The following is a 142,836-nucleotide window of genomic DNA, read 5'->3' on the forward strand; positions in this document are numbered from 1 at the left end:
AACAAAATAAATATTTGACACATCCATTGGAAAAGAAGAGAATTTAGCACTTGTATTCAATTTGCTACATCAGCTATCAAATAAAATTTTATTATACTATATTTGACGTCTCTTTTGGAGATGCTCTAAGTTGCCAAATATTCTTTTGTGAATAAAAACTGAATCAATCCGCATGCATGAGTGGGGTCATTAAGGTCGTTGGGCAATCAGACTGCGCACAATTCGTCGAGGAGGAAGAAGAAGAACCAGAAACAGCTTTATAGTTCTTTACAAGAGAAGAATAAAGAAAACATAATTACCAAAGTACCCAGATTTTTGTTCTTCCCAATACAGAAATTTCAGGTATAATTGAATGGCAATTGATTATGCAGGTCAGAGGGTATTAGGGCCAGTCACGTCCTTTTAGGCAGCAGAGAGCCAAGAAAGTTGAAAGAAATTAACTTCTGAGAAAGAAGCTAAAAAAAAGGCTTGGGTTGATGGGCTCGCGAGCCAAGAGTATCTAGGGTTTAGAGAGTATGGGGGACCTGATTCTGTGACTGTTAAAATTGAGCAAATTAACCTGCAACAGGCACTGAAAAAGAAGAAAGAAAAAAAAATGATAGATGAGAGAACAACTAATTATATGACAAGGTGCACTGTTATTGTGTCGTTTGGTGTTATGTAAGTTATTCTCTAGTAAAAGAGGGTCTATTGAGTACTCTTTTCTCTATAGTCTCTATTGAGTCTATTATTTACTCTACTAAATAACTTAAATGATATAAATACACTGTTAATGACGTCTCATATCAATAAAACTTTAATGTGTTTTCATTTCATTGTCATGAGTTGTTACCTTAACAAACCCAATAAGTGCTTTTATACTTCCTCACCCAGCGGGGCTTGTGTGGTGTGGTAGGTGTAGTGGTGGTGGCCTTCTGGGTGCAAGTGCCGAGACGTGCCACAGAGCCAGAGATAGCAGATTTACAGAGACAGAGAATAAACTGGCCCCATTGCAGTATGCACAGCTTTCGTCCTATAATCCAATGTTTAGTAAATACTTGAAACTGAGGCAAATTTACCACAAGACTTGTCACATGGAAGTTTTCCCTCTTTTTTTCCCTAACCTAAAGACTGTTCTTCTTCAAGAGATGGGATGAGGAGCTTAGAATAATTGATTCATTTCACGGGGGAATTTTCCCCAGCTCTTCAAGAAATATCAAATATAGAATGTCTACTAAAACAAAGTTAATGGGTAGACTTATTGTTGAGTAAATCACATTACGATGGACAGAGGTAGGATGAAATGTCTCTACGAGTCTTTTTGAATAAAAAATGTGGAATGTCGTAGCAAAACCACCATGCCTTTTATTTTTTTCAAAAAAAAAGAAAAAGAAAAACATATTGTTGAGGGGGACGAATGCCTTTACTTGTCCCAAACTGAAGAGGAGTGTTAAACCCACCCCCTTTTCTTATTTCCCCACCCCACTTAAATGTGAAAATTCCATTAACAACTATGTCCTTTTAGAGAATGACCGTAAGGACCTAAACAATAACCAATTGTATTTTGTCACGTAAGCGTTAGATTTTTTTCATTAAAAACTAAAATAATAGAAAAAAGAAAAAACGAAAAAAATCAGAAAACTCCCACCCCATTCTCACTATTATAACCACGACAAGTGCACAACCACACGCCTCCCTCACAACGGCGTCGATGATGGCTACCTTCTTTTCAACTCCTTTCTTTTCCCTTTCTCTCATGACAGTGAACAATCTCGATCCAATTCTGATAGTGAAAGAGATTATGTACAGCGAAGGAAGATGGGTAAACCCATGAAGGTGGGTAGTTTTGAGGCTATGTTGGTGCTGCGAAGGTTGGATGGGGTGGAGCTTGGGTGTTGGTTCGGCTGCCGTATTAGGGATCATGGTGCATATAGGGTTTGGAGGTCTGTTGCTTCGATGGTTTTGGAATTGGGATGGTTAACCGATTTTTATCAATTTTTTTTTGTTAAAGAGATATTTATATCCTATATATTCTAATAAATAAAATTTAAATTTTTTTAGAGATATATAAAAGGTTATATTAGGAATAAGGGTGGGTGGGAAAAGAGAGTTTTTCATTTTTAACTTTTTATGGTAGGTGAAATTATAAGGTGGGTGGGAAAATAGGACAATGGGGTGGGACTAGTAACCCTCAAACTAAATTAACATCACTAAGTGAAGGCCATCGGTCGACTCGTAACATTTATTTATACATATCTTAAAATTAAGGTTGTTTAGTCAATCAATTATAACAAATAGATAGACAATTCGTAATATTGACCAATACTGACCATACTTTTATACAATTCGATGACTAAACGATTTCATTTTTTTTTTATTGCAGGAATAAACTTTACATAATAGTTTATTATATAACGATTCAGATCACAAACGTAAAGTTTAGCGACTTGACTACAAAGTGTTTTGAAGCGAAAGGCTTTTTAGCCAACATGGTCACTGAGATTTGCATAACTCATCACTTTGGTCCCTGAGATCAGGGACCAAAGTGATGAGTTATGCAAATCTCAGTGACCATTTTGGCTAAAAAGCTGAGGCAAAATTCTTCCTTATCATTAACGAGCCTAGCATTTCTCAAATTTGTATCCAACCCAACATGATCCTCTTCGGATCATTTTGGTGAGGATCTTAGGAATCCGTGAATCGTGTCCGTTTATCGTATATCGTGCGGTCAGTTTTTGTCAAGTACTATTTATATTTATTTTTTGAATAAAAATATTTAAAATGATTTATAACAGCATGATGTACGATGAACATATACAATTTACGAATTCATAGGATCCTCACACAAAGTGGATCCGGCGAGAACAGAGACTCGTATCTAACTTAATCACCTAACCCTAATGATAAAATTCCTTTTGGGATCCTCTCCCTGATTCTGTGGTGCCCTTGTTGCCAGGCTGCCACGCACATACAAAATTAAAGATACAAATCCCCCTACAAAGGGTTCCTCAGTTCCCCTCCAATCCCCTAGCTCTTTTAAAAAGTGGAGAAAGTATTATCTCACAAGTTTTATATGCATTATAAATGTTATCCTTTCAAGGGGACATGCTCCACCAAATATAGTAATTTCCTTTTTAGTAGTAAAAAACTTTATGTTATATTTTGTCTCTCAGAGAAATGTGAAAAGAAAAGGAGTAAAGCAGAATCTTAAAATGGTAAAAGGTCCCCTGAGATAATCATATCGATAGATCGCAATTTAAAAACAGAAAAAAAAAATGTCAATAAAGTATTGAAGCACTTAAACTTGAGGTAATTGCTGGATTTTGAAAACGGGTCTTTTTAGTCTTTCATTTTGGTAGCTCTTAGTGGGGTGGAATATTTTTGCTCGTCACCATTGTTAAGTGATGGTAATACTCATTACTCTATTTATTATTGTTGAATGAGTTTAAATTTCAAGATCTGTGTAGTGTATAAACATAAATCTTAAGATTTAAACTCATCAAATAATAATAAATAGAATAATGAGCAAAAATACGTCTTTAGTGGGATTGCAATGCAAGAGAATGACTTTATGTTGCCGACTTAGACTCTAGAGCCAATTGCGATTATTAATTAACTCATGATGATTACGTCGGGGGTTCCAAAAGTATAAATTTTCTCGCAATGATGTTAGGATAGTGAAGTGCAGTCATTTGACCAGTTGATACAATGGTTTAACCCACTCACAAGTTAAATTGATTCTTAAGCTATCAAGTAATCAATCAATACCTCAATAATTCATATTTCTTTTTTATACAGCCACAATTGAGAGGGGATATTGAATTTAAGTCTTCGAGTACATAAGTAAATATTTTCTTAGTCAATTGAGTTATGCACAAGCTCCATGCTAATTTTATTTTCTTATTTACAGCTAAACCTTGTAACAATTCATCCTTCTCAAACTAAACAAAATACCTAACCACAACAAGTGGCCTACTGGTAAGGGTACCAACTGCGGCTTCTCAATAACAAAAAAATATGGGAGGTCTCGGATTTGATGCTCTGCTGGAGAGTCTGCTTGACTGTGGCCACTGATATACTGAAATTCCCCATAGCTTCTCAAGGCCTAGAAGGGGTGGATAACCCCCATAGCTTCTCAACACCTGAAAGTGGTAGATAACCATGGCTTGCTACAAGTTGTCCCTTTTTAAAAAACAAATACAACTAAATACCTACTGAAATAAGTTAACTAGGAACTTGATTTTGAGTTATAATTTAAGACAAAGTACTCTTAAACATATACTTAATTAGAAGAATCCTGAGAATCTTTATCCTTGGGGGAGGTACGGGTGCTTGTAATGCATGAGTTATAATCCTAGATTTTAGGCCTTGAAGAGTGCTTGTAATATGATGATATATTTAATTTGTACAAAATTGATTTGAAAGAATAAAACTATTTGTACCCTTTCAAAAAATCATATGTATATATCATCTCACTAATAGCAACGAAACATATCCACATGAGAGATGCAACTCAATCGGCTACGTCATTTTCAAAATGTGTTACTCACTTATATTAGAGACGGAATACTAATGGTCAGTTGAGAGTGTACAAATATCGTCATACTCCAGATTGGATATTCACACACACACACACACACATATATATACATATACATATGGGATGGTACTTGCTAGGTCTTGTCGCATTGCGACCTTCGCCAAGAGAATTGGAGTTTACTTAGGGCAAAGTTGCTAAACAAAGGTTAATTAGTATGTATTGTACCAGAACCTTATAACATCCCAGCATTGAAGATGAGTATAGTAGTCGGCAGCGTATAAAGTAACAACAAACAAAGCACTGTCATGTCAAACCAACAAAATTACACACAAAATAAAAATCATAATTATATATTAAAATAAACCGTCCCTCCACACAAACCCGATCGTTTTACTTAGTCTAAGCTCTTCGTGTTCCAATAGAAGCAACTCTCAGATCTCTACCCCTCTTATAAATACACCCTTTTTCCTCACTTTTCTAACCCACCCACCAACAGATGAGCTCTCCCTCTCCATCTCTTGTTCAGATTTTGAAGGGATCTGGCCTTTCATTCCACTATAGCCTTGATTAGGGTTTCTTGAAATGTATGGAGGCTTTTAATTTGATGGTAGAATTATCAAAGTAAGGGAGGATCTGTAAAGCTCAGGAGGGATAGCGCCAGATGAATTAACCAAGATTCTAACAATTAAGCGTTTATTTGGTCATCATCTGATGCTATCCATCCTGAGTTTCATGGCTTCTTCTTACTAATCTCTATCACTCGTGGGTGCTTTTTACTCACCTCTGCAGAGTACGTATAACTTTCCCTTTATGTTGGTGTTTATCGTTATCTGTTCTCATTCTCTCTGCCATGGAAGCCAGCTTTCATCCTTTGATTTCAGACTCGTTTAAGGATAAGGGATTTTGTTATTTAAGGATAAGGAATTTTGGGATTCTGGGATTTTATCCATCGATCTGAGAAAGAACTATATATATTAGTCGTGATTGTTTGTTTTCATTCTCCATCTTCCCCTCCTCACTTTCTTTCTTTTTTATTGATAATTATTTCTCTTTCTTCTGTTCTTGCTCTAGATTCATCGGTTTATTAGTTTCTTTGATGCTAAATTTCATTAAGTACTATCACTAATATTTCTTTGAACTCTGGGGGTTAGTTCGTCTAACTCTGATGTTCTCAAATCCCATCGAATATTATGATCTTATCATTTATGTTTCTCTGGCAGATTTGACCCGAACCCTAGCCATCTGTAAGAATAAGCTAATCTTTTTTAGATGTGGAACCAATATTGTTTAATTATAATCATTGATGCTTTGATATAAATCACTATGAAGGTTGCTCAATTTTCAACACACCTTTTGGGGTCTGCCAACTTTTAGTGGTGCGTCTGAAACCCTAGTCTTCTCCAGAAGAAGCCTGGACGCCTTGTGAGTTGTGACGAGAGCTAGGGTTTCGTGGTTTGACTGAAACTTTCTGCGAGGCAGCTTTTTCAATAATGGAGAGGTTAGTAAATAATAACTGCGAACGTTGACTCCCAACTTCCCTTGAGCCATTTTTTTTTTATTCGAAACACTGCCATGTAATATGTATTTATTAAAAAGGTACATCATTTGACAAGTTTTCTAAATGTAAGCATATATTTCTCGTCGTCTCTTAACCTAACAAAAGGGAGAAAATTAGCAATTCGTTGCTGTTGCTATTGCAAATGAGATGATGATGGCAGAGGGGGTGTTGAGGGGGAGCGAAATGTGCAGTCGCACATGTTTTCAAATTTAAAAGGGTCCCTAAAATTTTTATCACCTAATATTTATATATAATAATGTTCTATATTTAAAAATTATTTTTGTTAGCACTTTAAAATCTCATCTTGCATTCCTTATAACATTTAATTTTTTTTTCCTTTCTAAATATAAAAAATTTGGAGTACAATGAGATACTTTTAATGCAATAATAATACCTTTAAAAAGGGTTTTTTTTTCAATTTATTATATAATAATGTTATATATTCAAGCAAAACTTTAAAGTTAGAGTTTTTGAAGTTTTTTTTTTCTTGTTTGGTTATTTAAGATTGAACTTCTTTTGATTATTTAGTGAACGTTATGTTTGTTGTTCTTTTTATTTATTATTAATGACATTTTTAAACTTGCAATTAATGAGTGCTAAACTTTATTTTGAGTTAAGTGATTACTTTTTAGCATCAATACATTGTCTTACCTTTTAAAAAAAAACTATCTTAAATATAGACCATTTTATTAATTTCGCACAGGACCTCCAAAATCTCAAAAACGGCACGGCCCTGGATGATGGTGAACTTGACTTCCTTCATACATAATTCAAATTCTTTTATGTGAATTATTTGTTCCCTTTATTTATCCTGTTCTATGTGCAATGTTAATCATCTGGTTGGCCATTAATAGCCACGTGTACGGACGGGATGGATTGTTTTGGGGTTGCTGAGAAACTTGATATAACTTTAGGGTACAAAGTGTGTCCTGATATTCGGGGACAAAGGAACCAATTTACCAGTCATATTTTGATCTCCAATTGTTATTGCTTATACAAATGATGACGGGAGATCTTCATCTTCGGAGAAGATAATATGTGATCAAGGAATGTGCTTCAACAGGACCCCCACCACCAGCTTTGTGCTACAGCCTGGCCTGTTTACCTTTTTCCCCTCACCTCTTCGTAAAATATATATAATGATTAATCAAGTACTAAAAAGATTTAAATGGTTAAAATATCCAGGATGTACCCTTGGTTCTTTAGCTTTACATGGTTAACTGATGAAACCATCAAACTAGCTAGGGGTTGGTTTATTCAATTGGCCTAAAAATGTGTTTCAATAAAAGATAATCCTTGAAATATACAAACGATATTACGTGCTACTTTGAGTTAGATTAAAAAGAAAAAAGAGATTAGAAAGAAAGAGGATTTGAACTCAAAACCTAATATATTGAAGAGAAAAAAGAAGTTATTTACCAAAGCAATCCAGCATTGACCCTTGAGATACGAAGATGAAGAGAATGAGAAGACACACAGTAACCGGAAAAATAAAATTCTAAAACTCAAAGTTTTCAAGCTATTTTCATTAGTTTTCCTAAAAATAAAATCCTCGCAACAGCAGCGGCAAAGATAAAAGCGACAGTATTTTTTAAATTTTGTCTTAGATTCCCAAATAGTTATATATAATGGAGCCTAATCAAAATTATAAAAAGGATACTTTATGAATTATGAGACTCATCATTAACAAATCAAAGTATATATGTCCTTGCTAATCAGCAAGTCCATGACCAACAACAGCATCAACTTCTTGCATGTTCAAGAGCAAATGGAAGATATGTAGTACTACTTGGACGAGTGAAGAAATACTTTTTGAGGTTTTAGGTTGTAAATATCTAAAAATGCCCAAATATATATACAGAACTAGTTCTAAATTAACCAAAAAAACTATATAGATATGTACTGGTGGTCCAATTTTGAGAGCAGAGTACTGGAACATATATTCATAGTAATTCGATTGATGGGCTGAATTTTTTTTCCTTTAATTTGTACCCTGACAATGCACCAATACACCTGCCATATATTAATAGTTCCTCTTCGGTTTATAAATCTTCACATGCAGGATGCAGCGTAGTAACATAAGAGATAAAACAGTGTCATGTAGTATTAATTCCTTCTTTCTGATGAAGTCAGACAAAGTTAGCTGGGAAAACTTACAGGTTTTGTACATAGGTTTCACCGTTTCAGCTGCCCAGCAGCCATGCATATAGGTTGTAGCCTTTTATGGGTTGGGCCTCGATTTAGCTTCAAATTTGTGGTCGATTGCACTAATGCTTAACGACTTCGAATTAATCTCACCGTACTCGAGCTCGAACCCTTCATTAGTTGAATATCAGTGTGCGACGAACAAGATTAACAAAATAATAGGAATATTATTAAACAAACAAGAATGCCGGAACGGCTACAAAACCCTAAGAAATTACATTATGAATAACTTGTTTCTCAAACTAAATTACAAGCTCTATTTATAGATAACCAAACCTAAGAAAACCTAACTCGGAAGGGCTAGGCCCAAATCCTAAACTAACAAGCAAAACCCAAATACTAAAATAAACCTAAATACTAATATTTTCCAACACCATTCATATTAATTCCACTGCACTCAGGCTCAAACACTCTCACATCACTCAATACAGTTTAGATTAGAATTAGATTTTGAAGTAAAAATAAATAAAATTGAATTCCAAAAGGAATTATATTTTCACGCGTCCAGTATTTTTTTTTGTTCTTAGAATTTAATATTGGGATGACTTCTCTCCTAATCGTTTCCTTCTTATAATGTTACTAAAGCATATAATTTTGTCATTGATGAAGATCCTATGGTCATGATTTAGTGTTAGTTTTTTCTTAGCAATTGAAATTAACATTTGTATTAAAAAAAGGTTTCTTTTAAATTAAGCTCTAACGATTTTTAGGGAATTTTAGTTTTAGGTCAATCAAAACTTACAATATTGATCATATTTATCATAATTAGTTAGGGGTAATGCTAGGTTGATCAAATTTGTGAACCAAATTATGTGGTTGTTGATGATTGGATTATTAATTACTTAAGTGTTAATTAACGTGTTCATTTCCTATTGGTGACAAATAATTTGATATGCAAATTTGATTTAAAAATTTGGTCCACCTAGCATTACCCATTAGTAAAAGGTCAATGGACTTTTCAAGTTTCCTAATGCACCTCAATTGAACAAAAATTACATATTAATGCCAAGACTTGTACGCAACCCTTTCTCATATTTTTGATATTTTGAAATAGGTCAACCCGAATTCAGTCACTGTTGTGCAATTTCTATTCTACAATTTTGTAGATTCATACACTACGTTGCTCTGTTTTATTATAATCAAATTCATCACATATTATACTTTAATCATTTTGAGAATTTGTACTTTTATGTTTTTTTTTCTCATTCATTTGTGTGGGCAGTGCATCACGTTTTAATAGTAACAACAAGAACAAACAACTGCTAAGAATTACAAGTACTTTAAAAATAAAATAATCAATAAAAGTTATCCAACTTACCAAGTTAATAAGAACAACAAGAAACATTTTCAATTTTCAATTTTTCATTAAACCAAATGTTCCATAAAAATTCATTCTATAATTCTATCAAATGACTAATTTAACCATGGAACTGCACTGCAGATTCTACTTTGGAAAATGGATACTGCAATGTAGAATGCATAAATTACAACAAAAGATTACTCCTGAACTGAGTGGGAGCCTAGCGGCTAGCAAGAACAGCCTTAAAGCCAACCTCAACTCAAATCTGGTGTTGTCTCGCATACTTGAGAGAGAGAGAGAGAGAGAGAGAACCAAGCCGTCCCATCTCTTTCTCTTTCAGTTTTCTTCTACTCCAAATTTTCAAGTGGCAATTTCCAGATGCCCAATTCCAAGTTTCTTTACTAGTTTGAAAAACACAATCTTTCTTTCAAACTGAAAATTCAATGACCAATTTACACCAATTAACACCAAACCCACAAAACCAAAACAAAAAGGAATCAAACTTTCTTGGGCATTGGTTTGCAAAATTTTCCTAAAGAAAAAAAAAAGTCAAATGGAAGCTGAAGACAAGGACAGAAACATACAGTAGGTAAGGTACGTGGGGGTCAGTGGCTGAAGAGTGTTTTTATTTTATTTTATTATTATTAAGGAAAGATGATGATTCGAAACTATTACAATAATTTAGTAGAGGAGGAGTTTCGAACCTGAAATACATGATTGGAAACCAACACCTTATCCATTAAGAAATTGAACCACATGCAGCTGAAGAGTACATATATAGGTCAACAAATACAATTTTGACTCCACTTTTGGGATACAAGTATATGGCTTTTGGCTAGGATCCTTTTTCAGATGAGAAACTAAGAGGAGAAAGTAATAGAAAACAAAGATTTAATTGAAAGTTAATTAATCGAAAGAGCTTGCCTCTTTTTGAAACAATGAATATAACTGGTACTTCTTCTTTTGTATGTAAAGAGGTTTACACTTCCAACTTTTCTTCTCAAACAAATCAAATGAACTAGAATTTGGATATTTTCATGTTAAAATATGTTTTAAATTATATATTTTTATTGTTGTATATACATAGCATATCGTATCCTTTAGAGATTTTTTATATTGCCGTGTTGTGTCATATCGTATCACCGAATCCGTGCTTCATATATAGATGTGAACAATCACTTGGAGACGCCTAGTGTGGGAGTTCCATCCAGAGCTTGGAACCCTAGAAAAGCTTCAGAAAATTGAAGATGTCCCGCAAGGCTTTCTGGAACAACCGTTTCGATAAGCAGCGCAACTCTGACATATATGGATGGAAAACAGGTACCTTGAGGCTTGGCCAAAACCCTAATCTGAAACGTTAGGGGTGAAAAATCAAGAAATGTCCAATTGGTTTTGGTGTACAGCTTTTAGATTAGGAGCGGAAAGTAAGGGCCTGATAAGCCTGATAAGCTTTGGGACTACTAATTGACGTTAGGTTAGTTAACGAAAATATTTTGTTGATAAAAAAGAACTGATAGGAATTTTACCACCTGTGCAAAAAGGGTTAAAAACATCTTAAATACTTGCAAGAGAAACAAGATTATTGTAGTATAGTTGACTTAAGCAAGCTCGTTCTCCACATAGATTAATTTGAATAGATTAACACGAAATCGATTCTCAACTCATTACTTAGAACAGAGTTTTGGAAAAAAAGTGATTTAATGACCTACATTAAGAAAAAAATTTAATTAAAAAGGGTAACTAAAATATGCAATTTTAAAGAAGGAAACAGGAAACAATTTTAAGAATTCAAAGTGCGAAAGTACTAAGGTTCCGCCGTCACCTTAATAATCCTATGTAGTTCTTCTAATTACGTATGAATTACACATATACATACTTTAAAGGTTAGGTTTTCCTAAAGGGTATCCTACTTGGAACCTCCAACATATAACATATATCTAACATGCAATCCGTGATGTCCAGATCGAATGTGAACATGCAAGACTCATTAAGTTTTGTGAAAACCTTTTGAAAAACCATATAACCCTTAAGACGTGTCGTTCATCCTACGAAGTTACACATATTAACCACAAGAAACCTTAGTCAATTTTAGGGATAGCCCTCTGCCAAAATTGCTTCAAATTACTTTTTTAAATATCATAATGGTCGCGAATCACTAAGACAAATAAATAGTTTAAACCAGTGATTAACAATTCAAAACTTGTATGCATAAATTCATAAGCAAATTAAAAAGAAACTACATATTCTCGCTAAGAATCATGGCCTCACCCTAGCAAAGAGGATTAGTTACGCATATTCATAATAAAAATCACAAAATCTTTATTGAAATAGAAAAAGAGTGAAAACACCTTTTGAAAGTATAAGTCTTAAAACCTCTAAGCTTTGCCCAAAATCTTCTCTCCAAAAATTGCATAAAGAAGAAAACCCTAGGGCCGGCCAAAAGGCTTATTTATACTACTCTAAATAAATCCTCCTCTTAAAAGGTCTTAGACTAAGACTAGGAAACCAAATAAATTGAAATAAATCAGGAAACATAATCCTAAATTGACTTTGTAAATTCGCCCAAAATTTTGCACAACCATGTTTTCGACCCATATCAGCCCCAAAACTAGCCCAAAATAGCTGGATTTAAAGCTTGGACTATTTTGAACACTTCTCCAGAAGCCTATGAACCCATCTAAGATCATCTTGGGCTGCAAAAACGCAGTTTAAGCCCAAAAACGTAGTTTTCCAGCACCACGCATTGCTCTTTTATTTCATTGCCAGAAAATAACCGCTTGGTAGAAAATTCCCAAATTTTGACATGAACACGCCAAGAGACACACGAATATCCTCCAATTTGAATCACTCCAAAATTCATCCATTTGATCACGTTTTACTCCAAAGGAAGTCGATTGTTTTATATTGAAAATATAAAACAAAGTATCAAAATTCTACCACAAATAATTAAAAAAAAAATAATAATAATAAATTAATTAATTTAAAGAAAAAAACTAAGAATAAGGTGAAATATTTAATATGAAATCAACTCATCATGTGTTCTTGACATATGCCTAATTAGTAACGTTTTCATTAATTTTACTCTAATTTTTTTATGCAAAAAAAGGATTCTATTCTTTGCTCCGCTCATGTTTAAATGGTTTATTTCAACATTTTTTAATCAATTTTTAAATAGAATTGTAGAGGTAACATTTGAACTAGTAAAGAAATGGATAATATTGTGTTCCCACAGGGAATGCACAAACTATCGACAACCTCACAAACTATATGTTTTTTGTTGGCAACCTTGCAAACTCATGAACTTCTATCCCTTATTAACGCATGTCCACACCCCTATTAGCCTTTCCCCTCTCTCTCTCTCTCAAAATTTGCATGGTTAGGGTTTCCAGTTACTTCTTTTCATGGTTAGGGAATTCCCACTTTACCATCTCCCAACCCCTTGGGATGGAAGTTCAAACAGATTTCAGGCGTCCTTGAAAGCTCAGGCAGACAATGTGTCCATAAATCTCAACAATGTTTACCCTTCAATTATTATTTCATGTGGAAAGGCTCGAGAGGCAGGCGCCTTCAACTTACTTTATGGTGAAAATCCATTGAAAAATTCATTCACACTGTTGTTGTTAGAGTTTGCATTGGTCATCATCCTCACTCGTATCCTCCGTGTTCTTCTCAAGCCTTTCAAACAACCCAGAATTGTCTCAGAAGTCATTGTACGTTCCTCTTCTCCCTAAGGGTTCTTGCATATTAATTTGTTACTACATATATGCATATACAAAAATGTTCATGCACGCACTCGCTAAGCATTCAAAGCATTGATTCGAATGCCCAAAGAGTCATCTGCAGTCGAACCTTCATGTATGTGTGCATATATCATATATATCATTCTAAAGTTCATATATTCTTAACTAGGTTTGTATGGAATTCACCATTTTGGTATTACAATTGACTTGATTAAGTTTGTTTAGGGTGGTATATTCATTGGACCGTCAATTTTAGGCCGCAGCGAAAAATTTACCTCAGTTATGTTCCCCAAAAATTCACAATTCATAGTGAAAAATATTGGAGCAATTGGATTCACTTATTATTTTTTCTTGTCCGGAGTGAAAATGGACATTTCCCTAGTGAAAAAGGCAAATAAGAAACAATTGTACATAGCATTTGCTGGAGTACTCCTCCCTTTCATACTTATATCAATTGTTGCATTCACTTTGCGCAAGTCCATGGACAAAGAACTAGCTAGAATTTCTTCACTCGGATTCATTTCCTCCGGCTTGGCCCTACCATTGTTTCCGATCATCCACTCCATCCTCAAAGAGCTCAACCTTCTGAGCTCAGAGATCGGACGACTGGCATTGTCGATATCGGTGATAAGCGATGCAATGGGAGTTGGTGTAATGATTGTATTTGAGGCAGCTAAGCAAGGTGAGGGCAACCACCTGGCTGTGTTATGGTACTTGATTTCTTTGGTTGTTTTTCTGGCCTTCATTGTGTTTGTGATTAGGAGGAGTTTGGTGAGAATTGCTGAGACCACCCCAGAGGGGCAGCCAGTGAACCAAGGGTATGTGGTGATGATTTTTTTGGGGGTTTTAGTGATGGGGGGTTTGGCTGACATAACCGGGATCGCGATCGCAAACGGTGCATTCTGGTTAGGTTTGGCGATCCCGGATGGCCCTCCAATTGGATCAACAATTGTGGAGAGGAGTGAGATGGTTATAGTGGATGTTTTGATGCCATTTTCTTTTGCATTGGTTGGGCTTTCTGTGGATGTGAATGCCATGAGCTCTGCTGGTTGGTCAAGCTTGAGTCCCATGTTTGCCATCACTCTGACTGCCTATGTGGCTAAGTTGCTTGGAACCCTAATCACTTCTGCCTTCTTTGAGTTGCCACTCAGGGATGGTGTTACGCTCAGCTTCATGATGATCCTAAAAGGTCAAGTGGAGATAGTGGTTTTTCTCCATTGGATGGACAAAAAGGTAAACGTCATTGGCATGCATATGAAAGAAATGTTAAATGGACTTATGGAAAGTATGAAGATCATGTTACATGGCAGTTAATTTGTACTTCTTGCAGTATATGACATTGTTAATAAACACAGTAACTGCTATATTAGACGGTAAAAACAAATGACTGAGATCTTCCATTAATTGCATAAAGAAAGTTTCTTAGATTTGTTGCCAAGACATTTTATTCCTAATATATATATATATATATATATAGTCTCCTGACAACTGTTAATGTTATTGAGAGACACTTCAAAAGAATCAAACTAGAGAAAACTTCTTACATATCATTTTGGTGTTTTTAACTATAATCGAGTTTTGATGAGCTTATTTGTTTTGCGCCTACTATTTCTTCATGTACCGGCTTGTGCTTATATCTAAACTACATTGCTTTTGAATTTAGGGTGTAGCATTTTTACTTTTCCTAGAAATCATAAATGAAACATATTTCTCCTCATCCGAACTCACTTGCTAGCTGTTTTGTGTGTATATATGCACAGATAATGGGGATTCCAGGGTTTACAATGATGGTGCTATCCCTCACTACAATGACTGCAATATCCACACCCTTGATTAGCATTCTTTACGACCCAACGAGGCCATACATGGTCCATAAACGGAGAACCATCCAGCACACTCCTCAGGCGGACGCAGAACTTCGCATAGTCCTATGTATATATGATGAAGATAGCACAGGTTCCCTCATCAACTTTCTTGAGATTTCCAATCCAACTCTAAGCACCCCGTTCGTAATCTTTTCTCTCCGTCTCGTCGATCTTGTTGGCCGGGCTTCTCCTGTGCTTATAGACCATGAAAAGCAAGAAGAGCATGATTCAAAATATGCAGTTTGTCACACAATCCACAATGTCTTGCAGCAATACCAAGAAACCAAAGGTGAGTGTGTTAGGCTCCATCCCTTCACAGCAATAGTGCCAAATAGAACAATGTACCAAGACATTTGTGACCTAGCTCTTGTGAAAAAGGCCACAATTATAATCTTGCCTTTTCACAAGGAGTGTTTGGATACTGCTGGACGACAATTAACAGGAATTGTGAGGCATGGGGTTGGATCTGTCAATTCAAATGTGTTGGCCCATGCACCTTGCTCAGTTGGAGTTCTGGTTGACAAGGGTCATGTTAGACATAACAAACTGGCAGTTAGAAACACTGAGCTACATTTTGCCGTGCTATTTTTGGGCGGAGCGGATTCTAGGGAGGCATTATGTTATGCAGATAGGATGGCCGGGAACTTAAACGTGTCGCTGACTGTGATTCGGTTTCTTTCGCACAATTTTGTAGGTGATGATGAGATGGAGAAGAAGTTGGATGATGGGGTTGTGACGTGGTTTTGGGTGAAGAATGAGAGGGATGAGAGGGTGAGTTATAGAGAAATAACGGTGAGGAATGGGGAAGAGACAATCTCAGCCATTCAATCAGTGAATGATGATACTGAAAATAATTATGACCTTTGGATTGTGGGAAGGAAACAAGGGATCAATCCTGTGCTTATATCTGGGCTCTCATATTGGAGTGAAAATGATGAGTTGGGAATAATTGGGGACTATATTTCCTCTCTTGATTTTTGTTGTACTGCTTCTGTGTTAGTGGTACAACAGCAGATTTTGAGAGGGCAAGGGTCAGATAGTACAAGTGGAAGGTTTGCATGTAGCCCTAGCCCTACTCAAAAGGTGAAGGATTTGTTGATTTCATGGTGTAGGTAACTAGAGTTTGGTATTTCATAAACCAATGTATGTATTGCTAGCTAGGTTAAGGCTTTGACAAATGGCATTTGAAAGAGAAATAGGGAATTGCAACGAGCTGAGGTAGAATTAATAGAGTTTAGGTGATTGAATAAAATTGGTACAATGGTGCCCACACGATGCTGTATATTTGAATCTTATAAAATATGTAGAAAGTAAATATATATACATATATAGGCAATACCATTTTCATGTAAAAGCTTAAAATGATGTCATACAAACTTCCATAAAAAAAGGGGTGTGATATCCACACACCCCTTTTTACTTCTCTCACACCCTTTTAATTTTTGGCCGTCGGATCAGATTAATTAAAGAAGATCAAAGGACAGAAATTAACAAGGGGTGTGGGAGAACTAAAAAGGGGTGTGTGGATAGCACACCCCAAAAAAAATAAGAGAATTGTTATTGGCAAGGAAGAAAATATCGGTAATATCGGAAATATCGGTAGTCCGAAAACACGGAAATATCGATGGAAATATCGGGATAATATCGATATCGATAAAAATTACATGGAAACCACGGAAATTGTAAGAAAAACTTGGAAATTTTTATTGAAACTTTGCAGGATGTTTATTTAGTCAATTATCTATTAGTTTATCACAAAAAATTGGAAGGAAATGCATTGCATGATGGATTTAACTGATTTAAGTTGATTATACAGCGAGCTGGCAAACACTGTGAGTGTAGAAAATATGTAGTAATTAATGAAAAAAAGATTAAACACACCATAATCATTTATATATAATGATTTACTACAATATTTTACACTTTATACATTGCAGGGTAAGATACATGAGTGATTTAGAATCTTGATGAAACCACCATTACTTTTTATCTTGTCAAAAGTTGTAAAAGTTGTCAAGAGTCAGAGACAGAGAGTCAGAGACAAGGTTATGAATTAAGGAAAACTAATGAAAAGGGCTTGAAAACTTTGAGTTTTAACGATAAGGACAAAATAAATGGTAAAATGAATAGTACCAAGATTGATTTTTTAGTGTAAAAATGTGATTTTTCATTAAAGTGAACAGTACCATGAGTTTTTTGTTAAAGTTCCCTATGAATTATTTGAATGCTTTTTTTTTTCTCACACGCCACCACACACATACACAGAGTCAGAGACTCTCACACGCCACCACACACGCACACAGAGACATTTATAAAATATATGTTTAATTTAAATAGGTTTAAGAATTATGTGGATCGTCGGATTGGTTGAGATTTAATCTCAACCGTCCAATCCAACTTAAGTTTTTCAGTCCTCTCCTCTCCGTCTCTCATTCTGAATCTCTGATTCACAGACACGCACACACATTCTCGAACTCTCTCAAGTCTGAACCCAATCTCATCTCTCTCAGTCTCGACTCCACAGTCGTCGAGACGCCATCGTCATCATCCAAGAGTCACCGCAGAAAAAAGGGGCGCCGTTGTCGTCAGAAGTAAGGAGGCACCGTCGTCGAGATTCTTGCCTCTCCTTCTGTAGAAGTATGAAGGAGGCACCGTCGTCGTCATCCAAGAGTTGTCGACGTTGTTGTTATCCAAGAGTCGCCGCAGAAGATTTGACAACGATTCTGCATCGTATACTGAGTCCAATGGTTTCGATAGTCGCAACTCCTCTCCGGCGAAGCTCCAGGGAGCGGAAGGAACGAAGCAGTCGTAGAAAAAGCAGCCGCCGGAATGAACGATGAGATTTCTGGGTTGATTTCAAAATATAAGGTTTTATTTCGATTTTTTTTTTTGGGTTGATTTCTAGGGTTTGTCAAGATTGGGGTTGAATCTGTTTTGATTGTTTCTTGATCTGCAATTGGAACAAGATTGGGGTTGATTTCTAAATGTCGCGATAATATCGGTAATATCGCGATATTATCGATAATATCGATAATATCGCGATATTATCGATAATATCGATAATATCGCGATATTTTGACGAAAACCTATTGGATGTGTGTGGAAATATCAGACTCCGAAAAAAACGATAATATCGGCGAAATATCGCCGATATTATCGATTTTTTATACCCTGGTTATTGGCACTCCAAAATTCTCATCGTGCACACCAAAATTTCTATATTTACAAAACGAAAAATACACTTGTGAGAAGTGCAAAATAAATCTTTGAACAGCCAATAACAATTCCAAAAATAAAGAGCAAATTAACTCCACATATTCAAAAGAAATTTGATAAACCCTGTGGACTAACAGAAGTAAAATGAAACTTAATTTTGTTGCATCAAGATGAGTGGAATCATGAATTATATTCTTCATGGTCAGAATATATATATGATTAAACAAAGTGCCCTGTTGGATAATTAGTAGAGCCATTCAAAGAAAAAAGCAATTAACTTCTTTGTTCCTAATTACAAAATCTATTAGCATATGTAGGCTTTGATTAAAAGGTTAATAGTTACCAAAATATTCCAGTTGCAATATATAATAATGCATGGAATATCTACGAAGTTTCTAATAAATCCAAAGTCCGTTTCTTTCTCTTCCTCCGTTTTCCTGCACCCAAAACCAGAAAGACGAAAATCTTAATTAAACTCAAGATCTCAAGAGGTCGAAACCACGTTGAGTAACAGTTTCAAAAAGAAAGGATTAAGACGTAAATACTGATAGGAATAACAAAAGGATTAAGACGCAAATTTGCTGTCGAGAAGAGAGAACGACAACTCAAGAAACGCAATACTAGGTGACCCCACGAGTCTCAAAGGGATATTTTTGTCTTTGTGTGAGCTGAAAAAAAATAAGGGATAAGATCAGTGAAAATGGGGACAAATTTGTGAAAACACTACGTTTATGAACAGTAACTCTTTGTTTGGGTTTATAAACAAATTTGCTGTCGAGAAGAGAGAATGACAGCTTAAGAAACGCAAACTAGATGACCCTATACGAGTCTCAAAGGGGCATTTTTGTCAATTCAAAGTGTGAGCTGAAAAAAAATCAACGGAGAAGAACAAGAAAAATGGGGGCAAAATCATCAAAACATTGTGTTTATGAATAGTAACTCTTCGATTGGGTTTTAGTATGTATATAATATAATTTGCATGTATACATAGTGATGTAACATATGCTATTACATGTACAGATACTTCATATCATGCACTCATTTTATATTCTACTTCAACTCAAAACATAAACATAATTAAGCACCTATTCTCGACTCTTTAACAAAGTTTATCATCTTCACTACAAAAGAAATTTTCATTAGCACTTCATAAAAGTCATATCTTATGTTCATTTCTTATGTTTCCATGAGGGAATGACTACACTTTAACAACTGCGTCATAAATTTTTCTGAGTACCAATAATTGTTACTACAATTAAAAAGAGATCCAAATGAAATATATGAACCTTATGATGGAAGTCATCTTGTATTTTGTTTATTTTGCACCTACGTAGGGGATAAATGCTGGTAACCTCTTAAGCTATAACTACCTTGTAATTTCAAAAAGAAATTTTGATCCAGAGTGTGCTGATCAAATATTTGGGTGAATAATTATAAGGAAAACTAATGAAAATGGCTTGAAAACTTTGAGTTTTAACAATAAGAACAAAATAAAGGGTAAAGTGAATACTACCAGGATTGACTTTTTAGTGTAAAAAATGTAGTTTTTCGTTATGAACAGTACCAGAAGTTTTTCGTTAAAGTTCCTATAATTATACAAATTGTTTGGATTTGCTAATATTGGGCTTGTATTACCAATTTCAAGGTCCATTTACAAATCAAAACAAAGAAATTACTTTCTATTGGAGTCCAAGCCCAAAATCTTTCACTTCCTTCCACGCCCTCTCCTCCTCCAGGACCCTCCACTCGCTACAAGTTCCTCCATTGTTGTGCTGTAACTCTCTCTGTCTCTCTCTCTCTGTCTCTCTCATATTCTAGCTGATACAATTGTCTCTGTTTTATCTGATGTATTTCGCGAATTGAGCGACTACCCAAATCTTAATTTCATAAAAGACGACGACTTTTAGCTGAACCACTCACAGTGAGCTCCAGTTAATCCGACCCAGAAAGGTCTTTCTCATTCCAATCTAGCTTTCTTGATCGAAAGCCATCGCTATCGATTTTTCAGCACCAGAATTTTTGAGAAGAAAACTCCTTTCAACTTCCTCCTGCAGCAATGGACGACGATGGGTCCAACCCATTGCGCCGAATGTCGAGTCGAACTCGAAAGGTTGCTTCGAAAATGACTGCTGCCCTCCAGAGCAGTGACAACCGCACGCAGGTATACACACACAAACGTATATATATTTTATAATATTTTGGTGATTTTTTTTCTGTGAATTTGTATAAGTTTATTAGTGTTGATGGGTTATGCTGGTTGGTTTTAGGCTGCCCTTGCTCGGCTTGAAGCTTTGGAAAATGATAATGCTGGTTTGGAGACGGTGGAAGTTAACGACGATGATGAAGCTTCTCTTGACGATGATGATGGTAATTTTTTTATGCAACTTCTCTTTAAACTCTCTGTTCTTGTTGGGTTATTATTTCCTTATTTGTTTTCGAAAACAAGTTATTATCTTGTATTAGGCAGTGGAGACTCTGTTGAATGATTTTGCATCCAAAACCGAAGTGCATTGTGATATCAATATATGCATTTTAAGCTTTTGTGGCTGGGCAATGCGTATTAAGTTATTAGCTATGGTGTACAAGTATGGCCATCAAATGGTATGTAAGAGCAGAAGAGATTCGTGATCAACCTCTCTCTCCCTCTCTCTCGTCACTTGAAGTTATTTCAGTGAGTGGTCTATCGAAGTAACAATTTGAATTGCTGCTGCAGTGTTTATAACAAAGAAGCAGTCTAAGGGCACCAAGCGTAAAACCCGGCAGGCAAAAGCTCTTGAGGCCAAGAAGGCCCCAAGAACGTTCCTTGAGCTTCTGCATGAGGTAACAGGGATTTTGCTGCACGTATTTTTTTAGGATTTGAATTGCTTTGATGTGTCTTTCCTTACATAATTTTTCTCATGGAAACAGGCAAATCTCGACTCCTTGCCTCCTCATGTTCCTTCTTATCTGAAGGCAGCAGTGGGACCACCAAGCTCTACATCCCGGCGCCATTTCTGCACTGTTTGTGGTTCTGCTGCCACCTACACATGTGTGAGATGTGGGGTGCGATTTTGCTCGGGTCGTTGCCAGAATATACACAATGATACTCGATGTTTGAAGTTTGTTGCCTGATTGGTGAGTGGTTTTAACCAACACATGCAGCTTTAGTGAACTGGATGCTGATTCATGTTGATTATCCATAACTATTGTTTCTATGTTGTTAGTAGTTACCGTAATCTTGTTTATATTGACATTTTGGTTTTAGTCTCCCTGAGAAGTAGGTGTACCATCGTTTACGCTAACATTTTGTTCTAAGGCAAACGGCTCTAAAAAGAAACAAAGAAAGAAAAAACCAAATTTATCCAGCTGTGGTTAATTGAATTTTTTCTCTTGCAATCAAAGAAATTGCATCTCTTCACTAAATACCATATGCTTCGCATATCATGTGTCTTTCCTGCTTTTTTCTTTTTATTGTTTGATAATAGATTATGGAGGATTAGTCAACTTGGTTATGATCTTCATGTTAGGAGTTGAGTTCGCTGTAAGAGTTGCAGTGGTTTATTTCTATAACGGTTTTATGTAGACTGGACGGTGCGCCCTTTGGGGAAGTTGGCACCATCTCACAACATATAAGCTAGGTTTATCTTATGTCATGTTTCCTTCATATTTTGAGCTATCAACTGATCATCTGAAAGCCGGTGTTGAGAGCATGAATCCCGCATCGGGAAAAGAAGGGACCTTGCATGTGCTTATAAGTAATTGGGTTATTCCCCAAACTATCATTTGGTTTTATGGTGGAACCTCAACTTCTTCAGCCGGACTGAATAAGATATGTATTCTGAACTGTTCAAATCTAAAATTCCTTTCCTTGAATTTGGGAACATAACATGACAACGTAGCTGCTTGTTGGAGCACTGTCCAACTCTTGACTCGATACTGGAAAAGAAATCACAATGGGAACTCATTGACAAATTCAACCTAACAAAACGACAACAACAAAGCCATATCCCACTAAGTGGGATCGGCTGTATGAATCTTAGAACATCATTACGCTTGGTTTTGCGCCAAATTCAACCTAATACATAATAATCTAAGAATGCAATAGAACAACAAGTATTTCAATTTCTATAGGGAAATCCAACTACTAGTGTGATCTTCTGCTGATAATTTAGCATCGCGGTAGATCTGCTGGAGGAGGAATTACAGACTGTAGTGGTCCGTTTCCGTTCCCGACTAGAAAAGCCATTGCCAAACCCAGGAAGAGATGTGCATCTAAGTGACAATGCATCAGCCAGACACCTATTTGGATTAAGAAGTGAAAAAACATCAAAATAGTGTACAAAAATAAGTTAGAAGAAAGCTTATGATACGAGATTAGCATGTTACCTGGATTATCAGCCTTAAATCGAATAGCTACCCATCCTCCTGGAGGTGTTCCGATGGTATTCCTCTGTGGCGGGTCCATGAGGTTGAATTTCGCTGGATCTGTTCTGGGGTTGTAGTTTCCAAATCCTGATCCAATCACATAGAAATGGTACCCATGAAGATGCATAGGGTGGTCCTCAGTTGTCACAATACTGGTGTCCTGAAGCACTATTTGTACATTAGCACCATACTTCAACTTGTAGAGCTTAGTTCCACGACGAGGTGACCATAGTCCCCGGGGCACATTTCCGGTATAATTGAATTGCACAGGAGGAACAGGTGGAAAGTCTGTGGTGAAGACACCAGGTACACCACTGTAGGCGGCTTGCATTAAGGAGGTGCTTCTTGGGAATACAAAGGAAACATTGTTCATGCTAGCTGCAAAGCGGGTGTTATTTGGTCCTTGACACCGAGGGCTGTTAGGAACTGTGCAGTTATTCAGTCCTAAACCCACAATGAAATACAGGTTCTCGTCAATCTGTGTGGGGACTTTGACCTGGGATGGGCTCTTTAGCTGAGCAGTGAATGCAGTAGAAGTTGCTGTGTCGTTGTAAGCTGGCAACCTAGGCAGTAGTGGTGCTAAAGGTTTGCCGTTCTTTGAACAAGCAGCATTCTTGTACTCAAGGATGGCAGTGGTGGTGGTATTGTCGAAGGGCGCATTCTGGGCAGTCTGATAGGCACGAGCAGCCACGTAGTAGCGAGCAGGGGGCTGATTAGCAGTAACCAGAACATCGGTTGTTTGGCCAGGCCCTAGCATGATAACTCTGGTTGTGAAAGGTTTTGTGTAAGCTGCATCAGCGCTCACAACAGTCAGTTGGTGGTTGGCAACAGTAAAGAAGAGTTCTTGATTGAGTGCAGAGTTGACGACTCTCAGGAGAAGTGACTCGCCCGATTCAACTGGAATTCGAATGGTTTCTGCATTGCCATGTTTCCTTATGTCAACACATTGTACATCATTTTATTTTTGCATATTCAAGCAAAGTGGATTTTAGCAAACCTTGTTTGGAACATCTGTAAAGATCACCAGGCAGGCCATTAATGGTGTATGCATCAGAGACATTGGGTGCTCCTCCTGTGAAAGCCGCAAGCCTCTGGACATCGAGGGGGTTTCGATCAAACCATTCCCCAAGAAGAAGGGGAACTTCTCGTTTCGGCATTGGGAAGGGGTAGGGAGAACCCAATCTAGGGTAGATGATGAGGGCTCCGTAGACAGTGGCTCTAAGCCATCTGCTGTGAGCATGCCACCACAAAGTGCCCTCTTGGTCTGTGATTGTGAACCTGTATGTGTAAGTAGCTCCTGGCTGGATAGGGCATTGTGTGACGTATTCAGGACCATCTGCCCATGGATTTCTCTGCTGCTTCAGTCCATGCCTGAAAGATATAGAAGAATAAGCACTGGAAAAACCTGGGGCGAACACTAGACAGATAGATAGACATTAAGCCGTGTATAAACCATGATTTGGTGCCCAATCTCGATACAATACTTGATCGTCAAAGCATTGTACTCCCGAGTTAGCGCCAACCCTCTTTGTTTGTCAGATATAGGTTGGACCAGAGCCTTATTAAGTCGTACCCAGTGCACAAGGCTCCCGCTTTACGCAGGGTCTGAGAGAGGTGAATGTTGGCTAGCCTTACCCCCATTTATGGAGAGGCTGCTCTCAAGTCTCGAACCCGAGACCTACCGCTCATGGGCGAAGGCATTTGCCATCGCACCAAGTGCGACCTCTTAGCAACAGCAGAAAATTCAAAAGAATCGTAAACTATGATGAAAGAATACCAGTGGATGGTGATATTGTATTTTGCTCTGTTGGTAACTTTGACGGCAATGGAATCTCCATTTCTGACTTCCAAAGTTGGTCCCGGGAACTGACCATTCACCGTGATTGTGGTGTGGGTTCTGCACAGCCTCCTCACCGGCTTTGCTTCAACCTATTTCGAAATTTCCACACAAATCTAAGGCGTTATGAATACGAATATACAAATATGAAGATGACTGTATACGAATGAATGAATACATACTACGAATTCATGGAAGTGATCTTCTGCAGCAGAGAAAGAAGCTAAGAAAGTGAGGAAGGCAAGGCCAAGCAGAAGGGTAAATGTGGAAGCCTCCATTGCCTTGTGAATTAACTTGCAGTAGCAGCAGTGGTGGTGGTGTGAGCTTAGACTTGTGAGGGAGGACCTATTTATATATTTCTGGATTTAGCGGGAAGGGGAAGAACAAATATTAATTAATTAATTGATTTTTAATTTTATATTTGGAGGGATTGCCCATGTAAATTAGGTTTGTAGGTCAAATTGGACACTTAAGATCTTTGGGACATATTAGTCCAACCATAAAGGGAATTGGTTCACCCACTATGCCCTCTTCAACCAAGTCTTAAACAAATGGAGATTCTATGCTTTGAGCATGTCAATTCCTTGTGACTCTCAAGGGATAGAGAGTTACGCTTTACTTGATGTGAACAATCGAAAAGCTCGATGGTCGGAAAATGTTAACTATTGACCGTCAAGTGTACCTTTATGCCAGATCCTAAATTTAGACCATTTATTTAGACTGACATAAACAAACAACGTAATATGATAGACTGTATGTAATACGAGAAATGATCATTGTCGTTCTTGTTTCATCATCTCCATGCATGGAAAGTGAATCACACTACCACTTGTCCATCATCTATCTTGCCTTGTGGACCAAGACACTTTCAAGCATTCTAAATTTTCTCATTCACCCATTTTTTGGTATTTTTCTTGTATTATTCAAACCTATAAATTAAATAGGGAGAGTTAAAGGGGGTTGAATTTTGGGTTGATTTGGTAGGGAGGAAGAAGAAGAAAGGAATAATTTTTGTTGCATTAGTTGACTAATTTTTTCCGTTATGAAATTGATGCAACAAAATTCATGAAATTGATGCAACAAAATTCCACCTTTGGAATTCCATGGACCTAACAAGTTTCCTACCCTTATCACCTCCCCCATCTTCACTCAATAATTTCAATCCTCCTGCTCAATTATTCGAACCCATATTTCTTTATTATTTTTAAATTAGTATTATTAAGGAGAGTCGGTTGAGGTGGTTTGGACACATGAATCGAAGACATACAAATGTTTTAGTTAGAAGATGCAGTTGTGAGACGGAGGTTAGGGCAATAGGGGTCGAGGAAGACCTAGAAAGACTTTGAATGAGACTTTAACAAAAGATATAGAATACTTGGAGCTAACAGAAGACATCGCAAGACCGAGCGCATCGTCGTTCTATGATTCATAGAGCCATCCCCACTTAGTGGGATAAAGTTTGGTTGTTCTCGTTGTAAGGGAGGGAGGATTCGAACTTACTGCAATATTTTACGGAACGGGGAAGTTTTGAACCCGAGATACATAAGTGAAAACCCAAAACCCTATCTACTAGGATATTGGACCACATGCGATTCGAATCCATATTTCGTATCTCCATAAAATTTCCCAAAACGTATTCTACGGATGATTACCGTACAAAACAAAAGGGTTGAACAAGATACCCCGAAGTGTCACTCATTAGCTGAAAACCTTAGTTCTTCTTGAGTAAACCATTGATTCCCATGTTTATTAAAATAAGATTTGTTAGTTAACCAACAAGGATTAAAAGTAATAAGTTCCAAAAGCAAAGTAGGATCACACTAACACCTGTGAACAGCTTCACGAAGTTTGGATATTCTTTGATGATTTCTCTTTCAAAGTGTTTAGTGTTTGTTTAAACATTAATCAAGGCACTAATTAGCATGATGAGTAGTTAATCTTGTGTATTTCTTAATGATTTCAAATGAAGTAGGTTCTCTCCAGATTTTGTTGTAGAAGAGAGGATATCTGTCTTGGATGCTCCCAGTCAATTAGAAAAATTCAGAAGAGATGTATTAGGTAGCCTGCCAACTGACTTTGGAGCAATCAAATCATCTATGATTTTTTTCGGTTCCTAATCCTAATCTTAGAAACTTAGACTATGACATGACAAATAATACATTTACTCACGTTGCGATTCCATTGTCGTTTATGAGATTTGAACTCACAGCCTCCAAAGTTTAAATCGGAATACCACTAGATTGAAGACATGTTTGAAAATGTTTTTATAATAGGAATTGTTATTAGCATACCAAAAATTTCATTTGACACTCCAAACCTTTTATAATTAAAAAGAAAAATACACTTGCGAGGAGTGTAGAATGAGATTTTTGGAATGCTAATAACAATTCCCTTTATAATAACTAAAAACGCTGTCAGATCTTCAAACGCTTCTAACCAAGTTTGGCGTAAAAAGTTAAAAGTGCTTATGGGTTCAAAAAAGCACTTGACAAGTGCTTCCTAGAACTGGAAGCACCTGCTATGCCTTCAAAGTGCTTTTTCAAGAAGCGCTTGCACTTATATTAAAAATTGCAATATATTTTTTGTTGATGCACAAAATCAGTGAGGACTTTGGTACAACAGAAAGTGTTAAGTTTGTGACCTTCGCTAGATTGCTCCAGTCACTAGTGTGGATAAGTATATAAATAGATAGAGACAGGGAAGCAAACACAAGATGTACGTGATTCACCCAGATTGGCTACGTCCACGAAGTAAAGGAGTTTTCATTAATTGTGAAGGGTTTACATAAGTACATAGGTTCAAGCTCTGCTTTTGTGAGTATTAGTGAATGATTTAGTACAAATGACATTAGGAAATATTGTGAGAGAATGATCTCTATTTATAGAAGAGAGTTTCTAGTTTCATTCTGACATTGACACGTATTGTGTTGTGATTGGCTTCTGATGTTGACACGTGTCGCGCTATAATTGGCTTCTGATGTCGACATGTGTCACACTGTAATTGGCTTCCTAGTTGGAGGGAAACTCTTCTAGGCCCTTGACGGTATAACGTTGACCGGTGCTCAGTAGTTTCGGGATTGGTCAAGTATGGTACAAACAATACTCCCCTAAGTTCCCGAGTAAAGGAAGCTCCTCGGTTGGGGACTTCCAAAATCCAAGCCATTGAGTAATCACGAAACTTCTTAGTACCAAAGTGTGGTATCATTTTCACTTGCCTTATCTGTCTCATATGTAGATGTGGCATTTTCTCTAAAAGTACTTTTCCTTCATCCAGGGGTGGTATCTTTAACCGATGAAGATGCACAAGGTAATGTATCAATTTCACTTGAAGTTTACTTATAGTTTCGGGCTTGGTCAAGTGCAATACAAACCCTATAGTAGGAGTCCCCCAAGTCGCCGAGCTAGAAGATTTGCCGAATGAGGTAACAGACAAGGTAAGCAATCAGACTTCTAAGCAAGCAACTTGGATCGGAGGTTCAACTTCAGCTTCCGGTTGATTGTTCTCCTTCTCCTTGTGTCGTAAACAGTAACAAGGATAAGGAGAAGCAAATGGAGAAGAGATGATATGAGATACTTTTTCTTTTGAAGAAATAACTTTCTACATGCTTATTCTTGAGCTGGGCTGGAGGGTTTTCTGGTTTCCTCCAGAGTATAAAGCCGACTCAAGAATTTGAGGGTCAAAACAAGTCCATCAAATCTAGAGTAAGTTCGACCTTGATGATATGTGATATTTTTGCTATTGACAAAGTAGCAGATGTATCGACACGTGTTCTGTTACGCTTGTCTCCACATGCTTCCTTGTATCCTTCTCACTTGCCCTATCTATTCCTCAGACAGATATGGTATCTTCTCTGGAAGCATAAGATGTTAAAGATGAGTATCGAGAGCAATGCCAGGTAAGTAATCAGGCAAAGGGTTCTAGGCAGTCAGTTCCTGACTGGAAGCTTGATTCCAAATGCTGACTGATTGCTCTCTTTCTCATTGTCTTGCAGGTAAAAACAATGCCAAAGAAAAAGACAAGGAAAAAACATGATATGGGATACTTTTGCTTTTAACCCTGATGATATAAGATACTCTTGCTCCGGTGTGGCTTGTTTGCAGAGGTATTATCCGGAGGAAAAGAAGCTGAGTATTTCGAGATACTCTGCTAAAAGTGCCCTTTTGGATATGAAGAAAAGTTGAACATTTTTTTTTATTTGCAGGTCTGCCTGGCTGTGGAAGATAGAGGTCGACATATATAGGAGTCTCCCTAACAACAAGTAATAGTGCTATTCCTTTACCCTTCTTGGTCATAACAATGTAGTGGGAGCTGCAAGCTTCACGTGTTTTAACTTTGTCAGAGCACTTTGAAAAGTGGCTTGTGGCATCTGGAAAGCTGATGTTGCGTGTGAAGATTGCAGACAAGTCTTATCCAAGGAAATCTGGCTCTCGAGGTTCGGAGAGCGGTGCCTCTTCGATTTTTGAACAAGCAATCTTGTCGGGGATCTGGCTCTCGAGATTCAGATAATGGTGCCTCTTCGATTTTTGAGAAAGCAATCCTGTTGGGAGTCTGACTCTTGAGATTCGGAGAGTAGTGTCTCTTTGATTTTTGATAAAGTAATCCTGTTGGGAGTCTGACTCTTGAGATTCGGAGAGTAGTGTCTCTTCGATTTTTGAGAAAGTAATCCTGTTGGGAGTTTAACTCTTGAGATTCGGATAGCAGTGTCTCTTCGATTTTTGAGAAAGTAATCCTGTTGGGAGTCTGGCTTTCGAGATTCGGATGGCGGTGCATCTTCGATTTTTAAGCACGTAATCTTGTTGGGAGTCTGGCTCTCGAGATTCGGAGAGCGATGCCTCTTCGATTTTTGAGCAAGCAATCTTGTTGGGAGTGTTTTCTCGAATGTGAGTAAAGGTTGGGCATTTTTACCATTCTGCCTTGCCACGGAGCACGGAGGTTGACACATATTGGGACTTTATAGTTATCAAGCAGTGGTGCTGTTCCTTTACCCTTGTGGGTAATAGTATGGTAGCTGGACCTTTAAAATTGATATGTCTAACCTTTGTCAGAGATCTTTGGCAAAGTTATTTGTGGTACCCGAGGAGCTGATGTTGCTTGTGGAAAGTGCTGCCTCTTCGGAATCCGGAGAATGGTGCCTCTTCGATTTTTGAACCAATGGCCCTGTAGCCCTTTCTTTTATAAGGGTACCAATTGTGTGTAAGAAGTACATTCAGAGAGTTATTACTTGTAGGAATTTTCCCCTTACTTCAAAGATTTATTGCACCTCATTTCTCCTTCATCATTTCTGATAATGTCTGGCCCATTCGACCGTCGTTTTGACTTGAACTTTGGTGAAGAGGCAGCCATGCCTTCTCAAAACAATATATGGCGCTCATCATTCTTATCCCCTACTAGTCCTCTTACCGTTGGGGACTTTATGATGAAGAATGATATGACCGCTGCGGTGGTGGCCAGGAACCTTCTCACTCCTAAAGATAACAGACTATTTTCTAAACGGTATGATGAGTTGGCTGTTAAGGATTATCTGGCTCTCAGTGTTCAATGTGCAGGTTCTGTGTCTAATATGGCCCAACGCTTATTTGCTCAAACCCGCCAAGTTGAGTCATTGGCAGCTGAAGTGATAAGTCTCAAACAGGAGATCAGATGGCTCAAGCATGAGAATAAACAGTTGCGCATGCTTGCACATGACTATGCTACAAACATGAAGAGGAAGCTCGACCAGCTGCAGGAATCTGATGGTCAGATTTTACTTGATCATCAGAGGTTTGTGGGTTTGTTCCAAAGACATTTATTGTCTTCGTCTTCTGGAGTTGTACCGCATAATGAAGCTCCAAATGATCAACCTTTGGTGCCTCATCCTTCTGGGGTTCTGACTAGTATTGAGGCTCCGAATAATCACCCTCTGGTGCCTCCTCTTTCTGGATCTCTGCCGACTACTGAGACTTCTCCTGAGCAACCTTTGTGAAGGCTCTCTCTTGTTTGTTTATTTTGATTCATGTATATGTACATATTTGTAACTTATCAAAGATATCAATAAACAAGTTTTGCTTCATTTCAACGTATTGTGTTAAATGCACAAATGCCTTCTTCACTAAGTTCTTTAAATTTTTCCTTTTGTTGAAGCTTGTATGTTGAAGCTTTGTGAGTGAAGCATGTAGGTTGAGGTAGTGCTCCCTTAATTTCTTAAGTGAGGAAAACTTCTCGTTTGGAGACTTGAAAAATCCAAGTCACTAAGTGGTCGTGAGACTTCCGAGTATCAAAGTGCAGTAGCATATGGTAGGAGTCCCCCAAGTCTCCGGTTGAGGGAGTTGACAAATGAGGCATTTCCTTCTAATTTCTGAATTTTTTCGATTTTTTTTTTCGAATTTTTGAATTTTTGAATTTTAAAAAATAAATAAATATATATATATATTAAAACTTTGTAGGTGAAGTTTTGGTGTTGAAGCTTTGTAGGTGAAGCTTTGAGGTTGAAGCTTTGTTGGGTACCATGAATTAATTTTGCTTCATACTATCTTGATCAAGATAGTGTGAAGCTTTTGTGTTGAAGCTTTGTAGGTGAAGCTTTTGTGGTGGGGGAAGCTTTTGTGGGTGAAGCTTTTGTTGGTGAAGCTTTTATGGGTGAAGCTTTTGTAGGTGAAGTTTTTGTGGTTGGTGAAGCTTTTGTGGTGGGTGAAGCTTTTGTGGGTGAAGCTTTTGTTGGTGAAACTTTTATGGGTGAAGCTATTGTGGGTGAAGCTTTTGTAGGTGAAGCTTTGGAGTTGAAGCTTTGTAGGTGAAGTTTTGGAGTTGAAACTTTTGTTGGGTACCATGAATTGATTTTGCTTCATACTATCTTGATCAAGATAGTGTGAAGCTTTTGAGAATTTGTAGTTGTCCTCCATTGATGAAGCTTTGTTGAATTTCCCTTTTTTTTGGGGGGGGGGAGAAACTAGAAATTTGAAAATATGGGAGAGACAACATATACAAATTTTGCTTCCACACTGTTGAGCAAGAGATTGTGATGCAAGTTACACCTTGTAATAGGCGAAGGTTTGGATGAACCATATAAATTGAATTTGCTTCGAACAGTCTTGAATTTGCTTCAAAGGTTTGAGAATTGTAGTTGTCCTCCATTGATGAAGCTTTTGTTGGCACCATAAATTGGTTTTGTTTCGCACTGTCTTGATCAAGAGTGTGTGAAGTTTTTGAGAATTGTGGTTGAACTCCTTTGATGAAGCTTTTGTTGGCACCATAAATTGGCTTTGCTTCACACTGTCTTGATCAAGAGTGTGTGAAGCTTTTGAGATCTGTGGTTGCCCTCCATTGATAAAGCTCTTGTTGTCACTATAAATTCGTTTTGCTTCACACTGTCTTGATCAAGAGTGTGTGAAGCTTTTGAGAATTATGGTTGAACTCCTTTGATGAAGCTCTTGTTGGCACCATAAATTGGTTTTGCTTCACACTGTCTTGATCAAGAATGTGTGAAGTTTTTGAGAATTGTGGTTGAACTCTTTTGATGAAGCTCTTGTTGGCACCATAAATTGGTTTTGCTTCACACTGTCTTGATCAAGAGTGTGTGAAGCTTTTGAGAATTGTGGTTGAACTCTTTTGATGAAGCTCTTGTTGGCATCATAAATTGGTTTTGCTTCACACTGTCTTAATCAAGAGTGTGTGAAGCTTTCTACGAGTTGTAGTGTTTGCATTGTTACAGATGGGAAATGTCTGAAGCAGATGCAAGAGGGCTGAATAGTTTGATCTTCGTATGCCATGCACTGAAGTTGTTGTTAACTTGCAATAAGACTTTGTTGGTGACTATAACTCTTGTTGGGCATAAGTGCTCCCCTAGTTGAGTTGTCAAGCTTGAGGGTTTTTTATTATTTGTGAATGCTAGGAGTTCACATGTACAAGTTGTACCACTCGTCTTCTGGTAGGTGGAATGAATGGTGAGTTGCTTTCATCACTTGGTTGGTGGTACGAAGATGAGTTCCTTCTTCACCTGGTTGGTGGCATGAGTGGCAAGTTACCAAATGATATTAGAGTACGGGTTGTACATTTCATCACCTGGTTGGTGGCATGAAGGAGAGTACGGGTTGTACATTTTATCACCTGGTTGGTGGCATGAAGATGAGTTCCTTCTTCACCTGGTTGGTGGCATGAGTGGCAAGTTGCCAAATGATATTAGAGTACGGGTTGTACATTTCATCACCTGGTTGGTGGCACGAAGATGAGTTCCTTCTTCATCTGGTTGGTGGCATGAGTGGCAAGTTGCCAAATAATATTAGAGTATGGGTTGTACATTTCATCACCTGGTTGGTGGCACGAAGATGAGTTCCTTCTTCACCTGGTCGGTGGCATGAGTGGCAAGTTGCCAAATGATATTAGAGTACGGGTTGTACATTTCATCACCTGGTTGGTGGCATAAAGATGAGTTCTTTCTTCACCTGGTTGGTGGCATGAAAATGAGTTCCTTCTTCACATTTCATCACCTGGTTGGTGAGAATAAGGGAAAGGTGTCGAGGCACATTGTAGCAAGTGTCGAAGACACAAAGTATATTGAACCCTTTCGACGCACAGTTGGCTTATGTATGGATGTGTTGGAATGTATGATGTTTATGTATGAATGTGTTGGAATGTATAATATTTATGTATGAATGTGTTGGAATGTATGATGTTTATGTTGATTGATATGAGTGATGTTTATGAATGTTTTGCTATGCATGAAGGGATCTATGTTTTTGATATGTGAACCATGTTGGTTATAACACTTAGTTTCACACACTTTGTGTCAAAGTATGCATGTTGAAGCTCTGAGTTGGAGTATAAGGGTAGGTCAACGTAGACTAAGTGTTCCAGTGCTAGGAACGCAAAATACTCAGAAGAAATTGTCTGAATTCCCTCTTCTTTAAATATTTGCCGAATGGCTTGTGTGACAAAAGATCTCAAGCGGTTGAGAGTCAAAACATTTGTAATGTGTATGCCTTCTTATAATAGCATTTCCTTAAGTACCTAGTCCTTCACTTTGAAAGAGTGAGGCTTGGCCCCATAGTCATAATAGTCGACGGTACGTTCACCCCTGGTTGTCTTGATACGAACTTTTATCCCTCTTGTTGTAATGGGCTTGCTGAGAGTAAAAATCCTTCCTCTTACCAAGAGACAGATATGTTTGGTGACTTAGCGAGTAGCTAAATGAGGCAGGAGATGATGCAATGGGTGTCTGATGGCCAAGATTTCCTTACTTGGTAGAACTTGACTTCCACTTCCCACTTGTTGATAGGGGTTAATCATATGGGGGTTCCCTTGGTATATCCTTGCTTCGGCAGAGGCGTGGTTGTAAGCCTATGCCATCACCTCAGAGTAAGTCTTCCAGTGTTGGCATTGATTATATACTTGAAGAAACAATCATGTAGGCCTGTCGTGAGGCCTTGAGGGCGGTCTTGTCATCTGCCTCAACGCAACGAGAATACTTATGGATAAAGCGACCAGCATACTCTCATAGTGACTCGTCCGGCTTCTGGCGAATAATGTACAAGTCATCTGTAGAATGCAAGTGATCGGTCTGGAAGATGTGTTGAGAAACAAACAGTTTCCTCAGTTCCTCAAATGAGTCTATTGTCTCAGGTGGAAGACGGCAATACCAGCTTAAAGCTCCGTCAGAGAGGGTGGAGGGGAAGAGAAGACATCGCTCTTCGTCGATATGCATCCGATATGCCATGGTGGACTCAAAGAGGTTAAGGTGTTCAATTGGGTCCTCCCTTCCAGTGTATAGTTGTAAACCAAGCTTTTGTTTTATATTTGCTTGAAGGGGGTGTCGAGGATCCTCCTTGTGAGAGAGCCAGGCCTAGGTTGGTTCCAGTCAGGTATCTCAGCCTGACGTTCGGCCTTCAACTTGTTTACTTCTTCAAGGAGCTGTAGGACAAGGGGGTCCTGAGTGGAGCCATGTACCACTGGAATTTTCTTTCGTAAGTCTTCATCACCTCTTTGAAGTAGGAAAGTTTGAGCAAGGGCATGTGGTTTTTTCTTGGACTCGTCATACTGACTTCTAGGGCGAGTATGTCGGAATACCTCAGAGTCTCATGTACCTTTATGTTCCTCTGGGACCTGTTGTTGCTTCCCTAGATTAGTAGCGGGCCTGGGTCGTAAGAGGGGACCGAGTCTTTTAGAAACCCTTGGGTCATTGATCTTCGAGCATATGTGGAGAGGATTCTCTCGACGTTGCTTTAGGAAGTCTCGGCAGTCACAATAAACGGCTTTCGATCATTCCAACCCTTCTACAATGAGGTGTCTTCCTCTACTTCTCCTGCTTCGGGTCGAAGCATCTGGGTTGAGATAAGTCTCATGTTGATCAATGTTTTGATGATTAGCTCGTTTCTCATCAGGGATACCCATGTCAAAAGAAGGTGACCCTCCGTGTTGGGGGTACCCAGATGATGGTTGATGTCCATAGGGGCAACGAGCTCCCGTGTTTGAGTACGCCTAGTTTCGTGGAGCGTCTCAAAAATGTTCTCATACTACTCCTGGAGGACCTCATTTTTCATTGCTATCTTGTTGTTCTGAGCTTCTAGCTCATCGACTTTAGCTTGAAGAGCAACCCTTTTTCCTTCATTCTTTCGTTGTTTCGCACTAGATGCAAGAAGGGTGTCATTCTGTGTGCTGTGACTTCCTTCGCTCCCCATGTTGGAGAGGGATGCCTGGTCAAAAGAGAGTGTACGAATGGTGGAAACCAGCTTGGCAAAGCTGAAGAGAGTGGGAATAAGTGTCGTTCCCACAAACGACGCCAAATGTTGATGCACAAAATCAGTGAGGACTTTGGTACAACAGAAAGTGTTAAGTTTGTAACATTTGCTAGATTGCTCCGGTCACTAGTGTGGATAAGTAAGTATGTAAATGGATAGAGACAGGGAAGCAAACACAAGATGTACGTGGTTCACCCAAATTGGCTACGTCCACGGAGTAGAGGAATTCTTATTAATTGTGAAGGGTTTACACAAGTACATAGGTTCAAGCTCTCCTTTAGTAAGTACTAGTGAATGATTTAGTATAAATGACATTATGAAATATTGTGAGAGAATGATATCTATTTATAAAAGAGAGTTTCTAGTTTCATTCTGACATTGACACGTGTCGTGTTGTGATTGGCTTTTGATGTTAACACATGTCGCGCTATGATTGGCTTCTGATGTTGACACGTGTCGCGCTATAATTGGCCTCCTGATTGAAGGAAAACTCTTCTGGATCCTTGACGGTATAACGTTGACTGGTGCTCAGTAGTTTCGAAATTGGTCAAGTATGGTACAAACACTTTTAATGGAAGCACTTTTACAGAAGTACTTCAAAGAATAAGTGCTTTTATAAAAATAAATAAATAAATAAAAACAGTTCCAGACGAGCCCTAATCACATGGGGCAACATGAACCAAAGAACTAATACTTTGATCAACTCCATTTCACAAGAAAATTTGACAAATTATGAGAGATAAAATACCAGACAACAAAAAATTGGAAGATACATTGTCCAAAATTTTGTGCCTAAAAAAAATTACTGAAGTTACAAGCCTGTGCCAACTCTCAAACACACTGAGGAACAAGTAAAGAAAAAACTGTTGTTGTACACTGCCCAACAAGAAAATTACGGCACAACTGCTTACAGAACCACCGCCGGTAAAAAAATACAAAAAAAAAACAGTATAAAAGTTTTACTGACAAGGGAAACGCCAGTCTCCTTCGATCTCTTGCCTTGCTGGATCACGAAAATTTGGACAGCACATGAAACATCATAGTAACTTTGACAATCGTTCTTCAGACTTGAGCTATCTGCTGTTTCAATGTCTGCAACAACTTTAGTTTGGATCCACAGATCCTTACAAACTCAGACAGCACCGTACATTTCCCAGTTATTAGCTTCCGTGCAACATCAGGAGGACTCCAAGACGTCAATGCTCGGGAAATTCTATCACCGACCTCTGTGTCATCTACGGATGAGATATAAGTTTCTAGGATATGGAAAACCTGCCCAGGGCCTTCATTCTGTCCTTTATTCTGCAAAGAGGAGAGTAAAGTGTCTAAACTTTCATCCTCTGGCCTGTTGATCTGTTCTCTTAACCATTTCATAACTTTTTCCAGAGTATTACAGAGAGACTGGACAGAATCCCGCATATGGGACAGACTAGAATGATCCAGAACTCCAGTTTTCTTCTTCTTCTTTCCAGACGGATGAGATGACCGAGTACAAGATTGAATTACAAGAGCGTGCCAGGCCAAAGGTTCTGTAACCAACTGAACCAGAACTGGAACATCAACCCAAGGAGAGCTAATTAAAGTCTCCATCGAGCTAACTTTCTCCAAAACATACTTCTCCAACAGCAAATCCACACAGTGCCATGCTCGAGACAGACCTGCATCACCATTTGCTTGCCCAATTTCATGGGAACTCAAGTTCCATGCATTCAGAAACACAGAAAAATTTATCCAGTCAATCAAGTCCGCACCAAAGACCTGCAATAAAAGTTAATTTATCGAGTCAATCAGTGTCGTCTGATGCACTGTCAACATATGGGTGCTCTCACCCTTATGCATGTGGGTGTAAATCTTCAAAGGAAGGAGAACATAATGCCAAAATGAGTATAGAATAAACTTGGTGTCGCAATACTACCTCAAACGACTTTAGGCCACTAGAGACCCCCAAAACCACTTCTATAGCATCATTTAGTGTGAATCCCAACATTTTTGCATAGCGCTCAAGCAAACTCTTAAGTTCCGAAGGGACTTTAGAGTCAGATGTTGTTCCATTGGCCTCGAGATTTTCTTTGAGTGAAGTTGAAGCATTCTGTATGGACAAATAAATCATCCGAGGGAGAAGAGACTTCCTCTCAATAACTCTCCTTACATTTGCTTCCCTTTCTTTCACCTAAATTTGGCACAATCAGAAAGAAAAAATATTAAATTACGAAAGGCAAAGAGAAAAACTCAAATAAATAAGTAGGGTGACAGAGTAACTTCATGGAATCAACTTCTCCAAATCACCGTATATAAAATCCATTGTACAAGACAGAATTTCATACCGAGTACTCTTTTGGACAATAGGATACTCCTTCAAAAGGACCTGACCATTGATAAATCTCAAGTCAGTTCTAGAAACTATTATCAGAGGCGAAGACAAGACAAAAAACAAGACCATAGTATCAAGAGCATGAACATATATATTGATAGATACTAATGCCTACTCTTCAAAGATTGAACAAGAATCACGCAATAGAATTAAGATTGGCGAAATAAAAATTGCCCTTAGTTCTGTGAATCCAACACTTAATACATTCCGGTTATGCAATGTATCAACAGGCCAACAATTGTTGCTCATATTTTTTTTTGTAGCAAAGTTGTAATGACTAATAAATAAAGCTGGAGATATGGCCCATGTGATACTGACCTAAAAGATAGTTTCTTTCTGCAGTTGGTGCCCACCATGGACGGGACTGCAAATCTTCATTGAAGGTCAAAGACTTGGATCCAATCTCATTAGAGAGTTCAACAAAGTGAACACCGCATTTCAAGCTCTCAAGAACAGTCTACAAAAAATAAGCACAAACATGTTAGCTATCATATGATAAGTACATACATTCAATGAAAAATTGCAAACAAAAGTTACCTCTTCATCATCAATGTTATCTGCATTCTGCTTTAACTGTAGAATGGGTCCTTCAACCTTCGCCACTAGATGCTGATTAGATTGTTGCAGTCTTTCTTTAAACTGGACAAATTCAATTACCTGGAATGAAAAATAGTTTATCATAATGAAAAGTCTTGGTTTTGATAAGGCAGTATCCAGAGAGAGAGAGAGAGAGAGAGAGAGAGAGCCTGGAGCCGTGGACCATGTGCTATTGAGGACAAGATAAGGTAGTGAAATAAAGAAATTCATAATGTCAAATACATTACGTACTTTTGAGTAATTTCTATGACGATAGGCAAGAAATGTAAGGTCTGCTGATTCTCTTAAGTGGTCATCCATAAACTTGAGATAATCCTTTAGCAGATTATTTAGATCTGCCCATAGGGGAGACACCAACATCTGGGGTAAAATATGGTGTGAAACAGTTTCCATCAAGATATTTTTCACATCCAACGATCTGAACCTAAACAAGAACAAAAAAAGAAGGCACCGACATAAATTTAGTAAATGTAAAATAAACAATAAAGCCCAGTCATAGCCACTAATCAGCAAGTGATTGGCATGACATAACTGGACCAGCAACGGAATATTCTTCGGCATAACAAGTTCTAAGGTTACATTAATTGTTATTTACCACTCATATGCTAATGAAAGGGCACCTAAGTGAGAATATAAGTGCAGCAATAATATCTTGTACTGCCATACATATCTGCAAAACAAACCAAATTAATAATGTTATATAAGCAGATAGAATAAAGATTTATATGGATACAATAATGCAAAATATTCTCCATGGATACAAAACCATGCACAATTCAATTAACAAGGTAATCAGACCTAAAGCAAAGCATCGTGTTGATTAAGCACATTAAGCATACAGCTAAGAAAATGCATTAAGGCTCCATTTGCTCAACTGGAAACAATATCTTGTACCGACATACATATCAGTACCATAGTGATTAGGATGCTATATGTGACAGAAGATCAAGAAAAGAAGACTATAAATTCGACTTGATGCCATGGTGCACAACATCAAGTTTAAAACAATAATTCCCATAATAAGGATACTAAAAATAACAGGGGATCCTCACTTTCGAATGGTCAAGCCGAATTCCAATACCATAATTGCTTCAAAATAGTAGCCGAAATTCCTTGTACGCCAGAATAACTATACCGAAACCAGTATGAGTATGAGACCAGCCTCAATAAGAGTATATTAATAATAAAAAACTTAACAAACTGAAAATTGGTTTTAGTAAAACAAGCCAAGAAATATATCAAGTCACTACGGAAGAATACGTTTGTAGATGTATGACATACCTGAATCAACACATTGCATGCCATTGTGAGCAGCTCCTCGCCATGCATACTCTCTTGCGAATCCAAGTCCTTCGAAAGTGGAAGGTTTTGACAATACATCTTCACCATCTGCACAGCAGATCCCTCAAGTTCTGAAGAAAAATGGCTAAAATTAATATTGTATGACTCAAAGGACAGCTTAATAACATGTTTTTATTGTTACACTCATGGTAGACACAACAAGTACACAAAAACTAAAGAAAAAAAAAAGGACACCAAGCCGACATTCAAGAAGAGCTACATTTGACTTGCCACCAACCAACTGAAAAATAAGTGATGCACACACAGCCTGTGAAGATTAACACTTACTAAAAGCCTCCCACAAACTGCATCCCACTAAGGGAAAAAAAAAAAACTTAAGGGCTTAAGAATACCCTATGGAAAGCCAACACCCTTGCCTACCCTAAATTAACATCAAACATACAACTGCAACTCATCACCCATCCCGTCCTATCTACTGCTTTTCATCTGTTACTGCTCACACAAAAATAAGACTGTTGGATGTGACAAACGGACTTGGTTATATAATATGCAAGCCCTACATCCATGCTATTTGCAATCTGGAAAAAAAGTTTGTGAAAAGAACCCTCTACGAAGACTCCCCACATCATAAATCATCCCAAAACTTGGTCTAAGGCTCATGACCAATATCAACGAACGTCAACTTAGAGAAATAATACCACCACTTTCAGATATCACTTATAAGAGATATTCCTTAGGCACATCATAAAATGAAGTTGAAGAAAATCAACAGATACAGATTAAGAGTCGCACCACCCACAGGAAGCTTGAATGTGTTTCCGATCAATTCTTGAAATTTAAAGAGTGTTATTGACTGCCCAAGAACTTTTGTTGGAACAGTTGAAATAGAGTCAGAGCTTTCCTTTAACTTCCCCAGCAGTTCTGCCTTCTTATCAGGGGTTAAAACTTCAAGAAACATCTCGACATCATAAGTGAAGCAGGCCAAGTGACCAAACCTGAGATTGAAAGTAAATCAAACAACCAATTTGAAACTGTAGTTTTATAAATTTGGTTACAATATGCAAAAGTACATATCATTATCAGCAAGTTTACATTTGAAAACAAAATGACTGCAGCTTTATAAATTCTGCCAGGTCATTCAAGTTAATAATTTTTCAGAAGTTAACAAACTTCATCCTTTTAACCACCATAATGAGCAACACAAAGAATACATAAATAGCCCACTCAAATGTGAAAACTATAGAGAAGATGGGAAATTCGTGATTACCTTAGAAAGTATTGGACTAGAGACTCCATTAACTTGTCAGCGTCCCCCTTGCCATGTAGGTGCCTCCTCCTTTCAATTTCAATATTTGCCAAGTATGGAGACCTTAAAAAATTATCACCGATGTTTTCTAGTAACTTCTGTACAAATTCCAATGCACTTGACATGCGAGAATCAAACTGCAATCCAATAAGCAAAAATCAAATTCTAAAGAAAAGAATGGCTCTGCTAGAAATATGCAACAGACAAAATATAACACAGAAATAGAAAGTCAAATTAACTAAGGACAAACATGAACCACTCAACTCTCTAATAGCAAAAAAATAAAAAGTTTGTACCACTTCATCTCCCAAGTTTGAAATCTTGCACTCAATGAATTTTGGAGGATGAATTGGATCTGTGTTGGCCAAATTGCACCAATTGCTGTCGTCCTCCAACAAACAACCGAGGTAATGTAGGAAACAATCCCAATCATCAGGACTGCCAGATGAAAGAAACAATACTAATAGTCAAAATCTCTGTAATGAAAATAAAGTGATCCGAATGACAGAAAAGGCACATCAAGGCCCTGAATAAAAACAGGCAATCAATACTTGAAAAACTTATCCTTCAGGATAAGTAAGTTAACTATGCAGATAATGTGCCAAATATCAATAAATACTACTGTGAAATATATATGGAAAAGGCTTTCTTAAAAGAAAATATTGACAAGGTCCTGATCCAGAAGGCATAAAAATCTGGAGAACAAATAAAAGGGAAGGGGTATTGCCTAGCATGTCTTGGATGCAGCTAAGAAGCATCACTAACTTGAATGGAGGGCATCAAAACACCCTCAACTACATGAAATAAAGACAACGTCAATATGAAGTTATGAACATATCCCATATAGACCATACGATTAAAGGCAGTCAAGAACAAACTAGTCTTCTTCTGTCTGAAAAAAGTAGCCGCTTTGCATACTAATACTGGAAGATTATTTTCATAATGACAAAAAGTTGTCACAAGCATACCATAATTCTAGGATTTTTTGAAATATGCTGGCAGCAGCAGTGTAGTCACCTGCCCGAGCATGAAGCCTCCCCTGTCAACTTAAAGTCAAAGTGGACAAGTTGATAAGAAAAGCAAACAAGTGGCAAAGAACCATTCAAGCTAGTAAATACAAAAGTTAAAAGTTTTGACCCAAAAAAAAAAAAGACTCAAACAAAGTAAAATAATTATATGCAGTCTTATATCCTATATTGAGGCTTTCATTTGTATGCAAATGAGTTATTTCTTTAGAGAAAACTAATTTATTCGTCTATTCATAACTAACCTTATTAAACTAATTCTTAAGGAAAGCAAAACTTGTTTAGCAGTCTAAATTTCACAAGCATTATTTATTATTTCAAAGCAATGTTATCCGTCTGTCTTCCTTGAAAAGAAACAAGGGATAAGGGGAAACAAAATGTGTTTTCCATAGAAGCTTCAACATTAACAAACAATAAGCTAATGAATTGCAAATCCCAGTACTTAAAAACAGCAAAAATAAACTCTAATCCAGTCTAATCAGAATAAGATGACTGATACCATTGCAACAAACCAAAGCATGCTTGTGGACGACTTTTTCCAGTACAAATTCATATTCAATTTGAGTTTGATATCTTTTTGTATTTGCACGGAACATGTCTGTTAATTCTACTTTCTTGGATAAATTGAATTCAATAATAGACGAAAGTTGGCAAACAGGTGCACTTTTTCATCTTTTCTACTAATTTGGTATGTGATCTCAACCTCTGAATTCTCAGTGCGTTTTTATAATCATTTTCAAATTCAATCCTTTTACTTTTTTTTATTTCTTTTTTCTAGTTAAAACTTCTTCCTAAATAAAAGAAAAAAAAAATTAACTGACAAAGACACGTGGAAACATCTGTGAGTACATAACATAGACATTTAGATTCAAATCCGAGCAGTAGATTACTAATGGCAAAACCTCAGGAAACGAAAGCTTTAGAAAGTACCTGTATGCGTAGCTTATCAACTTCAACCATCAAAAGCGATCCTAACTTTCCAGAGAGAATTTCCAGAGCATCCCCATATTTGGCTTGTTGTTCCAATATGGAAACATAGACCATAAGAGCTGAAGCCAAGTACAAACTTTTAGCACATGAATTAGAGGTGTCCACCAACATAAAATTACAATTCGACATAGGCCACGACAAGTAGTGAAAAAAAATGTATACCTTCAGGCTCATGCAAGCTGTGGGAGGTAACATGTTTCTTAATCAAACCTTCCGCTAAAGTTAATAGCTTCTCACTCCCATTGCCACAAAAAACCTAACAAAAATTCGAGCCCCATAACATAAGCAAATGCATAACGTATCTTTCTTTCATGTTTTCCCATTTGGTCAACGAGAATCAAATTTGTATACATGTAATGAGAATTCGAGTATAAAGATTGTAGTTTTAATAGGAAACAAAACAAATTATGCGCCATGTTTGAAAAGGTTTGTCACACTGATAATCCTTTCTACAATACACAAAAAATGGCAAAAAGAAAACCGGTGTTACCTGTAACTGGATGCTACACACTGCCCATAGCAAAAACCTCTCCTCCCCAACAAGCTTGTACATTTTTATAGCTGTCTGATACAAACATATATAATGATAAATTACACGAAAACAAAAGATACAACGACGAAGGTAAGAAGAGAAAAAGAAACCTGTTGCTGCTTTACAAACGAGTATTCGCGAACATAGCAGTTGAAGAGGCCCATCATGAGCTCCAAATTGTTGGAAAATTTTCCGCAAGCGTATTCGTAACAGCTCGTAGCCATTTCCACTGGTTTTACAAACAAAACAGATAAGAAATTCGGCAATGTGTGCATTCTGTGTTGCCACAATAGATTCAAGAAATGTAAAATGTATATATATACTGACAGTGATCGAGCCGTTGGAAGACGATTTGCAAGGTGCTGAGGGTGAGATCGTCCATCAAAACGGAGTCGTTTGAGTGCAGAAGCTCCTTGGCGTTCAGGCAGACCGACAATGCCTCGTCGGATTTCCCCATCCTCTCCAAGACGAGAGCTTTAAGCGCCTGCGAAGCGAAAAAGCGGCCGAGAAAGTTAGCGGATTTACGAATATATAAAGAGCAAAACGACGTCGGATAAGAAGAGGGGGGAGCGAGAAATTACCAGGCAGTAGGGCGAATTGGGGTACTTGGAGAGGAGGCCGGTGACAAGCTTGAGAGCGGTCTTGAATTGGCGAGAATCGATGGCGTCCCAAATGGGTCGGACCCGGCGCTCCGGTACGCCTCCGGCCAACCCGAACTTGGACGCCATTGGAGGTCTGGCTTTTTGGGGTTAGTGAGATTGGATTGGAGAGAGAGAGAGAGAGTTTGGACACTCTTGTGCGCGCTACTTTGAAGCTTTGGAAACGCCCAACGAAAGGAAGATGAGAAGTATAGAAAGTAAAACGAAAACCTAATCTGAGTGTTTGGATGCGGTGTTAGTGGAGTCAACAGTAATAAAATTATCCGAATCGGATCCTGCTGAGGATCCGAGTACTGTTCTCCCGTTTCGATGTTTTATTCTTTATTGGGCAAAATCCCTTTTGTTTATGTTTGGGTTCTGATAAAAGGAATTGGATCCGTTCCGGACCTAGTGTTCGGAGCTTAGAGTTTAATTTATCTGGATCGCATAAATTTAATCTAACGGTCTTCATTAATTTATTTTTCTGATCACCATATAAAATTAATGGCTCTGATTTCTTTTACACACCAATCAGCAGTCTAAATGATTTGATCCTTAAGCTTCTGACACTAAGGTCCAGAGTATATTTAATTCCCTGATAATAACCTCGAATTATTTGCCACTTAGTATTAAGATTTAGTGGTATTTCTTTTCACTTGTAAGTGAGAGATTTAGGTTCGATTATCAGCAAAGACGAATTTGAACCACATTATTATTAGTCCATTGTGCCCACCCCATCTCTTAATACATATATTATCGTTTGTTAAAAAAAAACATCAAGTCATTTGATATAGATAGTTATCTTTTTTTTTCTTCATAAAAATGGATTAGCTGGTGCCACATCAAGGTCTTTTGCATTTTTTGAAGTGAAATACTCAGAGACTTTTAGTTTTCTTTAACCATCATCGAGTGATTTAGTAATTTCGAATTAAAATTCAAAATATGTCCTATAAAATACGAACTTAAAATCCGTCTGCAATTACTAATCTAGTCCAAATAAAAATCTAAGTACTCCACAACACTCCGAACCTAAAATTATAATCCCATCCAAAACTCGAATCCAACCAACAAAACCCGTCGTTGTTTCTCAACAGTCAGCATACCCTCTTCCATACCCATGTGACTCTCCCTCTCCCTCTCCCTATCCCTCCCCTTAGTCAATCGTCTTCTCTTCTCCACCCAGTCATGACATGTCCGATAACCAACATCTGAAGGTTACGAAGTTATATTATGATGCATGAGAACTAAAAATAATTAACCAACATAAATAAAACTTGTAAATTTAATTATAATGAATATGAAATTGTGGAACGTGTTTAGAGCATGCAACTAATACGAGACACTAAAAATGAATAATAGAAAATTGAATGAACAAGGAGGTGGGATTGTAGGCCGAGAAGACTCCAAGATGCCAATGTGGGAGTATCTTGACGTCGGGGATTGTACGTCTCGATTCTAAGTTATGAGGGGACGCAAAACAAAATATGAGTAAACCAAGTTGATGTATATATAAGTAATGCCAAAACAGTTAATTTTTAACGTACTAGCCCCAGGTTTAGAAAACTCGTATAACATAATATGTAATATGTTTTTCGAAAACCCAGCATGCCATAAAATTTCATTAAATATATATCATATACAATGTAGTAGCACAAAAGTTTCCTAGCACGTGTCTATCATGATTTTGGAAAATATTACGTGTCAAGCCACCTCTGCCGAATTCCAGTCAAGTTTGCCACTTCTGCAACACCCCAAAATGCCCCTCAAATATTAGACTAATTACTTCCTCCTCCAACTCTTTTCTTCTTCTCCCGTTGGTTTGGTTCTGGTGAAGGAAGGAGATGATGGGCTCTGAGAACCGGGGCTCCGACGAAGCCCACCTCCACGAGCCGAAAGAAGAAATGGAAAATCTCGTCCTCGACGATCAATCTAACGGCAATAAATCGTACTCGAATTATCGCAGCGCCATGTCGTCGCTCTCCGATACGACACACCCTCTCTCGTCGTCGCCGTCCTCCTCCCAGATCGTATCCGAAGTCCCCGCCACCACCGCCAATACAACGCCACAGGACGACGCCGATCCCCTGTTCGTTCCCGCACCGTACCGCGACGTCCGAAACCCTAGCTCGGCCCCGGACAACACCACTTACATCGACCCGCCTTCTTACGCCGACGTGATCTACAGCCCCTACGATGCCGAAACCGCCGCCGAAATCCACGGCATCGAGAGTCCTGGTAAGAGCTCCGACAACTCGAGCTCGTACTCTCTCTCGCGATCTCCATCTTCCACATCCGAGTACATCAAAATCACGGTCTCGAATCCGCAGAAGGAGCCGGAAAGCGGGAATTCGATCGTTCCGGGAGCTAACAATTACGTCACGTACCTGATCACGACTCGGACGAACATTCCGGATTTCGGCGGATCGGAATTCGGAGTCCGGCGACGGTTTCGGGACGTGGTAACGTTATCAGACCGGTTGGCAGAGTCGTACAGAGGGTTCTTTATACCGCCGAGGCCAGACAAGAGCGTGGTGGAGAGTCAGGTGATGCAGAAACAGGAGTTTGTGGAGCAGAGAAGAGTGGCATTGGAAAAGTACTTGAGGCGATTGGCTTCGCACCCGGTGATCAAAAGAAGCGACGAATTGAAGGTGTTTTTGCAGGTGCAGGGGAAGCTACCCCTGGCATTGACCACTGATGTGGCGTCTAGGATGCTTGATGGGGCCGTGAAGCTTCCGAATCAGTTGTTTTCGGAGAGTGCTCCGCCACTGGCGCTTCACGAGGTGGTTCAGCCTGCGAAAGGGGGCAGGGATTTGTTGAGGTTGTTCAAGGAGTTGAAGCAGTCTGTGGCTAATGATTGGGGAGCTTCGAGGCCGCTGGTGGGGGAGGAGGATAAGGAGTTTTTAGAAAAGAAAGAGAAGATGAATGAGCTGGAGCAACATCTCATTCATGCATCTCAGCAGGTAATGTGTACTGAAGTGATCATATCTGTGTGGTTTGAGTGTATGTTTCACTTTAGAGTGATTAATTGCTTTGATTTATAGGCCGAATCACTCGTTAAAGCTCAACAGGACATGGGGGAGACGATGGGAGAGTTAGGACTAGCGTTTATTAAGCTGACCAAGTTTGAGAACGAGGAGGCCTTGTTCAACTCTCAGAGAGTGCGGGCTGCCGACATGAAGAATGTGGCAACTGCTGCAGTCAAAGCCAGCAGATTCTATCGGGAGTTAAATGCTCAAACCGTCAAGCATTTCGTAATTTTGTCACCCTTTTGTTTTTCATTGCATTTTGAACTATAAGATTGGTTTGGTTAGTAATGTTTATGTATGCACTAGGTAGTACATTTTCTTCAGCTGTTTTTCATTGTTACTTTAGAAGGAAACCCATCAATTGTATTAATGATTGTTCGTACTATGCGTATTGCAGGATACATTTCATGAATATCTGGGGCTAATGTTAGCTGTCAATGGTGCATTCTCGGATAGGTCCAGTGCTCTATTGACAGTGCAGACTCTTCTATCAGATCTGGGTTCGCTGCAATCACGGGCTGAAAAACTTGAAGTTCAATCCAATAAAATTTTTGGTGGTGACAAATCAAGGAATCGAAAACTAGAGGAGTTAAATGAAACCATAAGAGCCACTGAGGATGCTAAAAATGTAGCAATCAGAGAATATGAGCGGATCAAGGTACCATTATACTTTTGAAATTATTTTTAATATACTACTGACAACGGTAATCTTTCCAGTTCATGGTAATTAAATATGTTAGTTGTTAAGAAATCTCATAAACTTTGTATGAACTTTTATGTGAAGGGATTTGCATCCCAAATGCTTGAGAGTCTGGTTCTGTGGCTCCTGCCCCTGTTTTAGATCCACAAGGAGTCATTTCTTTTGTTAAATCACAGGTTTCATGTTTGTTTCCCTGTGTTTCTTCCATCTTATGTGTAGCTGTCCCTTTTGTATGCTTTGCATTAGTGACCGTAAAATGTGTCTAGCCTCACTCCTTTCAAGGAATTTACTCACTCTGATTGTAAATGTGATAATCTCGCAGCATTCAAGCTCACAACATTTTTTATGTGCATGATTCACTTAGTGTTTGATGATGATAGTATTTGGCCATTTCGTTCACTAGTTGAGATGGGTTATAAAAAGCTAGGGGAGTGGAGTGTTCCTTATTCGTTTGTGGACTAATATTATGGCTGTAGAAATTGCATTTACGTAACTTTTAAATCCTTGCATCTTTTGGCTTGCCTCTCTGGTCTTGTAATGTGAGGTCTAGCCAGAGCTTTGCACCTCTTTGAGGGCTTAGTTAATCTTGTGTGCCAATTCCATCAAAGCTTGCAAGTTGTGGTAGCCAAACTGGGTGTTTGAGGTGAACATTGATGTTAAGTAGTTTAGGTCTCGGATGTTATTCGTTGTTGCATGTACAGGAAGAAGTATATGCTTATGGAAGCCTGAGATGCTCTCTTTGAAAACCATGTTTTGGGAACATGAAACTGATCTTTGTGCTATTACACCATGTCATGATGTGTGTGTATTTCAGTTTTTGATCGTGAATTTTTGCATCTTTTTTCTCTCTTAAAATTGCTGTTTTCCCGTCTATGATAAAGGCTATTCAAAATTTCTATTGTTTTGAATTCTCTCTTCTAGTAAAACTTGAAATTGTAAACTCGTTTCCCTGTCCAGCTAAAATATCTCTGCTCAATTGTTAGTATCCTCACGAGAATTTAGAATAATTTGATTTTGATGAATGCAGGAATATAACAGGAGTGAACTTGAAAGACTTGACAACGAGAGGCATGCTGACTTCTTGAACATGTTGAAGGGATTTGTGCATAATCAGGTACTTACTGCGTGCGTTCTTGTTCACCTAGATCGTTATAGCTCTCTAGAAGAGTCCTCATGTAAGCTAATTTCGTTCTTAGGTTTTCAACTGGGTGTTATGAGATGGATAATCTGAAAAATGTTAAGACATAATTGCATCTACTAATGGCTTGTCATATGCAAGTCTTCGGTGTAACGCATTGTTCTGTATCATGAACAGGTGGGATACGCTGAAAAGATAGCAAATGTGTGGTCGACTGTTGCAGAGGAGACCCGTTCGTATGCAAAAGAGAGCCCTTGAACCGTGTGTTTGTAAATGAAATTTTCACTCTCTTTCTTTCTTTACATTTTAATTGATACCCACTTCAAAGTAAATTGCATTGCATTCATAAGAATAAAAGGAAAAAAAAAAAATGGAGCACCGGGTAGTTTACAAATTTTACTTTCCGAAAGTTGTATGTATTAGATAGATAATCACACGATTTTAGAGTTGATGCTGTAAATTGCTTGCTACTTGTTCGATGTGTGGAGCTTTTTAATCCATGAGTTTCTGAATGCGAGTCGGTATTCTGCTCCCAACGGTTGTGGCTTCAATTGTTTGTTTGCTCATTTGCTAATTCGTTCGACATGACGTTAGATAATTTTGTGATATGAAACCTAACAAACTTCGTACTCCTTAAGCGGAGGATGTTAATATTGTTGCTATTTTGGTTTTAGTTTTTGGATTGATGTTTGAGCCTAGGATCAAGGATGTGCCCCTTGGATGTTTGGGTTTGCTTGGATAGTTTTCTATGTATTTTTCCATCTTAAAACTAGGTGTACGAGTCTGGCTCGGTGCATGACGTCTTGCTTTTAGCGTTTTTAAAACCGCGCTTGTATTCCCCTCCCCTCCTCTCCCCTCTCCTCCTCTTCTTTCTCGCTTAGAAAAAATGGGAGGGGAGAGAATCTAGATCCGGGGAGATGAACTTTAGGTTTTAAGTCGGATACTTAAAACCTAAAATCGATGCTCGAATTGATTGACCCTATACTTTCTTTGGGGAAATTTGTTTCAAATGTTGAATTATAGTTAAGCAAAATAAGTAATCAAATTTCTGGCTCGTGGAATTAAAAGGAAAAATTCAAATACAAATTGCCAACAAACAAACAAAATAAATTGCAAGTATCTCAAGTAATGAATAATATTCCTAATGTAGCCAAAAAAATCTCTTTCTTCTTCTTCTAAGCAAACCCGACCCGATGGAGAGTGATACTGTGTAGCTAAGCGGTATGAACGCCTACGGACTTGCACCTATCACATGCTAGACACGTGACATCATGCTGGCACCCGCCGACGCAAACGAAGGGGCCCCACCTCCGAAAATCGAAGCGATGCCAGAACCCAACGGCTGCGTTTCGTCCAGGAACAGATCCTCAGGATCTCTGAATGCGCCGTGAACACACACGATCCCAACTCCCACCATCCCCGCCGTTAGCAGCAGCGACAGCACGCTCGTCACCAAGATCGCGATGAGCGTCGCCACGCCCAGTCCGAACAGCGCCTGGGTGTCGGAGAACGTGCGGCCGAGGATCACCAGCGGCTGCTCCGACGATCGGCGCGCGTAGAGGAAGATCCACGCTCCGGCGAGGGTGAGGAGGGTGAGGAGGGAGAAGGGGTGGGAGATGAGGGAGTAGGCGAGTACGACTGCGAGTACGATGAGGTAGTTGACGCGGAAGTAGGCGGCGTTCTTGCGGATCCGGGAGGCGGCATCGGTGAGCGAGGTGGGTCTGGTAAAGGCAGTGCGGTCGATGAGCTCGGTCCAGGGGCGGCTGTTGGAGAGCGCGTGGTGGGATACGGCGGAGATGCGCGTGACGAAGGGGCGGAGGAATCGGAGTGGGTTGGTGCCGGACGGTTGGGTTTGCTGGTGAGAGGACTGTTGGGACGAAACTGGGATCGGGGAAGGCGAGGACATTGGTGTAAATACGATGGCAGTTCGGGGTAATATTGGAAATTTAGAAGAACGGAGAGGACTGAAAAAAGACTCTCACGACTTTTCTTTCTCAGAATCAGAAGAGATAAGAAGAAGAGAGGGCAGTTTTTTTTTGGTGGATTTTGGTAAAAGGGTTGGTTTTATAGGATTTGGGGCGAAGAATCTGTGGCCGTTGATTTAGGGATCGACGGTGGTTATTATATTGGATGGATGATTTGTATGTTTTTGGCATGTGGTTTGCTTTACTTGCTCTATCAGTTAAGGGAAGCAATCCAATAGGATACAACCACGTGGACAGATTAGGCCTTTTGATCAGAAAATTTTTTAAGTGTGACGGGAACACAAGTGGTACATCACATGTTTTAATAGGAGTGGTGGGAAATTTTATTTTTTAAGTTATTAATTTTTTAGCATATATATTCTACTATTTGTATAATAATACGTTGTGTACCACATCTGATATCATCACATTGAAAAATATCTCCTTTGATCATGAGTACATTGAGTGGTGCATCATTCGAGCAATAAAATACTATCACAGTGACGTTTTCATAAGTTAGTAACCAAATATGCCTAAATTAAATTTGACATTTTGCGTTGTGTATAGGGTACAATGGTCCCTTCAATCCATTTTATTGGTTTCTGAGTGTACATCCAATATTGGTTTAAAACTGAATGTTACCCTTATTCTAAATTTACTAGCCAAAAGACCCGTAGCACTGAAGCATTTCTTAAAAAACTTTAAAAAGTTACTACACATAAAACAAAAACAGCCTAAATTTGAGTAAGCCGAATTTGGAAGTGCTTTTAGTTTTTGTTATTTTTAAACTGTAAACGTGATTCTTATGAACGCAAAGTGCTTTTTAAAAAAGCACATTCAAACCGACTGCTAGGAGAGCACACAATAAAAGCAAAACCCCATGTTTATTGGAGGCAGATTGTCTACTCTCCTGTTTGAGTGACCTTTCCATCCCCTTCTATTTGTCCGGTCACAGTTAAGTCACGTCAACATTTTATATTCTTATTGCTTTTTGTCTTATTATCTCTATAAAAATTAATATAAAATATTAACGTAATTTAACCGTGACTGTACAAAATAAAAAATGACGGAAATGGCACCTAGACTAAACAGGGAAGACAATCTGCCTCCATGTTTTTTTTACTCCACGTCTTTTCTTTTACATTACCAGCCGTCTGATTTAAGCTTTTGACCAAAGCCGAGACCTCTTTTGTAGGCTTTTACTTTACTTCATTATCCAAAACTAAGTAAAGTCCAATCCTCCAAAAACCCATTCAACCTTCTCCTCTTTCTTATCCATTCTATTTAACCAATTTAGATTTTGCGCTCAGACGTGAACTAAGTTAGTGTTTAAGTACAATGATATTATTAGTAAACTAGATAGTTTGATATTATTAGCAAGTCAGATAGGTAATTGTTAGGAAAAAGAGTAGTGAGAATTCACTTTATTATGCAGAAAATAAATAATTATTATTATTATCCACCATTGCAATAAAAAGTCATTCACGTGAGTTAGGTTAGTAGATCAAACTCGTTTTTTTTCTATTTTTAAGCTTGGATTGCAATCCAACTATTCAGAATTAGAACATGAAATTAGAATAATTCAGAAATACTTTTTTTGTAGGGAATGAAAAATAAGAAAAAGTTTGCAGTTCCAAAATTTAGACAAACGAAAAATGGATAATACTGAACAGATTAAATATGTAAACTAAATTTTATAAAGTAAATGATATGAAAATTATTACTTAAATCATAATTAACGTACATACATTTTATTAATTTAATTTATAAATTTAATCTAATTAGCATTACCTTTCAAAAAGTCCAAAGGCAAAAGCCGCCCGACTCTTTCCCCTCTTCGGTCTTCATCCGTTCCCCACCACAAACCGCGTGTTTTCCAGTCACCTTCCACGAACCCCCAAATGATATTATTCAACCGCTTCTGCTTTTAGCTTTTGGATTTTGGCTTACTGCTTATTACCCTAATCGAAATTCTGAAATCCAAAATATTGAAACCAACTTTCGTCTCAATTTCACAACCCTAAAAGTTTTCCTTGACTGAAGCACAAAATCAAGCACTTGGAGGGCACTCTCTGATACTGCAGTACAATGGCTGAGAACGGCGAAGAGAAATTGTTAGCTATGGCGCGCCACATAGCCAAGACTCTGGGCAACAACGATAACATGGCCGACGATATTTTGCAGATTTTTTCCAACTTCGACGGCAGGTTCTCTCGCGAGAAATTGGCTTCCGACGACGAACGCACTCGCAGCTGCGCCGCCCTCGAGCTCTCGCTGAAGTCGCTGGACCGTCGGATCTCGCAGTATGTTGCTGCTGACCACCCAATCTGGGCCTACTCGGCCGATTCCGCGGCGTTTCTTAACTTGATCGACGACCTCATCGCCACCATACGGGACTGGACTCCCATGGCCGACGACAAGTCCGTCAGCGTTTGCCTGGCGCGTGCTGAGGATCTTATGCAGCAGGCCATGTTCCGGCTCGAGGACGAGTTCAGATCCTTGGTCGAACGCGGCGGCGAGTCACGAAAACTCAATCGCGCGTTTCGTGGCGAGTCAAATGGCGCGTTGTCGTTTGAGTCGGGAGACGATGAAGAAGAAGAGGATGAGGTAATTGGGGACGGTGAGGAGCACCAGATCCCTACTGCTCAGCCGATCGGCGACTACGACATCGTGATCGATGCGCTGCCTTCTGGAACCATCAACGACCTCCATGAGATTGCTAAGCGGATGGTGGCGGCGGGGTTCGGAAAGGAGTGCTCGCACGTGTACAGCAGCTGCCGGAGAGAGTTCCTGGAAGAGAGCATGTCGAGGCTAGGCTTGCAGAAGCTGAGCATCGAAGAGGTTCAGAAGACGCCATGGCAGGACCTCGAGGACGAAATCGAGCGGTGGATCAAATCCTCAAACGTCGCGCTTCGGATTCTGTTCCCGAGCGAGCGTAGACTCTGCGATCGCATCTTCTACGGCCTCTCCTCCGCCGCAGACCTCTCTTTCATGGAGGTTTGCCGGGGCTCGACGATTCAGATACTGAACTTCGCCGACGCGGTAGCAATCGGAAGCCGATCGCCGGAGCGATTGTTCAGGATTCTCGACGTGTTCGAGACTCTGCGGGATTTGATGCCTGAATTCGAGTTAGTGTTTTCGGATCAGTACTGTTTGTTTCTCAGGAACGAAGCGAATACGATTTGGAAAAGGTTAGGGGAAGCGATCAGAGGCATTTTCATGGAGTTGGAGAATCTGATCAGTCGCGACCCTCCGAAAACTCCAGTTCCTGGCGGCGGGTTGCATCCGATCACTCGATATGTGATGAATTATCTCCGTGCAGCATGCCGATCGCGCCAGACCCTCGAGCAGGTTTTCGAGGACAGTGCTGCGGTCTCTCATCAGCCCAAGGTTGATGATCGAGCTTCGTCTTCGCCCATGTCGGTGCAAATGGCGTGGATTATGGAGCTTCTGGAGAGCAATTTGGAAGCCAAGTCGAAGATTTATGGGGACTCTGCGTTGTGCTGTGTTTTCATGATGAACAATGGGAGGTACATTGTGCAGAAAGTGAAGGACAGTGAGTTGGGATCGCTTTTGGGCGATGATTGGATCCGAAAACACACTGCGAAAATCCGACAGTACCTTGTGAATTACCAGAGAAGCTCATGGAACAAGGTGCTTGGAGTGTTGAAGCCCGAGAGTGGCTCATTGTCGCCAAGTGCTGCTGTGAAGTCCATGAAAGAGAAGCTCAAGTTGTTCAACATCTACTTCGAAGAGATCTGTAAAACGCAGTCCAATTGGGTAGTTTTTGACGATCAACTCAGAGATGATTTGAGAATTTCGCTTGTCAAAATCTTGTTGCCAGCGTATCAGAGCTTCATCGGGAGGTTTCAGAATGTTCCCGAAATCGGGCGGCATGACAAGTACATTAAGTATACTAGTGAGGACATTGATGCTAAGATCAATGGCTTGTTCCGCGGCAGCAGAGGATCCGCCGGCACTGGTGGTGGCCGGAAGTGAAGAAGCTAAAGCTGCACGGGATGATTTGTCTTGTATGTAGTCGAAAAGAAATTCACAGAAAGTTTTGTTTATGAATTGAAAGCTTTGTAATGTAGATGTTTGTTTCTGTTTAATACAGTGTTATTTTTTGTTCCCTCTTTTTTTAGCCTTCGTGAATGGAAGCCTTGTTTTAGTACTTTGATTAGAGCAGCTCCAGCGTGTGCTGGAGCCCGAGGGACAAGCGAGTGAACAGGGCCAGAGAGCCCGAGCAATCAAGTCCAGCGTGTGCTGGCAAGGGAGCCCGAGCAGGCCCGAGCGAGAAGCCGGTGGAGAGTTGCCAGCCCGAGAGTCAGGAGTGGGTTTGACGCAAGGCTGACGTCGCCTTGACGTCAGCCATGTTTTTTCTTCTATTTTGCCTTGGCGTCCGTTGGATCTCAACCCACAAACTTGCCGGACTTCGCTCCGAGGACGGACCAAAAACTGGGCAAGGTTTTAGAGAAATTGCAGGGAGTTAAACCTCCGGTTCCGAACTGGAAAAATACCACAAATCTTGTCCCAAGCAACATTAAGACATAATGAAACAAGATTTGCATAGAGAACCTCACCTGGGTTCGAGTTTCAGATCTTGAAGCTCTCGGCTTCAATGGTGGTTTACACCATGATGGTCCGATGACGCATGCAACGGTATAGCAAGGATCCTTTAGTCCTAGAGATTAAGGTTTCATGGTTTTGGAGTTTGATTTGTTTAATTTTTGAAGAGGAAAGTGGGTGAGAGCTCTCGGAGCTCTAGAGAGAGTGAGAGTGTAGAGAGAGAGAGAGAGAGAGAGAGAGAGTGAGAGTGAGGAACTTCAGAGAAAAATGGGAAAGAGAGGAGTGACGTGAGGGAGTGGGAGGGAGTGCACAAAATATTATTATTTTATTTACCTGTTGCCAGGACTATTTAAGTGTAGGGGTGGAGATACCAAATGCAATTACTGTTCATTAAGGGTAATTATTGTTCACTAGGTGAATTAAATAGTGGATTGTTTGGGGGGAGGGCTCCTATGTTGAAGTTGCTCTTAGAAACCATCTGTGGTAACTCGGCGTCGAAGCCGAGATGTCGATCCGGAACCACTTTTCATGTTCGAAAGTCTTTCCCGAACGGGAACTAGTTTTCCCGAGAAATCGTGGCTAGTTGCTCCTCCTCACCCGTTTACGGATTTTGGCGACCCTAAGCCAACAAGGCTTTGTGCTTTGCTCTTCCTCATAAGAGAAGTTCCTTTCTATGAATTGTGAACCCAATAACTTGTAAAGGAAGTTAGGGTTTCCACCCAAGCTAACAAGGCTCTACGCTTTGCGAGGGTTAGGAGGAGGAACATTTATAGTGCGCAGTCTTAACTCTGCTTAGCAAAGAGATTGTTTTCATGACTCGAACTCATTTGACAAACAAATGAGCCACCTTTCCTAGATAATTACATATAAATCAAGTAGAAGACTTACAATGTATGTGGAAACTGAAATCATGAAGGTATATGGAAGTGAACTTCTTTACCAGTATCGGTCATCTGCCCGATAGGGATGGTCGGACCGAGTAATCAACGGCTGCGATTGATTATGATAAGCAAGCTTGGGAAGCACATTCTTCTCCAGGTACTTCGAGAGGTACTGGTAAGCTGCTTCCACAAACCCAGTACCACAGCAACCTCTTTTTGTTTCCAAAAAACCTTTATAAGAAAGAAAATAAATAAATTTAATATCGATATTAGCCGCATAGTCACATTGGCCAGAGCATACATTCTAATTTACCGGAAATGTGATTCAAACTTGGGTGTGTGCGAGTGAGCACATTGCTATGACCAACTGGACTTATCCACGTCCACAATATCAATGTAATTCTAGACTAAGAATTTAGCATAAATTTTTCTTATCAAATTTTTGTGGATTGTTGATCATGTCAATCAATGGCTCATAGACATCTGCATGCATAAACTTACTCCCTGGAAGCAGTGACTGGATTTGGGTAATAGTTTTACAAGCTTTTGGTTGTATATCTGGGAATCTGAATTCTCATCATCTACACGTCTTCTCTCATTTGTATTCCCAAATTTTACAGTTACTTGTATGGGAAGGCAAGGTAAAGATGCGTACGATAGACGTTTACTTCGACCTTTGTAAAGCGGAGAGTCTTGTTGGCTTGGAGTTGCTCATTTTTGTATGGAAGGCAACCAATTGGAGGAAGCACTGCTATTACCATTTTCTGCATCCAAGGTCATACAGTTCCTACAACATATAGATGTACAAACTCGTGAAGAAAGCATTCACTCGGAATAAGTCATTCACTAAACAAACAAATCGTAGTTTGACATGTGTGCACAAAATGGTCTTTTTCGTGATTTTGATGACTTATTTACGCATACATGTCATACTAAGATTTCCAACGAGGAATGACTACGCGAAGCTTCCGCAAACTGGTGTTCTTGTGACTATATGCTTCACATGTTTAAGATTTTTCTGAAAGCTCCAAACTGAAGCCATGAAAAAATACAGAATCCATGTGAAAGGGATTGGAATTTACGTCAATAAATATATGCAGCTTATTCAGCAGAAAATCTTGGTACCTGCACTTACTACAACCAATGAACTACTAATCAACTTCTTTGCCTCAATTTCCCCTCAAATCCCTCAACTCTCACTACATATTTCTTGGACAACTCAATCTGCTTCGAAAATGCTATGATCCCGGCTCCAGCAGCAGTTATATCCTCGTACCCGGATCCAGTAGACGCCAGTGATGAGGTGGTTATCCGAAAGGTTGGGGTCTAGAAAAGTAGGAACAGCTTGGTTTATGATTAAAGTGGATGCCAAAAAGTCAGGAACTAGTTTTCCACTGGAGAATCTACCTGTGGGGATTTGGCCAGGAAAGTCTTTGCCATAAGGGTAATGGTTGCCTTTGAACAATGTTTCGAGGTAATTGTTGTTGCCAGGGCGACTGTTGAATCACCAAATGTTAAAATTGCTGGGAATTTTGGTGCAGGTTTTGTGGCATTGCATGTGTTGGAATTGGAAATGTGCACTAGTAGAAGAAGAAAAGATAACGAAATATGTTGTATAAGAATGCAAAAATGCTACCGAGAGTACTTCCTACTGAAAAACTGCTCAAAGTGTGCGACTCCGTATGAGGACCTCCTTCCCTTCTGCTCACTCTCTAATCACACGGTTCTCTAGAGAAGGAAGGGTGGGCAGCAGGTACCATGAGCCCTCTGTCACACGTCTATCTAAAAGCAAGTGTAGTTCGACTGTTCCATCGAATGCTCATATCTCTAGGCAAAAATCATGTGAGTGTGCAGTTATGCTTTGGATAAAGGAAAACATTCTGAGACTTAATTTGTTTGACTCTTAGTACAAATTTAATCTCCAAATTAACTAGGCGACGAGCATTGCCATAATATTTCATTTTACAAAATTCGTTTCATTACTCTCTCGTCAATGCGCTCATTCTATGTAAGATTTTTTTTACCAGTTACCACCAATGAAATCAAAGAATCGCATTTGAGACATTGCCACCATTCCCTACTAAATTCATTGAAACTCGGTTTTTCAGAACTTAGAACTAAAATTGTTATCCACAAGATGTGTAGCTTTAAACGGCAAGGTAGTCCCTAAAAATAAGAGGGTTGGCTGAGGCCTGACCTTTTTGCTTACCTAATTCAACTCAAATGTTGGGTTGGACTTATGGAACAAGTCACCTCACGAACTTGAGCTCTATTGGGTTAGAATTGTGTGACTCTTAAAATCAACTCTGTCAAAGATCAAGAAGAATATAAATAGTTCTGAAATTTTAATAGTTATCGAATAAATAAATAAACCATGTAATTCATTTAAACATTAAAATTTTGATAATGTTAACAGTATGATTAAGCGGTTTTCGATTTAGTTGATTTTTTGTATAATTGATCTTTAAAATGTGAATTAAAATGTAAACGATTTTCACCGTCAACATTGTAAAGTGTAATTGAGAGTCAAAAAGATAGAACGAGAAAGTCCTTTTGAAAAAGGTTGGTATTCAGGAGCATCTCATATGAGGGGCTTATTTTGTTTTCTTGTAGCAAAGTAGTTGAACTAATTAAGGTGTAGTGGTATGCAATATTAGGCTTATTATTACTAATACCACTTTTTTTTTAGAATTGTTATTAGTACTCTAAAAATTTCATTGGCACTCCTCACAAATGTATTTTTCTTTATAATTATTGAAAGTTTGGAGTGCCAAATAAGATTTTTAGAGTGCTAATAATAATTTTTTTTTCTTAAAAAAGAGATAGGCTAGGAGCCAACGTTATAGGAATCCACATTTAGATGTTACTGTCACGTATCGTTACTAATTTATATTTCATTAGGAATGTATGATAATACTATTTTTGTAACATTGTATAACGATGTGACGGTTGCACCAAATTTATCATGTTGAAAAAACGTCTGAAGCCCCTCAGACCCCAATTATAGCAAAAGTTAACCCTCACCATAAGTGCGGCGATAAGTGTACTACTAACAGACAATTAAGGTTTCTGAGGGGGGAAAAAAGTCTTATAGAAACTGGAAAATGTTCACCTGCCCATTTCCAAGTTTCATTTTTAATCTTCGTATAGCATTTGCTCTCAATCCTTGAAGATCTTGTATATGGGAATTGCTGCCGGGCACCATATTATTGCAGGTCAGTTCGCATCTCTGCTACTTAATTTTATGCTCAATAGTCAATATGTGAATCGTATATGTGCTGTCCGGAAACATGAAGCATAGCTTACAACATATTTTAAAACTGGTAGTTGCAGTGACATGTTTCAATTCAAACTCAATAAAATTTCAGCATACATGCATCACGATACCGTGCAAATACACACACACACACACACACACACACACACACACACACACACATTATTTCACATGCACGGGATGAGATCAGTATATATACTCAACTACTGCGGATTCATTAGGGATAGGTTTTATAATGATTTAATCTGCTGACAAAACCTTCAGTATCTAAAAAGTATACTTCATGAGCAGTATGCATTGCTGATCTTGATGAAGTAAACAACTTCCTGTGGAGAAATTTGAACTAACAGATATTCGCTGGATCAAAAAGTTTTGGTTGGTTCATACAAAAAACAGAAGTTCTGGTTGGTGAGACAAAATCTCAAGGTGTATGCCTAAAAGATCGAGCAGCTTTTTCTAATGAGATGGAAAAGGACATCAGCTTATAGAGCACATCACTTTGGAAATTGGACTATGTAAGGATCTTTTTTATTTACAAAATAATGTCCTTTTAGGATTTAGGATAAGCTTGAGTTTAGGGTTTATGTTAAAAGCATGAACAACGATATATATACAAGTCTAAATAGTGTGGAATAAGCCATTTAAAGTTAAACCACTTTGTCATTATAAAAAATTTCGGCTCTATAGAATCTCTTAGCGTTAATGTAATATGAATGTACGCAAATCAACAGTCAGAAATTATTCGGCTGCAACCGTAGCACAATTCAACTATTATTTATCAAAGTCATTGCACACTTATGACCGCAATAAAAGAAAAGGCCAAAAAAGACACATTTTGGTGTCAGTTGGTCATATGGTGTTTCTTAAGGTCTCCGTGGGTCTTCCATTACCACTTTCTCTAAGGCAGTCCCTTATTAACTCCTGTACAGCCTTGGCTTTAACTTATGGATTGGCCTTTGCATTTAGAGGTTGCATCTTGTTTTAAATTTTGTTTTTTCATGTTTTGGGTTGATATATCTTGCCTAACTTTCATGTCCATATCAACTGCAATGTCTGCAATCTCTCTCATCTATTATGTTTTCGTAGTGCTTAATTAGAGCTGTGTTTGGTGTGCTTTACTGTTACACTATCACAAACTAGCGACCCTTCATGTCCATGGCTTCCATTTCTTCCTGGCCCTCTCTGAGCTCTCTCCAATAATATCATGTAGTTCGATTGGAACAGTGCATCATATGGCATTTTGTACACTATTTGACAAAGTGGTTTAATGAGAAGTGGACAGGTCCTTGAGTTTTTGAGTGCTGTAGTTTGAGAGGTGCATGTTAAGAGATATTTGAAACTAAAATCAAACTAAAAATTTAAACGTCACACTGACTAGCTAGTTGTTTAGTAGTACTTCTTTTTCAATATTAGAAGAGGTCTCTGATATATTTGAATTTTTTCTCTATCAATTAAAAACCCTAACCAAACCCCGCCGTATCTAAAAGTTAGCCTTTTCTTTTCTTTTCCCATCTTCTATTTAGGGTTACTAATTCTCTATGAGAACTCAAAATACAAATTGTTGAAATTAAACCTCAAGTTCCTGCTACGAGCCTCAGACCACAAATGTCGATGGGTCCTTAAGAAATATAAGCCATGCATGATGAAGATCTTACAATCCTTCATGATTTAGACAATTCCAATAATCGAGCATTTACCTAATTTTCCTTAGAAACCATGCACATGACTTGACATGACATGACATATATGCACCAAAAGCTATTCACGTAAGTTAATTTCCTAGATAGTGTGACACATTTTATTTGTGTGAAAATATAAACATTGACTAAAATTCAAACAAAAGCTTGTATTATCAAGGATTCATATGTACATATTCAGCTATCAAATGTACAAAACTAGGTTTTAAACTTTAATTGAACAGCCAGACACTAGCAATTGATCGATTAGGTTTGACAATTAGATAAAATGTACGCACTTAATTTACATATAGGAAAATACAGAAATTAGGGTGTGTAATAGTGGCAAAAAGAACAAACAAGAAAAAAAAATCAGTTAGTTCCATCCTTGTACAAGAATGTCCCGTAAGATATTATTTCCTAGTTATTCGTATTGTAAACATAAGTACACCAACTTTATACGTAAATATGTGTGCCGCTCTCTATGTATATTAGAGTATAAAAATTCATTTAGGTTATACTTTCGGTTACCAAAATTATGAATCTTGGCCTTTGCAATACGTTGTATATAAAATCCAAAATATTTCAATAAGATTAATCTTAATTAATCCATGAACAGCAATAAAAGGAACTGAAGAATCACTTTTTAGATTCTTGGCACTTCTGATTGGTCGATTAAGACTTGGATGCACTGAACTGAACTTGAATTCTGCCCATCCCTAAGATTTTTATGTGCATCAAATATTGTAGCTTTTGAGCAACAATCCCACAACAATGCCAGCTATCAAATGCGTACCTAGAGATAATAACCACTAATTAACTAAAATTATATTAATGAAGCATTAGTTATATAAGTTTTTGGATATGTCTTGGAGGTGGTGGGAGCAAGTGCAAAGGAGAAAATTTTCAGTGTGTCTTGGAACACGGCTTGGTACACTAAGTGTTAAAATATAATTGGTTAATTTTTTTTCTTAAGTTTTCAAAAAATTATATTATTATATTTGATATACCGAGTTGTGTTTTTGGCACACTGAATAATCTCTCAGTACAAAGAGAAGTTTAGGGTAGTAAAGTACTACGGTATCTGTTAGGAGCAGAGGCTTCAATGATACTCCAAAACTAATGATGATCATTTAGCAACTATGCATTAAGTCGTGTTCTTGACACATTGAATAATTTCTCGGTACATAGAGAAGTTTAGGGTAGTAATTAAAGTACTACGGTATCTGTTAGGAGCAGAGGCTTCAATCATACTCCAAAACCAATGACGATCATTTAGCAACTATGCATTAATATATCAAACGATTATTAACCCTTGAATTATATATAAAACAAGTCTTTGATTAAATAAATTGGACTTCCACGTTGGCTTCAGTGTAAGGACAGACTTGACTCACGTTGATCAAATTAGATTCAATCGGGACTGGCATTTCATGTCTCGTGCGTCCCGTATTTGCAAACCATTATTATTGTAAGTTTTGATTAAGTTAAGGTCGGTGCCTAAATAAGACCTCAGTGCCATGAAGCTTCCTAGTCCAAGCTGTCTCAAGTGGCAGATAGAAAATGCCAATAAATAAAAAAGACACAAAATTACAAATTATCCACACGAGCAAAGACAAATACTCTAATCAGTTGTCTTGTCATATATTTGGCTAGGGTTTAAGTACCTTATTGACTAGAATATATGGTCTTGTACTTCCATATTGATCTGCAGCCACCAACAAAATATTTGGTGGATTTGAGATCGCATGCTACGGGTGAGTCCATTTTGGCAATTGAACGATAAAAAATTTGATGGATTTGGCATATAATGTAAGAGTATTTTTAATGTGAGAAATAGTGTAAACGTCAACATGAAAGCGCATAATTTTTTTAGATCAAAACTCAAACGAAAAGCTAAGATTATAAGAAAAATGGCGGAGCTGTTCATACATCGGATGATGCCTTGGCCCTGTTCTTATTCTTCAATTGCTTTCGAACATATAGAGTATAACCATATAATTTTAAACTCGGGGCAAAGATATAAATCCTACCTCTGCCATTGAGAAGAAACAAACATAGTTGATGGGAGAGCGAGTAAAAATATGTGAAATATAACTATAGCTAGTAAAAATTGAAACCCATTTAGATTTTTTAATTACCATTATCTGAGATTTAGACACAAAAACATGTAGTTTGTTTGCATTTGTAGTTGATTTAATATTTAATTGTAACATACCATGCATTTTGCAGTGTTCAAATATGTTAAATTACTGTGAGTCACTCGAGGTGGACTTGCACTAAGTGACAAAGAAAAAATTAACATTGATCTTCGATGCTATAAATATTCCAAGATTGTGTTGATTGTATGAATGTGTGTTAAGCCTCCCATCAATTATGCATTTAATCATTCTTAATTAGTCATATAAACAAATGTATAGAACCTAGTTAATTAGGTTTTAGGCATCCCGCAACCCCATTGTGATAACTTAATGGGCGATTATCAACATACGAGTTTTTGTTATGGTCGGTTTCTTATATTCAATCCAAATTATCCAAAACATAAAACCCAATAAATTTGAAGGGATTGAAAGGATAGGTTGTCTTGCTTTGTTATTTCAACTTGTTCAATAATCCTCATTTGTGTAGTTTTTCTTATAAAAAAGTTGATGGATAGTGTCATGAGTGAAAATCTACCGGTAATCAAAACAAGCTGTATATGTTGCTGAGCTTGAACAAGATTTGGACCAAGCTTAATACTCTAAATTAGTATTTTGCTCAACGATGAAACAATCACTTAGATTTAAATGGATTGAACCTTTGCAGATTAGGTTGTAATTTCACTAGAGAAAATTCTCCACTAGAGCAGGAGTTATGTTCTTTTGGGTGAGCATACGCAAAAGTTAGCTAGTCCTAGTTCTGTCCCTAACCCTGGTTGTGACTAGTTTGATGTAGATTGAGTAGTCGATTGACCTATTTAAGTAAAGAGAATAAGCATAACCCTAATGCCTAGGTCATGGACCTAGCATTTAAGATGTTAGAATGGCATACATCTTATATATAAAGCTAACACAAAAGTTGAATATATAAAACTAACACAAAAGTTGAACGGTGCTTTTTGTGTCACCAAACTTCAACAACCAACACAAAAAGGTGAACAGTAATTTTGGTGTCGTCAAGCTTTAACAAAACTATTTAGACAAAAATGCTCCTAAGACAAAAAGCTTCAAAGACATTCCAAAATAATGCATCAAATAAGGCAAGAACATTTTTGTCATTTTAACAGTGTTTTTTTTAATAATTAATTTTTTGGTATTGTCACGCCCTGACCCGCGAATAAAGACCATTCACGAGTTAGGGTGTGAGCCATATCTTAGCTATAGAAATAAATTCTACAACCAAGATATGGTGGAAAATAAAATAAAATTATAACGATTACACCATACATCAACAAAATCTTACATAAAAATTTATTGAATACGCAGCGGAATAACTATGGTGCACAAATTAATTCACAACAAAAAGTACCAATAAAATAATAATTAAATTGTAACAATTCTTTCAAATGCGTGAAATATATGCAAATGAGATGGATGAATGTACTCACTTCCTTCTAATCCCGTCAACACATACCTAAGGCACCCAAGTCTGCACATTCCATACCATGTTTATATCACTTGGCTCCGGATACGTTAGAGTATGAGTTAACTTCTGTTCATCCCTTAAACCCAATTTTTGTAATTAAACTCTCAGTTTCCACTTTTTTATACAGGCACTTCCCCCGACCCATAATTGTATACTCAAGCCCTGCACCCTACGCCTGACATATACAAGGTTCAATATTTTATATTCAAGGCAAACTTCAGCCCTTAAATATCCTCACAACCCAAATACCTTACAAAACTCAACACAACTGAACTCTCTTTCTTGGTTTGCATGAATGTTTATGTATGTGCCATGTAACAAGGATATCAATAATCACATGCTCTATAACATCTGCAACACTAATCAAACTGTTAGTAGCCAAAATTGTATTATATTTGCAACACTAATCAAATTGTTAGTAGCCAAAATTATATTATCAACAATATATAGTATGAATAACACACAACAATCTAATTGAGAAATATTACTTTACCATTTTACTCCATCTCTCTAGGTGATATTGATGCATAAATCCATTTGAGTTCCATATAGAGCAATTATGTTGGGTAAGCTCTCATGCATTTTCTAGGTTTTGTCCCCACCCCCCCCCCCCTCCCCTTTTATTTTACAACATTCTCAAGGGAAGTAAATGGATATTTTCGATGGTTTAGTGGAGTGCTTCTCATGGAAATGATCTCAAAATGTAAATGCATAAACAACACAAGATTTAAGTGGTTCGCCAAATTGACTACATCCACTGGGGTTTGCTTTCATTGTATTTCACTATATATGAGGGACTTACAAATACAATGAAAGATGACTTAAAGCCTTTACATAATGTAAAGTAAATGGGAAAAAAAAGAAAAAGAAAAGCGATCTGGGAAGGAGATGAGGTTTTTTTATTCTTGTTTCATCGTGTGTTGTTGTTGGAGGTATGTTGTTCTCCTCCCCCGTTCCTCTCCTCCCTCTGCTTTTATGGATGAAGAAATGGAATCCTCCGTTAAGCCTTAAGGACACGTTTCACTTTGTTTTGCAACACTTGGACATCTTGTAATTGGAAGCAATCATTCCCATGCATGTGGACAAATGCTCAAAAGCCACGTTTAAAGTCTAAGGGATATGAATCCCACCTCTTCAAATTTTGGAGGGATGAATCATCATCAAACATTTAACTCTTAGATTCCTAATGAATACAAACTTAACTCACCCTTAAGTAGACTTCCACCTTCACATTTAGAGTGGTGACTAATCACCAAATCATTAACTCCTAATGTTACAAACTCTCCACCTCATTTTTGAGAGAAAATATCAAGACAAAATTACTCATTTAGTCCAACCTCAAACTCTCGGCCCTTTGTGAGGAAAATCAAACCAAACTCATTTAATCTCCCTTCTCCAATTCAAAATAAAAATATCTCTAATTACATATGAACATGAAATAGCTAGTTTTTGAAATAAGTTGTATCAAAAGGATTTTACATTAAGACTATTTTACATATTGAAAGTAGGTTCTTGCACGTAAAAATAATTACCCACACACACACACACACACACACATATATAACCATTTTTTTAAATACAAGGTATTACAGGTACAATTTTTTTGTTTTATTTTATTTTTTATTTTTAAATTTAGTGCCTTACAATAGGTTGACAATAATGTAATTCAATTTCTCTATTTTTAAATAAGTTCAAAACATCTTATTACGAGGCGTGTAATGCCGGTTATAAAAAAAGTCTTTCACATGGGGATAATAATGTGATTAAATTAATTGTCAAATGATTGTTTTTTTTTTAACCCAACGATCTTATCTACACTAAGGGGGTGGGGATGGGCTTACCTTCACAATATGCTAGCAATAATATGATTCAATCAATTGCTTATTAAATATTATTTTTTCTCTTCTTAATATAAATTCTATAAAGACCGATTTTATTATGTGAATTCAGTTGCTTTAATTGGTTTATGAGGGGTTTCTTCTAGTATGATCTAAAATTATTCATTTACTTCAAATATTTGACTTTCCTTTTGTCAATTTAAGTATATAAATATATTTAAAACGTGTAAATCATGCATAGCACGCCGTGATTCAAAAAATACAATATGCATGCGCTTGAGTGCGTGCATGAAGGCTAGTGAAGCATAATATAACTGTAAACGGAATGATTAACCACAAACATGACTTTTATCTAATTTATTTCAGTAAGTGTTATGCAAACATTCAATTCATTTGATCGAACGGTAAAAAATTAAAAAAAAAACAATGTGAAAGCTAAAAAAAGTGTGTAACTAAAAAGACACCTGTTCTTGAAGACAGCTAGATTCTCTCGACTTTGCTAGCATAAGGTCTGAGTCTGACTCTGAGATGCAATAAGTTCCTCACCGGCGTGCTGTTAACAATGTCACTGACCAATAAAGTCTCAGCCATTCCAAAACACATCGAGGCAAAGAAGCTGTGCTGCTTTCGGCTGAGGCCGACTGGACCAATGATTTGTCGCTGTGAGCTTGTGAAATTGCTCACCCGAGGGGAAGATAATCATTTTCTTATAAAATAAAAAGCTTGGTACTCTGCAATTTTCATTCCGTACCTAATCACTTATAATTTCAGCGTAAGCCAAAAGCCATTATTTAAATCTGTCGTTTCCAGTACTAATGCCTATATTCGCGATGGACTCGTCATGTTGTGGGAGCCACATCCAACTCCTCTTTGTATTTTTACAATTCCAAATATGCCCTCGGATGTATTTTATACGGTTTTGCTCGACGATATACAGTGGTTTATAGGAAAAAATAGAAGATTGGGAACCAAGCATGTCTTTGTGTGTTTTATCTCGGTGTCAAAATTTTAGAATTAGTTCTAGTACCACTCATTAATTTGTCCCAAATAGCATAGCTTCAGTCAATATTTGCAATTTTTCTTCAATAGTCGGACTAGTCAATACTATGAAAAGTTAACGATCAGAATTAAATTATAAACCTCACTAAGTACCCTAAATACCAGTAACTTCAGAGTTTTGTTTACTTGTCAACATAATGAATAAAAAGTGAGGCCACCAGTAGTCCGGACTATTGAAGATTTATGACAATATTTAATTATAAACCTCACTAAGTACCCTAAATGCCAGTAACTTCAGAGTTTAGACATAACTATTAATTACTCATATCATAATCATATGGATTTATACTACAAAAACAGTAACAATACAACCAAATTATTGATTAACTTTGGCGTCCACTTTGAAACAAAGAAACCCTAGCTATCTTAAGCATTCCCCAAAAGGTTCATTATCTCCTAAGCACTTCCAAAAAAGGCATGTATGCAAGTAATTCCCCATCACTAATTGTTTAGAAGGCGGCTTAAGTTAATTAGCTCATGGAAGCAAGACCCACACACACAAGATCATACCAAAAGAGAAAAAAAAAAACCAAATAAATAAAAACAAATCAAAAGTCACCAACAAAGGACAATTTGGTCATTTCAAAACCAATCATGCATACAATAATATCATGCACCAATTATTCCTATTTATATAACACACAGCTAGTCCAAACCTTCCATAGCATTCAAGCTTTCAACCCCAAGACCCCAAAGAACTTTCAACCCCAAGACCCCAAAGAAGCACAAAAGAAAACCAAAAAACAAATCAAAATCCACCGGGAGAGCTCAAAAACCAGAGATGGGCAACAGTCTAAGGTGCTGTTTGGCTTGCGTACTACCGTGTGGAGCCCTAGACTTGATACGGATCGTCCATTTGAATGGCTACGTAGAAGAAATCTCACATCCAGTCACTGCTGGCGAGATCTTGGAAGCAAACCCTAATCACGTTCTCAGCAAACCCAGCTCCCAAGGCGTCGTACGCAAAATTTTGATCCTCTCGCCGGAGTCGGAGCTCAAGCGTGGCAGCATCTATTTCTTGATTCCGTCTTCTTCTGTGCCGGAGAAGAGGAAAAAGAGTAAGAGCAACGGCATTAAGAAACCCTCAAAAAAGAGCAGCAAGAGCCAAAGCGATAGTACTGACCGTTACTTGACGGAGATTGTGACGGAAAAGAAGTTTACCTCTCGCCGGGATCGGAGGGCTGGCCGTGTCGCAGTATGGCGGCCTAATCTCGAAAGCATCACCGAAGACTAATATTTTATTTTTCCGGTGATGGGGACTTTTTTTGGGAGGGGTACATGGGTTGGTATTGCCTCTTGTGGATATATTTGTTTTTTGTTTTTTTTTTTTCGGGTCTGCGTAGTATAATGGCAGATTCTGAGTTAAATTCAGTATTTATGAGGTCATGATCTGTTTGGTTCTCAAGAAAATCAAAGAAAAAAAAATCATGGCTATGTTGACAGAGCGAGAGAGAAAAAGGAAATGTTCGTAGAAATACAATTGTATTTACACCAAGTTTGTAAGTAAATATGCTGCTTCTTTTATTCTCTCTTTGTGATCTCATGAATTGTGTGGAAAAAAAATAACTGGGCAGCCTATCTAGTGCCCAAAAGTGGGCAAAAAATTCCATCAGTTGAAGTGGTGTGTTTAATTTCAGTAATTTTGAGATTTGAAATAAATTAGAGTTTTTGAAATAGATAAGAGATAATGTCTTTACATATATTGTTGAATTTCATGTAGTCCATATAATTCCATATACTTTCTCTAAAAGTCAGCAGAAGATGGAACTGCTTTCCATGATTGTCCAAATGAGAAAATTTTATTTTTTAAACAAACGATATTATTTACAGTAAAGGGTGGGGGAGTGAGTTAGCTAAGTCTCATAGTAGACTAGTAATAATGTGGTTCAAATTCACTTTTGGTGAGAATTGAACCTAAGACCTTACAAGTAAAAAAATACACCACTAAATCGTAGTACTAATTGGTTGTCCAAATGAGCAATTAACTTGCTCAATAACATTAAAGGCCTTGTGTACACTTATTATTAAGAAAAGAGGGTTTGGCAATCATTTTTATAAAAAAAAAAATGCTGGAGAGATTATTTTTTAATTAGGTCATTTTCTAAAATAGTAATTTTACATATTAAAATTATGAAAGTTTTACACATTTCTCTCGTCCATAAATTTCTCTCCATATGCATAGCATGTGTGAGATTGCTAGTCGCCCTTTATATTAAGAGAAATATTAAACACTCACCCATGCTCTTTATTCAATTCGTTTTAATTTTCAACTTTTTAAGTTGTTTTTTTTTTTCATGGAGAGGAAAAGAAAGAATAAATAGTTATAGTTAGCCATGATACCATACTTCTAAGAGCATCTCAACCTGTTAGTAGAAGGCAAGGGAAATGGCATGTAAGTTGCCTTTGTTATTTACTCTGAATAGTACTTGCCCTTGGCCTTTACCCTTTCAAAACGGGTAGAGTTGCACAAAGGCAAGTACTATTGAGAGTTGCACAAAGGCAAGTACTATTGAGAGTGAATAGCAAGGGCAACTTACATGCCCTTGCCCTTATTTTTGTCTTCCACCAACTCGTGAAGATGCTCTTAGGTTTAGAATTTAGGGCATACCATACCAAATTCCATTGTCAATTAGTTTATGGCAGCACTGCCATACAAGTCATTATATATTATTGTAATGGCCATATATGTGTGTGTGTGTGTGTGTGAGACTTGAGTACAATATAGTTGGCATACTAGTTCATCTACGCGGTATTGTAGTGCAGCTATGTATACATACATTACTATATACTATATGCAATAATTGACATGTAGTCTTGCTGAATTTAGAAAAATGTTTTAATCCTTACCTAATGCGGTTAAGAGACGTGCATGCTAGCTTATGAGAGCGTTTAATTGGCCAACGAATGGAGGGAATATCGGGTAACAACTTTTGTAATACATATGAAATGCAATAGATTATACATTTTCTTTAAGTTTAATGATTGTGAGCACTACATTTATTCTTAAACCAAGCTAATGCATTGGCTTTCAAAAACCCTTAAATTAATTAAGCACAATAATACATCATGCAACATCTTCTTCTTATTCCCAACTTATAACATGGTGCTTGCCTCTTATGGGAGGCCTCCATTCTCAGTTGACAAAATTAGAACTCCTAATAGGCAATGGTAGAAACTTCATTAGTCGTGTAAATAAAAAATGATTTGTGAAAATTATCTGAAATGCATACACATGAGAGAGAGATGGGGGCCTTGGTGTTTGATGAAGGACATGAGCTCCAACCCATATATTATTAATAATGGCATATTATCTTATTAGCATAAAGCCAAAAGTTTTGAAGGGCTACATCTTGAAGCTACATATTTATAAATGCAAAACAACCTGGCAAATCTTCTTTGCTAAACCTATTTCGTACAACTCAGTCCTCACATGGATTCCCTCTTCCATCTCCCATATAAAATTATTCTTATTACACATCCTTTTCTCAAACTCCATCCCATGATATATGTTTATATTAATGTTCTGGACCACAAACTTGTAGATCAAAGATTTCAGTTTAACCAGTTGAATTTGGAATATTTTTCGGGAAATTTCATGGGGAAGCATGTGAGTTGTGGGTTTGGACCAAAGAGAGAATGCCGTGCATTTAATCAAACACATTATATGGATTTGATTATTAACTGATGAATTCTAGTAGAAAAATGGGGAGATCCCAAGGAACATAGGCATTAAGCCCCTCGATTAATTGTAGCATTTGTTAAGACAAAAAGGATATGAGTTCACGGGTCTAGTCGCCAGTTCCCGGAGGAGAACTTGGGTGAATCCCTCTGGATGGGAGACATCGAAGTAAAATACTGTAATGGCTTTCTCTATGTGTGTGGGGGTGAGTTTCAATATCATTAGTCAATGGAAAGTCAATTTTGCATTGTCCCAAACCTTAATTGTTCATGTTTTAAACTGTAAGAATCTCAAATTAATTGACCAATATGAATGTTATTGACCAATTTAAACTGCTAGATTCCCCAGTATGAATGTTATTGATCGGGAGGTACTCCGTCTCTATATTTTTTGTGCTAAGTTGTTTTGGACTGCCTTTCTGAGCTTTCCCTAATTTACCTTGTATTAGATTTTGTTTTTCTTTAATGAATGTTATTCGGATTGACCAAAAACAAACTAAAACTTCTGTTCTTGGTATTGATGGCAGTATCTTATTGTTTAGAAATTTAGAATAAATGAAAGTAAATAGACTTAACTCCGCCTATGTCTTACATGGCCGGTCCCAAGCCCGGATAAAGGAGGAGGGGGAGGGCGTCAGGTAGTCGACAGCCGGCACTCCATGATCACGTCGAATCCTTATGAAAATGAATCCAGAACAAAATCGCGCTAAAGCTAGGGCGTCACCCGTAAGTGGCGCGCTGTGTGGCCTGAGCACAGTGATAAGTGAGCAAGGGTCGCTGTATCTCCATCGGCACCCGGATGCAGTGTTAAATGAGCAAGGGGGCCATAGAAACTTCTTTTCGAACGACTCCACTCAAAGTTGTTTGGGAGCATATGCTCCTATCAACTTTACCCGGGACACACAAAAGAAGTACTTTGATCCTATTAGACGGGGGAATGTGAAGAAGCTAGGACAGAAGGGTAGAGTTCAAGAGAGCAAAATGCGTTTAGGAACGTGGAATATAGGAACCTTAACGGGAAAATCTATGGAAGTAGTGGAAGTTATGGTGAGGAGAAGGATAAATATTATGTGCCTACAAGAAACTAAGTGGGTTGGTAGTAAGGCAAAGGATCTAGAAAACTCAGGGTTTAAACTTTGGTATTCGGGCACAAATAGAACGAGAAACGGTGTTGGCATCATCGTGGACAAGACCTTGGTACAAGATGTTGTAGATGTCAAGAGGGTAGGAGATAGAATCATGGCAATCAAGATTGTAATAGGACAAGAACTTATCAATGTGATTAGTGCGTACGCACCTCAAGTAGGGTTGGATACGAGTTCGAAGGAGAAATTTTGGGAAGATCTTGGAGACTTGGTGCAAGGAATTGCTCAGACGGAGAAGTTATTTATAGGAGGAGATTTAAATGGACACGTGGGCAGGGAGACAGGCAACTATGGAGGTTTTCATGGTGGCCATGGTTTTGGGGAGAGAAACGAGGATGGGGAAGCTATCTTGGATTTTGCAATGGCATATGATCTCTTCTTAGCCAACACCTTCTTTAAGAAGAGAGAAGAACATGTGATCACCTACAAGAGTGGGTCGTCAAAAACACAAATAGATTTTCTTCTAATGAGGAAAGGGGATCGTATAACTTGTAAGGATTGCAAAGTTATACCAGGAGAGAGCGTGGCTAATCAACATCGCTTGTTGGTGATGGATGTACATATCAAAAGAGTAAGACAAAAGAACAAGACTTGGAAGTGCCCAAGGACTAGATGGTGGAATCTAAAAGAAGAAAAACAAGCCATTTTCAAAGAGAAGGTAATCACCCAATGTGTGTGGGATAGAGAGGGGGAAGCTAGCCAAATGTGGGATTCCATGGCTAGTTGTATCCGAAAAGTAGCAAAAGAGGTATTAGGAGAGTCCAAGGGCTTTGCCCCACACCAAAAGGAATCTTGGTGGTGGAATGAGGAGGTACAAACGAAGGTGAAGGCTAAGAAGGAATGTTGTAAAGCCTTATACAAGGAGAGGACCGATGAAAATGGTGAAAGGTATAGAAAAGCGAAGCAAGAGGCGAAGAAAGCTGTCAGAGAAGCTAAGTTAGCGGCTTACGACGATATGTATAAACGACTAGATACCAAAGAAGGAGAGTTGGATATCTATAAACTATCTAGAGCAAGGGAAAAGAAGACAAGGGACCTAAACCAAGTGAGGTGCATCAAGGATGAGGATGGAAAGGTTCTTGCTACAGAGAACGCGGTTAAAGACAGATGGAGAGGTTATTTTCATAATCTTTTCAATGAAGGACATGAAATGAGTGCTTCTTTAGGGGAGTTGAGTAACTCAGAAGACTGTAGAAACTACTCTTTTTATCGTCGAATCCGGAAGGAAGAAGTGGTTGTAGCTTTGAAGAAGATGAAGCATAAAAAAGCAATAGGCCCAGACGATATACCAATCGAAGTGTGGAAACTTTTGGGAGAGACAGGTATAACATGGCTCACTGACCTTTTCAATAGGATTTTGAAAACGAAGAAGATGCCAAATGAGTGGCGAACGAGCACTTTGGTGCCTATCTACAAGAATAAGGGCGACGTACAAAATTGCATGAACTATAGGGGTATTAAGCTAATGAGTCATACAATGAAGCTCTGGGAGAGAGTCATTGAGCATAGATTGAGGCAAGAGACACGGGTTTCGGACAACCAATTCGGGTTCATGCCAGGGCGCTCAACCATGGAGGCAATCTATCTCTTACGAAGATTGATGGAAAGATATAGAGATGGGAAAAAGGATTTACACATGGTCTTTATAGATTTGGAAAAAGCGTATGATAGGGTCCCAAGAGACATTCTTTGGAGGATTTTAGAGAAGAAAGGAGTACGAGTAGCATATATCCAAGCTATACAGGATATGTATGAAGGAGCAAAGACTGCCGTAAGAACTCATGAAGGACAAACCGAAAGCTTTCCCATAACTGTAGGATTACATCAAGGCTCATCCTTAAGTCCTTACCTTTTTGCGTTGGTAATGGATGAGTTAACAGGACATATTCAAGATGATATTCCTTGGTGTATGCTTTTCGCAGACGATATAGTGTTGATAGATGAAACTCAGGAAGGGGTAAATGCAAAGCTTAACCTTTGGAGAGAAGTGTTGGAATCTAAAGGTCTTCGCCTAAACCGATCAAAGACAGAATATATGGAGTGCAAGTTCAGTGCAAATGGAGGCCAAAACGAGTTAGGGGTGAGGATCGGAGATCAAGAAATACCAAAGAGCGACCGTTTTCGTTACCTAGGATCTATCTTGCAAAAGAACGGAGAATTAGATGGAGATCTCAACCATAGAATACAAGCTGGATGGATGAAGTGGAAGAGTGCATCCGGCGTGTTGTGTGACCGCCGTATGCCACTGAAGCTCAAGGGAAAATTTTATAGGACGGCAATAAGGCCGGCGATGCTGTATGGCACAGAATGTTGGGCGGTGAAACATCAACACGTACACAAAATGGGTGTAGCGGAGATGATGATGCTTCGTTGGATGTGTGGGCACACGAGAAAGGATAAGATTAGGAATGAGGATATCCGGGGTAAAGTAGGAGTAGCCGAAATTGAAGGAAAGATGAGAGAAAATCGGTTACGGTGGTTTGGACATGTGCAAAGAAGGCCTACTGACGCTCCGATTAGAAGATACGACTATGGGACAGAGGTTCAGGGCCGAAGGGGTAGAGGAAGACCTAGGAAAACTTTGGAAGAGACTCTAAGAAAAGACTTAGAGTACTTGGATCTAACGAAGGACATGACACAGGATCGAGCACAATGGCGTTCTAAGATTCATATAGCCGATCCCACTTAGTGACTTGGATTTTCCAAGTCTCCAACCGAGAAGTTTTCCTCACTCGGGAAATTAAGGGAACACTACCCCAACCTACATGCTCCACTCAGAAAGCTTCAACATACAAGCTTCAACAAAAGAAAATTCAAAGAACTTAGCGAAGAAGGCTTTGGTGTATTTAACACAATACGTTGAAATGAAGGAAAGCTTATTTATTGATATCCCCGATAAGCTACAAATATGTACATATACATGAGTCAAAATAAACACACAAGAGGGAGCCTTCACAAAGGTTGCTTAGGAGAAGTCTCAGCAGTCGGTAGAGCCCCAGAAAGAGAAGGCACCGGAGGGGGATCATTTGGAGCCTCAGTACTGGACAGAACCCTGGAAGGAGGAGGCATCAGAGGTTGATCATTTGGAGCTTCATTACGCGGTACAGCCCCAGAAGACGAAGGCAATAAATGCCTTTGGAACAAACCCACAAATCTCTGATGATCAAGTAAAACCTGACCATCAGTTTCCTTCATCTGGTCAAGCTTCCTCTTCATGTTTGTAGCATAGTCATGTGCGAGCCGGTGCAACTGTTTATTCTCATGCTTGAGCCCTCTAATCTCCTGTTTGAGACTCATCACTTCAGCCGCCAATGATTCAACTTGGCGGGTTCGAGCAAATAGGCGTTGGGCCATATTAGACACAGAACCTGCACACTGAACATTGAGAGCCAGCGAATCCTTAACAGCTAACTCATCAGACCGTTTGGAAAGTAGTCTGTTATCTTTGGGAGTGAGAAGGTTCCTGGCCACCACCGCAGCGGTCATATCATTCTTCATCACGGAATCCCCAACGGTAAGAGGACCAGTAGGGGAGACGAAGGATGGGCGCCATATGTTGTCTGGAGAAGGCGGGGCTGCCTCTTCAACAAGGTTCAAGTCAAAACGACGGTCGGAGGGGCCAGACATTTTCAAAGGTGTTGAAGAGAGAAGAGGTCGGACAAATCAAGATCTTAGAAGTGCAAGAATGAAGCTTCTACTGGTGGAGATTCAAGTGTGCTTTAGAACTTAATGCCAGCCCCTATAAAAATCTGCACTCGACGGAGCTTCAGAAATCGAAGAGGCGCCTGCTCAGAAATCGGAGAGGCGCCTGCTCAGAAATCGAAGAGGCGTTTGCTTTCTCAAAAGCTGAGCTGTTTAGAGATCACGAGGGTTGATCTCAGAAATCGAAGAGGCTTTTGCTTTCTCAATAGTTGGGCTGCTCAAAGACCACGAAGGCCGATCTCAGAAATCGAAGAGGCGCTCGCTTTCTCAAAAGCTGGGCTCCCCAGAGACCACGAGGGCCGATCTCAGAAATCGAAGAGGCACCTACTTTTCCAGCCTTGTCAGCACCTGTCACACGCACACTCAGCTTTGCGGAAATTATGGGCATTCTGTCGAAGACTTCTGGGGAAGTAGAAAACACATGAATCTTACTGTTCAATCACCCACTTCCCACACGCAACAATAGCTCATGGGTACCACAGATAACTTTGCCAAAGTTCTCTGCCAAAGTTGAGCACGTGAAGCTTGCAGCTCCCACTACATCGCTCTGACCAAGAAGGGTAAAAGAATAGCAAAGAAACAGCACTAACAAAGTTTAGACCCATAAATTTTGAAGGTCTAGCTACCATATTATTACCCACAAGGGTAAAGGAACAGTACCACTGCTGGATAATTGGAAAGTCCATGTGTGTCAACCTCTGTGCTTCGTGGCAAGGTAGACTAGCAAACATGCCCAATCTTTACTCACATTCGAGAAAACACTCCCAATAAGATTGCTTGCTCCAAAATCGAAGAGGCACCGTCCTCCGAATCTCGAGAGCCAGACTCCCAACATGACTACTTTATTAAAAATCGAAGAGAGGGTAAAGGAACAGTACCATTGCTGGATAATTGGAAAGTCCCTGTGTGTCAACCTCTGTGCTTCGTGGCAAGGTAGACTAGCAAACATGCCCAACCTTTACTCACATTCGAGAAAACACTCCCAATAAGATTGCTTGCTCCAAAATCGAAGAGGCACCGCCTTCCGAATCTTGAGAGCCAGACTCCCAACATGATTACTTTCTCAAAAATCGAAGAGACACTGCTCCCCGAATCTTCGAGAGCCAGACCCCTAGCATGATTGCTTTCTCAAAAATCGATGAGGCATCGTTCTCCGAATCAATCGAAGAGGCGCTCGCTTTCTCAAAAGCTGGGCTGCCCAGAGACCACGAGGGCCGATCTCAGAAATCGAAGAGGCACCTACTTTTCTAGCCTTGTCAGCACCTGTCACACGCACACTCAGCTTTGCAGAAATTATGGGCATTCTGTCGAAGATTTCTGGTGAAGTAGAAAGCACATGAATCTTACTGTTCAATTACCCACTTTCCACACGCAACAATAGCTCATGGGTACCACATATAACTTTGCCAAAGTTCTCTGCCAAAGTTGAGCACGTGAAGCTTGCAGCTCCCACTACATCGCTCTGACCAAGAAAGGTAAAAGAATAGCAAAGAAACAGCACTAACAAAGTTTAGACACATAAATTTTGAAGGTCTAGCTACCATATTATTACCCACAAGGGTAAAAGAACAGTACCACTGCTGGATAATTGGAAAGTCCCTGTGTGTCAACCTCTGTGCTTCGTGGCAAGGTAGACTAGCAAACATGCCCAACCTTTACTCACATTCGAGAAAACACTCCCAACAAGATTGCTTGCTCCAAAATCGAAGAGGCACCGTCCTCCGAATCTCGAGAGCCAGACTCTCAACATGACTACTTTCTCAAAATCGAAGAGAGGGTAAAGGAACAGTACCATTGCTGGATAATTGGAAAGTCCCTGTGTGTCAACCTTTGTGCTTCGTGGCAAGGTAGACTAGCAAACATGCCCAACCTTTACTCAAATTCGAGACAACACTCCCAACAAGATTGCTTGCTCCAAAATCGAAGAGGCACCGCCCTCCGAATCTCGAGAGCCAGACTCCTAACATGATTACTTCCTCAAAAATCGAAGAGACACTGCTCTCCGAATCTCGAGAGCCAGACCCCAGCATGATTGCTTTCTCAAAAATCGAAGAGGCATCGTTCTCCGAATCTCGAGAGCCAGATACCACAGACCACTTTTTCAAAGTGCTCTGACAGAGTTAAAACATGTGAAGCTGGCAGCTCCCACTACCGTGCTATGACCAAGCAGGGTAAAGGAATAGCATTACTACTTGTTGTTAGGGAGACGCCTATATATGTCGACCTCCATCCCCAACGGACAGGCAGACCTGCAAAAATGCTCAACCCTCCATCATATCTGAGAGGGCACTCCCAACGAAGCCTTTCGAAATATTCAGCTTTCTTTTCCCCCGATAATACCTCTGCAAACAAGCTATACTAGAGCAAGAATATCTCATATCATCAGGGTTAAAAGCAAGAGTATCCCATATCATGCTTTTTCCCTGTCTTTTCCTTTGGCCTTGTTTTTACCTGCAAGACAAGGAGAAAGAGAGCAATCAGTCAGCACTTGGAATCAAGCTTCCAGCCAGGAACTGACTGCCTGGAACCCCTTACCTGATTACTTACCTGGCATTGCTCTCGAGTACTCATCTTCAACATCTTATGTTTCCAGGGAAGATTCCGCATCTGCTTGAGGAACAGATAGGGCAAGTGCGAAGGATACAAGGAAGCATGTGGAGACAAGCGTAACAGCACACGTGCCGATACATCCATTACTCTGTCAAAAGCAAAAGTATCCCATATCAGCAGGGTGGAACGTACTCTAGATTTGATGGACTTGTTTTGACCCTCAAATTCTTCAGTCGGCCTTATACTCTGGAGGAAACCAGAAAACCCTCCAGCTCAGTTCAAGAATAAGCCTGTGGAAAGTTACTTCTTCAAAAGCAAAAGTATCTCATATCATCTCTTCTCATTTTTCTTCTCTTTATCCTTCATGCTGTTGCAAGATGGGGAGAAGGTGAACAATCAATCGGAGCTCTGATTGCTTACCTTGTCTGTCACCTCTTTCAGCAGACCCCCTAGCTCGGCGACTTGGGGAACTCCTACTACATGGTTTGTATCGCGCTCGACCAAGCCTGAAACTACAAGTAAGCTTCAAGTGAAATTGATACATTACCTTGTGCATCTCCACCAGTTAAAGATACCACCCCTGGATGGAGGAAAAGTACTTCCACAGAAGATGCCACATCTACCTATGAGACAGATAAGGCAAGTCAAGACGACACCACACTCCGATACTTAGAAGTTTCGTGATTACGAGATCATTCTCCCACAATATTTCCTAATGTCATTTGTACTAAATCATTCACTTGTACTCACTAAAGAAGAGCTTGAACCTATGTACTTGTGTAAACCCTTCACAATTAATGAGAACTCTTCTATTCCGTGGACGTAGCCAATCTGGGTGAACCACGTACATCTTGTGTTTGCTTTCCTATCTCTATCCATTTATATACTTATCCACACTAATGACCGGAGCAATCTAGCGAAGATCACAAAAAGCGACCGTTTTCGCTACCTAGGATCTATCTTGCAAGAGAACGGAGAATTAGATGGAAATCTCAACCATAGAATACGAGCTGGATGGATGAAGTGTAAGAGCGCATCCGGCGTGTTGTGTGACCGTCGTAGGCCACTGAAGCTCAAGGGAAAATTTTATAGGACGGCAATAAGGCCAGCGATGTTGTATGGCACAGAATGTTGGGCGGTGAAGCATCAACACGTACACAAAATGGGTGTAGCGGAGATGAGGATGCTTCGTGGGATGTGTGGGCACACGAAAAAGGATAAGATTGGGAATGAGGATATCCGAGGTAAAGTAGGAGTAGCCGAAATTGTAGGAAAGATGAGAGAAAATCGGCTCCGGTGATTTGGACATGTGCAAAGAAGGCCGACTGACGCTCCGGTTCGAAGATGTGACTACGGGACAGAGGTTCAGGGCCGAAGGGGTAGAGGAAGACCTAGGAAAACTTTGGAAGAGACTCTAAGAAAAGACTTAGAGTACTTGGATCTAACGGATGACATGACACAAAACCGAATGCAATGGCGTTCTAGGATTCATATAGCCGACCCCACTTAGTGGGAAAATGCTTTGTTGTTGTTGTTGTTGTTGTTGAAAGTAAATAGACTTAAATATCAACATGAAATAAAAGTGATTAGGGATCCCAAATTTTGAACTTGTTTTGTTGTGGAACATAACTCAATTTTACACGGTTTTGGGGAATCTAGCACATCCTATCTGTCCTGTCCCCATGAGTTGTTAAGGCCTCGACATCAAAATGTTCATGGGCCAATGGTATCAAGTCAAGCCAGTGGTTTATTTGCTTATTGCTTGCTTGTCCCTATTTTCTTATGTATTACCCCATAATGTTATCAGTTATTGTTTTGTCATGAATGATATATATTCGAGTTTTCCATATCACCTTTTTCTTTTCTTTTCTTCTCCTTGTGGGTAGCAATATCCCATTTATTTGCTTGTTTGGTGGTGGCGGTATGAATTTGTGGGATTCTGGTTCTCAACTCGTGCTTGCATTGCACGACATATAATTTGACAATCATCTTTCAATTGGCATTTTGCTCGATCTTGTCGTTGGTATAAAGTTTCTGTAGTCCATCTTTACACACAGCCAAAGGGGTAAGATCAAAATTTTAAACTTTATTTTATATATATATATATATATATTGACATGTATTTTTACACTTTATTTATACCTATATTTAGTTTCAAAGTTTTGTCTCAACTTTGTGGATGTGGTTTCTTAGAATAAGTATGGAACATTCGATGTTTATGAAGACAACAAGTACACCAACTAGCAATTGTGTGTATTAGTTGTGCAGCATGCATGTCCTAGAGAACATCGATTTGTACATGTTGTGTAAACGATTACTCAAACAACGGGATGAATGATAGAGGGATTACATACGTCAATTCGTGAATATGAATTGAAAATTCAGGATTAGCTACAATACTTACATGTATTTAGTATAATCACCATCTGACGGTCATAAATAATTCATGTAAAAATATGTATTTAATACAATCACCATATGATTGTCAAGATGATGATTGTATTAATTAGATACATGTAAGTATTGCAGCCAAATGGAATCATTAATTCAGAATTTATCAGAAAATAGATTAAACTGTAAAGTTTCAACAATAATATGAATAAAATTAACTGATAAATTCTTTAACCCCATTTTAATTATGGGTTGCAAAATGACATACCATACTAAAGTCGCGTTAAATTGTGTTTAGGCTATAAATAAAAATAAGGCATGCTATGAGGCCAATATATTTTCATATACACAAAATTGCACGACTTTGACCCACCAGATTCTAAGCCCAATCCAGGATCCTATCCTATGGCTCAGACGACTAACGCACATCAATCCACAGCCATCCAAGGTCTTGATTGAACGTCGCATCATTTTTTAATTTTATTGCATTTGAATAACTTATTTTTTGGTTTACATCAGTCTCTTCCACTTGTAAAGAAATCGACCTCGGGTTAATATTGAAAAGAACTAAAGTTGACGTGAATCTTGATGAATAAATAAATTCTTCAATAAAAAAAGCCAATATTCTTGATATGCAATTGGAATCACTGAGGAACTGATACCATACAACAAAACATTAGAACATGCAATTTGATAATCTAGCCTCTTATTGGTTGCATCTTCTTGCACTCGAAGTTTACTAGATTGATTAACTATGGTCTTTAATTTCTCTTTAATTTCTCCCTCCTTATTTGAGGGTCTTCCAAATTGACTTGACCCCCAGTGGTGATTTCAGTCACCATACTATTGTAGCTACTTCAGTACTTAAAAGCATGTTGTCATCTTAGTATCTATAAAAATTAATATAATTTACAAAGTTTATACAATTTAAGAAATAGAAAAAATAAATATAGTTTACAAGAAAAATGGTCTCTATCTAGCTCATATTCACCCACCCTGCATAAGCAGAATTCGTGTACAAAGCTATTCTAATTAAGCAAAAGTGAGAAATTAGTAAACAAAGAAATTTCTCTAATGTGTTTGTTTTGCTAATAACGAAGTGGGTGCACTCTATCATCACGAGGCATATCCACGACAGAAAATGAGGGGGTTCCATTGGACTTAAAGCTGTTGTGGTCTACCATCTGTTGATCATTTCCAAGCATTTGTTGCTGCACCACCAACACCGAGACCTCACAATTGGAATCTGAAGATGCCAACATATCTCCAATGAACCCAAGTTCCGGAAACTCATTCCATTCTTTGAGTCCCATGAACAATGGTGAATCACAATCATGGCGTCTCCCCACCACAATTAGGTCATAAAAATTTTGCATGGGCCTAATCACATTGATCATGTCCACGCTATCCTTAACACGTTCCTCCTTGTAAACATGTTGTTTTCTCCCAGCAATTGCTATCTTACACTTGCTGAGTAGCTCCGAATCATGTTCTTTATGCACATTGAATTTCCTATTGTCCACCAATCTAACGACCGTGAGGCTGACATTAGGGTGCTCTGTCATGCGCACTGCATATGCTAATGCCTCACGGTCATCAGGTCCTTCTACAAAGATAATCCCAATACTGTACACAATTTTGCATGATAGAGATGTGTTGGTGTTCAAGGTACCACGATCTAGGAGAATCCCAACTGAGCATGGGGAATTTCGAAGAATGTTTCGATTCACAGACCTTATACGTTTGGATAATTCCTCCATGCAACTTAGTGAATTGAATTGCTTGTGAAATGGGATTAGGACCATGGAAGTCCTTTTTTCCAATGCTAATGTGCAAACATCATCATGCATTGTGGCATAGGGAGAAATGGTTGTGAATGCATTCATTATAAAGCCACCAGAGCTATGTTCTTCGTATAATCTGAAGGCATTGACTATCCGATCTGAGTCACCGGATTGAAATGTCCTAAAACTCCTTTTTCCGAGTCGATGTGTTATGAAGACAGGGGCAGTTCTGCCTGATAGACTCACGAGGTGGACAACATAAAACATATGGGGGTTTGGGGGGTTGGATTGGTGACCTCAAGAAGGTTGATGATGGAAGGGGTGCTGTCTTCTTGGTATATGCATGCAAGAATGCGAAGCTCGGCATTGGGCAAGGCATGCTCAATTGTCCTTCTTCTCTTGGTGGACATGTATCTCTTGGATGGATTGTACAGATATTTCAATATGGGGGTGATTATTGCAGTTAAGACGAATGCTGACAGAACCATAATGCTATAGGCTTCTTCGTCAATCAGCTGGAATAGATGAGCACAAATGAACAAAATTTAGAGGACACATAATATTTTATACAGAGAACTAGATCATAAGAAAAATTCACTTAAAAGTTTACACCATAATTACCAAATTGCTGCAAATGAGAGAAGGAGAGTATGAAAGTATCCCATCTGTTCGAAACAAACAAGGTTAAGAGTGTATGTGCTTATCTATGAACAAATGACACACACAAAATCTGTTTAGGTGTTCTGCATTCCCCCGATTAAAAAGATCAATTTTCAGTTTTTCTTTTTATATAAAATATCATGCAATAGGAATGGGGAAGCATAGTGCAGAAGTAATAATTAAAAAGGTGCAAGTGGAGATAATTACGAAGAGCAACAATCCATGATTCAAAGTTAGAACGTCAATAATGCCTTGAGCATTCATGATAAGCCCTAGTGAAAATGAATCGACAGGAGACATTTTGCAATAGAGAGAAGGCACCATAGTTCCTATAAGTTTACCACAAAAGCTACTCATAACCAAGAGCTCCAAAATCCACAGTCTTCATCTTTATTATCATAGAGAAATTAATCCTTGCACCAGTGACCACAAAGTAGCTTGGCAACAGAATCAATGAGACGTAGGAGTCAAGTTTCTCAACCAAAGCTGATCCCAGTGGTGGGCCATCTGGCACTGCCAACCCTAAAATCATGGGCCCCAGTATGCAATGCTGGCCCATAACCTCACCAAGAAGAGAACACACCATGATCATGATAAATATTGAAAAAATGTAGCTCTCTTTCACCGATTTTTCTTTATCTGTAAGTTGTGCAACCATCCATAACATCATAGGCCTCAAAATGTAGACTATGAGTATGAACATGCAAAACAAGCTCAACCCCATAAAGGGTAGACTAAGATCCTTTTTTGAAATCTTGCTTTGCCTTATTGTAAAGGCCAAACCGACCCAAATCAAAGATAGCACCCCACTGACTATTGAGGAAGACACAGCCAATCTCCCAATCTCCGAGTTGAGGAGGTTCAAATCAGCCAAGACGCACGAGATGACGTGGAACGAGCTTAGGCATTGAAACACTGCGATGATGATGATCGACTTGTGTAGGCTTGCTTCTATCGCGACAGTCTTCCGTAGGACTAAAGCGAAGCCGATGTTGAGGATCAAAGGGACGAAGAAAGCCGAGAGGCTTATGACCACGGCTTTCCTTCCTGACTGTTTCACCAAACTTATGTCCATTTTCACTCCGACTAGAAAGACAAACAGCATGACACCAAATAACGCATAGGTTTCGCTGATGTAAAAGCTTTTCAGTGGGAAAACTATATCTGCAAAGGCATTGCCTGATCCTAATACTGATGGCCCCAATATAATACCTACCTGATGCATAACATACAAATTAGGTTGACAGAAAAAGAGTGCTTAATGGGTACTAATTTACAATATTCGGTGCTTTGTCAATATCGTGTTGATACACAATATACAATACCAAGCACTGTAATCAATGGGTACAGGTCGCTTCTACATTTTTAAGCTAACAATTGTTGGATGCTAAACACTTCTCTGTTGACTGAGAAGGAATGCAGCAGAAGCATAAAGGAGCTAACGGCTAGTTGTTTTAAATTGTAACGGCTAGTTAGCCTTTAGTGATAGTTTTAGACAAGTGTAAGGCTTAGATTAAAAGCCCCAATGAAGGGTTAAGATTAGCCTTGTACTATCAGGTTGTTATGCATTTTGTCAGCTAGCTCCAATGGGGATAAGGGCTGACTGTGCTCACTCTAAAACCCTACTGACATCATATATAAATGAATGCTACAAGCTGCTGCAATGGTAGAGCAATATAGCCGACATTCCCTTCTCACATTTTGTGCAATCATCACCTTTCTCTGAATACAAAACCCTGTCAAAACAATCACTCAAAATATCAACTTTATAAAACACTATCATGGCCTCAGAGCTTAGTTCTTGATTACTGAAATCTGGGCGTTGTGGAATCTGTTTTCTTTGAGGTGTTCAGGTAAAGGCTGAAACCCTAAGTGTCAATACAAGTCGAAGATGAAAGGATCTGGGGGTGGCGACCTCAAAGCTCCAATCTTTGATGGAGAAAACTATGACTATTGGAGGATTCAGATGACTACCATCTTCAAGTCATATGATCTCTGGGAAATGGTTCAATATGGATATGACCTACCAGAGATGGAGATCGATGCTCTAGAAGAGGATCTCACAGAGAAACAGATAGCTACACTGAAGGAGAATAGGATGAATGATGCTAGAGCGTTGGGGATCATTCAAGGGGCTGTCTCAGACTTCATATTTCCCAGGATAGCAAATGAAGAAACTGCCAAGGCTGCTTGGGATACTCTGCAACAAGAATACAGAGGAGATGTGAAGGTACGAAAGGTAAAGCTCCAGTCTCTTAGACGTGATTTTGAATACACACGCATGAGAGAAGATGAACCACTTAAAGATTATTTTTCTAGGCTGTTTGATGTTGTGACTCAAATGAAAACTTATGGAGAAGAACTGCCAAATGAAAGAATTGTGCAAAAGCTCCTAATTAGTTTGACTAAGCCTTATGATTCTATTGTGAGTGTGATAGAAGAAACCAAAGATACCGATATACTCAGTGTGCAAGATGTGATGGCTTCCTTGAGAGCTTTTGACCAAAGACTCGAGAGGCATGCTGATAGTGCAACTGAGAAAGCTTTTCAGTCACTAAACATAGGGTCTTCTAGTCACTCTAATCAACATAAAAACAAACCAAGGAAAGATTGGAAAGGGAAGAACAAAAAGTGGGAAGGAAAACCAAATGGAGAACACAAGTATAACAGTGGAAATAACAGTGGTAGTAAAACCAAACCATTGTGCAAATACTGTGATAAAACACATTTTGGTGAATGTTGGTTCAAAGGGAAACCGAAATGTCACAAATGTTTTAGATTTGGTCACCTGCAGAAAGACTGCAGATCAAATACAACTCAGAGAGTGAACATTGCAAACCAAGTAGAGGAAGAAACAAATGTCTTCTGTGCTTTTAGTGCAAGTGTTGAAAAGGACAATGAGGTTTGGTATATAGACAGTGGGTGTAGCAACCATATGACTGCTCATGAGTCCTTATTGACAGATATTGACACTGCCTTCACTGGAAAAGTAAAGATGGGAAATGGTAACATTGTGAAAGCAACAGGCAAGGGCACTCTCATCATAGACACCAAGAGGGGAAAGAGACACATTAAGGAAGTCATGTTGGTACCGAGTCTAGAGGAAAACCTTCTCAGTGTTGGACAGATGATGGAACATGGCTACTTCTTATTGTTTGGAGACACTATTGTTGAGATATATGATGATAGGACCCTGTCAAATCTAGTTGTGAAGGTTGAAATGAAAAACAGAAGCTTTCCATTGTTACTTAAATGTTTGGAGGAAGTGGCAAGGAGGGCAAGCACATTTGACTCAGAAAGACTATGGCACAAAAGGTTTGGGCACTTAAATATGCAGAGTTTGAGAAACCTGCAAAAATATGAAATGGTGCAAGGCTTACCCCAACTAGATGATATGAATGAAGTTTGTGAAGGATGTGCACTCGGGAAACAACACAGGGAAAATTTTGAAACTGGGAAAGCCTGGAGAGCTGCAAAACCACTAGAATTAATTCACACTGATGTGTGTGGTCCAATGAAGAATGCATCCATCAGTGGGAACAAGTACTTTCTGACCTTCATAGATGACTACTCAAGGATGTGTTGGGTATATTTCATGAGATTAAAATCAGAGGTCTTCAACATCTTCAGGAAGTTTAAAGCAATGGTTGAGTTACAAAGTGGACATCAAATCAAGAAGATAAGGAGTGATAGGGGAGGTGAGTATACCTCACTGGAATTCAATGCTTTCTGTGAAGAATTGGGTCTAGAAAGACAGCTCACAGTAGCATATACTCCACAACAAAATGGCACTGCAAAGAGGAAGAATAGAACAATAGTGGAGATGGCAAGGTCCATGTTACATGAAAAGAAAATTCCCTACTCATTTTGGGGTGAAGCTGTGAATACTGCAGTTTATCTCTTGAACAGGTGTCCCACCAAGGCTTTGGAGAAACAAACTCCATTTGAAGTGTTTAGTGGAAGAAAGCCTGGAGTTAAGCATTTGAAAGTTTTTGGCTCTGTGTGTTATGCACTTGTGCCATCACAACTCAGACATAAGTTACAAGAATCCAGCAACAAGTGCATCTTTGTTGGATATGGAACTAATGAAAAAGGTTACAGGTTGTACAACTTGAAAACTCAGAAGATCAATCTCTCAAGAGATGTGATTTTTGATGAAGAAACACTGTGGAATTGGGAAACAAAGGCAGTGGAAGAAGACAAAGTATCACTGAGAAAGGAATTGCACAGAATGAAATTGGTGCAAGTCATGAATCCGAAGAAGGAAGCTTGCAGATCTCTCAAAATTCACCATTTCAAACCCTTCAAAGTTCACATAACTTAAGTGCAGGTTCAACATCCCAACAGGAAAGGCAACAAAGCTCAAACTCAAGCTCTAGTGTACAAAGTTCAAACTCAAGCTCTAGTGTACAAAGCTCAAACTCAAGCTCAGGGTTAACACCAATTAAGATGAGAAGCCTGGAGGAAATCTATGCTGCTTGCAATTTCTGTGTCATTGAACCAGAAACATTTGAAGAAGCTGAGAGTGACAAGGCATGGCAGATAGCAATGGAAGATGAAATCTCAATGATAGAAAAAAATGGAACTTGGATCCTAGTTGATAGGCCAAGTGATAAACCTGTGATTGGTGTGAGATGGGTCTATAAAACCAAGCTGAACTTGGATGGATCTGTGCAAAAGAACAAGGCTAGATTGGTGGCTAAAGGCTACTCCCAAAAGCCTGGAATTGACTTTAATGAGACATTTGCACCTGTGGCTAGACTAGATACAATTAGAACTCTAATTGCATTAGCTGCACAGAAGGGTTGGCAGCTATACCAGTTAGATGTTAAGTCTGCATTCCTAAATGGTGTGCTAGAGGAAGAGGTCTATGTGGACCAGCCACAAGGTTTTGAAGTCAAAGGGTCCGAGAGCAAGGTGTATAGACTAAAGAAAGCACTTTATGGCCTAAAGCAGGCACCAAGAGCATGGTATAGTGAGATTGATGCACACTTCACCAAGTGTGGATTCAAGAAAAGCCTTAGTGAAGCAACACTCTACACCAAAGTTGAAAACAAATCAGAGATCCTCATAGTGTCTATCTATGTGGATGATGTGGTCTTCACTGGAAATAGCAAGAAAATGGTGGATGAATTCAGAAATGAAATGATGGGAAAATATGAGATGACAGATTTGGGGCTACTTCACCACTTTCTTGGCATGGGGGTAATTCAAAAGGTAGATTGCATTTTCATCCATCAAATGAAATATGCACAAACACTCCTAGATAGATTTGGCCTCAAGGGATGCAAACCAGTTAGCACTCCCTTAATTGCAAATGAAAAACTCAAAAGTGAAGATGGAAGTGAATCGGTGGATGCAAGTCTCTACAGGAAAATTGTTGGCAGCCTGTTATATCTCACAGCAACAAGACCAGATATTATGTATGCTGCAAGTCTACTATCAAGGTTCATGCATAATCCTACCAAAATACATTTAGGAACTGCTAAAATGGTTCTCAGGTATGTGCAAGGAACAATTGATTTTGGAATCAAGTATGAGAAAGGACAGACAACCATATTGGTTGGTTTCTGTGATAGTGACTGGGGAGGCAGTGAAGATGACATGAGGAGCACATCGGGGTATGCATTTACTTTTGGTTCTGGTGTATTCTCGTGGGCCTCAGTTAAGCAACAAAGTGTTGCACTATCAACAGCCGAAGCTGAGTATGTGAGTGCTGCAGAAGCAACATCTCAAGCAATCTGGCTACGATTTGTTCTAAAAGATTTTGGGGAGTTGCAGGTTGAACCAACCAAGCTAATGTGTGATAATACCTCAGCCATAGCAATGACAAGGAATCCAGTATTTCATCAGAAAACAAGACACATCAAGAGGAAATATCACTTTATCAGAGATGCATTACAAGAGAATGTCATTGAACTGATGTATTGCAAAACAGAAGATCAGGTAGCAGACATTTTTACAAAAGCACTACCAAAAGAAAGGTTCACTTACCTTAGAAGCTTGCTTGGAGTCAACACGAGGAAGAGTTTAGAGGGGAGTGTTGGATGCTAAACACTTCTCTGTTGACTGAGAAGGAATGCAGCAGAAGCATAAAGGAGCTAACGGCTAGTTGTTTTAAATTGTAACGGCTAGTTAGCCTTTAGTGATAGTTTTAGACAAGTGTAAGGCTTAGATTAAAAGCCCCAATGAAGGGTTAAGATTAGCCTTGTACTATCAGGTTGTTATGCATTTTGTCAGCTAGCTCCAATGGGGATAAGGGCTGACTGTGCTCACTCTAAAACCCTACTGACATCATATATAAATGAATGCTACAAGCTGCTGCAATGGTAGAGCAATATAGCCGACATTCCCTTCTCACATTTTGTGCAATCATCACCTTTCTCTGAATACAAAACCCTGTCAAAACAATCACTCAAAATATCAACTTTATAAAACACTATCAACAATATCAAAACAGAGAAAAAGGGAAACGCGTGTTTTTCCCACCCTCAATTTGTCATCAGGCACTATTTTGTGAGATCAAAATAGTGTTTTTGAAGTGGGAATAGCGGCTCCCAGAAAATGGAAAAAAGAGGAAAAAGAGAGACAAAAAGCGTAGGTAGAAACGTACAAGCATTTGTGATATGAAAGCAGTCTGGCCAAGAGGGTTGAGAATTAACTGGAAGAAAGCGGTGAGTAGGGCAGATATGGAAAGCTGTACGTGAAGGATGGGAGTAGGAAAGTTTAAAGGGCTATCACCGAAAAAGTAGCCTTTTGGTCTTGATGATTTCTGATCCTGGCATACCCAAGTCTGATTACTGAATGCATTTGCCTTACGCATTGCGACGAATCATCCAGAAGCTCAGGCTTGCAGCCTCACCAAAATGTTGTACTAAGAGAGAGAGAGAGAGAGAGAGAGACGCACGTAGGGTTGCATGCCTGCATGGATGGGAGACACGGAGCAAAAGCTTTAAGGAAGCAAGTATGGAGGTGATGGATAGGAGGATGATGCGGGTTGGTCAAACCTTTAAGCTGGCTCATTATTGAGCGTTGGCCTTTATTTGAAGGCCATATTTCATAGTGACTGTTCACCACAAAATTTGGCAAGAACACCATTCGGCTATAGAGGTGGGAAACATTCCAATATATTAGGTGTAACACCAACTGCATAGATTGGTTTTATATCAGATATTGCAGATTACATATTATAACAAAATTAATGTTCAAAAGTTTTGAGCGTGGAGTCTTCTCTAGGTTTTAGGCAGGTTGGAGCATATTTTCTAGCCATATGTTTGTGGTGTTTTGTATAATTTTTTTTAAAATTTTTTTATTGTCTTTCTTGGGATATTGATTGAGTTGTGCAGGTCTCTTTCTATTGTTTCAGTTCTTCCGCATGCTTCGTTTTTATCTTTGGGCCAAAGTAAATAAGGATGGGCTGACTAAGGGTTAGTTCTACAACATGTGATCGGAGTTTTTCGAGACTTTCACAATAAGAAAGTTGAGATTTTACCATAATTAATTGACAATATAAGAAGTAGCATAACTATTTATAATATAATGTAAGTTTCCTTCTTCTGTTAATGTGAAATTCATTCTCAACACGCCCATCTCGTGTGACGAATTTTCAAACTTAACACATGACCAACATAAATCGGGTGACATGAAACATGGGTGGTGATAGATTGAACAAGAAAGTTTTATCCATTAGAATAATCCAACACTTGTTAACACTATATTCTTTGAATCTACAACTATAGTTCTTTTTTTTTTTCTTATTTGGACCCTTAAACTGAGTATATATTAAGGCTCTGCATACTTATCTTATTTGGACCCTTAAAATGAGTATATATTAAGGCTCTGCATACTTATCTTATTAGGCCTCTTATAGTAGTTTGAGTGAGTGTAATACGTATACATAAGAGAATCAGGCAACCTGAGTATGATATCTTTATTGGTTTACCATGCATGAAAATTATATCATCGAATTCATTTTAATAAGATCTTTAATATAGTCCAGATTATCTTCACCCAGTTTTATTTTAGTACTTAAAGGAAACCACAAGCATGAACCATATCAATACACGATGAAAAAACTAAAAAAGTTGCATTGATCTGACTAATTAATTTAGGTTGCCCATTTGACTTAAAAAAATTGATCCCTTAACAAGTTGAAGGAGCGAATCATTGGATTCTTGAAAAACATAACAAAAACAGCGGGTCTCAGTTACTTTCATCTTTAGTTTGACATCTCTTTTTTCTCCTGTTCTCTCAACGACAGAACTACTAAAGGCCCTAAAATGACCCTGGCTCCCCCAAAAATTTCCAACTCCCTGTTTTACTTTGCCACTATCCAGCCCACTTACCCTAACAATTTACATAAATAAGAAGCCAAATAAATAGTAGAAAAAACATGCTAAACCTTTTTTCTTGGAGTAATTCAAAATTATAATAATATTGATAATTTTTTTAGGGGCACTTTGATTTAGGTCCAAAAATTTGAGCCGTTATTAGATTTAGTCCAATGCCCTATTTTTCTACTTTAATAACATATCCCTTTAATTGAATTTCTTGATTTATACATTTTTAATTTGAATATTTAAGTATGAAGATCTAACTACTTTCCTTGAAAAAAATAAGAAGAAACTTTATGATACCTACACCACATATTGATTAAATACATCCAACATATGATGGAGGAAGAATATAGGAAAATAAATAAAACTTAATCTATCCATCATTCATGAAAATAGTAAAAAGAAATGTCATCTTCATACACGTCAGCTTATTTAGTACACTTTGTTGAAATGGGGATCCCTCTCCTTAGTTCAAAGAAATTTCCTTCATTAAAAGAAATCAGACGACTGCCCTAATCATCCACATCTTTCGGCTGAAATGAGGATTCCTCCCCTTAAAGAGCATGTATGTTATAACCCTTACCCAAAAAATAACCTAGTTTACATTGGGCCAGGCCTATCCCTTTGTGTTTTAATGTAAGGCCCGAGTTTTTCTTTAATTTTCTTAAGCCCAAGGTTTATTCAACCCGTGAGCCTCATCTCCTTCCTCTCTCTTTTCTGAAAAGTCAGCTCTCTCTCTCTCTTTCGGTTTCTTCTCTCTCTTTCTCACACTCTCTAAGCTCCGAGAGCTTCTCTCTAGCTTTCACCTCACTTCCCTCACAAATCAAACCCCAAAAACCATATATTTGGAATCCTTGAGACCTAACGAACTCAATGGTACCCTTGCATGCGCCATATGAGCACCGTGGGTTTTTCTGCCATTGAAGCCGAGAGCTTCAAAGCTCTAAAACTCGAACCCAGGTGAGGATTGTGTTCCTTCTTCAAATTTCTGGGTTATGCATGTTGGTTTTATGACAAAACTCAAGGGTTTCGATCTCAGTTTTTCCCTATGCTGATAATCTAGTTCCGACGACGAACTCCGGCGAGTTCGTAGGTGTATGTGCGTCCGTGTGTGTGTGTGCGAACTGTGTGTGTGTGTGAGCATGCTGTGCATGCCGTGTATACTGTGCGTGTGTGTATGTGATTATGGGTGTGTGTGTTGTGCGGTGCAGGTGTGTGTGTGTGTACCGTGTGCATGTGTGTGTGCAGTGCATGCATATGCAGACTGTGCATGTGTGTGTGTTTATATATGTGTATATATATATATGCAAGTGTGTGTGTTGGTGTGAATGTATGTGTGCATGCGTGGGAGTGTGTGTGTGTGCTGGTGTGTAAGTATATGTATGTGTGTGTGTTTATATATATATATATATATGCATGTGTGTGTGCAGCGCATGCTTATGCATGCTGCGTGTGTATGTGTTTATATATAGATATATATATATATATATATATATATATGCATGTGTGGGTGCAGCCATGGAAGAAAAAATCGATAATATCGGCGATATTTCGCCGATATTATCGGTTTTTTGCTTTACCGATATTTTAATCGGTATCCAATGCATTTTCGTCAAAATATCGCGATATTATCGATAATATCGATAATATCGCGAAATTTTCGATAATATGGCGATATTTTGGTTTCTCGACAGTCACGACTCACGACCTCGCCGGAGAATCGGAATAACTCCGACTCCGATCAAGAACGAAACCTGCAACCAAACGGAACAAAATCATCACTATCTTTCAACAAAAATCACCATTTTATACCAAAATCAGTGAAAAAATTACACTAATCCGAGAAGCAAGGGCTTGAATTCGAGCAAGATCTGGAAGAAAATAGTAAAAGTTGAGAAATCGAGTACCTCACCGGCAGATCGGACGGAGCTGAGAGCAGAGGGAGACGCGGACGAGGAGGATCGCGCCGATGGGGACGACGGATGAGAGGTAGAGGTCGCGGCCCGCGAGACATGGTGATGGGCTCGACGAGGAGGAAGGCGAGGGAGGAGCAGAGGGAGACGCGGACGAGGAGGATCGCGCCGATGGGGACGATGGAGGAGAGTCTGTGTGTGTGTGTGGGAGAACTGGAGAAGGGATAAGGGAAAGGAGAAGGATCGAGAACTCAGAAGAGAGAGAATGAAGGATGGAGAACTCAGAAGAAGAGAGAGAAGGAAAGGTCGAGAGACTGAGCTCAGTCTCTGTGCGTGTGTGGTGTGGGGGGGGAATCTCGATCTCTGGACTCTGTGTGCGTGTGTGGTGGTGGCGTGTGAGTGTGACTCACTCACTGACTCTCTGTGTGTGTGGTGGAGTGTGAGAAAAAAAAAGAATCCAATGATCCAAATAACTTTTTGCAATTTCAGACCATGGACAGCAAATAATAGTGCTTTCACTGTGAGTTCGTGATATTCTTTCACATGCAAAACAGTGTGCCATTGTCTGTTATATTCTTTCACCTTATCAGAGGTGGAGTATTTTCGTTTCTTCTTCTTCCCTTACCATTTTCAAAGCCATTCCAGATCCATTCCAAAGCTTGAACACAAAGGGTTCCATATTTAAGGTAAGTTTACAAACTTATATTTATATTATTGTAATTTATACAATAACAAACAAATTTGTGTGGACTCGTATGTTAATTTTTTTTAAGTAATTAATACTTGCATGTTAATTTTTGTAAGTAATTAAGTAATGTTAACAATTACATGTTAATTTTTTTAAGTAATTAAGTAATGTTAACAATCACCATGTTTTATATTAGGATTATTTTTTATCAAATTGGATTATTATTCATTAATATTATGTTTTATTATCAAATTGGATTATTATTCATTAATATTAGGTTTTTTTATTATTATCAAATTGGATTATTATTCATTAAATTGGATTATTATCAAATTGGATTATTCATTAAATTGGATTATTATCAAATTGGATTATTATTCATCACCATGTTTTATATTAGGATTATTTTTTTACAATACACTCACTCTACACATAGAGATGATGAAGATAGTGAAAATTTTGAACCTCATAGGAACTCTATGTGGTACTAAGTCACTTATGTATCTTACCATGCAATGTATAAAGTGTAAAATATTGTACTAATTCATTATATATAAATGATTATGGTGTGTTTAGACTTCTTTCATTAATTACTACATATTTTCTACACTCACAATGTTTGTCAGCTCGCTATATAATAAACTTGATAATGTTAAATCCATCATGCAATGCATTTCTTTCCAATTTTTTGTGATAAACTAATAGATAATTGACTAAATAAACATCCTACAAAGTTTCAATAAAAATTTCCAAGTTTTTCTAACAATTTCCGTGGTTTCCATGTAATTTTTATCGATATCGATATTTTACCGATATTTCCATCGATATTTCCGATATTACCGATATTTTCTTCCTTGGGTGCAGCGCATGCTAATGCATGCTCTGTGTGTGTGTGTGTTTATATATATATATATATGCAAGTGTGTGTGTGTGCAGTGCATGCTTTGCATGTGTGTGTGTGTGGGTGAGTATGGGTTGGGCTCAAGCCCAAACCACCTCTTGATCCTAACCTATCCAAACCCAAAACCCATTTCCATTTCCTAAAATTCTATCTTTTGGGCAGTTTATTAAATTGTACATTTTCGTGCTTAGGTGAAGTTGCTAGTGGAGACTTCCTTAATCATTTTCCGCACAATTCTGCTGCTTCGGAGTATCTGTGAGTGGACCACCTTCGAAAATTGCATGTTTTATTGATAGAATTGCATAATTTAATAGCATGCCTTGCAGAATTATTGATTTGAGGAATACTTTACAGGAAGTATGATGATTTAATTATGATTGATTATATATATATATATATTGAACTATTTTCATTATATTGTATTTTCTATAGAACCCTCATTCTGGTAGACTATCTGATCGATGACGATAGGATGCTAAGAATGTGTTTCAAATGACTTTCAAACACCTCTTTGTAGTATAGAGGATCGATGAATTTATGCTACGAAGTTGTATTTTAGAGATGAATTATGTTTTGTGCGTACCTAGTGAACACTATGCCGCCTGGGGCGAGGATCTGGTGTTGGCATTGAGGCCGGGAGAAATAATCCCTAGCGAAAGGCTGAGGGACATGGAGACAGGCATTGGGCCGGGAGGGAGATATCTCTGGCTACGGGCACAGAGACTGAGGTGCAGGCATTGGGCCGGGAGTATTGTTATTCAGTGCACTCACTAGTAGCACAACTTGTGTTATGCTTCCTGATACGATTTCTGATATGATTTCGATATGATTTTCTGAGATTGATTTGCAGAGAGATATATGAATTGTTTTATGGCATGCTAGAGTTTTCTGAAAAGCTTATCACTTATTATTCTAGTAGTTTTCATTATTAAACTGTGGGGGTTAGTATGTTCATAACTGTTTTCGTACTACGTATGTATATAAACTTGGTCCACTCACCCTTGTTTTGCGCCCCCATTCAGGTCTTAGAAACGAGGCATAGAATCTCGGCATCAAGGTACTTCCGCAGTGGCATCTTCGAGTCCTCTCGGGGTAGGACCCACTCCTTTGTTCATTCAATCTTATCTTAATTCTTGTTAGTGACTAGGTTTAGCTGTATGCTCTGAACACGTTCCTAAATTGTTAATTCATTGTTTTTTTTTAATTCATAACCCGTATTTATTTCTTATTCCTAGCTTTTGTATCAATTAATGGCTTTCGTCACCCTCGGGTGTCGGCCAGCACGTGCCTATCCTGGTATTCGGGTAATATCAGGGTCGGGGCGTGTCAATGTATATGTATATAGTATTTATAACATAAATTAGTTAACATAATTAATCTATGATAAAAGTAGAAAAACATTAAGATACGAATTTGGAGCAAGAAGAAGGAGAAAGAATATTTAATACTAAAATTAGAAAGAATATTTAATACTAAAATTAAGTAAAAAATAATCTAATAAATAATATAAATCTAATAAATAATATATAACATATATCGCAATTTAATTAAAGGATAATAAAAATAAGCTTACGTGAATAATCAGCGAATGAACCTGACCCAACAAAGTGTAATAAACCCAATATTGATTTACAAAATTGGACTTATATCTAGTCTACTTTTCTTTTCTTTTTTTTTTTAAATTTTTTATCCTTGTGTTCAATATTTTGCCCCCACCACCACAAACCCCCCTCCCCCCCCCCCCCACCCAAACAACAATTTCTAGCTCTGCCCCTGTTTTCACTTGTAGAACTCACTAGTTTATAGGTTATTAGACTCATGAGTTCAATATATTTTTCTCACACTTAATTTTTTTGTCCTGCTGTTGGATTGTAATTCGTATATGAGTTCAATATATTTTCAAAAGAAGATTAACAAATTGAACAGTTTCAACTATAAAATTTATATGGTGAAGAGACAATATTCTCAAAGGGGATAATTCCCATAGGGGATGAATACAGCCCAAGGGAAACCTACTTGTCCACTCACTTGTGATTAATAAATGTATCTTCACTATACAATCAATTCATTATCTTTATCACCACCTAAATATTATCTCCACAAAAATTCTTAAATTTGGAGTTCGCGTAGCTATTCATATAAATCAAATAAATAGACGATTCATCGTAGGGATGTTATTTGTTACCAAATTCGTTGATTTGTTTGACACATATAGATGACTAAATGATCTCCCAATTGAATGATTGTTTTTTCCATACATGATAATAAAGAGACTTAACGATTTCAATTATGGTATTTGTATGGTCAAAATACGTCATTCGCAGTGGCTGGACAAGTAGGCTCCAACATAGGGTGGACACTAGTATAATCTATTTTGTAATATCATATAATTTCAAAGTTTGAACTCTCTCTCTCTCTCTCTCTTGTTTTTTTTTTTTACCACAATTGATATTGTAAACTAAATTTATCTAAAATATGGGGGAAGGATTCATACTTGGGTGTTGGGGAAGTATACTGCTCTTGTCAACTTGACAAAGCCTAAGTCTGGGGAGACTTTGGTTGCGGTCCCTAGTTATGAATATTCTTTTATTGAAACCTTGTTGGTTTTCAATTTTTGATCGAAGTCCCTGAAATTAATGTGATTATTTATTTCTATGCACGTTACTATATTTTTTAAATTAAAAATTAAAAATTATAGTTGTTTATATAAATGAGCTATTAAATAAAAAACCATAATTTGTGGGATTAAAAATATTAAAATATAAATATATTATTTTGTGTGTGTGTGTGTGTGTATATAAACATGGGTACATTTATCAAAATTAACCAAAAAATTATTGAATCAAAACATGGGTACATTCTTCAAAATCACAAAAAGAAGAAGATATTAGGCTTAATAACATTAGTAAATTTCTTCGATTAAACTTGACATGGATACATTTTAAAATCAAAGCAAAAAGAATGTACCCATATAAGTTTAAAAACGGATTAGAAAAAAAAATTGAATAGATTTTATATAAAAAAGGTACATTTTACATATAACAAATTGGTATATTTAAGAATGAGTACATTTTAAGATCAAAATTTTGAAAAAAGTACATGAATGGGTACATATAATTAGCATGGGTACATTTGGCAAAATAAAAAATGGTACAAATAAATTTAAAAAAAAAACATGGGTACAAATAAAATAAAACTTTAAAAAATATGGGCACAAAAAGAAATTAATATATGGGTACAAATTAAAACTGAAAAGAAAATTGGTACAAATTAAAAAAGGGTTGCAAATTAAAATGGGTACAAACTAAAACTAAAAATATATGATAAAAAATTTAGTCATAAATATAAATATACTAATTGAAACAATTTAAACATTAAATGAATATATTTAGAAATAAAAAATATTTTATTATTGAAATAATTAATGATGTTATTAATACCCAATGACCTTGATAAAAAATTAAAAAGGAATAGGATTTTAATCAATGGAGTAGCAAAAGGAAGGATGAGAACCTAATTTCTCATTTTTTTTTTCTTTCTAATTCTTATTAGTGTTGTAAGCATAATTTACTGAACAATTATGGAGGCCAGAAAGAGAGAGAGGGTGCGGCATAGAGAGAGAAGAGAGAGATGTGTAATTGTGGGTATGTTCTATTCCACCTTATTGTGCTTTTATTTATAGTAGTAGGGAAGGTTAATTCCTTACCCTTTAGGATTACAACATTTAATAGGTAATCTACTCCTAATAGGAATATAAGAGATATTCCAAGATATACTATGATTTACACAATCACATCCTTAATCTAATAGGACTGCAATACTCTCTCTTGAGTGTGTAAATACTCAAGTAAATGGCGCATCAGGTCTTCAGTGATGAAGTAAGTATAGTTGATGAAGTCGTCAGCACAATGAGTGAATGTGAGTCTCAAATCAATGGAAGAATGCATAAAAAGTAAAACTCACAAAACCTCGCTATGGTAAAACCCAAGGTAGGAGAAAAACCCACACTCTAAAGAGAAAAGTGAGAAGTTGCATTAAGTCAAAACTATACGTGTTTTGAACGCAAGTAGAAGAGTTCACAAGGGTATGATTAGCTCAGGATGGGTGCCTCGTTAAAACCTAGTTAGGTAGCAAAAACCTAGTGGGAAAAATGCTCCTAATCGTAGGGAAAATGAGTACATTAAGATCAAGTGAGTATACTTCTAGATACTCCCCTGAGTTTGACATAACTTCCAAATGAGACTACAAGCATTGCATAGGATAGTTAGGCATACCAATTCCTTGGACAAGCTTCTGGAAGGTTGACTTCGGTAGTGACGTCGTGTAGAGGTCGGCAAGGTTGTCTGGGATCAGCTTGCATGACTTCAATCTCCTGATGCCTTGCTGATGTAGATGTAGACGCAATATGTCTTGGTGTTGACTTTGTTGATGTATCATGGCTTGGTCAGGTGGATACATACGACATGATCTTCATGGATCGTCGTTGGGACTCAACGATGGATGAAAACACAGCAAGTACTTTGAAATTGCTCAACAAGAACTCCTAACCATGTCTCACTTGTAGTGTAGTGAAGTGAGGTGAGTCTTGGAACGATTTGAAGATTTCATAACTAAGGTTATATCATGGACCTCCAAGAAATTGCGATATCCCTAACAGTACAGACAACCATTTGTGATTTTGCCTTGTGCGGGTTTGATAAGTAACCTGCATCAGCATAATAAACAAGGCAAACATCATTTCGAGGATCAGGGGGTTATATCTGCTCAAGATGCGATGGGATTTGCCCTCGTAGTACCTTCAGGGTACGTCTTTAATACCAATTCAGTGGATGCGTGTAGGCGTAGTGCTGCATCTTTACCAAGATCAAAAGCGAAGAAGATGTCCTATTTATATACAATGAGCTAAGTACAACGAAGCGCAAAGTTGAACTTTAGATATGGAATTTCAAATTCTATAACCTCTTCAAGGGTCTCATTTGCATATAACGTATAAACGATCAAATGTATACTCAAAGGTAACACATTCGGGGTGTAGTTCAATTGGTAGACCAAAATACTGTCAGAATAATGCTTCAACTTTAGGTCAAGGCATAAATGAGTTTTCCTAAGATCCTTCATCTCAAATTCCATCTCCAGGTGCGAGGCAATTTTCTCAAGCTCTTCCGGAGTCTTAGTGATGTTCGTGTTAACGACATAAACTGTAACTCTAGTAATTTGGAATAAGACTTCATAGTTTAACACGCAAGGGCATAATTCATATCCCTGACTGATCAAATAATCACTTAGACGGGTATACCATATCTGTCAGATTGTAAGTAAATGCCTCAAACAAGTTAAGAGGGTGTTCCGTGGTTTTGGAACTATTTGAAGCAGTCCATGTAATTCTTCAGGAACTTACATGTAAATCTCCGTATCTATATCCCCATGGAGAAAACACTAACCACATTTCATAATACTGCTATCAATCACAAGACATTTTGAGAGAAACCTTGCACCGTAGGGCGTGCATCATATCGCACTATTTCATTCATCTCATAACGCTTCATTTCCCATTACACATTAAGGTTACCTTGGGCAGTGTAGGAACGACAGGTCTAAAACACACTTTGGTAAGGAATTTGACCTGGATTGCAATTTAAGTTGTCTAATCAATTCTACGTTGTCACTTAATCAACGGAACACGGTTCAATATCGTCGCTTTTCATTTATGTCTATAGTTACCATATAAGTGCAAATATCATCGATGGTAATCTCATTTCAATTCCATTTAGCTCATCCAAACTAGTATACTGGACCAAGAACTTTAAGTTTCGGGAGAAATCCAGATTAATCTTGAGATGGAAATGATTTGAGACAGCGATCGAGTTTAGATTCATTATTTTGTCGTATCTTCCTATTCTAAGGAAGTGAATCTTACGAACCGAATGATATGTCGTGCTCCAGGCCAAGATAAATTGATTGGCTATCCGCCGGTGTACCACACCATCCAACAGGGGTATCCAAATCATCCAACAAGGGCGGCACACCTTCTAGGGATGTTGACTCGACGTCCGTTAAGTACGTCTATCCTTGTAGGCATGTTTGCAGCTGGTATATGATCTTGTCATTTTAGCTAGATCAGAGGAATACGTCTAGAGCAACATTCTGAAAACTAGAATTCATCGCACTTACTTATCACACTTGTGAGGTATGGGGATCGAGATGAGACATAGTGGGCAACGTCCACGTAAATTCGCGCCATTCTATAGGAACGTTGATGTTCTTATCTCCCCTTAACGGCGGGAAGACTGTCTCATTAAAGTGACAACCCGCAAATAAGCGGTAAAGAGATCTCGTACAAGGGCTCAAAGAGAACTAGTGTGAAGGAGAATTATGATCGACAAAAGATACACATCCTTCTTTGAAGACTTATGGTGGTACGTTGCGGCGGCGCAACTTGGCACATGGAATGCATATCGCGTAAATAAGAAAATCGTCAGGTTCGTACCTAGTAACCAACTGTAACGTCATATAGGTTTGGTGGCAATGGGCCTCAAGGCAAACTAACATAACTGCGTTCAAGATTACATAGCCCTAGGCAGAAACCGAAAACTTGGTACATTTACCAAAATTCAGGCGATCATTTAAATTACACTTTATGATCGCTAGGCGAGGCTATTTGGGGTGAACATGAGAATTTGATGTTCAATTATAAACCGAAAATACATGCAATACTTTATCGAAAACCGTTGATATAAACTCTCCGACATTATCCAGTCTCACGGACTTTAAGGGATAAGTAGGGTGGTGAACCCTTAATCGGCTAGGAGGTTTAGCAGCAATGTATGTGGACAAACATGTGACTAGTTTGTCGATTTATCAACCAAAACCATAAGTATTTATAAGGTTCGCATTTTGGTTGGATTAGTCCATGTATATTCCCTTAAATCCACTGTGAAAAATGAGTCATTTTGTATCTTTACTAGGGATGATTTAGAAATCAAATTTCCCAAAACGAGCGGTTTATAGCAAAGTGTGCTTGTAGGCACAAGATCCTTACTTCGGGTAAGGAGATGTGTCGTAGCATCATTGTTCAACCTAAGTGTCCCAAAAAGATCGTGCCAAAATAAGTAAACTGCTTAATCACCCAGCTCCAGGTCGGCCACATGTGGTGTGTTCCCAGTTGGGAGACAACCCATTGGCCCTAAATCAAAGCTTCAGGTTCATTTTTGGAAGTGATGCAAAGATATTCCACTTTATTTTCTTCAGTGGTTCATTTATGATCATTGTCATCTCGAATATCCTTAAAAACTCAACGTCAGGGAGAATTTAAAATCCTTTAAATGGTGATGCAGTACCATTCATACAACGAGGAGCGTGCCAAATGCTCTTAATCAGGTTGGATATACCTGAAGTCGTTGTTAGAGATGTGATTTAGGTGTAAAGTTACTGTGCGTAGTACGCATTCATCTAGACAACTAACTTTCCCATATTCCTACCTAATCACGTGTTTAATTGAATCGGTCACATGTATTAAGAAACATGATTCAATTAACTCATATTTGAGGACAATATCAATAAGGTTAGCCATAAGTAAAACATACACCAAACTTGAACCAAGAACATAGAAAAATGTTTACAAAGTAAATGGTTTATTAAGGGGATTCAGCCAACAAGGTCATCCATGTCAAAATTTTGCTCTTCTAACGAAGTTCGGTGGAGCAAAATCAATCTCACATATTGACTACGAGAATGGTACTCCTCAACAACATTGGTAGGGGCACGAATATGTGCATAACCATTGATCTATTCCATCAAGATGGAAGTAGATTCTGTAGGGTTGAGGTTTGGGAATATTATCCCTTATTCTTGAAGTCTTAGGTTTTAGGTACTAAGGATCATGCTTCGGGCATGATGCCACACTTTGGCAGGCCCTGATTTTACCATATGTTTGTGGTAGTAATCAGATCCGAGAATTTGGTAACCTTCTGCTATCTACACTGTTGTTTCAGGGGCAAGTTAGAAACAAGGAAGGGCGAGAAAAGTATTCTCCAGTCAAAATTCGATCAAATTTATAAACTTTAGAATTGTACTCATTCATGGACGTAATCATGGTGTGCTTCAAGCAATGTCTTTCATGATTAGACAATCCGTAAGAGCAAACCAAAGAGCCCTGAAATATTTGATTGGGAGGTATTTCCATTTGTAATGCTTTGAGCATAAGTCTTTGAATGAAGATCATGGCGGAGGCTTATTCAGCTATTCCATGATATTGTTGGCTTCAATGGTTTCTCAGCTTCTTGCTAGTCAAGTGGAGATTCACGTCTTATACCCCACATAAAGTGGCTTTTATTAGAAACGTCTAAATCAGGAAAATTGAACTTGTGATGGTTCGACGATCCACTAAATTGGAGGGAACAAGATTGTGAGTGGTGATATGGGAATGAATCATCAATGAGCATCAAAGTTAGAATATTTGAGTTCTAAGACATGGTTTTCATGAAAAACGTCGGGTTTTCATGGGTGTATTGTTTTATGAAAACTTTGGGTTTTAAAGGCACTAAATTTGAAACTACAGGTTCAATTTAGTTTATGAACGTTTAGTTCATAAAAGAGAGGTTCATGCAAGAACACAGAATGCAATATACAACTAAGTGTAGTGGATTTGGGTTGCTTCAGGAACTTAAGTGTGAGTGCTAAGTATAAAAATAAATTATTGAATCGTTAATGTTCAAAAGTGATCTTCATGTCAATAATTTTGGATTCATTATCAGATTAATGGACTGCAAATCACTTTTAATTAATTTAATAGATCAGGACCATTCGGAGTTGATCGTAGAAGCAAAAATAATGACGTTCATGTCATATTCACTTTAGATGGCTTCGGATCATGTGATTAGAAAATATAATCTGAATTTAGCTTTAGGCTAGGACACCCTACATAAGTGGGTGTGACAACAAAGTAATGGGCCAAAAATTGGCATTTGGGCCGAAAGAACAGTGGCAGCCTAGCAAGTTTATGCTAGCTGCTGTCCAAAATGACGTCCTGCAGTAAAGGCTGCAGGCTTTGGGCTTGGAAAAGGCTGCTGCAGGCAACCTAGGAACCTGCAAAGCAAGTTGCAAGCTTGCTGCAGTCATGGGCTGAGAAAAGCAAAACCCAACAAACTTTCTGTAAGCTTTAGACTGCAACAGAGGCTCGGGCTAAAAGGAAAAAGGAAGCCCAGAAAGCTTCAGGCGCTAGAGCGGGCCAAGGGAGAATAAAAAGACGAGTCCAGTCAGCTATTGGAGTCTTAAGCGTGGGCTGGAGGCGCTGCAGGCCCAGCGATAGTAACCCAAGCGTCTGGCCTGATTTGTTACACGCACAGTAAAGCCCAAGAAGGAGCTGTTGTCCTGGCTTGGCTTTAGGCCAGTTGGGCACGGCTTGCTTGGCTCACAGTTTTTTGACGCGACTCAACGATTTTTTTCTCTTTTTTTTTCGACATCTAGGGTTTGAAAAACCCTAATTGCTTCTAATTTATTTCGATTCTTTGACTCAAAAATTCCACATAACAAAAATTTCGTAATGCATGAAACAAATATATGAACATATACAATATATATATCGGAAGGAAAATATAAACATAGGGGTTCATGCATCATGGGGAATGTTTTCATGCTTTAAGGTCATTTCAAATATCTTCCTTTATTTTAAGCGTACCTAATTGGTAGAAAACACCAAGAGCCTTTGAATTTGTAGAAGATCCTTCTCATAAAGTTGGAATTGCATCTCCAATGCGTTGTATCACATTCAACACAGAAAAATTAAATTGAATCAATATCATGTAGATCAATTCAATAAAATAATAAATTAATCATAAAAAGAATGATTAAAACGTAATACTCCCCTGATTGAAGAATGAACTCTCTTTAGCGCAGAGTCAAGAGCGTGCTGATAACGTGTTGTAGGCATAATTTACTGAACAATTATGGAGGCTAGAAAGAGAGAGAGGGTGTGGCATAGAGAAAGAAGAAAGAGATGTGTAATTGTGGGTATGTTCTATTCCACCTTATTATGCCTTTATTTATAGTAGTAGGGAATGTTAATTCCTTACCCTTTATAATTACAACATTTAATAGGTAATCTACTCCTAATAGGAATATAAGAGATATTCCAAGATATACTAGGATTTACATAATCACATTCCTAATCTAATAGGACGCAACAATTAGTACTTATCTTGTACAAATATTGAAAGCACAATCTTTTTATTAAGCACAAGCATATGCCTCCACTCTATGAACACTTTTTATTTATTTATTTTTAAATGGGAAGGAGAGGGGGAGAGAGTGAGAGATAGAATGTGGGTGGGAGTGGAAGTGGGAGGTTTTTGTCTTTATTAAATGTATCTTAACATCACCTGTAGCTGAGGCTTCAATAAAAATAGTAAAATTTAGATATGAGAAGTTACATTTATTGCCCATCATTTTTTATTTTTATTTTTTGTAATAGAAGACTAGATAGTCTTTTCATACTCTTTGTGTGTATGAACACTTTTTATTTATTTATTTATTTATTTTTATAATGGGAACGGTCCAAGTCTGCCTGAATACCTTTTTTTCTAATTCTTATTAAAACTTATCATGTACAAATATTCAAAGCATGGTCTTTTTATTAAGCACAAACATATGCCTCCACTCTTTGTGTGTATGAACACTTTTTATTTATTTATTTTTGGTTAATCTCAGTTTACTACCTTGAAGTTTTTAGGTTTTCAACATTTGATACATCATGTTTTTTTTTCGTCTCAGAGTGGTACCTAAAGTCATAATTCTGGGACACTTTCATACATCCATTAAATTTTATGTTAAAATCTCTGTTAACTGATGACGTGGTGCAAACATGGACAATGATTAGGCGCCACGTGGATATTAAAAAAAATTAAAAAATTAAAAAATATGGGCTTATTCTTACCCACCCCCGCACCCACCTAGTCATCCCTCCCTTCTCTGTTCCCTCCTCTGTGCCCACCCACCTAAACCTTCCTCATTTCTCTTTCTATGGCCGCTGCCCACCCCACCCGAGCATCACCTACCCGCTTCTCAAAACTATAGATTTCCAACCGTCCTGATTCACCACATCTACCTCTGCCATCGTCATCACTCCCTGCCTCACTTTCAGCCTCGCCTGCTCCATTGCCAGTCCATTCCGGCTTCCATGAGCACGATAGCACAATTTGTCTCGATCATCCTATATTCGTGACCCACCACAAACCCTGACTTTTATCTCTTTAAAGTATATACCTTGTTCTCTACAAAAAAAAATTGAGGAAGAAACAAATCTTTGTCCATCTATTTTAGGAATCGAAATGGAAAAAACAAATTGAATTTGTATAAAATTGAAGAAATCGTATTGCGATTTTGGTTTAGTGGGAGCAGAATCAGGCGAATGTGTGGTTGCCTTCGATGAGGGCTGGTGGTCTTAAGAGGGAGTTGCAGATCTGGGAGTTGTGAGGGGAGGGAGAGCCAAGAAGGAAGCTCTTATTCGATATGGCTGAGTTTGGGTTGGGCGCAAAGGAGAGAAGAGAGAAATGATGGAAGGTTGGGTGGGAGTGGGGTTGGGTACGTAGAATAATCCCCAAATTTTTTTATTTTTTAATTCTTTTTAATCTTTTAATATCCACGTGGCGCCTAGTCATTATCCATGTGGGCGCCATGTCATCAATTAATGGAGATTTTAACAGAAAATTTAACGGATGTATGAAAGTGTCCCAGAATTATGATTTTAGGTACCACTCTGGGATGAAAAAAACATGATGTATCAAATGTTGAAAACCAAAATACTTTAGGATAGTAAACTAAGATTAACTCATTTATTTTAAATGGGAAGAAGAGGGGAAGAGGGGGAGAGACAAAACGTGGGTGGGAATGGGAGTGGGAGGTTTTTGTCCTTTTTTTTTTAAATTTAGATATATCTTAACGAAGTTGATGTTTCAATAAAAAATAATAAAATTTAGATCTAAGAAATTACATTATTGCCCATCATTTTTTTTTGTGATAAAAGACTAAATAGTCTTTTCACTCTCTTTTGGTTGACAAGGAGTGTTCTATCAATAGGTAGTTTAAATAATGTCTTCCACAATTTGCCAAAAAATGTGATTATGATACCAATATATTGAACTTATATAAGAATTACACTCCTACAGTGCTCCATAAAAAATGAGTGTGATATCAAGATCATCTCTACACACACCAAAAAAAAAAAAAAATCATTTGAATATGAGATTTCACCCTAATATCACCGAGACATTTTATGATAAAACTCGACAATAGGTAATCAAGTTGGGACAATACAAGTGATATTGATGGTGAATTATTTTGGGCTTAAAAAATTTATCAGTACATTTTCCAATAGGAGATGCAAGTATTATAAACAAATTTCATATTTCGGATAGATCAATAATAATTTAATTTTTTAGTATAAGTCAATTGAAACAACTCTCTTCCCTAGCTAAATTAACAATTTTTTTGGTCAGTACTGACACAGCGAATGTTATAAGAAAATGGATTACGAACAGTCACCCTTGAGTAGAATCTGGAACACCACAAGCGTGATAGAACTATTGAAACAAATATCAAAAGTCCCCCAAACAGAACACCAAGAAGGTGTATTTATAGTCCAACAATAAACCAAACCCGTCTAAAAAGGAAATGAAAACAAAAAACAAAACTATCAAAATCGTCCTTTAATCTTAAACTGTTGTTTTGCGACGCTCTAGTTGCTTTTCTATCCTTTCTGCTAGCTGCTCTCTTCATCAAATACCCCTTTCTAATATTTCTCTTATTTGACTTCTCCTTAATTGTCAAAATATTGATTGACCTAAAATAAAATATTGATGGATGTGAACGCTAAACTCATGAAAAACAAAATTGAATATAATCTTTCTTTTCCAATAATGAAATTGCATTCGAGTGCTGAATAATGCATTTTTTTAATCAAACTATATTTTATATCAAATTCATCTAAACTACGAAGAGGAAAATTCAAACTTGAATGCATAAGAAAAGTATATTGTTCTAATCAACTTGATTAAATCCAAATTTGCAATTATGAAAAATATTGCATTCAACATTTATATGTGCATTTTGTTCACAAAAAAATAAAAATAAAATAAAATTATACGTGCATAACTCTTCCGCTTGGCCAACCAGGGGAAGGCGTCATGTCATCATCCTTTGCTGCTGTACCACCAGAATTGAAGCTCTACAATTGATGTCCGGTGATGCAAGCAAGTCCCCTACGGTCCCTAGCTCCGGAAATTCACTCCATTCCGAAAGCCCCGCAGTCTGCTGGGACTGCACCATATGCCTTCTCCCAACTATAATTAGGTCATACTCATCTACCATAGACCGGAGCACTAAAGCCGTCTGAGGGCCATCTATCACAACCTCCTCCAAGTATATCACAAAACCCTCACCCACATCGTTATATCTAAAACCCTTCATTTCCTCGGCATCAAGTACACTATCCCAATCCGTACAGGCTTCAGAGTTTGCGGCAACAAGTCGGATCACAGTCAGGCTTATTGTGGAGTCGTTTGCCATTCTCTTGGCAAATGACAATGCTTCCCTATCGTCTTTCCCTCCCAAGAAGATTATAGCCACGGAGAAGGATGACTCGGGTGCTACAGCGGAGGTGGACCGTCCTAAATGGCCGCGGTCTACCAGGATTCCAACCGAACATGGGGCTCTTTCTAGGACACTGCAATTTAGGTTCCTTACGCTATTGTCTTCTGATTCCACTGACCCGTCCATCGACCATCTTCGGTGAAATGGGAGCACAATTAGGGAACAGAGTTTGTCCAATGCTAGGGTGCATATGTCTTCATGCATGTATTTTGGTGGAGAAATTGCTGTGAAGATGCTTAAAGATACAGCACCAAGATTTTCTCTAACAAAGTGATTGAAGTAAAGAATGACATTGTCTGAGTATGAAGTACTGGAAGTAGATTTTTTCTGCATTTGGTGGGAGATGAAAAGAGGAGAGGCTCTGCCCACTAATTCAATAAGGTGAAGGACATGAACAGCAATCGGGTTGTCTCTAGATGGACATGCTGCATCAAGTAGATTGATGAGTGCAGGCATGTTAGCTGACCTATGAATGCAAGCAAGTATTCTGAGCTCAGAATTCGGTTTCAAATGCATCATATTCCTTCTTTGGTAGCCGGCATATTTTCTAGAAGGATCATACAGGCAATTCACCAGGATTGGCATAAGAGTTGCAGTCACGATGACGCTAGTCATTGCCAAAGCGAATGCTGATTCACTGATGGTCTGCACAGAAAGAAAATGAGAGACAATTGTTCACAATGGCAGAGCGAGAAAAAAAAAAGTATCGGAGTCGCGTATATTTTTTAGGCCTATTTTTTACTGCATTAGCTCATCACATCAATTATCGTGTCTAATTATTAACAGATATAGAAATTGAATGTCACGATATCACGTGGTTAGCTAATGTGAAAATATGTCCCTTTATCTTACTTTTAACTTAAGAGACAAAAGGGTTCTGGGTAAGGAGAGAGATGGATACGTACCTGACTGTCTCTTAAATCGGTATAGGAGGCAAGATTGACAATGCCTTTGCAGCACAAAATGAAAGCAATTGATAAGGCATCGACGAAGGGCATGTTGCAATACAAGGGAACAATCAGACTGGCTATAAATTTGGTCACAAGAGCGACGAGGATGAGGATTCCATTAATTTGTGCAAAAGAGTCAGTTAAGATATGTTCCAGGGACCATAAATTTGTCCTCATTGCACTTGTAGTCACAAAGATGGGAAGCATCACATCAGAAACGAATATGTTGAGCTTTTCTTCAATAGCTGATCCTAATGGTGGTCCGGCTGGGACAGCCAAACCAAATATAAATGGGCCGAAATAAAAGCCCTGACCGTAAAGATGCGAAAGCAGGCCGGATAGGAGCACAAGGATGATGGTCATATTGACATAGCCTTTCTTGACAGGCCTATTTTCCGGGGTCTGCCTGATAATCCGCAACATTACCGGTCGAACTATGATAATCACAACAATAATATAGCCAACGGCTGCTGCTAGTGCCTTTATCATACCCCTTGTATCATGAGTCTCATTTCCCATTCTAGGAATTTGCCCCACTAATTGAAGGAACACACTGATTGTGTCACTGACTAATGCGGCAGACATGCCTAATCGACCAATCTCCGAATTCAGAATTTTCAGCTCCTCAAGAAGGCAAGCCACAACCGGAAATGGAGTCATTGAATGTAACAGAGTCATGAATGGAAGTTCAAACTGTTCGTGTTTGGTTAGGCTGAACATTTTAGCGTTGAGCGTGGCTTGGACAGCCATAGTGACTACTAAAGGCGCCACGACGCATGCAACACCAGTGTAAAAGCCTTTTTTACCTGTCCTTTTTATCATTCCCAAATCCATTTTCACTCCAATTAGAAACATGAAGAGCCCATAACCCAACTCAGACAGAAGACCGAGTGATTCTTGGCTGTTTACATTAAACAAGAAGTTCTTGTAGAATTCGTAGTGCCCAAGGAGTGTAGGGCTGAGGATTATGCCGGTCTACTTCACAAGAAACCATCTTAAGGGATCAGTAACAATTCAAGTAATCTTCGAGAGTACTAACTCTCCTCATATATTAGAGCACAAAAAAATATTCATACAAAGCAATGTTCTCTTGCCATTCTATTTGGCCATACTGTGAATCTGAGAGATCATTTATAGGGCCCGCTTCACAAAGTATTTAAACAATTGACCGTCCAACTTTTAAGTTTTCACTCAGAGTATTCCTATCAAAAAATCACCACAATCCAAAACCATTTGATCGTTCCATTAAATGGTAGTCATAATAATGTTTCTTTGAATTTGTCTAATTTTTTGTAAGGATGATTTATGAATGATATACTTAAATATAGATGGTTTGGATGGTTGAAAAAAGTTACAAAATGAGCATAAGAAGGTGTCCCTCAAATAAAATTATATGAGAGATCCTTCAACTGAAGATGATATGTGTAAATATATCACCACAATCCAAAACTATTTGATCGTTCCATTAAATTTAGTCATAATAGTGTTTCTTTGAAAAACGGTATCGTTTATTTTCTTCACTACAATTGGATGTTTTAATGGTTTTGGGTTTGTCCAATTTTTTGTAAGGATGGTATCTACTTAAATATAGATGGTTTGGATCGTCGAAAAAGTTACGAAATAAGCATCACAAGGTGTCTCTCAAATAAAATTATTTTAGAGATCCCTCAACGGAAGATGATATGTGTACATATATATATCTTCTTCTTTTTTCAATAATTTTCATGCGTAATTTTAAACTTAAAATATTTTTCAGCAAAGCGAAAACCAAGTTTACTAAACCAAATCATCGTTGGCTTAAATATATACATGAATACATGTTAGAAGAGTAAAGCCATATGCATGCGCATTGCTATTCATTCTCACATATACGCGGAATCCCTACCCTTATTTATTTTTGGATAGAGAATCCCTAGCTAATGATTAAAGCAATGTGATATAAATAGTTATATCAAAATAAGAGAGGGAAAAAAACACTTACTATAATTTGGCAGGTGAACCTTGGAACTCCAAAATAGCGAAAAACGAAATAGAAGGCTTGTGTGATGATAAAAATTAAAACCATCTGTATCTCCAGATTTGGAAGGGTATACAGCTGATTATCACTATCTGTGTAGTTTCTCGAGTACAGGCCAGGTGAATGCACGTTAGGAGGGAACTCGGTACACTCAGTAACTCTCGTTTCCGAACTGGTTAGGTTGGCCGCCGTGTGAGTCGCCATTGTTTCGTGCCTTGAAGCCTCCCTCGTGTTCTCTCTTTTTTTATCAGAAAGGCAAAGGAAGGAATGTAAGTTTGGGTTTAATTCTGCAAAGTTTAAGATCGATACTGTTGTTATATATAATACTAGGGATAAGTAACAGTAATGAAACTAATTAACCTTCCAGCATAGACTCTGAATGTCTAGAAGCCAAAGTTGTTTAAATTCAAAGCTATTGGATGGACAGATGAATAGAAGAACGAATTCCAAGGCAACAAAAGTCAGTTATATGCAGGCTTGATATTAGGGTTTATTCGCAAGTTAGATAATAATAATAATAATGGATGGACAGATGAATAGAAGAACGAATTCCAAGGCAACAAAAGTCAGTTATATGCAGGCTTGATATTAGGGTTTATTCGCAAGTTAGATAATAATAATAATAATAATAATAATAATAATAATAATAATAATAATAATAATAATAATAATAATAATAGAGATTATATTCACACATCTCAAATTACTTCTCCTACACCCTTTTAATTTTTTAATATTTTTCTTTCAAGGGTTAGTGGTGTGTAGAAAATATTAAAAATTTAAAAAGGTGTGAGAGAAGTAATTTGAGATGTGTGAATATAATCTCACTAATAAAAACCACTAGTGGCAAATATTGGTGGTTAAGTAGTTGACAATTTGTGTTTAATTTTGGAAACTGTTATTAGCAGTCCACAAATCTCATTTTACACTCCTTACAAGTGTATTTTTCTTTCTAATTATAGAAAATTTGGAGTGCAAAATGAGATTTTTGAAGTGTCAATAACAATTCTCTTAATTTTTTTGTATTTATATTTTGTGGGGCTTTGGTAAGATCGAATCACCGTGACGTCGGATTCTTCATCAAGGTTGCTAACATGTTAGTTTGACTGGCATTGACTTTTCTATAGAAAGTGGGTCATACAGAATGTATGAGTTGGCTAAGAAAGATAGATCATCATCTAAGGAAAGAAGCATATTTCTATAATTATACAAGAGACACCTTGTAAAACCATATAAAACCTTACTTAGTGCAAGAGTTGAGATAAAATTGATTGTGCAAATAACACCTTTGACTTTGTTAAGTTCATGCAAATTGAAATTGTTGGTGCCAAAACTCGATGGCGCTTGGCACGAGGTTCAACAGGTATATATTTCGAGTGTTGCGTTCGGCCTTGGTGTCACGGGATGACTTGAGAGAAAGAGAGAATAGGAGTGCTGTTGTTGGAGGCTGCCAATAAACAATGTTTCAATGTGTGTAAATTTGCGCGTAAATCTAACTTCTTAACAAAATGATTGTGTACCTGTTTGGGCCCAAAATAACAGTTTGGGCCGAGGGAGGTATCACTTTCGGCCCGGACTGACGTACGGCGAGAGAGTCATAGGGGCGTTCAGCTCATGGGCTTTTAGGCCTAGATCGGTTAAATCAGAGTGCAAGTCGAGTCCTAATACAATAGGGACCCTCGACGAGATCAGTAAAACTAGAAGGCGAATCCGGCTCAGTTAAGGACTAGATTCGTAGTCCTAGCAGAGATAGGACTGATTGAGGTAACGTTAATCCGGAGAGGGAAACCTAGTTCGAATAGGATTAGAACTCGGGCTCGGTGTTCTGCTACTATAAATACAAGACATTCAGCAATGGAAAAGCCCCCACAAAATCAATACAAAATTGCCCTGCGCAAACTCTCACAACTTGAGATCTTTTTCTTTTCCTTTTTCGCTGACACATCTTCCGTTGGCATCAACAGCACTGTGGAAGCAACCGGTGATATCTTAAGTCGGCATAGATAGCTCTGTCACCGTAGAGTCGGTTGGTCTCGCAGTATCTTCCGTTGGCATCAACAGCACTGCGGCGAGAACGGTCGATTACCTATCCAAGTCTCGGTCGAGAAGGGTTTTTCGAATCCTTGTTGGTCGAGGTCATCTCATTAGCCTTCTCGGCGAGGTGAGGTGTCACAGTTATTACATTCGGCACATTGCAAGCCGAATTCGGTTCGTGAACTTTGTAAGAAATAGCAGCCTTGTCTTCAGGCTCGAGAACCCAAGAGGCCGAGATGTGTTCCTTTCTCGGCCGCAATCGCAAGACGCAGAAGTCAGTAGCGCGACCCAACGCAGCATCATCAAATTTACTCCTCGGCCGAGCCTCGGCCGACGAGTTGGCACGCCCCGCAATCACCGAAGGACGTAGTTAGCTTAGAATATACTCGGCCTGCGCGCCACGTAGGCTTTGTAATTTCTAGGGTCAACATTTTGGCACGCCCAGTGGGACCCAGTGCTAAACTACGAAGTTCATGCCAATTGAAACACGATCGGTAAAAAAGAAAACAGCTATGGGAAAGTCGACAGCCGATTTACCGAGTCAGAGCATAGGACAGAGTGTGCCACAGGCGCAGAATCCCCTTAGCGTTGGTACACCTGAGTCCACGAGCGCGACTCGCCGAGAGAGAGAACTTAATCTCGGCGGTCAACTCCGTGGTTTAGAGATCCCAAACAGAAACACATGCGTTCTCAATGAAGGGATAATAGAGGAATGTGACGAGGATGGTGGTGAAGGAACAGACCCACCAACGAGGTCGTTTCTCCGAAAGCGACTGGACGAGCAGTCTCGGTCAGTCTTGCAGACGTTCAGTCGAGGCATTGACAAGCTGCAGGACGCGATACTCAGTGCCAACGATCGGCAAACCAAACTGCTCGAAATGCTGGTTAGCCAAGTTGGTGGCAGCAGGCCTTTCGATCTTCGCCAACCTTGTTTACCAGAAAACAACCCGGCACCGATTGTACCGGCCGGGCCTATTCTTGCCCCGCTCAAAACAATTAACTTGGAGAAGGGAGGAGGGTCGAACAGTAGGTCAGACGGGACCGACCAGAGGGTCGAAGCAGCATCTGTTGATATGACCGAAGTTCAGCGGATGATCGACTCGGCTATGAAGAAAGGGCCGAAGTTTCCCAAGTTTATTCATCCGTACCCAGCTTACGTGGAAACGTTTGGATACCCGAAGGGCTTCAAGATCCCAGATTTTAGTCTTTTTGCTGGTGAATCGTCCCTGTCTTCGTTGGAGCACGTGGCTCGTTTCACCGCGCAATGTGGAGATGTGAATAGTGATTTCCACAAGTTGCGGCTGTTCAATTTTTCATTGACCGGCTCGGCATTTGCCTGGTACATCAATCTCCCGCCTAATTCCGTCCAAAACTGGGAGGAGTTGGTCGAGAAGTTCCACGAGCAATTTTATCGGCCGGGGATGGAGATGTCAGTTTCTTCATTAGCACGGATGGCTCAAGCATCTGATGAGTCACCAATGGATTATCTTACTAGGTTTAAATCGGCTAGGAATTGGTGCCGAGTGCCCTTACCCGAAGTCGAATTTGTCAGGCTTGCTTTGAATGGTCTTGACATCGAATACAAAAAGAAATTCTTGGGGGCAAATTTTCGGGATATGTATGAATTGGCCCAGCATGTCGAGCAGTACGATTATTTGCTCCGCGAGGAAAAGACTTCGAAGACTCCAACTCGGGGAACGATTTACAAGAACCCTACTGTCAATTATGCATCAACCGAGGATGAATGTGTTAGTGTGGATGCGGCTGAGATAGTAATAGATAAACCATACATTTGCAAGGCATTGACTCAGGTTGATTCTAGAGAAGCCAAAAGTCGCTCGGCCACTGAAGGAACATCGAAACCGTCAAAGGTTTATACTTTTGATATTACCAAGGCTGACGCAATTTTTGACCAACTGTTATCAGCAAGAATCATTAAGCTTCGGCCTGGTCATAACATTCCTAAGGCCGAGGAGCTTAAAGGAAAGGTGTATTGCAAATACCACAATTCGAGCAAACACACGACAAACAATTGCGTCGTATTTCGTGATAACGTCCAAAGCTGGATTGATAATGGCAAACTGAAGTTCCCCGAGAAGAGGATGAGTGTTGATACTGATCCGTTCCCCACGGCAACAGTAAATATGGTCGACGCGTACCTACCCAAGGACAAAGGGAAAGGCAAGGCTGAAGTGGTTGAGACACAACGCCCGCGGAATCAGAATGTTCGGCCACGGTTCATGGCCGATTCGCGTTCAAATAAACCATCTGCGGCCTTAACGGGGCCCGCTATTGTCAAATCTTTGACGGAGTGTAGCGCCGATGAAGATAGTGGGACAGCGGTTCTGTGCAGGAAATGTAAAGCGAAGGTCGACAGTGAACCAGAAGAGAAACCTTCTTCGCAACCTGTGGCCGTAACTCGGCAAAAGATAGCCAATGAAGACCAACATCATGGGGTTTTTGGGAGGCTCGGTCCTAAAGTACGGATGGAAGAGACACCCCCGGTCAGGCGGCGCCTCGATTTTGATGCTTCATTTTATGACGATGATTACTATAAGCGTAATTCTAGCAGTTCAGGATCATCACGGAGTCAAAAGACCTTCAAGCCTCCTGAGCCTAGAGATCAACGTTGGTATACATACCATTCTTCGAAGGGCGTCTATACCGCGTTGTCCAAATCTCAGAAACGCCGGCATCAACGGATAGATTGCATGGCTCGCCGACAAGCAGCCCAAGAAACTTCAGCCCCTAAGTGGCGACCGAAGGATACAGTTGCCACTAATGAAAAGCGACCACCTCCACCAATTATGACAGAGTTGGCTCAGGGGAAACGGCTGGTCGATCAAGACGTCGAGACCATGTTTGAAGAAGCTGATAAGCGGATCAAACTTCTCATTCGACCAGGGGAAATGAAGGCACGTGTTGAACATTTCAGGCAAAAGGCCGAAAGCAAACTATCCCCGCTAGCTATACAAGAGCCTATGGTCAAAATTCGACGGAATTTGCACCCCCCGTTCCTTGGGGAGTCTTTGGAATATATGCGAGAATTTCATAAGGAACATTCGGCCAACGATTTGTATGGTTTGCTGAAGGCATGTCAGGACACCATTGATCTTGTCTTGACTTGTCCGGATGCTGAGCGGATCATCCAGAAGACCTCAGATCCAGGATTGAAAGCAAGGTTCCAGCACATACGAGAAGCTCGTGTCTTTGGATTTGAAGTTGACCCGTATACCGATATCGATGTCGCTGACCTTCCTTTCTCGCTAGAGGACCTTCAGTATTTACGGTATCACTTTGAAGTATTTTCGGCGGTTTCTCTCTTCGGCCTTACGACCGATGAAATCGCCCGTATTGCCCGTCTTGATGCTTATCTCGACACTAGGGATGCTCGGCTACATTACCAGGAGCAGGTTCAGGACTTGACCCCAAGTTCATTGTCAATCTCGACCTTACCTGAGGCGGTCACGCGGAGCCAACAAGTGGCCGAAGCAGCTCCGCCGAGTGACATTATTGAAGGGACGGAAGAATCTCGTTGTCCGACTCTGACGACAACCGAGTCCGTAGTCGCTAACCAACCGAACGAGGAGGGTCTCGACCGGATGGGCCCGTCCGTCCTGGATAATATGGAAATTAGTATGGTTCATGTATTACCTGCCGATTTTCAATCAAGCACGGCTCAACCAAATTTCCTCGATGGAGATGTGGTTGTCGAGGAACCTGGCCATGTTGATTTTATATCGATTGCTGAAGGCGAGTCAACAGCAAGAGATGATAGCCTAAAGGCCGCTTTGGCCGAATTGTTCCCTCGTTTATCATCGGCCAAGCTTCACCATTTAAAGCCATTGTATGTAACGGCACACATCGAGGGATATCCGGTTTCTAAAGTTTTTGTCGATTGTGGAGCTACTGTCAATATTATGCCCCTGAACATCATGAAGGCCTTACGCCGTTCAAATGACGAACTTATTCCGTCAGGGATCACAATGAGCAGTTTTGTCGGCGACAAGTCCCACACCAAAGGTGTGCTTCCGTTAACTGTGAATATTTCCGGTCGCACCCATATGACCGCCTTTTTTGTGGTTGATTCCAAAACCGAGTATAATGCACTGCTCGGCCGAGATTGGATTCATCAAACCAGCTGTATTCCTTCCTCATTGTACCAAGTGCTTGTCTTTTGGGACGGCAAATCGGTCACTGTTCATCCGGCCGATAGCCAGCCCTTTGAAGCCAACATGATTCAAGCACGGTATTATGACGATCACGTCGGCTATATTACGTTGCAAGGCTTCAATGAAGAAGGACGGCCGACTCGGATTTCCGTTCAGAAAGCTATCGAGGTTGGCGCCAAGACTGTCCAGCAGGATTCGGCGAGACTCGGATTAGCTAACTTTCTCCCCGAAACCGATGTTTGACACCGATCGGGAAACACGTAGGGCCGCGGTTTCATCTACCATGGAACGACTGCTAGCCCATTGGTATACGATATCTAAACAACCAAATTCGGGCGTCAACCTCGTCGAGTTCCTTGCTGAGGGAGATAATGGGCCTGTATTATCTTTTGATAAAATTCGAGCCGCCCCGGCCGAGCTCGAAGATCATCGGCCCCTTGTTAAGGACCCTTTGGAAGAGATTAATGTTGGGACGGTCGATGACCCACGACTTTTGTTTATTAGTGCGTTACTTCCTCAACAAATGAATGACGAGTTGCGGGCCTTGCTTACGGAATTCAAAGATTGTTTTGCTTGGAGTTATCATGAAATGCCCGGCTTAGATCGTGCTTTGGTCGAGCATGAATTACGTATTAAGCCCGGATTCAAGCCTTTCCGTCAGCCACCTCGTCGATTCTCGACCGAAGTACAACTCAGTGTTAAGGACGAATTAGTTCGGCTTTTGAAAGCCGGGTTCATTCGGACAGCTCGATATGTCGAATGGTTGGCGAATATTGTTCCTGTATTAAAGAAAAGTGGTGCACTGCGCATCTGCACCGATTTTCGCAATCTGAATCTGGCAACGCCCAAAGATGAGTATACAATGCCGATTTCAGATCTGTTAATCGATGCCGCGGCGAATCATGCGATCTTATCTTTTATGGATGGACATGCCGGATACAACCAAATATTTATTGCCGAAGCCGATGTGCACAAAACTGCTTTCCGGTGCCCGGGGGCACTCGGCACTTACGAATGGGTTGTCATGCCATTCGGCCTCAAGAATGCCGGCGCCACGTACCAACGGGCGATGAACACCATCTTCCATGATTTAATTGGCACCATCGTCGAAGTTTATATCGACGATGTTGTCGTCAAATCTAAACGCCGACAGACACATCTGGACGATCTCCGACAGGCTTTCCTCCGTATGCATCAGCACAACCTCAAGATGAATCCTGCCAAGTGTGCCTTCGGTGTATCGGCCGGGAATTTTCTTGGTTTCCTCGTACATCATCGTGGGATTGAAGTCGATGAGAACAAGGCACGCGCAATCATCACCGCCCCACCCCCAACAACGAAGAAACAATTACAGTCCTTACTCGGCCAGATCAATTTTTTACGCCGATTTATTGCTAATTCGGCAGGTAAAATGAAAGCCTTTTCCACACTTTTGAAGCTCAAGGACTCCGATAAGTTCATGTGGAATGAGGAGCACCAGGCGGCGTTCACACAGATCAAGGTTTCCCTTATAAACCCACCTGTCCTGGTCCCTCCTCAGCGCGGTAAGCCTCTCAAGCTGTACATTTCAGCGGCCGACGAGTCCATCGGTTGCCTCCTCGCGCAAGACAATGATGCCGGCCGGGAACAGGCTATCTTCTACCCCAGCCGTAATCTGAGTCCTCCGAAGATCAATTATTCCGCCGTTGAGAAGCTCTGTCTCGCCGTGTTCTTCGCTGCATCCAAGCTTCGGCATTACATGCTCCCGTCGGTCACCCAAGTCATTGCCCAGACCGACGTTATCCGGTACATGCTTACCCGGCCAATTGTGAAGGGCCGAATTGGGAAATGGACGATGGCGTTGTCCGAGTTTAGTTTGCAATACGTGCCGCAAAAAGCTGTGAAAGGACAGGCGTTGGCCGATTTCCTTGCCCAGCACCCTTCGCCTTACGATTTCGGGGGTGCTGATGTCGAGATTGGCATGGTGGTGACCCGCGACAACTATTGGACGATGTATTTCGATGGTTCCAGTACTTCGTCCTCGGCCGGTGCAGGCATCGTCATTCAGTCTCCTCACAACGATCGTTGGTATTTTTCGCTCAAATTGGATTTCGACTGTACCAATAATCAGGTCGAGTACGAGGCTCTGGTCATTGGTCTAGGCCTCCTTCTTGACCTACATGCCACTCGTGTCCTCGTCCTCGGGGATTCTGAACTAGTGATTAACCAAATTAATGGGTCTTTTCGTTGCATGAGTTGTACTCTGGCGCCTTACCACATGATCGCCAGCTATTTGGCCGAGTCCTTTGACGGCATTACATTCGAGCATATTTCTCGGGTTCATAATACCGACGCAGACGAGTTGGCTCAAATCGCCTCCGGTGCACAACTCTTGGGGGGCAAGCTAGGCCGGGAGATACCAATATTACAACAATTATACCCGGCCTTGGTTGATCAGCAAATCCTCCGTCGAGACAATGTGATACGCACCAGGGTCATGTCCTTGCCTTCGTTGTTGGATCGGCAGGACCAGGACTCTATAGAAATTTGCGCGGCCGAGGCAGTACCAGATGATTGGAGAAAGCCCATTATGCAGTACCTTGACAATCCTAACGGAAAACACAGTCGCAGGACACGGGCTCACGCCACGAACTATGTCACGTACCAGAGCGAGTTGTACCGAAAGGGCGGAGATGGTTTGTTATTGCTATGCCTCGGCCCTCAAGAGAGTGCTTGAGCGATCGCAGAGGTTCATGAAGGGGTATGCGGAGCTCACCAGTCTGGACGAAAAATGCGATGGCTACTCCGACGACACGGTTATTTTTGGCCGAGAATACTGAAAGATTGTATCGAGTTTGCACGAGGATGCGTGCAGTGCCAAATCCATGGGCCTATACAAAGGGTCCCGGCCGAATCGCTACATTCGGTCATTAAGCCGTGGCCGTTTAGAGGATGGGCCATGGACGTAATCGGCAAAATCACGCTGACTTCTGGAGCTGCTAAGCATGCATGGATAATAGTCGCAACTGATTACTTTACTAAGTGGGTCGAAGCAAAATCATATGCCGAATTAACGTCTAAAGAAGTTTGCGATTTCGTGGAGGAACACATTGTGACCCGGTTCGGTGTACCAGAAACGATCATAACCGACAATGGAACAATCTTCACAGCCGAAAGGTTTAAGGAATACACGGCCAATTTGAAAATTCGGCTGGAACAGTCCACACCGTATTATCCACAGGCGAATGGGCAGGCCGAGGCAAGTAATAAAGTGCTGATTGGCATCCTCGAAAAAATAATAAAAGAGAGGCCTGGCATGTGGCATTTGAAGTTGAACGAGGCATTATGGGCATACCGAACGTCGTCCCGATCGGCGACTGCAACAACCCCGTACGCATTGACTTACGGTCACGATGCGGTGCTACCAGTCGAGTTGAGCATAAATTCGTTGCGATTAATTGAACAAAGTAGTTTGTTTAGCGCCGAATATAATCAGTCCATGAGACAGGAACTAGAAGATTTGGAAGAGGCGCGACTTGACGCTTATAACTTACTAGTGGCACAGAAACAGATTGCCGAACGAGCCTATAACCAAAAGGTACGACAGAAAACGTTCGGCGAGGGTGAATTGGTGTGGTAAACGGTGTTGCTCGTAGGAATAAAAGATCCTAGGTTCGGCAAGTGGTCGCCGAATTGGGAAGGGCCGTTCATTGTGCATAAGGTATACGGTAAAGGGGCGTATCATCTTAAAGACCGGACTGGAGTAGTTCACAAATTACCAATTAATGGGAAGTTCTTGAAGAAATACTATCCGGTCACATGGGAAATGCGTGAATAAAAAGTTTGTTGTCGGAAAAGTCATTCCATTAAAATTGACAGGTATTACAAAAATGAGTAGGTCTAATACATTCAAGGAGACGAGGGAAGAAGAGTGCTGAGCAGAGCTTTCAATTCCAACCACCGCACGTCGGCCATGATGACTTCGGCTTGCCGATTCTTTTTGTCTAGCCTCAGGCGCTCGACCCGTTTTTTGGCCGCCGCATACTCAGTTAGGCGATCCTTCCCGCCTGACTCGAAGTCCCTCGCAAGTTCAGAAGCAATGACCGACCGGCGTTTTGCTAGTTCGGCCATCTGACGGTCGAGCTCGGCTAACGCTTCTCCTTTTGCCCGTAGATCGTCAATCTTCGGACGGAGGGTGTCTTGAACGGCCGTGGCGGCTTGCAGGTCCTGTTCGGCCTTCAGAGCAGTCTGGAAGATGCCAAATGTCTCCCGAACGCGCTCCAAAGCAGACGATGCCCGAACAATGGCATCTCCGCTTAGGCGACCGTCGGCCCCAAGGTCGTTCAGACACACGCCGAGCAGATCAAGACCGTTGCGCTCAAGTACTTGCGATGAAGAGAGCGACAGGACTTCTCGCAACTGGGTTAGGGCGCTTGGATCGGCAGCCTCAGTTGGAGCGGCCGAAGGGCCGGACTCTGCAGTCGTGCTGGAGAGGAGAGCTTTGAATTCAACCTCCCATGAAGCCTGCACGAATAAACAAGGTTAAGCTTAAAGGAAGTCATGACAAGAATAGCAAGAAGGTGTCGTTTTTAACCTACCGAGAGGAGACCTCGGCCATGTCCCCAGGGTCGTTGCTCGAACCTAAAGAACTCAATGGCCGAGCCCAGTGTCTCAGATTGCTTCTCACTTCACGAGGCCGATGAAGGTTATCTACGTTTGATGGCCACTGAGGCGGCCAGGAAATATAGATAACGCCCTTCGGCGCATAGAATTGACGGTGAAAAGAATGTACAGGCACCTGACATTTAGTTTTTCCTTGTTTAGAATTCTAAAGCAGAAAAGCAATCAGGAGGAAAATTGAAGGTACTTACAAAAGCCGAGGTAACCTCTTGTGGAGGGATGTGGAAGCCTTGGTCTTGAGGATGGATCGGCGATTCCGCCGTGGCCTCGGGTTCCTCGAGCAGGCGTTTGCCACGGTCGGCTGCCGATGGGCCGACTGGCGCAGCTGCTTCAGTGGAGGCAGGGACGTCCTGATCTTGAGAAGGAACGAGAGGTTCGGCCGCCGGGGTCGGTTCCTCGACCGTGCGCTTGCCACGATTAGCCGAGGAGGGGCCGGGTTGAACCGCCATCTCGGATACTGGAGGAGTTTGTTGACGAGTAGGAGGACGACGCGCCAGCGGGACCTCGTCGCTCCCCTCACTCTCTTCCAGCACGAAGACCGTGGGCTTTGGATTCTTGGGAGAGGTTTCCTCAGTCGTAGGAACCGCCTGGTGTGAGACAGGTGCCTTCTCGACAGAGGGAGGTACGACTGATTCGCCGGCCACAGAAGTAGGCCGCGCTGGGACCGTCTCTATGGCCGAAGCCGGCTGTTTCTTAACCCCAGAATGGCCGGCGGCGGGAGAAGGGGAAGCACTGGGAGTCGTCGTGTGGCTGGAAATAACGTGGATCTCCCGTGCACCTTTCTTCGCCAGTTGTTTGACCCGCTTGGCAGGCGGGGAAGGCTCGATAGCCGGCCCGGCCTCTTGGCGAGGCCGTTTGATCAGCCCGGCCCTACCAGCAGGTTTGTCCTTTTTGGCCACGACCGATTTTTTCCCGGCCATAGCAGCGGCAACTGCCTCTGTCTTTCTCAAAGGCCGACTACCTAAAAGGATAAAGACAATTCAGTAGGGCGTACAATATGCAAGGTTGAAGAAAAATGGGGAATTGAACAACTACCTTGAGAGTGGGGGGCCGGGGCTTTCTTAGGTCGGTTACCGAAGAGCCTGCTTAGTACATCTTCGACCGGCGCACCGAAGAACTCCTGAGTGTAATTTTCCCACCACTCACCGAAGGTGTCAGTGCAATGGGTTTCTGGGGTGGCCGGTCGTAGGCGAAATCTTTGGCAGTATTCTTGAAACTCCTTCGCGGCAGTCAATACTGTGCGGGAAGAGAGAAGGGGGACGGGACAGCCCTGAAGATAGCCGAGCTGACGGGCAAGGAAGTTCGGATGGTACACTTCCCACCCCGACCGTTTCCCGTCGCAGCCGAGAGGAAGGTCGCGAGCAAGCACGAACGACCCCCAGGTTTGGCGAAGAGCGGCATCCTCCTCTGCGGCCCACGTAGAGGTAGGCAGTCTGATGGAGGGGGGTAATCGCGACGACGACAAATCAGGAATTCGTCGCTTGAGAGATCGTCAAGGGCAAAGAGGTACCTAAATACCTCTTCGGCCTGATGAGGAGGCGTTGGTCGGGAGGCTAGCTGAGGACCAAGAGCCTCTGTTGCTGAGAAATCAGCTATAGCCGGCCGAAGGGAGGCGAAGTACACCTGCAACCAGAGCTGGAAGACCCAGAGAGGGCCATTCTGGTGGGGGTCCACCGTGTGGAGAGTCGCCTCGGCCAGGCAACGGAAGAGGTGGGCAAGAATATTAGAACTCAGCGCCAGGACGTGACCGCTGGCCAGGGCTTCGGCCACTGGCATATTCTCGACCAAACATTTGTTTGATTTGGTACAACAAATGTATTTGTTGTACCAGTAGAAGAGGAAGGCTTCATGCTCTCCCTCTCGCAGGTCCTCTTCCCCTCGACCGGCGAAGTGAAGGTAGAGGGTGTTGTAGTTGAGAAAGTTCTTGTGGAGCTTCTGTATTTCATCCCTCGACGGGATGTGACCGTCACTGTTCAGGGTCTCGAAGGCTCGACGGTCAAAGAGCGTCTTCAGATCGATATTCGACGGGTGCCCGGAGAGGGTCGCGTCGATAGGGATCCCGGTGGCCGAGGTCCCCAAAATGGCGGTGATGTCCAGGATGGTGGGACCAATGGGACCAAGGGGAAGGACCATTGTGTTGGTGGCTGAGCACCAGAAGCATAGAGCGGCTAGGAGCAGCTCCTTGTCAGGGACAATGTCCATCGACGAAAGGAGGATGGCGTCGTAGATACCCAGGATTTTCCATTTTTCGCCGAAGAGCCGTTCCATTCGGACAACCCAGGTCGCCCAGGTGGTGGTCGTCGAGGGCCAGGAGCCTTGGGGCTTTGCCGCTTCCCATCTCGACCATTCAAACCCTTGGAGCAAGGGTGTAAGGCAGTGTTCCTGGAGAAGACCAGTGATGGTCGGCGGGATTGTTGCCTTGAAGAGAGGACCCAGGATTTGGTGGACGGTGCTCATGTCGTTCTCGAACCGTATATTCTTGATCGAGCTCCGATCAAGGATCTTTTGATGCTGGTCGCATTCCCGGGAAAGCTTGGAGATGAAGGAGGCCATTGTAAAAGCACAGCGTAAGGAGGTTTTCTGGGTTGGGGATTTGAGGACGAAAACTTGGAATGGAGGAATGCACTTGAGAGCAAGGGTAGGGGATTTCAGGAAGTTTGAGAACGTAAAGTACAAATGAGGAAATTTCGGTATTTATAGAGTAATGGGAGGAAGAGCAATCGTTCGAAATTCAAAACAAAGGGCAAAATCGACCGGAGGAATCGTTGATCATGATGAGCATTTGGGGAATGCGGTTGAGAAGACCGACGGTTTTAGGTTTTGGGGGCGCACGATCGCGTGTGACGGCGAAGTTAATGACGAAAGACGGTTCGACGCCTACACGATGACATGAGGGCTCACGGACTGATGAAATGGCTCGCGGATTGAGATAGTGGTCATAATGGCAAGACGGTTCGGGCAGGCGCACGCTTCAGACGTCATTATCGGGGATTGGCCATGTTAGGGGATGCCACGTGGCGAGTGGTTTAGCAGGATCAAGATCGTGCGATCATGTTCAATAAATGCGCCTTGGAACTCGGGTATTGGGATCCTGAGTGGTAGATTCGCTTCTTCAAGGCCGAAACTCAGCCGAAGGTTTCAGGCCGAGGACCTCAAAAGCGAGGGGGCAATGTTTGGGCCCAAAATAACAGTTTGGGCCGAGGGAGGTATCACTTTCGGCCCGGACTGACGTACGGCGAGAGAGTCATAGGGGCGTTCAGCTCATGGGCTTTTAGGCCTAGATCGGTTAAATCAGAGTGCAAGTCGAGTCCTAATACAATAGGGACCCTCGACGAGATCAGTAAAACTAGAAGGCGAATCCGGCTCAGTTAAGGACTAGATTCGTAGTCCTAGCAGAGATAGGACTGATTGAGGTAACGTTAATCCGGAGAGGGAAACCTAGTTCGAATAGGATTAGAACTCGGGCTCGGTGTTCTGCTACTATAAATACAAGACATTCAGCAATGGAAAAGCCCCCACAAAATCAATACAAAATTGCCCTGCGCAAACTCTCACAACTTGAGATCTTTTTCTTTTCCTTTTTCGCTGACACATCTTCCGTTGGCATCAACAGCACTGTGGAAGCAACCGATGATATCTTAAGTCGGCATAGATAGCTCTGTCACCGTAGAGTCGGTCGGTCTCGCAGTATCTTCCGTTGGCATCAACAGCACTGCGGCGAGAACGGTCGATTACCTATCCAAGTCTCGGTCGAGAAGGGTTTTTCGAATCCTTGTTGGTCGAGGTCATCTTATTAGCCTTCTCGGCGAGGTGAGGTGTCACAGTTATTACATTCGGCACATTGCAAGCCGAATTCGGTTCGTGAACTTTGTAAGAAATAGCAGCCTTGTCTTCAGGCTCGAGAACCCAAGAGGCCGAGACGTGTTCCTTTCTCGGCCGCAATCGTAAGACGCAGAAGTCAGTAGCGCGACCCAACGCAGCATCATCAAATTTACTCCTCGGCCGAGCCTCGGCCGACGAGTTGGCACGCCCCGCAATCACCGAAGGACGTAGTTAGCTTAGAATATACTCGGCCTGCGCGCCACGTAGGCTTTGTAATTTCTAGGGTCAACAGTACCGAGTGGGATGCTAGTTCGGTTAAGTTCTTTTATGTGCCTTGAGCCAACGAGGACTTCAAATTTAGTGTAACTTTGTGTATGCTTGGCTAAAAATTAAATAAAAGCGAAATAGAAACTAAAGTGAGAAACATAATGTAATCATTTCATGATGGAGTCATGACTACAAACCTTCGCATAAGTAAAATCTAAGTAGATGGGCCAAGCTACATAACTTGAAATGTAAATTGAGCGAAAATGTAAAGAGACCAATAAAACTCTAGCAAGATTCAATCCATGAAGGGCAAGATAATGATAGAGGAGTCCACTAAGATCAATGGTGTTAGATTGAACTTAGTACAAAACATGCACCTCATAGAGGAAATCAGGGTGGTTGGAATTGCACATTAATCGAATCATACTACGGGTGACAGAGTTGCAAGAGTTTTAGATCTTAGGGATTGCAATTTCACATAAACCGAATCACACCTCTTCACCGCCTCAGAGTCTGAGGTTGTCGGGGAAGAAGCAGAAGTTGTTGTTATAGTCGTAGGATTCGCCGGCGAGCGTGATGATGCAGGCGGATCGGAGGGCGAGGATTATGATGCCGAAGGTGAGGAGGCGTACCAGGATGTTCCGTAGAGGGGTGTGTTTCGGTGCGGGCGACTCCATGGAGAATTTTTACGCCAGCGAATTAAGAAATCAAAAGTGAAAAGCTTGAAGACTTTTTATTTTAGGGTTTTGAAAAGGGGAAGGAGGAGGGTTTTGAAAACAGGGAGGGAAAGGCAATTTATGGAAAGTAACGATGGTGTACACTTGTCGAGTTATTATTGGCTGGTCCTTGCGAACGAGTCAGTGGGCATCGTTGTAGCCGTTGTATTTTGTTAGGGTTATAAATTTTGTCATATTTTGTCTCTCTAACATTACCTTAGGGTGTTTGCCGGTTTTTTTTTAGGCTAAGTGGAAATAAAACGATTTATTATTTTTTCCTACTCAAGTATATTTTCTGCTTTGAACTAACTCTTCTAGAATATGTATTAAGCTTCCCCTAATTATGTCTGATTTATGTAATTCTTTTAGTGTTTTGGTTACATGTCCTTGGAGTGTTGTACTTACACTAGGTAGCTTAAACTCCATAACAATAGTGTTGTTTTCAAATAGCTAGGGTTACATATATATTTTACAATTTCATCACTTAGAGTTTGCTAGTAAGTTCTATAAATATTCTAGTATACAACAAATCCAAAATACAATACTATAGTATCAATAAAAATAGAAATGTTCTTTGAACACTCGGGGAAATCTTGCATGTAAGAGAATGAAGAATTGATTTCAGTATCTAAAATTTTAAATTTAATAGACCATTCTCATGTAACAAGTACAGCGATGTTAAGAACATTGATCGATGCAAGTGAGTAATTGTCGATGCGAGTGAGTAACTGTCAATCGTTGATACAAGTGACTAAGGCAATGCATCAACGTCTGATAATTACTCTGCACACATTATTAAGTCAACCGTTGTCAACACCCGGGAGATGGAGCGGGGAGTGGAACGCAAACGGAGCTCCTAAGTCCTAACCTTCCTCTAGTGTTATGTTTTGTCAACCCATATAGCTTGGAGAGGTTGGGGAGTGAGATGGAGGCTAGAGCGCATGGAGGATTTGGAGACGTAACTTATGCCGAGAAAGCATGGAAAATCCAGCTCAGCCTAAGTCTCTTAACCCTAAACATCAGAATTCCCATGCTGGCATCGACGAAGTGCAGGAGGCTCGTAAAGAACTGGTGGTGATATATGTTACTTGTAGATTGTAAAAGAGAACTATTATTGACATTCCAAAAATCTCATTCTACACTCCTTACAAGTGTATTTTTCTTTTCTGATATAGAAAGTTTGGAGTGTAGAATGAGATTTTTGAAGTGCTAATAACAATTTCCTTGCAAAAAGTGCACTATTAATTCCCAATGATACTACATATATGTTTGATAATGCTTAGATTATGATAAATGTCAAGGAAAATTTCTCAAAGTGATATTCTCTATGAATTCTCTGTCATCTCACAATTTAATGTCAATTCTATTGCCAACATTATAAAACATTATACAAAAAAATATGAAGTTGCAGAAAGTTCATAAAAATCTCTACTTTTAAAAGAATCTCCTAGCATTTCTCTGTTAATAAACTCCATGTATCTATTTCTGGGATATCTTTGTTTCTATATATCCAACATTTTCACCTACAAGTAATACCAACCTGTCTGGTTTTCCATATTCAATTCATGTCAAAAATCGCACAACATTTAAGGATAACCCACACTCCCACGTATCGTACACGTAAACAACAAACATCGGATGCGTGAGCTGCTTGTACTCTTAACGGATCATGAAACCCTAACTTTTGGCGCCATCTACAACTCACAAAACGACAAGTTGACAATCGCAGCATAAAACCGGGTTCACCAATAGATAAAGAGGAATAAGGAATAATTAAAAGGGAACAAAGAGCCGTAAATGAATTAAGAATTAATATAAAAATGGATTAAGTAAAACAACCCATCTAATTAGATAAACTATTTGCTTGGTCTGTCGGTGCGTGTGTGAACACTGATCGGACAGGCCTCAGCATCCCATTGGGTGTGTGGACGCACCGTGTGGCTCACGCAGGTGTCTCTCTTATGATCTTATCCACCCCACCCACTAAGAATAACTTTTTTTTATTTATTTCTTGGGGAATTACAAATTTTCCACTCAAACTTTTGGTTTTCCCACTTTGGTTTCTAAATTTTCTTTCATCTCAATTAATCCTTGGATTTCAGAAAGATGTGTTTTTTTTAATCATATTTAGAATTGTTTTGCGGTGTGCTCTGTTTACTATTCTTTTGTACTCTCTTCTCTTTACTACACGATAGGTCAGTAAAGTGTGAGCAGATGCGAAGAAGGAAACACCAAACACTCATGAAGAGACACAACACCAATGCCCAAATAAAACTACAAAATAGCACAAGGCTTAAAAGCACATAGTAAATGGTCATCTAAAAATTCTAATACAACCAGGAAGGTCACAAAAGACAATAAGTCCCAATCCAAGGTTGCTTTTTCAGATTATCAAGAAATTTAGATCTTTCGTCATTTGTTATTTTTTATCACGAACAATACTATTATTTCAAAGTACATTAAAGAAATAAAGGGTTTGAACTAAAATAGCAATAGGCTGAACACTCTAATGACCAGGACAATTCCTTACAAAGTCTATATAGTGTTTTAAGGACGGAAACGCAACAAAAATATTTGGACACGAAATGAGATATTCCCACAATTCAGAGGGCTTATTCGTAATAAACAAATAGTTAGAAGATGGACCATAATGACTATTACCATTCATGACCCAATACTATGAATGCGGCTTAATATGAGCTGGACCCACCAAAGGGACCATCCCAGAAGTGTCCATGTGGGAAAGTAACAAATAAAAGGAAATATACAAAATTGACCTTGACCAACTTGTGCACTAAGTAATGCAAAATCTCCAGCTCAACATATTTGACCAATTCAAACCTCAGCTTAAGATGTAACTGATGACGATTGCAAATCTGACTACCGGTTGTGTTGTTTATACTCATTTTTACTTTTACATATATCTCAAATCTCAACAATCGGATCAAACGGTTGTAGATGATCGAAAGGTAAAAATTAACAAATAAAAAAGTATAAGAAGTAAAAAGATGTGGATGAATAACATTGCTCGTAATTAAAAGATATCACCTAATAAGTCCCACATCTTCTAAATGTTGTTGGCTTATAGAGAACAAAAGCGTACGTAACTTAAGCAATTAAGAGCGATTTATTTTTATATAACGATTATGAGTTTCAGTTGGATCATTTGAAACTGCATGTAAAATTTTCTACATTTTTCAAGTTAATGAGAGGGAAAAGAATCCACATTTCAATGGTATAATATTGAACTAAAATAAACATATGTGGGATACAAAAAATTGATTCGAGGCTCTTTAGCTGGGATAGCAAAGAAAACCCTCAAAACAATAAAGAAAGAAAAAAAATGAAAAACCATTGACAAACTTTCTTCCTACGTGCCCATACAATTATGAATATACATTAAACAACCCCTGTAATTCTAAAAAAAATATACACAACACAATAAACAAACAATATAAGAAACGAATGGAAAGAACCCGACTGCGTGTGAGTGATTATCCTATTGGTTTAATCCCTTTCCCGAAATATGAGGCTTAAAAAAAAAACCCTATCAGCACAGCAATGATTCAAAAAATGCATCATCCCTTGGCTCTTCCTTGGCTTTAGAAAATATGTCACTAAGCTGTGTTTGGTTCATGTATGATCCCACGGAGTTTCCGTCGAACCCCACGAATCCGTAACTTCCCGGGCTCTGCAGCATCTCTAGGCTAAAGGGAGCTTGCCCTTCTGATGTTGGCTGCCTCAAGTTTTGAACAGAGTTGGTATTAGCGGAATTGTTAGTGTGGTGAGTTATAGGCCTCATTGCTGAAGCTACATTGTTGTTGTTGTTTGGTATAGGCCTATTGACAGCAGCATGGCTGCCGCTGCCACGAGCGGCAGGGACGTCGTGGTTGTGCTTCCCTTCATAGGTTGTGATCACTGCTCTAATATCGTGAGAAGCTCTCTCAACATGCTTTCTCACTGGACATCCTGGATTTGTGCACTTGTAGTAGCTCCTGCAATTTCACAAAAACAAATAAACCTTTTGCCAAAAGAATACAAAAATACATGCATTCCCATCAAAAGCAATTCATATTTCAAAAGTTCGAAAAAGTAAATATCAAAATCGTGATTAAGGGGAGGGTTTTAACTTTTTACCTCGGATTTGGGTTGCCTTTTACCACTTTCTGACCGTACTTCCTCCATCTGTATCCATCATCTAGAATATCAATGTCACTCGTTGTCTGAACTACAACTCTAGGTTCTCTCACTGTTCTATTCCCAGGTGCTGAAATTCCTTCGTTGTGATCAGCTTCGTTTTTCCTGTACGGTCATGGGACAAAAAAAGTTTAATTAATCTCACAAATACTGGCACCAAACACACAAATAATGTACACATAAATCAAGGCTATAAATTTTAACACTTCTCCGGAGAATCGATATAACATTATAAAATAACCAATTTGTAGCGCAGATGGTTAAAACTAGTGTCAAAACCGATACCCTTAAGTAATCAAACTTACCATCTTTTTGCATTAGGTTCATCTTCATCAAACTCCTCCCCTCCTCCTGACTTGCTCCTCTGAGAGCTCTGCTCAAAATCATCGTCCCCGATCGATATCGATGAATGCTCAGGAGTTCCAATGGAATCCATTTGTGAATTGCCATGATTAGCATAAGTTTGATCTGGGATTTCATTGGTGTTGGTGGGATTCAAAGCATGAATTGCATGAGAATTTGATGATGATTTTCTAGGGTTCTGTGGCTTGGGATGGTTGTGATTGCCCTTGTAAACAATCTCAGTGATTTGTCCATCCAATGACCTCTCTACTTTTTTCTTAGTTGGGCAATTAGGGTAAGTGCACTTGTAATAGCTTCTGGGATTTTCACTTCCCTTCACTTGTTTTTGACCATATTTTCTCCAATTGAAACCATCATCCGACTTCCTACTCAAGGTCTGAGCTTGCTGGTGGAAACCGCCATTCGCCGGAGCATTACTCTGGAGAGTCTTGGTGGTCAATTCAGATGACAAGGTCTGAACAGAACCATATTCTTGCTTTGGGAGTTCTTGAGCCTGAAAGTAATTGTTGTTGCATGCCTGCTCTTGTGTCTGAAAGAAAGAAAAAGTAATCAATTAGTTGCTAAACAATCAATCTTGTCGATAAATGAGATCAAATTTGAAGAAAATTGAGTTCTTGGTTTTAATAAAGACAGGACGCCCTGCACAGAGACGGACCGTGCGACAAAATACGACATTAAGGAAGTGAAAAAACAGATTACATACAGTTTGAATTGAGGTGTTTGAGGATTGAAACATTGACGATGATGAAGAAATGGGAGGTCTTGCTTGGGTTTGGAAGGAGAAGTCTGAGTGGTTCTTGCTCTCCTGTTTTACATTCTGTTGGTTGTTCTTCCAATTGAAGGCCCCACGAGCTGCAAAGCTTCCAGTAGTTGGGGATGGAAGAGTCTGGTCAAAAATAACACAAAACAAGAGAAACACAATTAGTAAAATTATCAAAACAAAACAGTATTACAACTAACAAAACATTACCCAATAATTAAACAGCAAAATTAACAAACCCCAGAAAAGTAAAGTTCAGAAAATCAGAAGACTTTGACTTCAGAAATGAAAAATATCACACAAATATCCTCCTTTTCAATTATTCTTTTTGAATATATCTTAATTTCTTCATAATCCCAACTGGGAAAACTGCAGAACCCAAGAAAACAGAAATCTAAAATATATAAACATAATATATACACACACACATATACATACGTTTGAAGCATTTAAGAGAACAGGAGAGTCAAGAAGCTCAGCTGGGCTCAACCCAGGTGGGATAGCAAAGTAGGAAGATGGAGATATAGAGGGAGGAGAAATGGGCAGTGAGGGCGGCGGTAGGGACTTGAATTTGGGTACGCCGGACCCAGTACGCTCTGCAATTCGATCCGACAGCCCGCCCTGGCCGATGTATCTAGGTGGGTTCGAGTACTCATCTGTGCCGGCATCTAAGAGGTCAGAGAAGGAGTTGGTCATGAATGGGTGCGTTGAGAAAGTGAAGGCTGCTGAGTGTGAGTTTGCTGAGGTTTCTAAGCTCCCTGAAGAGGAGGCCATCAATCAAGAGAAAGAAAGACAGGAGAGAGAGAGAGACAGAGAGATCAGTTTTGAGTCGAAAAATGGAAACTGACTTTAAGAGATTACTGTGGAAGAAGAGAAGATGGTCACGTATTGCACAAGGCTCTCTGTTCTTTCTTCTCTTTGTCTTTTAGGGAGGTTTCTGAGAAACTCAGGGCATGTTTGACCGTTGAATAATTTTTTGTAACTTTTTTCGTTACCAAAAAAAAAAAAAAAAAAAAAACGTTTTTATTTCGAATTTTTTGTGGTCAAAGCTCGTGGGTTTGACTGGTTGGCGGCCTTACTAATTGTATTTATATATTTATTTTAAGAAATATCAATTTGGAGATTTAATTTGTAAACCCAAATAATTGATAGCAACTGAATAAGATACATTATGAATAATGTATCTGATCTAACGGTTCAAATTCAAGTCATCAACTAATACATATCAATCTCATTCTCTTAATAATGTTCATTTTCTCTTATTCGCTACCAATTATATAAATTTGAATTTGATATGGGTTATTAACTTATTAGAATATACTTATATTGTAAGTCTGTTGTTGGAACTTTTTGTAATTATTCAGTATTACGATTCACATTATTCTTAATTTTTCATTCAACGAGTAAAGTCCAATACTTTGGTTTAAGATTGTTTTGTATGTTTTTTTTATAACATACGATAAAGTTTGTAATAATTTTTAGTACAATTTGTTTTTTTAGTTTTATGTTTATATTATAAAGAAATTATTAGGAGCCAATCTATGATTGGTTGTTTTGACTCCCTAATTTATGAAAGAAAATTGAGGTTTCATTCTTAAATGAATTATAGTAATACAAAGAGTGATCCAACTCTCTATAAGCCTTTAAAAATAAAAAATTAAAAAAATTAAAAAAACTCTATAAGTGTACGAGATTATCTAATTTCCAACGTGAGATTCACACTTTCAATAAGATTTATCCACCCGCTTAAGTTGTTATCTACCGTACCAAACCTTGAGTAATGAAGACATAATCATGTTTAGTCCAGTGATTTTTCGATTCAAACCATCACGTGAAACATTAAAAATATACTTTTAGGTGCCTTTCTTGCTTCCTTTTAGTTTCTTCTTAATTATAGTCTTCGAATTTATCTAAAAGCATGTATTCCCCAATTACTTTTACCCTTTTCATAGAACTTTTTCTTTATATTTTCTTCTTCATGTAAATATTGAACTATGTGTTTAAAAACAACTCTTCTTAATCTACCGGCCATGATTGCTTTTGGACGTTTACGAAAAATCAAAGATGTTAAGAGAAGAGTTAGATAAGCTACATTAAGCTAATGCTTAATTAAGAGCATAAAATAATATTTGAAATCCATTAATTTGAAACTTGTATGATACTCTAAAAGGAAATGAGGGGATTTCAATTAGAACTTGAAAGTAACATGACCGAATATTAAAATTCAGGAAAAACCAATGTGATTTGCGGATTAGCACAACCAATTAGCTATAAGATAGTGCTTTCTTGTTTATTAGATGCACCTAATATGAACTGTTTAATTCCAAATTGAAAAGGTTAAGATGGACTATTAGCTATTAACAATTAAACATGTGTGATTATTATAAGGTTGACTACATTGCACATTCTTTCAGTTTGGGGTGATTTTTAAGATGCACCACGAAATTTCAATTTTCTCATATTGAACCCTGAGATATTGAAATGATAACTCATTGAAATTGACGATGTGATGATTTTGAGACCCTTATATGAACTAATGTGTAAGCCTAAATTTAATTTTAGCTGTAAATTGAGCTAGTTTGTGGTGCCTCACTCGAGCTGTATCTTTTAAGCTGGCAAGTGGCAAGGATCCTACGTGAGATATTTCCAGAAGTGCAATCTAGAAGATGCATGACATATACATCTCCTACCGTGTCAAAAGGGGCATTGTCCACTGGCCATGCAATCTAGAAGTAAAGCATCTCAAATCTCTGTGAAAAGGGAAACCGCTAGGAAAGAACTTATAACGACACACCTAGTTTATTCTCCTTTTACGAAAAATCTTTAGTAATTACGTATAATTGCTTTCTACAAAAATCAAACAGCCTGTATTGATTAATGTTGATTTGTCTAAGAGCAATTCCACCGTGGGAAAGGCTCCCCAGGACTATCCACTATTTAATCCACCTAGTGAACAATAATTGTCTTTAATGAACATTAATTGTCTTTTGCATTTCTACTCTTACACTTGAATAGCCCTGACAATAGGTAAATAAAATAATAGTATTTTTTGCAACTTGCTCGCGTCACTCCCTCTTTTTCCACTCATCTTTCTCACTTCTCTCCATTTTTTTGAAGTTCCTCTCTCTCTCTCTCTCTCTCTCTCTTTAAGCTCTCGACACTCTCACTCTCTCTAGAGCTCCGAGAGCTCTCACCCACTTTCCTCTTCGAAAATTAAACTAATCAAACTCCAAAACCATGAAACCTTAATCTCTGGGACTAAAGGATCCTAGCTATACCGTTTCATGCATCATCGAACCATCATTGTGTAAACCACCATTGAAGCCGAGAGCTTCAAGATCTGAAACTCGAACCCATGTGAGGTTCTCTATGCAAATCTTGTTTCATTACATCTTAATGTTGTTTGGGACAAGATTTGTGGTGATTTTCCAGTTCAAAACCAGAGGTTTAACCCTATGCAATTTCTCTGAAACCTTGCCCAGTTTTTGGTCACCTCATCGAAGCAAACTCCGGCAAGTTTGTGGGTTGTGGAGCTCTTGCTCAATTTGAAAACTTTGAGCTGGCCTCGTCATCTGCAAAGCAGTGGTACTCATACGCGAGCTTGAGGAACTCAAACCGCCACATAAGCAAGAGAACGAAGTCGCGGTCTTGGCGGTCATGTGATCCACTCTCCAAGGCGGCGGTGGTCACGAAGCGGAGACATTGGGGAAAGTCGTCGTCGCCGCAGCCCATCCATCGTGAGACGACGACGTCGTTCAAGAACGATGAAGGTTGAGAGAGAAAATGAAGTCCTACCACGTGGCTGAAGTCGCCGTCGCCCTAACGTCAGCCCACGTCAAACTGCCTTCGGGCACTCGGGCCAGCAATAATCGACAGGCTTGGCACTCAGACCTGCTCGGGCTGTCTTGCCAACCAACACTAGGCTTCCTCCCTCGGGCAATCAAGCCTTGTTCTGTAGCTTGTCCCTCGAGCACGAGCTCCTGTTAGAGCTGCTCTAACGGTTGACAAAATTTCTGAAGTTGTAAGGGCCACTTTGTCTGACTAATCAATAAAAAAAGATTAGTGCCCATCAACTTTCATTATTCTCCTCATCCATCTCTATCTCTCCCTCTCTTTACTTTCTCTTTGCTTCTCTGAATCCCTCTTTGCAGACTAGTCACAAACCACCACCATCAGCCCTGCTTCAATATTTTGTTGTGGAGCCAAAAATAATCATAAGGTGACATGTGAATTTTTGGGTAAAAATGACAAAATTACTCTCGAGGCACACCGGGATTTCTACGCGCGAGCAGTACTGGGCAATCATCCCTCAACCAAGTCAAAAGTGCCCAAAATAGGTAACAATGCAAAATCTATTTCGTCCATCCTCATCAAATCATTTCCACAAGGTAACTCCCAAATCATTCCTCTTGTATTATATTAATTAGCTAATCAATTAGGAAATTATTCTATTAATTAGCCATTTAATTGATTTATTATTCAATTATTCCTAATTAGCTACAAATCATGAACCTCACTCAAAATACCAACCAAGTGGTTAGTCCTCCTCCTCCGAAAGGGGCCGGCCACACCCCTATAAATACCATCTCATTCTCTCAAAAACTCAATTCCAAGTCTCTTGCTAAATTCTCTAAATTCTCCAAACACTTTTCTCTCAAAATTTTAACTTTAGCATCGGAGGTTCTTCGACCAAAGCCCCCCCAACTCATCATGGGCTTGTGAGGCTCTTGGTCTTGACGTAAGGTGTTATTTGTTTTGTAAGTGCAATTTTGTCCAAGAAAGAGAAGGCAGGAATTTGCAACCACAATTGTCATGTTGCAAACCACCACCGCCGCCTCAAACCCAGACCAATAGCCTAGTTTAACACCACCACCACCCAATGAAGCATATTCAATGCCAGCTCACCACCACAGGCACCCATATCAAATTGAACCACCATCACCACCCAAGCGAATTACTAATTTCTCCGTCTAAAGCAACCACTTGGGAATATTTTCTGGAGTATTCTAAACTCAAACATTTTTAATATTCATTAGATTTTTGATTAAAAATTAATGACCGAAATGTTACATTTGAAAACTTAAAAGCATAAAATATTCCGGAGGACCATAAAATTTTCATCTTCCATAATGGAAAGCATCATGTATGCTTTGATCACATAAAGGCTTCTTTGTTGGTTTGGCTTTTTTATTAGTAAGATACATCATATGATTCTACTAAGTGGGTATACTAAAATTTTAGTCATTTTTTGCAAAGACAAAAACAAGAGAGTACTTTCAAATATAGTAATCCACCTCGTGGGTTTTCATATGCAAGGTGTGGATGCAAATTTCTTCCTCCTTGATCTTGGACAATTTTGCACCTACAAAACAATTAACACCTTAGGTTAAGGCCAAGAGCCTCACGCGCCCACGATGAATGGGGGGGGGGCTTTGGCCGAAGAACCTCCGATGCCAAAGTCAGAATTTAGAGAGAAAGAGTGTTTAGAGAATTTTGGGATTTTTGCCAAAGTGTTGGAATTAGTTTTTGGTGAAAATAGGAACCTATTTATAGGGTTAGGCTTGTCCATTTTTTGAGAAGAAAAGGCCAGCCTTAATGGGGATTTTTAGGTTGAAATTTTGGTTTAATTAGCCAATTTATTGGCTAATTAACCCTAAAGGAATAAATTGGTGGTTACCAAATTGATTAATTTGCATAAATGGGATAATAAAGAGGGAAAATGGAAAAAGGTAAAGAGAAAGGATGGTGACCGGTTTTGACTAGCTTTAGGGTTGAATTGGATGTATTTTGTGGTTAATTGGGTGATAAATTTGGTGATTAATGAATTAATTAGGAATTAATTCATTAATTAGCCAATTAATCTCTATTTTATGGGATAACTTATAGGTTGTGAAGTAATTACCTATAATGAGGATGGATGAGATAAATTGGAATTGGTTACCTTTTTTGGAGCATTTTTGACTTGGTTGAGGATGATTGTCCACCGCTCGCGCGTAGGAATTTCGGTATGCCTCAAGGGTATTTTTGTCCTCTTTTACCCAAAAATCCACGTGTCGCCTTGTGATTATTTTTGGCTCCACAAATGCCCCCACACATGTTGGGCTGCTCGCAGGAAAGGGCAGCAGGTGTAGAGATTTCCTTGCTTTTAGGAAACTTAGGACTGCTTCCTGTTTTGATGTAGATTCTCTCTTTAATAAGAAATTAGATCCTTTTAGGAAAGGGAAATAAATTTCTCTCAAAGCCTATTTAAGTCCACCTTAAGTGGGTTGTTAAATCAACTTTGGAGAGCGATTTATTCTACCCTACAAGAGAGAGAGAGCTTAGAGGATATTTGTTCCCCCTCCTCTAACAATCTTCCACATCATGCCCGTGCAAAAGACCGTCTTTCGTTGATTTCTTCGTCTTCTCCGTGCCGCATCGATGTAAGAAAAATTTAATTTTTTCTTGTCTTCTTCTTGGATAGTGCTATTATGGGGTAGTCATCGGGGTGGTGCAGCACGTCGGCTAGCAGGGGCCAGGAGTCGGCTCGGCATGGGCCGATGAGGCATCATGGCAGGGACCACTGCTTTAAGCTGCTTGACTTGGCTAGAACCAAGGGCAGCTTGTGTTACTGGGCCTCGGATTGTGGCGCTGGGGCGCAGTGCTAGGCAAGTCACATGGCTCATGTCCTTTTCGGCTTTTGGACATAACGCGAGCTAGGCTGATGATTGAGAGAAATGAAGAGGTTGCGGACCTCATGAGCTGCTGAAATGTTGGGTTGAACTCCCCTGCTAGGTACCACGAATGACATTGGCTACTTTAACTCTCTTCGTCAGGAGAAAGGTGGTCTGCTCCCGAAAGATGAGGTGTATAGGATCAAAGCGGATGCATTGGCTCGTCCAATCATTGTTATGGATCCTGCTGCAAGTGAAGGTGGGAAAATGGATCTTCTCTGCTTGCTCAAGAGATGCCGGCTGAGAAAAAAAAAACCAAAGACTTCTTTCGCTGCTCGTGCTGGTTCGCCGACTACCTCCAGGCTGGAGCAGTCAGGGGTGATGCCGCTGCTAAGAGCTTCGCGGCTGCTGAAGGTGTGGCAACCGAATAGTCGTGGGATGTCCAGGCTGCTAAAGTGTTGTCATCTAGGTAACCTTTAAGATTTTCTTTGTTTTTCCTTGTAGCTCTTATTTTGCTTGAACTCATTCGGCCTTTGCTAGTTGTTTATAAACATGTTTTCCTTCGTTTTTCTTCATCTTCACTTCTTTTGTTCATGCCTTAACCTTTAGACTTGATAGACCAGTGGCAGACATGCTACTTTTTTATAAGCAGACAAGCTCGCGTAGCCTATGCATCCGTAGGTGTTGGTGTAGAACTTTGCAAAGTTGTTGGCCATAGGGTTGGCAACTGGATGCCTTACTTACAGAAGCAGACAAGTCCGCGTAACCACTAGGTTGTTAACCTTGACTTTCTTCAATTCCGTAGGTTGGGTAGAAAGTATCACAACACTTTAGGACTTGGTGTAGGTTGTTCCGCGCTTGGCAGAGGTGAAGCTTATCGACTACGTAGCATGTCGGCAGTGGATAAAACTTCGTATATGTGTGCTAGCTTGTTTAACCTTTCACAAAAATGTGCGGTTGCATAAGTCTAGCGCGACTTTACTGCTCGAAGGGCAAGCCGTAGGCAGTCTTCTGGAATCCGTAGGCTACCTTAGTGCACTCGGTAGCAGCTTTAGGATTCCAGGGCAGCCATCCATCGAATATACTGCGTAATGTGCCCTCTCCGTCTCTAGGGCCCGGTTCCTCACGGATTAGGCCAAGAGACCCAAAATCCTTCAGTTAGCTAAGCCTTGAAAAAGACCATTGCGGCTACTTCTAGGAATCCCGGCGCAAGCCATCGTGCATCTAGTTATACTAGGGCAGCCAGGCTCATCCACGTCTGGATATTCGGAGTGTAAAGTTTATCCTCCCGTCTTGGAGAGCTGACCCATATAAGTGTCGGGGAATTGGTTTACCCTCTCGCACTGGAAAGCAATTAGTTTACCCTCTCGCATTGGAGAGCATGGTTGGTCATTCGAGGGGCGCAATTCTTGCGATGGGTCCCTAAGAAGGGCGTAGTCTTCTTTTGAAGTGTCGGAGTGATACGTTGTTATAAGCATGCAGCCGAGCCAAGTTGTGATTACTTCTGAATTCCTCATTGAAAAATGAGTGAAACGAACGAGAACTTAGCTGTAAGGTAGGAACTGCATAACAACTGGATAGTCCTCGACTTGTGAGGTGGTGCCCGTCGAGCTTCTTGAGTCTTTGGGCTTTGATTTAGTGGGAGGTCACACATGGTACTTCTTCAGATTGTAGGCGTTCCACTACTTTTTGATCTTTTTATCGTTTCATGGTAGCGGGGGTATAATTACTCTTGCCGCCTATTCTGCTGAGCTTGTACAGACCTTCCCAGATGAGATCCATCTTTTTGGATGTTTCGGCCTGCCTATTGCCTTAAGGATATCTCGGCATGAACATATGCTGCTTGATGCCATATTTTTGGAAGAACTTCGCCAAATCTTTGCCCACGAATTGCAGGCCGTTGTTGGTGACGATGGATTAAGGGATGCCAAATCGGTAAATGATGTTCCTCCATATGAAGTGCTCTATGTCCGTCTGAATCGTGGTCGTCATGGGCTCTGCTTCCACCTATTTGGTGAAGTAGTCGGTTGCCACGAACCACGGCTGCTCGCGAGCCTTTATAGTTGGATGCGTCGTTGACATGCGAATGCCAAAAATCTCCATTGAGGGAATATGTGCGGCTAAAGTGTGATCGACTGCCTTCGGGGCATCGTTGGGCCGAGTTGTTACGTTCGTCAGAAAACTTTGCATCTGCCAGGGTCTACTCCTTTATCGTCGCCGGTTTGGATTCGGCGGAATAGTGCGTCATGATGATGACTGCAGGTAACTGTAGAATACAGGTTGTCGGGCCCCCAGCTCTTCTCGCATGATGGTAGATCTTATTGCTACTTTAGATACTGTCAAACATGCGAATAAGTCATCCGCTTCTTCTAAGGAGGTGATGTCGGGTACTTCTTCAAGTCCTTGAATATGCATTGGCGAGCCTCATCCCAAAGTGCATGCTTCTCTGCTAAAGCAAAAGAGTCTGCCAGAGTTAGGTCTTCTTTCATGATCAATTTTCCGAATAGCGGGTGGTCTGCTGGAAGTCCTTTTTGGAAGGCTACTCTAGCTATCGAGTCGTTGCATCCGACTATTTTTGCCTTCTCTACTTTGAACCTCCTCACATAGTCGCGAAGCGACTCCTTTGGGTTCTTCTTGACGTCGAACAAATGGTCAGACTTCTTTTTGATCGAGCGATAAGATGAATATTCTTTGGTGAAAACCAAAGAAAGTTCGTAGAAATTCCGGATGGATTGTGGCGGCAGGGTGTAGAACCAATCTTGCTTCTCGCCTTGTAGAGTTGTGGCGAATATCTTGCACATGAGATCATCGTTGTTTCGATAAAGGATCATTGCACTTTGGTAACGTTTTAAGTGTCTCTCCGGGTCTTCATCCTCTTTGAAAGATGTGAAATGTGGCATGCTGAACTCGCGTGGAGGCTCTGCCTGCTCGATATCCTCCATGAAGGGTGACCTGCTTATGTTGGTTA

The 142,836-nt window shown here is 39.5% G+C and overlaps 13 protein-coding genes and 1 non-coding gene across 15 annotated transcripts; 6 read left to right on the forward strand and 8 right to left on the reverse strand.

The window, feature by feature from the left end:
- Positions 1-5,139: 5,139 nt before the first annotated feature.
- On the forward strand, positions 5,140-5,267 carry MIR390C (microRNA MIR390c). Its single transcript, NR_120934.1, has one exon. It is a non-coding gene; the product is annotated as a microRNA MIR390c (primary transcript).
- Positions 5,268-12,887: 7,620 nt separating this feature from the next.
- Positions 12,888-16,525, forward strand: LOC103419774 (cation/H(+) antiporter 24). Its single transcript, XM_017331278.3, has 3 exons — positions 12,888-13,292; positions 13,548-14,555; positions 15,083-16,525. The coding sequence occupies exons 1-3, from the start codon at positions 12,984-12,986 to the stop codon at positions 16,301-16,303; spliced, it is 2,538 nt and encodes an 845-aa protein (XP_017186767.3). The 5' UTR covers positions 12,888-12,983; the 3' UTR covers positions 16,304-16,525.
- Positions 16,526-20,089: 3,564 nt separating this feature from the next.
- Positions 20,090-21,805, forward strand: LOC103418252 (SWR1 complex subunit 6). Its single transcript, XM_008356390.4, has 4 exons — positions 20,090-20,564; positions 20,671-20,770; positions 21,117-21,223; positions 21,311-21,805. Exons 1-4 carry the CDS (start codon positions 20,460-20,462, stop codon positions 21,512-21,514), a joined length of 516 nt encoding a protein of 171 aa, XP_008354612.2. The 5' UTR covers positions 20,090-20,459; the 3' UTR covers positions 21,515-21,805.
- A 411-nt stretch (positions 21,806-22,216) lies between these two features.
- LOC103418242 (laccase-3-like) lies at positions 22,217-24,959 on the reverse strand. Its single transcript, XM_008356381.4, has 5 exons — positions 24,827-24,959; positions 24,585-24,736; positions 23,805-24,178; positions 22,769-23,722; positions 22,217-22,681 (listed from the first exon to the last, which is right to left on the reverse strand). The coding sequence occupies exons 1-5, from the start codon at positions 24,920-24,922 to the stop codon at positions 22,551-22,553; spliced, it is 1,707 nt and encodes a 568-aa protein (XP_008354603.3). The 5' UTR covers positions 24,923-24,959; the 3' UTR covers positions 22,217-22,550.
- Positions 24,960-36,061: 11,102 nt separating this feature from the next.
- LOC103418263 (N-terminal acetyltransferase B complex auxiliary subunit NAA25) lies at positions 36,062-44,427 on the reverse strand. Of its 2 annotated transcripts, none has more exons than XM_008356401.4 (19): positions 44,058-44,427; positions 43,804-43,960; positions 43,587-43,705; positions 43,435-43,509; positions 43,107-43,200; positions 42,885-43,003; positions 41,898-41,968; positions 41,226-41,367; positions 40,891-41,066; positions 40,416-40,618; positions 39,603-39,733; positions 39,374-39,450; positions 38,917-38,991; positions 38,553-38,745; positions 38,262-38,381; positions 38,043-38,181; positions 37,678-37,718; positions 37,269-37,523; positions 36,062-37,111 (listed from the first exon to the last, which is right to left on the reverse strand). In XM_008356401.4, exons 1-19 carry the CDS (start codon positions 44,202-44,204, stop codon positions 36,416-36,418), a joined length of 3,030 nt encoding a protein of 1,009 aa, XP_008354623.3. In that variant the 5' UTR covers positions 44,205-44,427; the 3' UTR covers positions 36,062-36,415. The 2 variants fall into 2 exon arrangements, with proteins under 2 accessions (XP_008354623.3, XP_070674953.1); XM_070818852.1 differs by having other exon boundaries at positions 43,435-43,505; positions 44,058-44,352.
- Positions 44,428-45,825: 1,398 nt separating this feature from the next.
- On the forward strand, positions 45,826-49,514 carry LOC103418273 (sorting nexin 2B). The gene is made up of 5 exons (XM_008356412.4): positions 45,826-47,074; positions 47,156-47,365; positions 47,538-47,798; positions 48,868-48,954; positions 49,156-49,514. The coding sequence occupies exons 1-5, from the start codon at positions 45,956-45,958 to the stop codon at positions 49,234-49,236; spliced, it is 1,758 nt and encodes a 585-aa protein (XP_008354634.3). The 5' UTR covers positions 45,826-45,955; the 3' UTR covers positions 49,237-49,514.
- Positions 49,515-50,015: 501 nt separating this feature from the next.
- LOC103418281 (PRA1 family protein B2-like) lies at positions 50,016-51,343 on the reverse strand. The gene has a single exon (XM_008356420.4). It carries the CDS (start codon positions 50,882-50,884, stop codon positions 50,234-50,236), a length of 651 nt encoding a protein of 216 aa, XP_008354642.3. The 5' UTR covers positions 50,885-51,343; the 3' UTR covers positions 50,016-50,233.
- A 1,409-nt stretch (positions 51,344-52,752) lies between these two features.
- Positions 52,753-55,074, forward strand: LOC103418289 (exocyst complex component EXO70B1). The gene has a single exon (XM_008356427.4). The coding sequence runs from the start codon at positions 53,031-53,033 to the stop codon at positions 54,939-54,941; it is 1,911 nt and encodes a 636-aa protein (XP_008354649.3). The 5' UTR covers positions 52,753-53,030; the 3' UTR covers positions 54,942-55,074.
- Positions 55,075-68,499: 13,425 nt separating this feature from the next.
- LOC103418232 (uncharacterized) lies at positions 68,500-69,390 on the forward strand. The gene has a single exon (XM_008356372.4). The coding sequence runs from the start codon at positions 68,648-68,650 to the stop codon at positions 69,098-69,100; it is 453 nt and encodes a 150-aa protein (XP_008354594.1). The 5' UTR covers positions 68,500-68,647; the 3' UTR covers positions 69,101-69,390.
- A 13,030-nt stretch (positions 69,391-82,420) lies between these two features.
- LOC139194607 (cation/H(+) antiporter 15-like) lies at positions 82,421-83,383 on the reverse strand. The gene has a single exon (XM_070819493.1). The coding sequence runs from the start codon at positions 83,381-83,383 to the stop codon at positions 82,421-82,423; it is 963 nt and encodes a 320-aa protein (XP_070675594.1).
- A 742-nt stretch (positions 83,384-84,125) lies between these two features.
- LOC139194608 (cation/H(+) antiporter 18-like) lies at positions 84,126-85,001 on the reverse strand. Its single transcript, XM_070819494.1, has one exon. It carries the CDS (start codon positions 84,999-85,001, stop codon positions 84,126-84,128), a length of 876 nt encoding a protein of 291 aa, XP_070675595.1.
- A 23,638-nt stretch (positions 85,002-108,639) lies between these two features.
- On the reverse strand, positions 108,640-112,620 carry LOC103419785 (cation/H(+) antiporter 4-like). Its single transcript, XM_070818560.1, has 3 exons — positions 112,190-112,620; positions 110,164-111,183; positions 108,640-109,903 (listed from the first exon to the last, which is right to left on the reverse strand). The coding sequence occupies exons 1-3, from the start codon at positions 112,427-112,429 to the stop codon at positions 108,791-108,793; spliced, it is 2,373 nt and encodes a 790-aa protein (XP_070674661.1). The 5' UTR covers positions 112,430-112,620; the 3' UTR covers positions 108,640-108,790.
- Positions 112,621-122,227: 9,607 nt separating this feature from the next.
- LOC139194609 (uncharacterized) lies at positions 122,228-124,010 on the reverse strand. Its single transcript, XM_070819495.1, has 2 exons — positions 123,282-124,010; positions 122,228-122,934 (listed from the first exon to the last, which is right to left on the reverse strand). Exons 1-2 carry the CDS (start codon positions 124,008-124,010, stop codon positions 122,320-122,322), a joined length of 1,344 nt encoding a protein of 447 aa, XP_070675596.1. The 3' UTR covers positions 122,228-122,319.
- Positions 124,011-131,129: 7,119 nt separating this feature from the next.
- On the reverse strand, positions 131,130-134,089 carry LOC103407650 (probable WRKY transcription factor 26; the record flags this gene model as incomplete). Its single annotated transcript, NM_001328755.1, is given in 5 exon segments — positions 131,130-131,890; positions 132,033-132,197; positions 132,398-132,984; positions 133,159-133,341; positions 133,654-134,089. Coding segments are annotated over 5 exon segments (1,716 nt in total). The 5' UTR covers positions 133,990-134,089.
- Positions 134,090-142,836: the final 8,747 nt, after the last annotated feature.

Source organism: Malus domestica, chromosome 03, assembly GCF_042453785.1.
Source record: "Malus domestica chromosome 03, GDT2T_hap1".
Taxonomy (NCBI): domain Eukaryota; kingdom Viridiplantae; phylum Streptophyta; class Magnoliopsida; order Rosales; family Rosaceae; genus Malus; species Malus domestica.

Coding starts and splice junctions, on each gene's coding strand:
- LOC103419774 (XM_017331278.3), top strand. CDS start 12,984: ATGGTTAGGGAATTCCCACTTTACCATCTCCCAACCCCTTGGGATGGA. Junction 13,293..13,547: donor GAATTGTCTCAGAAGTCATT/GTACGTTCCTCT, acceptor AAGTTTGTTTAG/GGTGGTATATTCATTGGACC. Junction 14,556..15,082: donor TCCATTGGATGGACAAAAAG/GTAAACGTCATT, acceptor ATATATGCACAG/ATAATGGGGATTCCAGGGTT.
- LOC103418252 (XM_008356390.4), top strand. CDS start 20,460: ATGGACGACGATGGGTCCAACCCATTGCGCCGAATGTCGAGTCGAACT. Junction 20,565..20,670: donor GCAGTGACAACCGCACGCAG/GTATACACACAC, acceptor GGTTGGTTTTAG/GCTGCCCTTGCTCGGCTTGA. Junction 20,771..21,116: donor TTCTCTTGACGATGATGATG/GTAATTTTTTTA, acceptor TTGCTGCTGCAG/TGTTTATAACAAAGAAGCAG.
- LOC103418242 (XM_008356381.4), bottom strand. CDS start 24,922: ATGGAGGCTTCCACATTTACCCTTCTGCTTGGCCTTGCCTTCCTCACT. Junction 24,737..24,826: donor ATCACTTCCATGAATTCGTA/GTATGTATTCAT, acceptor ATTTCGAAATAG/GTTGAAGCAAAGCCGGTGAG. Junction 22,682..22,768: donor ATTTAAGGCTGATAATCCAG/GTAACATGCTAA, acceptor TAATCCAAATAG/GTGTCTGGCTGATGCATTGT.
- LOC103418263 (XM_008356401.4), bottom strand. CDS start 44,204: ATGGCGTCCAAGTTCGGGTTGGCCGGAGGCGTACCGGAGCGCCGGGTC. Junction 41,969..42,884: donor TTGATAAGCTACGCATACAG/GTACTTTCTAAA, acceptor TTAAGTTGACAG/GGGAGGCTTCATGCTCGGGC. Junction 39,734..40,415: donor ATTCAAGCTTCCTGTGGGTG/GTGCGACTCTTA, acceptor ATTTTTCTTCAG/AACTTGAGGGATCTGCTGTG.
- LOC103418273 (XM_008356412.4), top strand. CDS start 45,956: ATGATGGGCTCTGAGAACCGGGGCTCCGACGAAGCCCACCTCCACGAG. Junction 47,366..47,537: donor CTCAAACCGTCAAGCATTTC/GTAATTTTGTCA, acceptor TGCGTATTGCAG/GATACATTTCATGAATATCT. Junction 47,799..48,867: donor GAGAATATGAGCGGATCAAG/GTACCATTATAC, acceptor TGATGAATGCAG/GAATATAACAGGAGTGAACT.
- LOC103418281 (XM_008356420.4), bottom strand. CDS start 50,884: ATGTCCTCGCCTTCCCCGATCCCAGTTTCGTCCCAACAGTCCTCTCAC.
- LOC103418289 (XM_008356427.4), top strand. CDS start 53,031: ATGGCTGAGAACGGCGAAGAGAAATTGTTAGCTATGGCGCGCCACATA.
- LOC103418232 (XM_008356372.4), top strand. CDS start 68,648: ATGGGCAACAGTCTAAGGTGCTGTTTGGCTTGCGTACTACCGTGTGGA.
- LOC139194607 (XM_070819493.1), bottom strand. CDS start 83,383: ATGTTTTATGTTGTCCACCTCGTGAGTCTATCAGGCAGAACTGCCCCT.
- LOC139194608 (XM_070819494.1), bottom strand. CDS start 85,001: ATGCATCAGGTAGGTATTATATTGGGGCCATCAGTATTAGGATCAGGC.
- LOC103419785 (XM_070818560.1), bottom strand. CDS start 112,429: ATGGCGACTCACACGGCGGCCAACCTAACCAGTTCGGAAACGAGAGTT. Junction 111,184..112,189: donor GGTTCACCTGCCAAATTATA/GTAAGTGTTTTT, acceptor CTTGTGAAGTAG/ACCGGCATAATCCTCAGCCC. Junction 109,904..110,163: donor CCGATTTAAGAGACAGTCAG/GTACGTATCCAT, acceptor CTTTCTGTGCAG/ACCATCAGTGAATCAGCATT.
- LOC139194609 (XM_070819495.1), bottom strand. CDS start 124,010: ATGGCCGGGAAAAAATCGGTCGTGGCCAAAAAGGACAAACCTGCTGGT. Junction 122,935..123,281: donor AAGAGGTTACCTCGGCTTTT/GTAAGTACCTTC, acceptor TTATTCGTGCAG/GCTTCATGGGAGGTTGAATT.